We start from the raw sequence: 144,179 nt of genomic DNA on the forward strand, positions 1-144,179 counted from the left end.
ACAAATAAAATCATGTTTATTGCACACCCCTGCTATATACCAATGGTTACAGTTGAAAAAAATTGAAAAAATAAATATAGGAAAAAATACGATTTTTCTTAAATTTGATTCAATAGCAGCCGATCTACCCCTAATTTGTCGTTATTGCCATATCCGGTTTCTGAGACCCCCAATATCTGTAATACACATTTCTGTAGGTTTATGAAGGACACACACATACATGAAATTTATTATATATTATTTACTAAAACAATTTGTATTGCGCACCCCTGCTATGTACCAACGCTTACTTAAAAATAAAAAAAATGTAAAAATATTTCCAGTAAATAAAAAAAAAACGCCATTCTGAATTCATTTTCCTTATCTTTATGTAACAGCTACACTAATTTAAAAAAAAAAATCTCCCCTTTAGTGGTACATTATAATGGGAACAACTTTATTGCCGGTAAAATATTTGCGCAGGGAAGAAAGAGCCCCGTCTCACCTCGGCGTACCTATTTAAAACGCGGCGTTACAAGTGCTCGGTGTTTATAATCTGGGCCGTGTGTTGTTGATAATTGTGGTTGCTTTAAAGGGTAAACAGTGTGATTCCCACTCCCGCAGCCTGTGCTCGCAGTGGGTCTGAGCGCGCTCCATCCAATTATGAAGTAAAGCTTAATGCTACTAATAGCATCCATATAATTTCCTTTCGCTGCTCGTGAACCTTATTTTGTGTTCCAAATCAGAAAATTGTTTTCTTTACAGCGTGATTTGAGCTCCGGGATTAAGCGCAGCTCTCCTCATTTGACAGACAGTGGCAATAAAATAGAAAGATATCTAAATGCCGCATAACAGGCGCGGCGCAACGCACATGACATTACCGCTAATTTGTGTTTTTTATATAGAAAGATATCTAAATGCCGCATAACAGGCACGGCACAATGCACGTGACATTACCGCTAATTTGTGTTTTTTATATAGAAAGATATCTAAATGCCGCATAACAGGCACGGCGCAACGCACATGACATTACCGCTAATTTGTGTTTTTTATATAGAAAGATATCTAAATGCCGCATAACAGGCACGGCACAATGCACGTGACATTACCGCTAATTTGTGTTTTTTATATAGAAAGATATCTAAATGCCGCATAACAGGCATGGCGCAACGCACATGACATTACCGCTAATTTGTGTTTTTTATATAGAAAGATATCTAAATGCCGCATAACAGGCACGGCACAATGCACGTGACATTACCGCTAATTTGTGTTTTTTATATAGAAAGATATCTAAATGCCGCATAACAGGCGCGGCGCAATGCACGTGACATTACCGCTAATTTGTGTTTTTTTATATACAGATATGGGATCCATTATCCTGAAGCCCATGAGTTTACTGGAAGGCCGTCTCCCATAGACTCCATTATAAGCAAATAATTCTAATTTTTATTTTTTTTCCTTTTCCTCAATTATTAATAATAATATTAATAATAAAACAGTACCTTGTACTTTATCCCAACTAAGATATAATGAATCCTTATTGGAAGCAAAACAATCCTATTGGGTTTAATTAATCATTAAATGATTTTTTAGTAGACTTAAGGCATGGAGTCCGCAGGGACCTCCATCCTCTTGTGTTTTTGACTCTTATCGCAACTGTATCTTTTATTTATCTTTATTGTAATACTTTGTATTTATTTATTATCTTAATAACCCCCTGTTTGTATTAATCTATTCTACTGTACAGCGCTGCGTACATAAGTAATAAAGATATACATATATATATATATATATAAACCCCGGTGGTTCAGCACTCCTTAGCGAAAATCCATCTGACCCAGGTGCGACCGATTTGAGCAATTTCAACAGAGTCCATGGATATACCGGTGCACACTGGGAATCCTTTAAAAAGGTGTGCACCGGTTTATCCATGGACTCTATATATATATATATATATATATATATATATATATATATATATATATATATATATATATATATATATATATATATATATATATATATAATTTATTTATTTTTTTTTTTTTTTAAAACATTTTTTACAAATTTGGGGACATTTTATCCTATCTGGGCTAAAGATGCCTGTATGTCTCCTTATTCTTATTATTGCCCTTTATTTATATAACACCAACATAGAGACTGTCCATCAATGCCTGTCTCAGTGAAGCTTACAATCTTATTTCCCTATCTGAATCTTTATTTTGGATCAGTTTACTATTCCAATATCCAATTATTTATTTTCACTGTATTGCTATAATAAAGATAGAAAGACCAGTCAAATGCTATATAAGATAATGGTAGGTTCATTAAAGCATATCTGCTCTGTATGTGACAAATCACATGACCACTTGTGACTTTTTTGGTTACCAGCACCTACTATGGTGCATTTGGAAGTGGTGCATTTGGCAGTGATGCGCTTAGATGTGACGCATTTGGACGTGACGCATTTGGAAAGTACAGTACATCACAATGTAGAATGTGCCTAGAAATGAAGGTTGCTAGTGACACCAACGTCTATTTTTTCACGTTTTGCTGGGATTTCACTGCTTTCCGACCAGGGCTCAGCGCTGAACCCGTTGATATCAGTTTGTATTATTTTCAAGGTAAATCTATTCTTCAGTTCACAAGTCAACGACTTGCTGGGAGCAGAGCAGACTCTTGACACTCGCTGATGTGATATGTTTGCTGTATAAATTGAAAAATATTTGCCGCTATTAACCTGGGTTCTGCCATTGGAGGCACGAAATCGGCGGGTAAAATTATAAATATGTATTTATGCTGGTAAAAGCAAGCTTGCATGCACATACACATACATATATGTAACAAAAATGGGAAATGAACAAATAAAAGACGGGAAGGAAAGTGAAGTGACTGCGCCAAGGGGATTGTGGGCTTCTTATTGAATATGGAAATGGAAGAAGTCTCTTTTTTTGCAGCCTAATAACTGTGTTCCTCTGTGGGAAACGTAGGATAGAGGCGGTGTTGGTACCTTGATAACAGTTTACAGTCAGGCTGATTATGCAGAGGGCGAGTAATGTGTTCCAGATACACGCTGCACGCATTTCACCGTATCTGCATGTTATGCTAAACTTAAACCAGCAATGGGTTCCAGGATACGACTGGTTAACCTGACATTTTCTTATGCTCCTTTTTTTTTTTGTTTATTTGCAGCTGAAAGAGACAGAAGCCGATGTCTACGATGAAAACCTCCACTATCCCTTCCTGCTGGTTCTGTGCAAAATTAGGTAGACAGGGTTCTATGCTTCATCTGGATTCCGTTCCCTCTCCTAAAGCCTGATTGGCCCAGACCATTGCAAAGGAACCTTGATGTGTGTATTCTTCTTTATATTATGTATATGTTGTGTGCCATGCCATGAAGGGGAATTAACCACCTATGTCAGGGCTGGGTTTAGGGGTAAAGAGGCCTCTGGTAAGTTTGGCGCCTCCATCTGATGGGGGAAAAAGATAGAATTCAGTTATTTCAAGCCTGCAGGATGCTGCTTCATATATATATATATATATATATATATATATAAAACACAGGATCTTTAAATCCGTTCCCCCTCCTCCAAGGTGCCCAAATCCCTTTCTACCCAAAAACCAGCCAGGTTCCTGCTGCCAACTGATCTGGCAATACAATGCTAAATTTATTTATTTTTTTCTAAATGTGATTTTGAAATTCGCAAGATATAGCCTCAAAATCCAAATCCCCCTGCCATGTTATTATTTTGTCAGCCGAGATGGCTTCTCCGGAAAGAGTTAATCACGTCGGTGATAAATGTATTATCCTAGCAGGTGTTTTTCTCTTTCGCCGGGGATATTTTCTTCCTGTACGGCTGGGAGAAATCACTGTATCAGACAAAAGCCTCATGAACTGACCATTTGTCCTCTGGACACAAAAGCTCACCCGGCCCTCTGCTCCTCCTCCTCAATTATGTGCGATTAGTCTCAGTGTGTTGAGTCAAGAAGGGGGAGTGCACTGAGTGCTTATTATCTGTTTAGGTACAAGGAGAGCACATTTAGGGCCTCTCGGTGGACAAAAAGTGACATCTCGTCGGAGCCCCCCGAAGAAACCGGCGCTGTTTTTTGGTTGTGGGGGGGGGGGGGGGGGGAACCCTTTCCAAATAATATTTGATATTAGAACGAGTTACTGCTCCACAAAGAAATGCCTTGGGGGCTCATAACATGGAGCAGAGATTCAGTGCAATGCTTGGCTGGGGGCAATAGCACATTCATATCACTAAGTTACCAGCACTTGTGTTCATACAGCCCATTGCACTCACAATTCAAGCACAGAAAATGTCATTTCACTGGTTTTTTTGTTGCTGTTGTTGTTGTTGTTCAGGTATGGGATCTGTTATCTGGAAACCCATTTAATCTCAGAATTAAGGGAAGGCCCTCTCGCATAGACTCCATTATAAATAATTCACATTTTTAAAAATGATTTCTCTGTAATAATAAAACAGTACCTGTACTTGATCCCAACTAAGATATAATTACCCCTTATTGGGGGCAGAACAGCCCTATTGGGTTTATTTAATGGTTAAATGATTCCCTTTTCTCTGTAATAATAAAACAGTACCTGTACTTGATCCCAACTAAGATATAATTACCCCTTATTGGGGCAGAACAGCCCTATTGGGTTTATTTAATGGTTAAATGATTCCCTTTTCTCTGTAATAATAAAACAGTACCTGTACTTGATCCCAACTAAGATATAATTACCCCTTATTGGGGCAGAACAGCCCTATTGGGTTTATTTAATGGTTAAATGATTCCCTTTTCTCTGTAATAATAAAACAGTACCTGTACCTGATCCCAACTAAGATATAATTAATCCTTATTGGATTCAAAACAATTGTGTTGGGTTTATTTAATGTTTAAATTATGTTTTAGTAGACTTATGTATTACAGCTACTAAGCTCCAAAAAATCCCCTGCCATAGACAATACTGAGAATTGCCTAAAACACACGTAGAGACAATTATCAGTAAAAGATCAGCATTGTCTATGTTAGTAGCCACGACAAGTAGCTGCTGCTAGTAGCTCCATGTGTCTTCACCCTGAAAGTATTGAGATCCAAATTACAGAAAGATCCCTTATCCGGAAAACAGCAGGTCCCAAGCATTCTGGATAACAGGTCCCATACCTGTGTTTGAGGGAAAAAATGGTATCTTTGCACTCACCAAGACAAACCAAGAGTGACATTAATGTGTTACTTTTATTGGGTTACTATAGAAATTGCAGAGTAGAGTTTCTGGAATCTGAGATCCCTTCTTCAGGATGACATTTTGGTAAAATACTTTTGTGTGTATTTAAAGCCATTATACAGGAATTGTTGAACTAAATGTGTTTGTACAAACATATGTAAAATATATTCCAGTGCCAAAACTGCAGCTCAGGACTTTGATACTTACATATAGGGGGGCTCTTACCGAATCCCAGACACTGAATTGTGGCATGGTTGCACGTAATATACAATATAATGCAGACTATATAGGGAATGCCATGCCCCATTTTGTATTATTTAACCCTTATAAGTGATGGTAACTCACCCAGGATAAATCCACGCTGAAGCCCTTTATCTGCAACCCCCCGGCTCCCAAGCATTCCAGATAATCCCAAATATTCCATGTATATGTGAAAATACAGTGATGATGTACCCACAGGTCTTGTCTGAGACTAAGGGGTAGATTTACATAAAACTCACCCACATTCTATTCATTCCTATTGGATTTTAAAAAGCATATTTATCAAATGAAAAGAAGAGAAATACTCAGCGCTTCTCGTGGTCTCGGTAAAGTGTGTAAGTGCATCAGCTCAGCATTTTGCACTGGTGGACAAAATTTATTATTTAATGTATTTATGGTCACATTTTTCAAGCTTGCACTTGTGGGTGTTTTATTTATTTAAGAAATATTACACCATAATTTCACATGTTCTTTATTTTTATGCGCTTCCAATGCACTTTGTTTGGGAGATATTTATCGTGATGATGAGTTCTAATTTTCACCCATTGATAAATAGGCTTCTAAAAATCCCATAGGAATGAATAGAACGTGGGGGTGGGTTTATGTTTTACGTTCTAAACTCACATTTTGACAAATCTGCCCCTAAACGTTTAACTGAAATTCAAGCAGTGTCGGACTGGCCCACCAGGATACCAGGAAAACTCCCGGTGGGCCTAGGTGTCAGTGGGCCCTCCTGCCCCTGAGTATTTGGCCTGTTTCATGGTCATTCCTTATTTTTTAAAGGGAACAAAGGGGAGAAATAGATAGAAGAATAGATGCTAGGGGAATAAAGAGGTTGTATAAGGAAAAAAAGCTTGGAAAGTGGGCCTAGGGTCTAAGGTTCTCTGGTGGGCCCCTGGGGTCCCAGTCCGACACTGAATTCAAGGACCAGTTATAGAAATCGGTACAGTCAGGGCAATGAAGTTAGAGCCAGCAGACTCAACAAATATTGGGGGTGCAAGAGTAGAGTAGAGGGACCCCTGAAGGTCCAGATATGTGGGCAGAACAGATTTAAATGTCTCAGAAGAGTAATCTTTGGTGGCTTATTCAATAAAGTGGGAGACACAGGAACTAGAAGTAGTCAAAAATGTTTTGTTCTAATATAATCTAGTTTCTCTCATACAGGGATGGGGGATCTCTTATCTGGAATGCCTGGGACCTGGGGTTTTCTTTCCTTATGGATCCCCATACATTCAGTCTACGTAGAAAACATTTAAACATGAAACAAATCAGGGTTGGACTGGGCTGGTGGGACTTGGAACAAAAACTGTGGGTCTCACCGACCCAGAACCAATTCCCACCTGCTGCTCCCACTGCCCTCCCTCCCTCCAATCGCCACAAAGTATAAGTTACCCATACGTAGGGGGGAAGGGTTGGGTGAGCGGGGGCCCCAGAGAGGGTGTGGGGGCCCCTAGGGTAGCAGTCCCGGTGGATCTCACAGACACCAGTCTGACCCTGGATGCCATAACTGTATAACAATACAAGGCAGTTTCCCCATTGCTATTGGATCAGGCCGGCCACCATGGCAGGAAATATCATTCAAGCTGAGGTAAAGGGCACATTTCCCAAATGACACAAAGATGCCAAACAGAAGCAAATAGGATCTAACCTGCCCATTGGTGCCCCAGTAAATACTTAACAAGTACTGAAATTGAATTATACAAATATATGTTAAACATTGCCAAAAATGTGTTTGCGTGAAATGTTCTTTCCCAGAAAGCGAATAAAATGCCAATCGGCGCCTTTTGTTTTAAGCCGAGTCCCATTATGTTTGGTGCTTTCTCTCCCGCTCCCCGTTCCTAACCCTCCTTCTGCTCCACTGGAGCACCCACATGGATCCCAGAATGGCAGAGGTCAAGTCCACAGTTAGATCATACGTTTCTGCCTCACAAAAACTTCAATTGAAATGCCAAGTGATGGGCTAACATCACAATAACGGCAATTTATCCCTCTTTTGATACGGCGGCTCTCTATTCTAAGAGTTAGATAAAGACTGGGCCATGCAATCCGGCCATTTCAGCGTTTCCTCGGGCGCTTGTGGGGTTATGTTAAATTGCTTCTGCAGCCGGCAAGTTTTTATTATGGAAATAAAAATCCAGAGTACCTTTAACCATCTTAGTGTTGCTTTTTTTTCTTTTCACAGACAATTAAATAGTAACCCTTGAGTGGCAAAATAATATCGTTATGGATATTTATACAGGTTTAATATGATTTCATATCCTTGGCTTCCCAACCTGTGCTCTACCCAGTGCATCTGATGGCAGATAAAGTGAGATAAGTGCAAGCTTTTTGCTTCCTGCAACATCACAAAGGGTTAATGCAATACAAATAGTTCCCCGTAGCAACCAATAAGCAATTACCTGTATGCAAATAACCCATTGGTTGCTATGGGTTACTAGACCTAAGTAAGGGGGCCCAAGTTTTGTTTTGTCTTTAATTTTATAAATGGAAAACTACTGACATAATGGGAAGTTTAATGAGACCGGCTCATGTCTTTGTGTCAATTTGTAACCAAAAGAGCATGACATAATTTTTTTGGGCAACTTTTGTCTCTTCCACTGAAGTATTTACTCATTAGAAGAAGACACTGTTCATGTTCTTTATTTATTTTTTTTAAAGAAAAATATACCATGTGCAGGGCCCTCTGCACACTTTGCACCCTGCCCCGCATGTAGATAAGTTACCACAGGTTTCTTGGGTCCAAAATGGAGCAGGGGTCCCCAACCTTTCTTACTCGTGAGCCACAGTCAAATGTAAAAAGACTTGGGGAGCAACACAAGCACCATAAAAGTTCATGGAGGAGCCAAATAAGGGCTGTGATTGGCTATTAGGCAGCCTCTATGCACCCTATCAGCTTACAGGGGCTTTATTTGGTAGGAAATCTTGTTTTTATTCAACCAAAACTTGCCCCCAAGTCAGGAATTTAAAAATAACTCCCTGGTTTGGGGGCACTGAGAGCAACACCCAAGGGGTTGGGGAGCAACATGTTGCCCCTGAGCCACTGGTTTCGGGATCACTGCCTGTGTTTGGCAGCACTGTATTCATGGGGGGGCATGTAGGTGTCTACACTTCCACCCCATCCTGTACTCTAACTTGCACATCATTCAGATGGCAAGTTAGGGAGCGCTGGTTGGTGTAAGATGCAAAAGGGCCCTGTACTTACCTCCAGCCCTACGGAACCATGACAGGGCAATGCATTGTGGGTTATGTAGTTCCTGCATGCTGTCTGTAAGCTGTGGAGAAGTTGTTACAAATGCAACATCAGTGTTTTAGTCCCTCCTCCCCTGATAGGATTTCAAATGATGCTGAAAGAGAAGAACTGTTTTGCGGCTGGATTTCAGCATATAAAATGGTATTTACATACCTCCCAACATTTGAAAATGAAAAGAGGGACAAAAAGACTTGGGGGGCACTGTCTATGGGGGTGCTGTCTATTGGGCCATCGGGGGCACTATTTTAACAATTTTAAAAATAAATGTTAAAAATGGGGTGTGGCAATTGGGGTGTGGCCACACCCCACATTTTTTGACCGTGCCCACGTTGTGGTCACTCCCCAATTGCCACACCCCATTTTTAAAATTCATTTTTAAATTGTTAAAATAGTGCCCCCGATGGCCCAATAGACAGCACCCCCATAGACAGTGCCCGCCATAGACAGTGCCCCCAGTTGACCCCATAGACTATGCCCTCAATTGCCTCACAGACAGTAGCCCCCATACACAGTGCCCCCATAGAAAGTACCCTCCATACACAATGCCCCCATAGAAAGTTCCCCCATACACAGTACCCCCCATACACAGTTCCCCCATACACAGTAGCCCCCATACACAGTACCCCCTATACACAGTACCCCCCCATACACAGTACCCCCCCATACACAGAGCCCCCCATACACAGTACCCCCCATACACAGTAGCCCCCCATACACAGTACCCCCCATACACAGAGCCCGCCATACACAGTAGCCCTCCTTACACAGTGTCCCCCCATACAGTACCCCCCCATACACAGAGCCCCCCATACACAGAGCCCCCCATACACAGTGCCCCCCATACACAGTAGCCCCACAATTGCCCCATAGAGAGTACCTCCAATAGAAAATTCCCCCCATACATAGTGCCCCCCATAGAGTTCTTGCGGCTCCTGCTCCATATTCGGCTCCTCGTACGGTGGCGACAGGACCTTTTATAAGGTTGCGCCTTATAAAAGGACCTGTCGACGCCGTATGAGGAGCCGAAGGAGCAGGAGCCGCAAGAACTCTATGGGGGAGTTGGAGCGGCTTGGCTGCAGCCAGCGCGTCCCGCTGGCCTGGATAGTTTAATGAATGTTCTGCATTTCCGTAATGCGGGACATGTATGTATGTATGTATGTATAACTTTATTTATAAAGCGCCACAAGGGTACGCAGCGCTGTACAGTCTTACAGAATACAAAATTACACACAGGGAGGACGAGTGATATAATAAATAAATACAATAAATACATATATGTATATATATATATATATATATAAGTGCCATGTGGTATGAGACACAGTAGGAAGGAGGTCCCTGCCCCGTAGAGCTTACAATCTGAACAATTGAACAATCTGGGACAGCGGGATGCGCTGTAAAAACCGGGACTGTCCCGCGAAAAGTGCGACAGTTGGGGGGTATGTATTTATTCATACTTTTTGAAAGAACAGATTACAGGGATAGGTATATTAGGGGTTTCTGTGTTGTGTGGGGCTCTTTAACAAATTTTCAGAAGCCGGAGTTCCCCTTTAAAATAGAATCACTTAAACCAAAAGTAGAAATGTTGCCAGTATATTTATATATGCTCTTTAGGCCCCAAAGCCTTAAAACACACAAGGATTAATGATAAAAATGGCTGTATCCTCAGTTCTCATCATTAAAGCTTCGGCATAGATCATTGTCACAAAATAAGACCTCTTACAAAACCCATGTAGTTACATATCGACATACAAAGGAAGGATTGGCCAGTCCATTCATATTGCTTGCATGATAGCTCTGGTTACCAATGCGAGGTGCTATTTGGGTATTGCAGGGTGTGGAGCCATTCGGAATTCCTCTGCTTAGCAAAATTAACAGTCAGTCGCTTGCCCTTTCATTCCTGCACAGCCGCTAGTGTTAGCTGCACCTGGAATAACAGCTTAGTCTCTCCGCCTTTCACATTCGCATCAAAGTGGGATTTGTCAAAGTACACACACATCTGAGTGGAATTTGCCAATGATAGTAATTCATTGTTGTAAAAATAAAAGTGAATTTCCCCTAAAGGTAAAGTAGTACCTTGACTCCTTAGGCACCATGGTGTCCTCATTCAAACCGCGGTGGAGTTAAGCTGATCACGCACATTTAACCCGTCTACTATCAGACCAGATATATAGGCCATTGTACCATTCATGTGTGTGGCTAATATAGCATTAACCTGGAGAGGTACCATACCATGAAAGGCCCATGTGTAGTAACACAGTAATTGAGGTTGAAAACGGACATCTTAAGTTTGCCTCAAAGGGGAAAAAAAATGTATTCTTGACTCCAAAAGAGAAAATGGACCAGTCCCTGTACTAACATTAAAGGGGTTCTCTTAGTTATTGAACAGACTGATCAGAAAATCCCATCAGTGTAAGCCACATAGGGTCCATACTGATTCACCGCCAGGGACAGTACATTGGCCTCAAGGGAGATCTAATCATCTGCCCAAGAACCAAGATCTACCCAAGCGCCAAATGTTTGTATTGGTTAATATGTAGCACATGAAACAATCTGCCTGTTCGGTGACTGGGACAAATGAAATCATACATGGCACATGGTAGAAAAGGTTGAAAAATGACATCAAGTTCAATTTTTAATCCAAGTATCTGAAGCTGCCTCTGATTTGCCTCCAAAGAGGAAATAAAAACCTTTCCTGAATCCAAAAGGGCAATCAAAGCAGTCGGTCGGTTTTAATATCGGTAGCCTTATAGTTTTGCATATCCTAGAGCAGTGATCCCCAACCAGTGGCTCGTGGGCAACATGTTGCTCCCCAACCCCTTGGATGTTGCTCTCAGTGCCCCCAGATAGTTATTTTTGAATTCCTGACTTTGGGGCAAGTTTTGGTTGAATAAAAACAAGATTTCCTACCAAATAAACCCCCTGTAAGCTGATAGGGTGCATAGAGGCTGCCTAATAGCCAATCACAGCCCTTATTTGGCTCCTCCATGAACTTTTATGGTGCTTGTGTTGCTCCCCAAGTCTTTTTACATTCGACTGTGGCTCACGAGTAAGAAAGGTTGGGGATCCCTGACCTAGAAGAAGCTACTAACCTTAAGTATCTGCCACTACATCTCCAGGGAGAGAATTACACAACTAAATGAAGGCAGGACTAGACAGGACAAGGAATGGTAAAAACTAGGAGAAACAAAAGCCAGGTACAACCCTGTGTTCAAGCAACAATGCTTAGGGCAGGAAATGATGAAACAAGAAGGGATTAAATAGGGAATAACTGACTTATTATAGACTGGCCCTACCAGCTAATAAAACTGCTGAGACTTATTGGGAAAGGAAGGTGATAATCCCAATTTCACCACAGATCTTCTAGCTTCCTTCATAGTTCTGTTGGGCAGTAGTAACCCAGTGGTTAGGGAAGGGCTACCAGTAAGTAGGAGGTCCCAACAGAGCCTATAGGTGGCCATACACGGGACGATTGTAGCTGCCGATATCGGTCCCTTAGACTGATTTGGCGGCTTATTGGCCCGTGTAGGGGCAGCAACGAAGGGCCCGCGTGACCGATATCTGGCCTAAAAAAATTTAGTCGGATCGGGAACTGCATCAGCTCGTTGATGTGGTTCCCGAACTGACTGTGCCCATTGCCGTCGTTATAATTCAATCATTTCGCACCAGGGCCAAACAATCAAATTAGCCTAAATTTGCCCAATATCGCCCACCCATAGGTGGGTATATCGGGAGAAGATCCGCTTGCTTGGCAACCTCGCCAAGCGAGCGGATCTTAACCCTGTATGGCCACCTTTACAAGGACATCCATTCACCAGTTTAGGCCAGCAGTCATTTTTTTCCAAAAAAGCCACAACAGAGCAGTTCCGGTTTCTGGTATAAAATATTTTAATGGTGCAAATTAGACATTCATGTTTGAAGTGCAGTGCACTGTATGCTAAACGTGTCCCAAAAAAAATCATTTTTATCAACTAGTGATGATCAACAGATATATTTCTTACAGTAAGGTGAAGGGCCATAAACCTATCCAAGGGCAATCGCTGTGACCCCAGGAGTCACTGTTAATACCAAAACTGTGGATAGATTTATGGGGAAATGATTGCATGGGTTACGTTAAATCCTTAGTTCAAAACTACTGAAAAAATGGGGCCGATTTGTGATAGTAAAATTTGATAAGTTTCGCTGCTTTCAATTCCAAAAGCTCATTCTACTCTCCCATGTTCTTTTGCCAATCTTCTCTAGGTACAGTTCAATTTTGCTTTTGTTCAAAATAAAAGATAATACGTCATCCAGTTTTTGTTTTCTTCCACTATTAAGTAACTTCTATAACTGGATAAACCTTTGCCTATCACTAAGAAATGCACGGGAAAAAAATCCCTTAATGCTATTATATCCGTTGAGAATAAAATCTTGCTTACGTCTCAATAAAGAGCAGATGTTGTGCAGAAAGATGCCATTTCCCAATGCCAGGAGCTGAATATACTTTACAATCACAATAAGATCTGTCCCATCGTCTTAAATATCCAACTTCTTTAATACCAGCGCTGATATAAAACTATCCGTGACAATTGAGACGGACACAAAAGTCGGCTGCCTGATGCCTGACTTGGGACAAAAGCAGCCAGTGTGCGAGTTATTAGTGTTTTATTCGTGGATCCAGTAGTTCAAGGAAATCATATTCATGTGTGGCACAATGGAAGCTGTCCTGAGATGCAAGGCAAGTGACTGCTGCTTTATTTGGTTAATATGATTCCACAAGGTCGTGCTCTGCTACGCGCACCCAAACCTACCATTTGTTGTTGTAGTTGAAACCATTTCTTCCCAACCTACATAGCCCTATTGTTGACTTCAGGGAGAACTGACTTTTCTCAAGGCTGGAAGTTCTTCAATAGAGATACTACACAAAAGGAATTACAGGTTTTTCTCTTCCTACAAATACTATGTTCCATCAAAACCAGTTAAATATGATTATATTAAATACCTGGCACAATCGCTAGCTACATCTATATCTATGCTGTTTATTTTACAGCACTTATTTGTATTTCTAAAGATACCCAGTTGCCTGCAGTAGGCTTTGTATAACAGGTAAACAACCAGGAGGGTTTGGGGAGTTAAACCCCCTGTAAAATTTCATGTTAACTCTGTTGAAATAAAAAAAATAAAGTGTTATAAATGTCATGCCAAAAATGGTAACCTGATGAAGCAATTACAGGGAAGCATATGGGAAAACTGAATATAGAGATATAAGGCAGATATTTGTGCCCCCAGTAACACCTTACTTGAGGTTCAGGCCAGTTCCCATCAGGCATAGATAGATAGATAGATAGATAGATATAACAGCTGGGATTGGGCTCCTGCAATACCCAAGTAACCGGAAGTACAAGTCAACAAAACTTCTAGTGGTCTGTGGTCACCATTCTCTAGTCTACTGGTGCCCATCAGTGTGTAAAGGGCTTCTCCCATATTCATTCCTTTTAAGGGTTGTGAGAGTCCACATCTGCCCCTACAAATTATTGCCCAGATAATGTTTATTCATAGCCTGCCTACCTGGGTCGTATTTACAATGGGCAAACATAGTAAGTTGGGATCAAGTACAGGTACTGTTTTATTATTACAGAGAAAAGGGAATCATTTAACCATTAAATAAACCCAATAGGATTGTTCTGCCCCAATAAGGGGTAATTATATCTTAGTTGGGCTCAAGTACAGGTACTGTTTTATTATTACAGAGAAAAGGGAATCATTTAACCATTAAATAAACCCAATAGGGCTGTTCTGCCCCCAATAAGGGGTAATTATATCTTAGTTGGGATCAATTACAGGTACTGTTTTATTATTACAGAGAAAAGGGAATCATTTAACCATGAAATAAACCCAATAGGGCTGTTCTGCCCCCAATAAGGGGTAATTATATCTTAGTTGGGATCAAGTACAGGTACTGTTTTATTATTACAGAGAAAAGGGAATCATTTAACCATTAAATTAACCCAATAGGGCTGTTCTGCCCCCAATAAGGGGTAATTATATCTTAGTTGGGATCAAGTACAGGTACTGTTTTATTATTACAGAGAAAAGGGAATCATTTAACCATTAAATAAACCCAATAGGGCTGTTCTGCCCCAATAAGGGGTAATTATATCTTAGTTGGGATCAAGTACAGGTACTGTTTTATTATTACAGAGAAAAGGGAATCATTTAACCATTAAATAAACCCAATAGGGCTGTTCTGCCCCCAATAAGGGGTAATTATATCTTAGTTGGGATCAAGTACAGGTACTGTTTTATTATTACAGAGAAAAGGGAATCATTTAACCATTAAATAAACCCAATAGGGCTGTTCTGCCCCAATAAGGGGTAATTATATCTTAGTTGGGACCAAGTACAGGTACTGATTTATTATTACAGAGAAAAGGGAATCATTTAACCATTAAATAAACCCAATAGGGCTGTTCTGCCCCCAATAAGGGGTAATTATATCTGAGTTGGGATCAAGTACAGGTATTGTTTTATTATTACAGAGAAAAAGGAATAATAAAAATATGAATTATTTTATTCAAATGGAGTCTATGGGAGATGAACTTAATAATTCAGAGGTTTGTGGATAAAGGGTTTCCGGATAACGGATTCTATACTGGTACAATAACCTGCTCTAAATAACCAACTGAGGACACTTGCTAAATGTAGTTAGGTATCGGAAACTAAATAACTATAATAAATTAAACCCAAATCTGCAACTCAAAGTGGCAAATTTATTAAAGATTTAAGATTGTGTTTTTTAACTCAAATTTTTCAGATTTATCAGTCGAGAATGTTTTAAAAAATTCAAATAAAAACAAAAATTGTCCACTAAAATCACAGTTTTCCCCCACAATTTAGTTATGCCATTTTTTTATTACTAATAAATTGACTTTTTCAAAAAGGTTGGTTGGTTTTTGGCAACAAAATTTTTATTTTTATTTTTTGAAAAACCAAAAAGAAAAAACATAACAGAAAATAAAAAATCTCAGTTAAATCTGCCCCTGATTGGACATTACTTCCAGCAGATCCACTCAATTCAGGTGTATTAAAGTGCGTAGTATAAAGTGACCAAGCAGTGGGGTAACTAGGCATTACTGGGCCCCACGGCATATTCAACAGTGGTACGGTGGCCTAGTCACCAAGATTGAAACCACTCGTTACTTACTGGGCCCACTTACCTCCTGGGTGCCCTTACAACTGCAGGGTCTGCTTCCCCTGTACTTACACCCCGATGACCAAGTGCAAGGGGTAATATTTAAAGAGAACCAGTGAGCCTTTTTATCTATTTGGAAATTGCCAATTTGGTTCGCACATTTATTAGGGCTGAAACCAGTTGATGGGACGTTTAACACAGAATTTATAGAGAAAGTGTAGGCCCAGCCAGCCCTATGGATGATGATATCAGTGCTCTATTCCTTATATCAGTGTCTCTTACACAGCAGTCATATATAGAAGCCCAACTGGTTCTCCGATAACTGCAGCTAAAATCACTCATATTATGTGGATTGAGTAAAAAGTCTCTGTAGTAAATGTCATCACAATATGAATGCAATGAACTATTTAAAGTGCCTGTTACGCCAGTCAGAGAGTGTTATAGAAATCATATTAATTTATGCTCCAAAAGACAGGAGTTAGGAAAAATCCTGTGCATTTCACTTACAAGAAGTGGTACTTTCCCTAATCCTAATGGGCTGCCTTCAGCGATTAATGAACTTCCGCCGGCCAGGTTGCTACATTAGCAGCGAGATAGAAAGAAGCCATTTAATATGAACTTTACATACCAAACCTGCCTCTCCAAATTCTGATCATTCAGCCCACGGTGGTGTGGGAGATATCAGCAAAGTAAATGTGTTCATTTTGGCCAGAAATAAAGGACTGTAACAGAAAGGCTCCCTGATGAATGCACACACAAATGTAAAGAGCTAGTTTGGGTGCAAAATCCACGTTGCCCTGGGACTTTTATATGGAGATACTTGCTCCTATATACAGTATGCTCCTTTGCAACTTGCAGGGGGCACCAATACAATAGTAACACAGAACCCATGCTAGAGTCCTTAGCTTCACTGTCTCTCCCTCTGTGGCCACCATTTTGCTTTCCACGTCCATCCTTGAGGAGGTTACACCATGCAATATCATTCAGGTTGTACAAATTCTTTTTGACAGTTCCAGTTCATTTTTCCTTTATGCTTCAGTTTCATTTGGCTTTAGAGATACTGCAGAAACCTCTATATCAGAGGTTCTATATCAAGAAGTACTTGGTATCTGATCCAGTTTCAAAGATTTGCTCTTCCATTTCATCCACTTTCTTGGTATATATATTATCCTATATAAACTTGGCTTGATCTTCATAATCACAATGGCCCACAGTCACAGCATTCTGTGTGGTGACATAAATAAACATGAGCTTTGAGACCTCCCATAGACTTCTTCATCTGCCAATGTTTGACTTTGGGAGAAACTTTCCAGTTTCCAGTACAAAGTTCTACAAGGGTGCAAAGGCAGGGCTGCCATCAGGGGGGGCACAGGGGGGACTGTTGTCCCGGGCCCGGACGATATCTTCGCTTTAAAGGGGGCCCGGCCGTGATACAGTTTTTTTTTTTTTTTTTATCTCGGGCCACCTTTAAAGAACTCTCGGGCCACCTTTAAAGAACAACTTGGCCAGCGGGAAACTTGATTGGTTGCAACCATATAAAAGGTGCAGATGCAGCGGGAAGCTGGGACAGATCTAGAGGACACAACCAGAGTAAGTTGCTGGTGGGGGAGCTGGAGGATGCCAGAGGGAGTCGCTGGGGGGTGGCTGGAAGAAGTCGCTGGTGGGGGGGCTGTGCAGATGCTGGGGGGAGCTGGGGAACATATCAAGCGGGGGGAACCACAGGAAGTCACTGGGGGGGAGCTGAAGGATGCTTGGGGGGGTGGGAGCTGGAGGATAGTGGGAAGGACGCTGGAGTATGCTGAGGGGGAGGAGCTGAAGGACAAGGGAGGGGGGTTAACTGGAGGATGCTGGGGAGATGCTGGCTACTAATGTTTTATGGGGGCCGGGCTACTAATGTCTGTGTGTCCTTTTTACTGATGGGAGGGGCCATTGGGGGGCAGGGCGTGGGAGAAGGGGGGCCCAGAAAATTTTGTTGTGAGGGGCCAGTGATTTCTGATGGCGGCCCTGTGCATAGGTAAACTTAGATGTAAGTGGCAAGCAGAGCCCCAATATTACCATTTCAGGAGCAAAGTTTTGAAAATTGAATCTTCACACCAATGTCTTGGGGGAAGAAGTTAAACAAAACAGAAACAAACCAATTACAAGCAGTGGACAAGTATTTACAAATCATATATACATGAGATGTAAGGGCGCTTGATAACCTAGAGCCTAGCAGTTTGGATGCTGAAGAAGTCTAATTTACAGACCAATGTGTGGCTAGCAGACAGGTGACGGTATCCCTGAGGAGCGAAACGAGGTCGGCCAAGTTCTGACAAGTTCTGTAATTACAGCTAAAAAGAAAGGTATCTCAGTCCAGTTCTGCATGGATGAAGGAGTAGGAGATATAGGACTGTATTTAGGTCTAGAGCAGTCGTAGGCACCGGACCTCAGCCAATCCCCATCCCTCAGCGAGAGGCACATATACAGGCAGTCCTGCTAATCTAGGCACCTCCCCTTAGCTCAGGCAGGAGGCTGGGGGTGGTTTGTGCAACCTATTTCCATATTGGCATCCAAGGACCGAGCCCTAAAGCGCTACCTTGAGCACAGGCCCTAGGGTCCCTGGAAGAAATGCTTTAATTCTAACGTAACACTTAACTTTCTTAATATTGTCCTTATATAGCGCAGATATGTTACACAGTCCATCATTCAGCTCCCCTACCCCAGTGGAGCTTACAATCTAAGGACCCTATCATATTTACAAACCAGTTAACAAGGTGCTAATTGAGCTGCCTGTAGGGTTTTGGAGGATAAGACGGTACATACATTGGAATAAACACTGCAGGAGAGCAGCGAATACACTGTGCTCTTACATCATTTGCTACCTGGGGGGGGGGAGGGTTCAAAAGTCAATGATGACCCTTATGCTCCTTTACCTCTTTATAGCCTTTTGGATGGAAATAAAAATTCACATTAAACAGAAGTCCCCGACCTCTCTCTCTAGGTAGGTGATGGCTGTGGTGTAACTAGACTGGCCTCACGACAAGTTGACATGTTCTACCAAGATATATTGAAACTGCTCATTAATTAGGGCCTTGTTGTGCCCCTACACTCCCAGGCCCCCTGGCAACTCTGTTGTTATACCCCTGGGTGGTGGGTTCTATTGATTATAATGGATCCTATTCCCCCACCCTGTTGCCTTTTGAATGGAAGGTCATTAAGAACAAATTGCCGGGTGAAAAATAACTACCGAGACCAATCATTCAAACAAGCATGGGGCACTCCATACACAGGGATATACTTGGCTATAATGGTAGCCTGATAATCCATATAGAACCTTATTTCATCTTAAAATTTTTTTTGAATTAAACTTGATTGCATCAAATCCTGATTTTCAATGGGCCTACAAAATCTCAAAAAATTTGGAAAAACTAGAAAAACTTAAAAACTGCAGAAATTTTGCCTAGGAAAACTCCCATTGACTTCTACATGGACTCCCAAGCTTTTAGATGTTTACATTCAAGTTTTTTTGGACTTTTTGCACTTAATAAATATTGAACGTTAGATAATTTGAAGTTTTTGCGCAAAAAACAATTTGCCTCAGAAAACAATAGAATTTTGATAAATCACCCCCTTATTGGAAATTATTAGGCAGGATGGGGAGATGTCATTTTAACTAATATATTTATGCAAAAATTTAGGGCTGCTTACAAAAGTAGGACTTTTATTGGATGTGCTAAACAGACCCTTGTTGGCCATGTATTACAATTATGCCACACAAACAAGTCTATATGAGCTTTGGGCACTGTAGGATCTTTAAAAGAACCCATTGGCCTTGGGTCTCCAATTAAATAGACCTGTAGGAGCAAAACTAAAGTTTCATGAACTTTTTCTCAAGGGACCAAAAGAATCAGCTCCGCGGCCCATTTAAAACTTCTTATGCCCTTTGTTTTAATAAATATTTATTACTGTAAGTAGATGTTTTACATTAACAAAAGGAGCCCATTTTTTTTATCATGACCCATAGGATGAAAATGGCCATACGCTTATGTTATTTATAAAACTATGTACATGGCAATCAGTTCAGGGGATCTGGTATACTGGAAAATCGTATCTGTCGCTGCCCCAAATCGGAATAGGGAATATAGAAAACGTTGCAGGAAGGAACCGCTCTCACAGGTCTTAGTAATCCATTAAAGAACTTTATTTAGATAGGCACGACAACTGACGTTTCGGCTGAACCACCAGCCTTTGTCAAAGCCTTTGACAAAGGCTGGTGGTTCAGCCGAAACGTCAGTTGTCGTGCCTATCTAAATAAAGTTCTTTAATGGATTACTAAGACCTGTGAGAGCGGTTCCTTCCTGCAACGTTTTGTATATATATATATCTACAATAAGGTCACTGATTAATTGCTGGAAGGCACTATTATCACTATTATGTATTTATAAAGCACCAATATATTTTGCAGCACTGTACAGGAATAGGATCCGTTATCTGGAAACCTGTTATCCAGAAAGCTCCGAATTACAGAATGCCCGTCTCCCATAGACTCAATTTTAGTCAAATGGTTAAGAATTTTAAAACTGATTTGCTTTTTCGCTGTAATATTAAAACAGTACCTGTACTTGATCCCAACTAAGATATAATTACCCCTTATTGGGGGCAGAACAATCCTATTGGGTTTATTTAATGGTTAAATGATTCCCTTTTCTCTGTAATAATAAAACAGTACCTTTACTTGATCCCAACTAAGATATAATTACCCCTTATTGGGGGCAGAACAGCCCTATTGGGTTTATTTAATGGTTAAATGATTCCCTTTTCTCTGTAATAATAAAACAGTACCTGTACTTGATCCCAACTAAGATATAATTAATCCTTTTTTGGATGCAAAACCATCCTAATGGGTTAAATTAATGTTTTATTGATTTTTTAGTAGACTTAAGGTATGAAGATCCAAATTATGGAAAGACCCCTTATCCGGAAAACCCTTGGTCCCGAGCATTCTGGATAATGGGTCCTATTCCTGTACAATAAATGGGTTAAAACACTGGACATACAGAATTACATACAAAGCAATCAGTAACCAAAACAAGAGGTGAAGAGAGCCCTGCCCAAAAGAGCTTACAATCTATAAGGAGAAAGGGTTGAGACACAAGGCGAGGGAATGGGCAAGATCAGAAGCACGGTGAGAGATGTAGCTCAGGGTATTGCTTTTAGCCGCACACTGAATTTAAGCTAAACCAGCGGGGGGTAAGTTTCTCTAAATAAATGTATTATTAGAGATTGTTAGAAGGCAGAAAGACATTAAACGCAACCAGCGCCATCTTTCTGGCCTCTCTAGTTCTTCTAGCAGCATCCCCTGATTTGAGAACCTTTAGCAATGAGCTTCACTTGCACCGTATGACAACCCCTGGCTAGGATAATTGTCTTACAAAATAAAAGAATGTTCTACTCAAATATTCTTTATGAAAATCTTAAAAACTCAGCAAGAAATTTGCCATAAAAAAGTAAGAAGGTTGCAGTACATTTAAATGTAATCAGTGAAAGCCAGTAATATGCATTTTTCAAAGTTTCCCCTTATATTACCCTATGCCCCCAACACTAGTGATGAGTGAAATTTTTCACCAGGTATGGATTTGCGTCAGAATTCCGCATTTCTCCATTGGCAAACTTGTGTGCAAAACTGCTGAAAAAATTTGTCACAACAAAAATTTGCAGTGAGGAAAAAGTCAGAGTCACGTTGCAGTCTCATCAAAAAAGTCGCAGTCGCATCAAAAAAGTTGCATGCATCAAATAAGTCGTGTGGTAGCTGCATTTTGCAAAATTTATGCTTTTTCGGGAAATTTCCAGCAGGTTTTTAAATTTTCAGGACATTCCCTCATCACTATTCAACACCAGTGTAAAATGATTGTTACACAATATAACATATGCTTCTTAATATATTAATTTGACGTTGATCTATGTTCTTCACCCCAAGGAGACCCCACTGATATACCAGTTTATACATCATGAAAGTCTAAATTGCATTCCTTCTATTGGCTGTTGTTGAACTGCAAGTTTCCAAAGCCTTTCTAACTCCGGCTTCTGAACCAAAACTTGTTAAAGAGCCCCACACAACACAGAAACCCCCTATCAATCTAATCTGTTCCTTCAAAAAGTAGGAATAAATACCATTTTTATATGCTGAAATCCAGCTGCAAAACAGTTCTCTTTCTGTATCATTTGAAATCCTGGCAGGGGAGGAGGGACTAAAACACTGATGTTACAAATTGTAACAACTTCTCCACAGCTTACAGACAGCATGCAGGAACTACATAACCCACAATGCATTGCACAGTGATGTTCCTTTCTTTATTGACATCACGTGTGCAGGGAATTGTGGGATTGGGAGGATGCAGGCTGAAGGCAGGCTGAGGACAGGCGACTACTGTTACATTTTATCTGCATATCAAGGTAGCCAGCCAGATCAGCAGGGGAACAGGGGGCGGGGCTTAGGGAACTGTTCCAAACCATATTATTACATTAAAAATCATAAAAAGGCTGCATATTGTTTAATCGATATATATTATAAAGTTGCTTGAAATTGTGTTTACTTTTCAAAAAGCCCAAGTTGTGTTTGGTTGGATTTCTCCTTTATGGAAAGGGGTCAACATAGATGGACAGGATTGTCTCCAACCTATGAAAAGTTTGTTATTTTCGGATGTATTTCATTAACAAACAAAACACACGACACCGAGCCCCTTCCTACCAAGACACCAATTAAGCATTGGGAAATGAAAGGCTCCCTTGTCGTCAAACAGTTAAATGAGAGATTGAGTCCCTAATGGAGTCCACAAAAGTGGGGAATGTATCCAGTGGCTGAATCCAGGATACTGTGCAAATGAAGATGGCTTAGCATTCTAAACTGAGGAAGAAAATTGTTTTTAATTAGCACCTTCCTAAGAACTGCTGATTAATACTGTTTGGTTTGGTGAAAAGCTTTCAGCTGAGTAATTTGTGCAGCCATTACAACATTTTGTCAGAGCGGAACTCCTGTTGTTGAACACAAACAGCAGATGATAATGGTGGAAGATGAGTTTGTCATGCAACAATTTGCCTTATTAAGAAAGAAAGAGAGAAAAAAAAGAGCCTTATATAAAAACACGGCGGCGGAGACAAAAGGCAAAATCACATATTTAGAATACATGTGAAATTGCCGCGTTTCGCGCCGATGTTTTGGTTTGTGAAGCCGAATGTAAATTGCGTTTGTCTACAATTTAAACGTATTGTGAGGAAAGGCGAGCTCCTTATTCTATTCCCGCCGGCGACGCATTGCATCCGGGTCCCCCCAGTCTATCATTTTACATTCGCAAATGTGTATTTTGTCATTTGGGCAGAAATGTTCATAAAAATTAGACATGGGATTTTTTTTTTATTATTGGGGGGGGGGGGGGGGGGCAGGGTTACCTGTTAAACAAACAGCCCTTTGTGTATTAAATGAAGTTGCTATGGTGTCAGAGCGAGGACTGTGAAATCCTTGAGATTTAGTATGCCTGACGCGGATAATGCAGACATTTGGCACCGTACGGCCGTACAAAAGCTTTATGAGTGCTGAACAAATTAGCGTATTAAATGATTGCAATAGCCGAGCCCTGCAAATCACTGCACGGAGAACATGAAGGGGAATTTGCTGCAGACAGGGCCTGTGGGTAATAACAAGGGGCGAGCCTCGCGCCGGTACCAAATAGGCCTCAGACAGCATAATAGTCTGCATAGAAAAGCCCCGGCACTAATGTGAAAGAGGAGCTGTCCACCACATGCAGTAAAAAATCACCAAAGGTCATTTCATGGTAGCAATTGTGACATCAAATTGGTGGTCATGCTACATGTCTAATACTCAGCACAGCTTTATAAATGATGGGCCCCTAGCGACGGCTGTCATTAAGTGCTTTCATCATAATAAACTTTAAACTGTTGGCTTTATGAATTGCCAGGCGCTTCGGGCCGCTCGCCGGATAGCGCTCACGGGGCTTTAAGTGTGACAAGGCCTATTAGGAATTGCAACCATGTTTCAAGTCTACTTGGCTTTCCCACTCCCGGGGTGATTGCTGCCTATTAAATAGCATCTGGGAAGATTTCTCCTCCAGCAATCTCTGATCAAGAGCTTTTTCGGGCTCTGACCTGCATTTCCTTGAAGACTTTTTCTAAAGAGTTTTATAAGAGCAAGACTCTAGAGAATTTATAGCCACTTCTGATTAATACCTTTTCACTCTCTCCTCCTCCGCCTCTTTCTTCTTCTTTTTTTTTAGGAGAACTCTCCCTCTTTTCGACGTCGCTGGAAAAAAAAATTTATAATGACGATTGTCCTTCGGGTGCTTTTTGTGACTTATCTGTATCTTTAGTGTTAGAAATAAATTATAAATTGAACATTGGGGTTTTTTTGTTTTATTTTAAATATCTTAATTTAAATAAAGCAAAATTAAAAATATATTTTTTTTATCGTTCTTGGATATTTATACATAAATATCAGCATCATAAAGGAGAAAAGATAGAAAATGATTAGACAGTAAAACATATTTGTGATCCAGTAAACAGAGTACGGCCCATAGGCCTTCACACTTACTGACAACAATAGTTTTCATTAATTCCAATTGGTAAAGTGCTCATTTATAATTATTTTTTTTATTAGAATTCATTTTTTATTAGAGGGATATTGTGAGGATAGATTATCTATCTATCTCTTACTCTATCTATCTACCTATCATCTCTCTCCCTCTGGATCAATCTATAATCTGTCTATCTCTTAGTATATCTATCTATCATCTATCTATCTATCTATCTATCATCTATCTATCTATCTATCTATCTATCTATCTATCTATCATCTATCATCTCTCTCTCTCTCTGTATCTATCTATAATCTATCTATCTCTTACTATATCTATCTATCTATCTATCTATCTATCTATCATCTATCATCTCTCTCTCTCTCTGTATCTATCTATAATCTATCTATCTCTTACTATATCTATCTATCTATCTATCTATCGATAATCTATCTATCTATCTATCTATCTATCTATAATCTATAATCTATCTATCTCTTACTTTATCTACCATGTTATCTACCTTACTTATCTATCTATCATCTATCATCATCTCTCTCTCTCTCTGTATCTATCTATCTATCTATCTATCTCTTACTATATCTATCTATCTATTATCTGTCTATCTATCTATATCTATCTATCTATCTATCATCTATCATCATCTCTCTCTCTCTCTGTATCTATCTATCTATCTATCTATCTCTTACTATATCTATCTATCTATCTATCTATCTATCTATCTATCTATCTATCTATCATCTCTGTATCTATCTATAATCTATCTATCTCTTAATATATCTATCTATAATCTCTCTCTTACTATATCTATCTATCTATCCATCTATCTGTCTATCTATCTATCTATCTATCTATCTATCTATCTATCTATCTATCTATAATATATCTATCTATCTCTCTGTCTGTATCTATCAATCTATTATCTATGTATCTCTCTCTCTCTCTATCTATCTATCTATCTATTATCTATCTATCTGTATCTCTATCTATCTATCTATTTATCTATCTATCTATCTATGTCTTTATCTCCAAAACATATGATAAACAAGTGCATATTTTATGAAAGGATTATAGGCTGTGGGGCTAAAGTGACAAATGTGCCAGGGGCGGCTTCTGTCCATAAAATCTATGGTGGACGCAGGTGTTGTTAGTGGGGCAAAAAGCAATAAATGTGTAAACTCTCAACCTAATGCCGTTATTAACATCTCGTTTAAGGCAGGTAATGTCACATAAGAGGTTTAAATGAAACATCTCAGCCATGGACAATTACACAAGTAAATTGCAAAACCTTTGCAAGATTAGAATGTGTATTTAGTGAAAGCACCTAGGGGTTTAGGTGTGGGAGCACCTCCTGCAGGGAGCACAAGCAAACCCTCACTTACAGGGAATGAAGGGACGCAGCATGGCTCCCCAGCTCAGCTCACATCTCATTCATGGAAGAATGGGGAGCTTAGTTTGTTATTGAATGCTTGTCATTATCTTGTCTGTTGTTTCAGGGCCCAACCATTGGGCCGGTGGGGAGGCAAACGGGAGCTCTCTTTAGAAAGGTGCAAACAGCCGTGGCCTCCCTGCCCCTGCAATTTAAGGGGCTTCCGAGAGCAGTAGTTACAGTATATGTAAAGGGAAAGTAAAGAACCTCTGTTGTACCCTACAGATTTATCTGTTTTCTGGGTCACGGCTGTAACTGTGGCAAAGTCATTAGCACTTAATGTCAGGGAGCCCAAAATGCAGCCAGTTACTGAGGAACAACTGGGATTCTAGTTAAATAATAGCAGGAGATCTTCAGTTTTGCTATGAATAATAGCCCCCCAAACAGGCTATAGCTTCCTATGTCCCACCATCACTAGTAACAGCCTATAGTCAACAGCCTATAAACACTCATTTATAAACGTATTTACTCTAAAGGTGGCCATGCATGCTAAGATCCGCTCGCTTGGTGAGGTTGCCAAGCTAGCGGATAGTCTTTCGATATCCCCACCTACGGGTGGGCAATATCAGACTAATTTGGGTGTTTGGCCTTGGGGCCAAACAATCGAATTAGAATAATGGGTATAGGCGTCCGTAGGTTCGGTGACTGCATCAACGAGCTGATGGGGTCCCCGATCCGACTAATTTTCAAACCTGCCCGATCGAGATCAGGCCGATTTCAGGCCAGATGTCGGTTGGACAGGCCCGTCGTTAGTGCCCATACATGGGCCGCTAAGCTGCTGAATCGGCCTGTGTATGGGCACCTTTAGGCTCAAGGCACATGTGGTTGGTGGAATAAAGACCTGGAAGTCCACCTGACTATTATGAAACTCCCCATGATCATGATCGCGTATGTTTGCGAACTTTCAGCATATGTTCGCAGTTTGGGTTCGCGACGCGTTTTTTATCGTCGCAAAAGTATTGTACAATACGCCGCACAAGTCACACATGGCGTTTTTCTGCAAATCCCGTTTTCATGGTGTTTAGCGCGACATAGCAAAAAAGCCGCGTATTTTCGCTAGAATAGCTTGCGTTTTTTGCGCAACTCTGTGCCAACAAAGTATTTTTCAGAGAAGTTTTTGCCCTTGATCCCCCTCCTGCATGCCACTGTCCAGGTCGTGGCACCCTTTAAACAACTTTAAAATCAGTTTTCTGGACAGAAATGGCTTTTCTAGTTTTTAATGTTCGCCTTCCCATTGAAGTCTATGGGGTTCGCAAAGTTCGCGAATATTCGCGGGTTTTGGCGTTTTTTTTTAGGTTCGCTACATCCCTAATCTACAGTGGGAGTTCGACATCTGTCGGTATTGAGGTCTCAAGCTGCATATACATTGGCAAACAATATTATGTCAAATTAAAGAGCAATTAAAGCTCCAAGAAGCTCAAAGAATGGGGCTCGCAAAGCAATTTGGTCAGGAAAGGCTAAATCAGTACTCATATTCTGTATGGGAGCCTCTGTTCTGCACAAGATGCGTAAGCTCCTAGTAGCAATAGTTTGGTTGGATTTAATGAGGCGGGGAGCCATGCTCAATAGATCCGTGACTTTGTCCTCACCTTGAAAACCCCAGCATGTACCGTGTTGGCTTTTGAGGCCCCCCTGCTTCTGGCACCTTCCAATGATGCAGGAAAAGTGGAAAAAACATGCGTTTTATGATAAAGTGGTAACTCCCCACAGTTCTTTTTGTCCAACAATGCCTCAGAGGTTTCACCCACCTGCACAAAAAACATCATAAAAAATAGTCATTTTTTTCTGAGCTTGAAATGCTGGTAAATAAAATGTCATTTCTTGCTAAAAGTAGCTGACTGGGGATGGCAATTTTTTTTCAAATAAACCAAAAACTGAAAGATTTATAACCTTTTCCAACCTTTTCACTTCAAACCTTAATTGCATGTTTAGAATGACTTTCCAGTCGCAGCTTCCTGTAGTCAAAAAGGACAATAAAATAACTTCTACAAAAGTCAAGTAAAGGTAAAGAACAAAGCAAAATTGATGCAAATTGTGTTGTTCATCTGCAAGTCTCCACCCCCTTCTCCCAAGATGCAGCAGGCTTTCTGTACATTTTGCAGGTTTTTAGAATGGCAGAAAAACTATACCCCCAGGATCAACCCTTAACCAACAGATATATATATATCGGTAAATATTGCCCTTTTACACCCTTTCCCTTGAGCCGCCATTTAGTGATGGGCTGTGTGTTCCCTCAGAGATCAGCTGACAGGAAATAATGCAGCTCTAACTGTAACAGGAAGTAGTGTGGGAGTAAAAGACAGAACTCTGTCCATTAATTGGCTGATACCAGGGGGCGGCTCTTAGTGCTCAAAATGACAATAGCAAATACTACTAACAAAGTATATTTCTATGAAAATGGTTTATTTAGATGCAGCAGGGTTTTACACATGGGCTGTTTATGCAATATATTTTTATAAAGACCTACACTGTTCGGAGGTATAGTTTTCCTAAGCAGAAGGCATTACTCTATTACATCATTTATAAAAATATTTTTGTTTGCTTGTGGATTGCAGACAGTGTGCATATGGGGTTAAAGAAAGAAATGTCCCACTGGCACCCCCAGCAGGTTGCTCTGACGGCTGAGTATAATAAGGCAGTGATGAGCCGCTAGCCCGGGATCCAGCAATTAGTGCTGTAGCGCTAACAAGGAAACTCACAAAGATACAAAAATAATAAAAGTCATTAAAACAAGACACAAATGAATTCATTAAGGGATATACTGGGTAATTTGTTAAGGCAATGCGTATCCAGTCTGATTGGGGATAATATGCTCCCCTGTGGCTCCCCAGCTGGTGCTACATAGCAATTCCCAACCAACCGCTGACTGGGGATTCTGGGAGTTGTAGTTTGGTGACATATTGAGTGTTCCAAGGTGGCTTCCTCTGAGCGCTAACAAAGTAACTCTGGGCTGGTGGTATAGCTGCACTTCTTCCCTAGACCAACAATAATCCCCTTTATCATTGACAGACCTATGTGGTATAAGGTATTTGATATGCCACAACCAACCAATCAGCAGCTTTTATTGGTCAAGTCCTGTTATGGAATATGGATGTGCATTTGGGCATATTTCCTCCCAAAAATTTCTCATAAGATTCTGTTTTCATTTTATCACTACTGTCCCCACTCCTTGCCTAATGTCTCCATGCAGGGGTTTCCTCTGGGTACTTCTGTTACCCTTGCTCACCATATACTTACATACAGGCAGGTCAATTGGCTCCTAGACAAACTCACCTTAAGCTGGCCATACACGGGCAGATCCGCTCGCTGGGCGATGTCGCCCAGCGAGCGGATCTTCACCCAATATCCTCCACCTACGGGTGGGCGATATCGGGTAGCAAGTAGGTTAAAAAAAATAATCCGATCATTTGGCCCTGGAGCCAAACAATCGGATTACATTTGCGGCCATGCGAGCCGATGCGATCCCCGATCCGACTGGATTTTCTAACCTGCCCGATCGATATCTGGCCAATTTCAGGCCAGATATCGGTCGGCCAGGCCCCTCGTTTTTGCCCTACACGGGCCAATAAGCTGCCGAGTCGGTCCAAGGGACCAATATCGGCAGCTTCTATCGGCCGTGTATGGGGGCCTTTAGTGTGTGTGAATGTGATAGGGACCTTAGATTGTAAGCTCCACTGGGGCAGGGACTAATGTAGCAGTAAACTGCTGTGGAAATGTGTCAGAGCTATATAAATATTAAACAAAGAAAAAAATGGCCATTTAAAGAGCCAGTTGTAGAAACAATCACCCAGTAAGGAAGCCGGCCTAGGTGGTCTAGCCCGAGACCCTGAGCTCAGGGAGAGGTTAACCATAAACAGCAGCAATGTGGGCTTATGGGCACTCATAGGATCCACAAGGACCACAATAAGTAAAACAAAAAAGTATTTATTCAAAGCTACATTTAAAATATATTACATCCCTAACTGTCCGTTTTGTGCCCAAGGGGCCCATAATTAGCACCCTTATGGCACGAAATGTGTAGGGGCAATTAGGGATTTAGCAATTTTTTAATGTAGCTTTGAATAAAGACTTTTTTATTTTACTTATTGTGGCCCCTGTGGATCCTTTGAGTACCCATAAGCCCATGCCATTGCTGTATAAATACCAGGGAAAATCGAAGGGCCTAATCTTTTGCTGGATAGTTGCACCCAAAGTCTAATTCATACTTCATGGCAAATTGGTTATGCATGATAAATGGGACGTCTCTATGTCCAATTTTCACTTTATAAACCCATCACTGTGACCCAAATGCATAGATTTCTGATGGTAGTTTCATTTGCTAATGGCGTATTATTGCTCTTCTAATCTCTGGGAAAATATTAGTCTGTATCATCCACAGAACAGAGGTTCTAAAGAGACTGCCAGGGGCCGTGTCAGGGCCCGAGCAAATGTCATGGCAGGAGGCAGACTTAGCCTAAGCTGAGGTTACACGCAGGTCAGGCAGAAAGAAGCGCTCATGCAGTTGCCCTTGATTGACTAAAATATACGTTGGAGCAATATCTGCAGGAGAACACCAGCAATATAAAGGGCAGACACTTGCAGCCAAATCATAGCATGGATTTTATACTGTTGTGTTCCATCCTTGGGTTTCGATTAAAGTGCCGAAAAGGTGTCCAAGTTTATTAATCCGTAGTAACCAATTAGATGTTCTTTTTCAAACAGCTGACCAGTAAATTCTGCCTGCTGATTGGGTGCTTTAAGTTACAAGACCATCATAGAGAACTCAAACCAAGTCGCAAGTGTCCTCTTTGCTGTTAAATCAGCCTTTACCCTCCTGGGAAATCATGATGAGAGTCATTTTTCTCCAGGCATGGATTTGCCGCAAATTTCCGCGTTTCGCCATTGGCAGATGTTTTCACTATAAGCAATGGCAACCTAAAAAAAACTATTTTTGCTGCAACACCATCCAATTCTGCGTTCCTCTGGCCCTGTATTGTAATGCATGGGTTTCTAATTCCTGTCTATCATATTGCTAATAATTTTCAGATCCAATTTAATGCATTCAGTTCAAAAGCTTCCTTAGACGCACTGGAGCCCAGCCTATACTTTTACCTGTGTCAATGGTGTCTGAAATCTGGCCTTGGCACCTTTAGCTGGATTAAAATCACAGTGTAGAGTGCAGTGCCGTTGGGCACAAGGCAACCCTGTCCTTAATGACTTGTCTTTATGTCTTAGGCACCCAGTAACCATAGAGCTCTGTAGCACCTTGAGTGCCTTTTGTGTACATCAAATGAAACACAAGCTAGGAGGTCCATATACCGTCCCCAGCCCACAGTCATAAATACAATGCAACACATACACATTTGGGCATTATACCACGTCAACCTGCGTGATAATTTGGAGTCTTTCAGTAAAGTATTCCTTTTTTATGCATGCACAAATCTTTTTCTGAAAGGGCATTCACTCTTTATTATAACCGATATTATCTTGCAAACCACTCTTGCTCTCTAGTCCAGTCCTACAACAGGTAACAGCTTGAAAAATAGCCATAGAATGGCCAGCGAATGTATGTCATTGAAATCCCCAGCCTATAAACAGACCGAGCTAAGTCAACAATTCATGCATTGAGAGTGCACAGAGCGTTTCTCTGTTTAATATTTATGTGTTGTGCTGGGCTTGTTGCCTACCAAATTGCTCTTTGCTCTGTTTGATTTATCCCCTTTTTTTTTAATTCGCAATCTAGCTTGATTTCCATGGTAACAAATCCAGCCAAGACCGTTTTAAACCAGGCCAGAAAAAAATGCTAGAAAAACAATTCTTCTTTCCCTATTTGGCCAGTTACTCAGTATTCCATATGCAGACATTCAAATGAAAATGTTAAGTGTGTAAGCCTATAGCCCGCTGCATTTATGGAGACATTTCAGAACATAAGTGGTTACATTAGAGAACTAGTGCTTATAAAGCCTCATTGAAGAGCTATGACCAGTGAAGGGCATTCTGTTTGAATATTCTGTTCCATGGCAGTACTTCACGAGCCCCGAGTGACTATAATTTGTCTGGTTGAATTTGTGCCGAACAAAAACAAAGAATTATAGTAATGAGTGCATTAACTTTTCATTGAGTAAAATACACTCTTCAGAACAAATTGCTGATACAGGAGGACTGAACTTCATGGTATAGGGAGGGATATTATTATTCCAAAATCTCGGTTTTTCCCTCATAAGCCCATTTTTAGACAGTCATTATTTTGGGTAGTTCATATTTTAAGTTTCAGTAAAGTGTAGCCAGTGCTATCCTTGGTCAATTTGTAGTTGGTCTTTATTTTCTTTACTCTTTTATGGTTTAAACCTCCTGTTGAGGTCCAACATTTTGTTTTTATTATAAGGGCATTATATAGGTGCGCATCGGGACCTTGAGTCTGGATTTTGTGGAATATTGATGAGGAGCAGGGGTGCTTCTGGCCCCCCAGTCACCTGAGGCTGCAGACCTGATGCAGCCCTACTCACCCCATACGCTTATATCTCCTGCAATTGGACATGGGAGCAAGCTATTTTAAAGTAAAATGAGTAGCCCTTTTTTTCCAAAGAGAAGGTTTGGCCTCATTACAGAAGTGTCTTTGGAGAAAAAAAATAGGCATTATTCCCAATCTAACCCGTAACTAACCTTCAGGCTACTCCTCCCCAGCCAATCCTATTGGCCCCCGAGGGGCAGAGGTACAATTTTATAATTTTTTAATAATTTTGTTCACCCACCCATGTAAATTGTTATCTGCTCGCTAGGGTTCTGGACCTCAAGTCTATTTCAGTAAACACAATCTATTTCATTATTGCCTGCCTTATTTTATTTAGCTGCTTGAGGGTATTACTGCATCACATTTCTTGGGGTGCTTTGGGTGTCCATCAGTACTAGCTTTGCCATGGACCCCGTGGTACCTTAAAGCAACCCCAGAATAGGAGAATTACTACCAAACCCTTCCTGTACAATAGAATTGTATAACTGTATTGCTCTTTAATGTCTCAAAGAAAATTCCCAAAGAAAATAAAGTAACTAAAGTAAAGCTTTGTATGGAATTTTCCAAAACTGGTTGTACTACATGTGCAAAAATTAAGGTGAATAACAAGGTTTTTCAATAACATGTGCGCAGTTATTTTGCCTGTAGCATTTTTGGGGGTTCAGGTATCATAAATGCACTTAGTATGTGGGGATGCCAGGAAATACTAGAAGTTAGAAAATATAAACATATATCTAAATGGCATGGTTGCTGTGGCTAACTAAACCAGTGCAAGTGAATACAAGTAAGTACCGTAGGTACAGACTTAAACTGAGCAGTCTCAGTCTATTTAACTACAATTGGGTGGCAGTTTGATTTCTGAAGGATGGAGATAGAGTAGGTGCAATCATGGTTCCAAAGGAGGGCATTATTAATTATAACATCGATGGGATGTCACCATAAAGTAGAATGTGCAGACAGAGGTAAGTCGCCAAGTTCAGTCAGGAACTAATAGTCACTTGGTGGTTTACCTAGACCCGTAGAAGTAGGAATAGACTAAGATGGTAGTCGAAGAGTCAAAGAGACACTTAGCAGGGTTTAACCACAAAGGCCAATGTCCTTGTTTGGCACTAACAAATACATAATTTTCACAAAAGAGAAGCTTAATTCACAAGTCAGGAATGCAATCAATGGTGAAAGCACAGTCAAGAGGGATGCAGATGTCTGCAAGAAGAGATAAGAAGGGTATGTGTATTTTGTAAAGAGGACCATGTCAATAGGGCCCAGGCAGGAGGAATAAGTGACAGCTGTGCCAATAGTGCACAGTTACTAAGAGAAGATACCCCGTTCCCACACTGCACCAATCAAGATACTGAGGATCTAATGGTGTTATAGACTTACACACTTCCAGACATAATACCTAGACATTATTTCTTTTGCCTGATACACATTTGCACTAGAATATCTCCATGCGTTTTGTTTTGGCTGGAAAAAAAAAAATCACCACTGGCTGTAAAAATTCAATCAACTTAAATGGAATTGACGCCAGGAAAAATGACCATTGACCAAAGTGGCGGGAAAAAAACCTTTGCATTTTGCAAATTTTTTAGCGAGTGAAACAGGGACGTTTTGCTCATCGCTACGTAGGACATATTCATGGTATCAATAAATAACAATGAAGGAAGTAGATGAAATTTCAGACATGTCACACAGACTAGCGCCCAACTTGATGAAAATGGAAATTTGCCTACTTACCTTATTGGATTATATTGAAATAAAAGGAAAGAAGGAACTGTAAATAAGTATATAATGCAGTTGTCTTGAGAGTCTAGATTGATGCAGTCCCCGAACCGACTGCCCCATTGCTACCATTATAATAGCCCCAGGGCCAAACGACTGAATTAGCCTACATGTTCCCCAATAGTTGGGGATATCGGGAGAAGATCCGCTTGCTTGGCGACCTCGCCAAGTGAGTGGATCTTCATGTGTATGGGGACCTTTAGTCTTTCAATTCATTGGATGATAATTCAGGCTTTCTTCTACACTGGCCAAAAAGCAGTTTGCCCCTAAATGCAGGCTGAACTCATTACTGCTATAGGGATCCTGAAACTTCAGTAAATTCAGTATATAAAATACAAAATTATAAAAAAAAAACCCACTATATTAGAATGTGCCTGCCAATTTACACATGTGATTTTAACCAGAAAACTCTCAAGTCTGCCTGGTTTAAGGGCTATGGCACAATATTTATTATGAAAAGAGCTGGTGGAGTAAAAATCAGAGAAGATTATTTATCAATTTTTGGTTTTATGTTTGTAAGGAACATTTTCTCAGCAAATGAATTGCATGAGTTTTGCCTTGGGGTTTTTGTGCCAAGAACATCTTTCTTCTCCTTGAAAACTAGCATTTATGAAGAGATACCTCGAGTGAGTAAAGCGTGTTTAATTGAGGTGAAAAAGTTGATCACAAATGAAAATCACATTGTTCCATTTGTTTCAATGTACAGCGCTACGGAATATGTTGGCGCTTTGTAAATAAATGTTAATAATAATAATAATAATAATGAGGCTGTAAAACTGTTTTAAAAACCTCAATTAAAAAACAACTTTAACATTAACTTGCTTGAACTCCTCAGATACAACCCCCAACGGAATCCGGAAAGCTGTATGAGTGTTACCTTCAAATGGTTAACATTTATTTAGTTTATTAACTCTTAAGTTTGAAAAACACAAACTCCCCCCATAGTGTGCCAAAGCCCCTAAACCATTTACTATGAATAGTGACCTTTTCTTAATCAGTTTTTAGTTGAATGACCAATTCAAAAAGGCAAAAAATCTATAATAAATTGCACAAAAACATTTCATGCCTATGAGTTGTTTTGATTCACTTTATAGCGACATGTATAGCTATGGTATATACTATAGATACTGTATATATAATCTTTTACTCAGATTTTAGCATTTCGGCCCCTGTCCTTCATGAAGTTTTAGCTTTTCTTTCAGTGCCCGATAAATTGTAATGTACAGACCTCTCTTGGCACTAAATCGTTTTAATTTGCTTTTCCTTTATATTTTTCGGAAGGATCGCATTTCAAAACCATAGAATTGCTCAATGCCATTCATTCTGGAATTCCTTTCTGAAAACCTTTGCTTTCCTGGGAGGCCGGAACTTGGTGTCTGCTGTTCCCCGTGGCTTATTCCATGCAGTCAGTTTCTTCTGGGTGGTCAGCGTCCCTATTAGAGACAGGTGCCTGAATAGTAATAATTATAAAGATTTACCTACCCCTTTCAGGAAGACCACTTCATACTTAGCCTCACCATCTGTCTACATGTCCCGCAAGGCTGGCTACAGTATTCTAAAGAGAAGAAGGTGTATATATAAGGATATATCCTTTGCTTACTCATTTGATAACTCCATAGAAAATGTCCAAGGGAATATATTTTTGAAAAGATTTTATTGACTAACGGGGGGAAAAGCATTTAGAAAGCTTTTTGTTTACTCTTTTCATTTCCTTGAGCCCGTCCTTCTCAGTTGCTTCTTGTTGACCTAAAGAACGATCATTTCATTACACGAGGCTGTAAACGTTTAAGGCAGGCTACATTATATGTCTAGGAGAAGCAATTTGTGTGACAGACTATCCCCTATAATCCCTCTCTTCAGACTTCTTTAAACAAAAGACTCTGAATACTGAAGATGTTTTGTGGGAGGAGAAACATTTTCCAAACAAGTAGTTTCTCTATTACATCCCAGGTAACAAAGAAGCCTGAGGAATTTCTACTTTTCCTTGTTAGGACTAGCCTATAGCTTTAGGGACCACCTACTGATTAAGCCATTGGCCAATAGATTAGACCCTACTAACTAAGTGTCAAGAAAAGCAAGTTATGTGGTAGAACAAACAAAATAAATCTGCCCTTAACACATGGTAATTCTAGAAGTGATTATACCACTTCCAACTGTAGAGCAATCATACCTGCTTTGTAAACAGGGCCTAATTAAACATGTTACCTAGAACATTCGGAAACAAATTCATTCAAGTCAAATGCAGAAAGAAATATAAAACCAATTGGATATTAATGCCAAAGTGACTAAAGTGATATGTATCAAGGGGTAGAAATCACTCTTTGTTCATATGCTATGGATTCTATACAGGAAATATTACTCTTTAATTTGGTTCTAGGAAGTTAATATATATTTTTTACTTAATCAAGTAATATGAAATGCTCCTCTGAGGGGCCTATATAATAAATGCAGGATTTAAGATAACTACAGGTATTGGACCCCTTATCCAGAAACCCATTACCCATTATCCAGAAAGTTCTGTATTACAGAAAAGCCATCTCCCATAGACTCCAATATAAGCAAATAATTCTATTTTTTTTAAAGTGATTCCCTTTTCTCTGTAATAATAAAACAGTACCTGTACTTGATCCCAACTAAGATATAATTACCCCTTATTGGGGGCAGAACAGCCCTATTGGGTTTATTTAATGGTTAAATGATTCCCTTTTCTCTGTAATAATAAAACAGTACCTGTACTTGATCCCAACTAAGATATAATTACCCCTTATTGGGGGCAGAACAGCCCTATTGGGTTTATTTAATGGTTAAATGATTCCCTTTTCTCTGTAATAATAAAACAGTACCTGTACTTGATCCCAACTAAGATATAATTACCCCTTATTGGGGCAGAACAGCCCTATTGGGTTTATTTAATGGTTAAATGATTTCCTTTTCTCTGTAATAATAAAACAGTACCTGTACTTGATCCCAACTAAGATATAATTACCCCTTATTGGGGGCAGAACAGCCCTATTGGGTTTATTTAATGGTTAAATGATTCCCTTTTCTCTGTAATAATAAAACAGTACCTGTACTTGATCCCAACTAAGATATAAATAATCCTTCTTGGGGGCAAAACAATCCTATTGGGTTTATTCAATATTTAAATGATTTAGTAGTAGACTTACGGTATGGAGATCCAAATTACGGAAGATCCCTTATCCAGAAAACCCCAGTTCCTGAGCATTCTGGATAACAGGTCCCATACCTGTACTGTAGGAAAAGCACAATTTTGAATTTTTTTCAAGTCTGAGATTTTTTGTACAAATTATAAAAATACAAATTAAAAATAAAACTTCCATGGAAGTCAGTAGGAGGGGAATTTTCAACATTCAACTATTTTATAAACATATAAAAATGAATACAATGCAATTTTAGTTTTTTCCTGCGAATCAATGTGACTAAGCTTTCCATTTTTTTGTTTTGTAAATATGCTAGAAAATGTAGAGAAAACTCAAGTTAATTTATTTGTTATGAAATTTAAAAAAAAAAGAATTAAAAATTCAGAATTGGTCAAATAATATGATCCAGTGTTGTTTGGGTGATATCTTCTTTAGAAAATAGATTTTTCCTAAATTAATATTTTTAGTTTTATAAATAACAGGCCTGGAATCGCCTAGACCTGACCCATGTACAGAGATTAGAAATGCATGAAAAAGGAAAGGGAACACAATGAATTGACACGGTGGCAAGTCTAGGGGTAAGATGTGTATCACTGGGGCACTAAGTGTTCCTGGAAACAAGGAAATGAAGCAATTAGTTTAAGTATTTTAGCTTGAGATAAGGGGGCTTGTTTACTAACATACTACACCAGTGCAGTTACCCATAGCAACCACAAGGAAATCAGTTTCAATCAATATGCTAGAAGTCAGAAAATGGAAGCAAAGATTACACAGTTAATTTGAGTTGAATAACAACAAAGGTCCATCAAGTTCAACCTCTCCCAATGACCCCCAGTGCACATTTATCATACACATAAATAGACCTATCTATACACTCTCATATATAAACCAAATATATCACTACATATACTAGCTGTAGATCTTAAGAGCACTATGGCCTTGGATATAATGCTTGTTCAAGCAGTCATCCTATCCACTCATAAAGGCATGGTTGCTATAGGTACGATATATTGGGTGGCACGAGTGGAGAAAGGTTAATTGCTGGAAGAGGAAGGCAGAGAAAGGCATGCCTAATGGTCATTTGAGAGCTATGGATAGGAAAGCAATATCATAGGTGCACAGAGATGATAGCTACCAATGGGTGATAAGTACAATAATATTACAGAATTGAAATAAATAGGAGCTAGCAAAGACAGTACGATATTATTTATGATATAATATATGATATACAGGTATGGGACCCATTATCCAGAATGCTTGGGACCTGGGGTTTTCTGGATAAGGGGTCTTTGTGTAATTCAGATCTCCTACCTAAAGTCAACTAAAAACAGTATTTAAACAGTAATTAAACCCAATAGGATTGTTTTGCCCCCAATAAGGATTAATTATATCTTAGTTATATCAAGTACAAGGTACTGTTTTATTATTACAGAGAAAAGGGAATCATTTAACCATTAAATAAACCCAATAGGGCTGTTCTGCCCCAATAAGGGGTAATTATATGTTAGTTGGGATCAAGTACAGGTACTGTTTTATTATTACAGAGAAAAGGGAATCATTTAACCATGAAATAAACCCAATAGGGCTGTTCTGCCCCCAATAAGGGGTAATTATATCTTAGTTGGGATCAAGTACAGGTACTGTTTTATTATTACAGAGAAAAGGGAATCATTTAACCATTAAATAAACCCAATAGGGCTGTTCTGCCCCCAATAAGGGGTAATTATATCTTAGTTGGGATCAAGTACAAGGTACTGTTTTATTATTACAGAGAAAAAGGAAATCGTTTTTAAAAATGTGACTTATTTGATTAAAATTGAGTCTATGGGAGATGGTCTTTCCGTAATTCGGAACTTTCTGGATAATGGGTTTCTGGATAAGGGGTCCGATACCTGTAATATGATCAGTACAATAATATTACAGAATGGAAATGAATAGGAGCTAGCAAAGACAGTGCAAAGTTATTATTTGGCTTCTTTGGTTTTCCAGTTATTTGGTTTAATTTTTACAAAAGCCATTGGCTGATAACTGAATGCAGAAATAAGGTATTCTATTAGCTCACTGTCTTACTAAACTTGACATTTCTAATGATTCAGTCTGTTACTGTTCTTGCTCATCTGCTTGCTCTTTAAAAATCTAATAATAATAGCCAAAGTATGATGGTACAGCCTGTTCATGCTTTAATATGCTCTGAATGAATCCGTGCTCAGTAGAACTCCATACTCATAGCTGATCATTCTCATCTAAATCTAATTATTGCTGCTAGGTCAAAAACTCCTTCAAGAACCATATTATAAATTATATGTTCAGGTCCTAATTAATCTGGACTATGTCTAGACCCAAGAATGAGGAGCCATAATAATTGTAAGACTGTTCAGGGCTTCCCCCCTTGTGCCGCACCACTAGGTGTTGAGCCAAGAATGAGAGGTGTTAACTAACTGGGAGGCCAGTGTTACCAAGTACAAATTTTGTAATACTGCTTTGTGATTGGATAGACTGGAATATGTTAAGACTTCTCCAACACTACCACATCTTTGTAACTGACTGTGAATCTAAAGTGGTCCCTAATTCTCAGGCTGGCCACCGGGAAGAAAGAGGCAGCTTGGGGGCCAGCGAGGGCGGGATTTGGGGTTAATGCCTATTTTCTCTCTTAAATACAACTAGTGCCTAGTGTAAAGAGCAGCTAAGGGGAGATTTGGGGTGAACATTCTTGGAGCTGTGTCTGAATTGCTGATATAACAGAATAGTATTTACATGTACAGTATTTGATCTTGATGTAACATAAGTGGGGCCTGACCAGAATCCTATCTGTATAATTCTTTCAAAGTTTTAGGGGGGTATACAACTGACGCCGTTATATAAATAATTCACATTTTTAAAATTATTTCCTTTTTCTCTGTAATAATAAAACAGAACCTTGTACTTGATCCCAACTAAGATATAATTACCCCTTATTGGAGGCAAAACAGCCCTATTGGGTTTATTTAATGGTTAAATGATTCCCTTTTCTCTGTAATAATAAAACAGTACCTGTACTTGATCCCAACTAAGATATAATTACCCCTTATTGGGGGCAGAACAGCCCTATTGGGTTTATTTCATGGTTAAATGATTCCCTTTTCTCTGTAATAATAAAACAGTACCTGTACTTGATCCCAACTAAGATATAATTAATCCTTATTGGGGGCAGAACAGCCCTATTGGGTTTATTTCATGGTTAAATGATTCCCTTTTCTCTGTAATAATAAAACAGTACCTGTACTTGATCCCAACTAAGATATAATTAATCCTTATTGGTGGCAAAACAATCCTATTGGGTTTAATTTGTAAACTGTTTAAATATTTTTTTAGCAGATTTAAGGTAGGAGATCCGAATTACGGAAAGACCCCTTATCAGGAAAACCCAAGGTCCTGAGCATTCAGGATAACGGGTCCCATACCTGTATATATATATATCACTCCATAATTGGAACTAGGAGGCACAGGCAGCCACACAGAGACAATACACACATGTTTGCTAAATATTGTATGCATGTATATTACTTTTGTGTCTAACAAGGCATTCTCTCTCCAATAAGTAAGTGCAGCTATTTTTTTGCATTATATATATTTATATATAACAGAGAGAGGGCACTCACCAAAAAAAAATCTTTTGCCTGGGTGCCGGGTAATAATTTGTGAAATACAGGTAGCAATGAACTCAGCGCTCTGCACAAATAAAGAGTATTTTTTGATGTTTCATTAAGTCCTATGAGTACTACACAAATATATATATATACACACATAATAATCACTTTCCCTGTAACTGAGAGCTGCTGCAACAAGTTTGCTTTTCTAAGGATCTGCCGACTCCACTCTCTGACACTGCGACACGGACACGATATTATCTGTTTGTACAGAATAGTGCGGACTAAGTGGATTTCGGAGAGATCATGAGAATTTCATATAAGGATTTTAGCTGTACAATAGGGTCTGTCAGTGGTTGGAATGTTTTAAATCTCTGCTACATGTCCTGGCTACTGCTGGGAGAAGTTTTGTTTTCAGCCTGGGTTACGGGGGAATTACTGTAACAAGGAAACATATGTATTTCTATCTATCACTCAGTCAATCTATTATCTATCTATCATCTATCTATCTATTATCTATCTATCTATTTATCTATCTATCTCTCAATCTATTATCTATCTATCTATCTATCTATCATCTATCTATCTATCTATCTAGCTATCTATCAGTCTATCTATCTATCTATCTCTCAATCTATTATCTATCTATCTATCTATCTATCTATCAGTCTATCTATCTATCTATCTAACATCTATCGATCTATCTATCTATCTATCTATCTATCTCTCAATCAATCAATCTATTATCTATCTATCTATCTATCTATCTATCTATCTATCTATCATCTATCAATCATCTATCATCTATCATCTATCTATCTATCTATCTCTCAATCAATCTATTATCTATCTATCTATCTATCTATCTAATATCTATCTATCTATCTATCATCTCTATCTCTCAATCAATCTATTATCTATCTATCTATCTATCTACCTATCTATCTATCTATCTATCTATCTATCTATCTACCTGTCTGTCTGTCTGTCTGTCTATCTATCTATCTATTTTTCTCACCATTAAAGTAGATGTTGTGTAACAGATATAAGAGTGTCAATGACTGTAATAAACTGTAATGGAAAAAAAATACTTAATTTAATACTTAATAATTTTTTGTATCTATCTATCTATCTATCTATCTATCTATCTATCTATCTATCTATCATCTAGAGGGGATTATAGGCAGTTGGGGGATGTTCTTTTTTCCCATAAAAACAATCAGCGCACCAGAGGTCACCCCTATAGATTAGAGGAACAGAGCTTCCATTTGAAGCAGCGTAGGGGGTTTTTCACAGTGAGGGCAGTGAGGCTGTGGAATGCCCTTCCTAGTGATGGGGTAATGGCAGATTCTGTTAATGCCTTTAAGAGGGGCCTGGATGAGTTTTTGAACAAGCAGAATATCCAAGGCTATTGTGATACTAATATATATATATATATATATAGTTTATGTATGTGAGTGTATAGATTGGTTAGTATAGGTTGTGTGCTGGGTTTACTCGGATGGGTTGAACTTGATGGACAATGGTCTTTTTTCAACCCTATGTAACTATGTAACTATGTAACTATCTATCTATCTATCTATCTATCATCTATCTATCTATCTATCATCTATCTATCTATCTATCTATCTATCTATCTATATCTATCTATCTATCTATTCTATCTCTCTATCTATCTATCTATCTATCTATCATCTATCTATCTATATACTATGTATCTATATATCATCTATCTATCTATCTATCTATCTATCATCTATCTATCTATATACTATGTATCTATATATCATCTATCTATCTATCTATCTATCTATCTATCATCTATCTATCTATCTATCTATATCTATCTATCTATTCTATCTCTCTATCTATCTATCTATCTATCTATCTATCTATCATCTATCTATCTATATACTATGTATCTATATATCATCTATCTATCTATCTATCTATCTATCTACCTATCTATGTCTCTATTCATATAATATCCTATGTTATTGTTGGTGCATACAAGATAAGCACATTTCCCATATTCTTTGGGATAAAACCACTGAATGTTTAATCTGTAACCCATTGCCTGGGATATTTGATTTTCTTTCTTCCCAGTTGAGGAGAAGATCTGTTCCCAACATTTGGCACAACATAAGCCTTTCCCTCTACCAAGCAACGGATATATTAATATATGTATGTAAATATAGCTGTGCCAGTGACATTCTGCTCTGAATAGAGCTGTCTGCTGCCATAGCATTAGAGCCATACTGATCTCACTCATTAAAAGTCTTTTTTTCCTTTCTTGACTGTGATTTTGTGATGAAAAAAGAAATTGACTGGCTATTGATCTGTAAGGCTAGGATCATCTTGTTAGCCCATCTCTCTAGAAACCGCTTTATTCTTTTATTCCTTCCTTTTTTTGGGGGGGGGGGTGTATTTCATATTGTACAACATATTAAGGCAATAACTTGGCTTTTGGTAATTATGTTTCTGTGTGAATTTTTCATGGCATTTTTACACAGTATGAGGTCATAAAGCGCAACTTTACAGGAATGGCTGGGAAATGCGCTGCTCGGCCGCAGAGAATGCCCCCCCTCCCTTTACATTAAACAAGCGACACTTAGGATGTTACTAGGCGGCTTCAGAATATAAAAATCTTTACAAAGTTTTTTTTTTTTTTCCCTTTTTTCCTCCAGCAGAATTTAAGTTGGGGGGGTTGGAATAAAAAGTGACCCGAGGTCTTCTTAAATGTTCGGCAATGGGAGAGAATCAGAAAGCATTCTGTGAAACAATCACAACTGGTGATTGTGCTCTAAGCCTTTCCAATCATAGCCTGGCAGTTAAAATAATACTCACCTACCGGGTCTCCAGCAGAGTTGATCTACCATTTTTTTTTTTTTTTGCTCGGAGGTTCATGTCCAGTCAAGCTTGATTAATCTGCTGCGAGCTCTGAATGATCCCACATATAAGGCAGAACAGCTACACCTGTTTATCGAGTCAGTTCCCTTCCCCTGCCCCTCGCTGAAAAGGAGCATTAATTAAGATAGTCAACAAAACGAGGTCCAATTCTAAATCAGAGCTGCAGGCAACGGAGAGATAACCTGGGCTCTGGAGAAGAGGGATTTTCGGTTAATTTATGGAATTTACTGTCACTGACAGGGCAAGAAAGCTTACTTAGCTGAGAAATGCAAGCAGGCAGGCTTTGTCTAAACACCTCTTTATTTTCACTGAATATCTTTAGATTTCTACTTAATCCTCTCCAAGGCTTCCCATCACTGAAAGAGAAATAGCCAATTTTTTTTTTTTTTGGTATCTATAGTTTTAGAGAATTTGCTGCATGTATATGACAATATCAAGGCCACACATTATTATTTAACCCCTTAACAGCTACATTCCATTAGCAACCACAGTCATTTCCCCCCTGTACTTACACACATGGCATCTCCCAAACAGATATGGAATGAGCTAACACAATGGAGGCGTTTATATTATTCTTAGTTCTGTCAAAGGAAGGTTACATTATGTTTGTTAAGAAGAAAGAACATTCATAATATAACGATATGTTAATCGAGAAGGAATAAATGTATCCCCCTCCCAACCTAAAAGAAAATAATCCAAGTAATGAGGGAAAGACTGGAACTTCTTCTGTGTATGCTTTTATATAGGTATGAGTTTCTATATATATAAATATATATATATGAGTTTATATAGGTATGGGACCTGTTATCCAGAATGCTCGGGACCTGGGGTTTTCCAGATAAGGAGTCTTTCCATAATTTGGATCTCTATACCTTAGGTCTACTAAAACATTATTTAAACATTAAATACACCCAATAGGATTGTTTTGCCTCCAGTAAGGATTAATTATATTTTAGCTGGGATCAAGTACAAGGACCTGTTATCCAGAATGCTCGGGACCTGGGGCTTTCTGGATAAGGGGTCTTTCTGTAATTTGGATCTCCATATCTTAAGTCTGCTAAAAATCATTTAAACATTTATTTAACCCAATAGGATTGTTTTGCCCCAATAAAGATTAATTATGTCTGAATTGAGATCAAGTACAGGTATGGGACCTGTTATCCAGAATGCTTGGGACCTGGGGGTTTTCTGGATAAGGGATCTTTCCGTAATTTGGATCTCCACAATTTAAGTCTGCTAAAAATTATTTAAATATTGAATAAACACAATAGGCTGGTTTTGCCTCCAATAAATATTAATTTTGGCTTAGTTGGGATCAAGTACAGGTACTGTTTTATTATTACAGAGAAAAGGGAATCATTTAACCATGAAATAAACCCAATAGGGCTGTTCTGCCCCCAATAAGGGGTAATTATATCTTAGTTGGGATCAAGTACAGGTACTGTTTTATTATTACAGAGAAAAGGGAATCATTTAACTATTAAATAAACCCAATAGGGCTGTTCTGCCCCCAATAAGGGGTAATTATAGCTTAGTTGGGATCAAGTACAGGTACTGTTTTATTATTACAGAGAAAATGGAATCATTTAACCATTAAATAAACCCAATAGGGCTGTTCTGCCCCCAATAAGGGGTAATTATATCTTAGTTGGGATCAAGTACAGGTACTGTTTTATTATTACAGAGAAAAGGGAATCATTTAACTATTAAATAAACCCAATAGGGCTGTTCTGCCCCCAATAAGGGGTAATTATAGCTTAGTTGGGATCAAGTACAGGTACTGTTTTATTATTACAGAGAAAATGGAATCATTTAACCATTAAATAAACCCAATAGGGCTGTTCTGCCCCCAATAAGGGGTAATTATATCTTAGTTGGGATCAAGTACAGGTACTGTTTTATTATTACAGAGAAAATGGAATCATTTAACCATTAAATAAACCCAATAGGGCTGTTCTGCCCCCAATAAGGGGTAATTATATCTTAGTTGGGATCAAGTACAGGTACTGTTTTATTATTACAGAGAAAAAATTAGAATTATTTGCTTATATTGGAGTCTATGGGAGATGGCCTTTCTGTAATTCGGAACTTTCTGGATAACGGGTTTCTGGATAAGGGATCCCATGCCTGTACTGTTTTATTATTACAGAGAATAAACAAATCAATTAAAAAAATTTTAATTATTTGATTATTACATTTTGGCACCCCCAGTGATTTTACCTTAACTTCTCCTGTGAGGCCTATGGGAGTTATATGGTATCATTTATACTTGGTAGACAGGATCTTCAGAGCCAGAACGTTCCACAACTTTGCTTTGACCTGACTCACAACAACGCCCTTGTCTCAAAGTTGCTTGTTCATCCTATAATATTCCTAACTTTTATACACTAAGGGGCACATTTACTAACCCACGAACGGGCCGAATGCGTCCGATTGCGTTTTTTTCGTAATGATCGGTAATTTTGCGATTTTTTCGGCGTCTTTACGATTTTTGCATAAAAACGCGAGTTTTTCGGCGTCTTTACGATTTTTGCGTAAAACCGCGAGTTTTTCGGCGTCTTTACGATTTTTACATAAAAACGCGAGTTTTTCGTAGTCATTACGAAAGTTGCGCAAAGTCGCGATTTTTTCGTAGCGTTAAAACTTGCACGAAACGTCGCCCTTTTAAGTTTTAACACTACGAAAAAGGCGCGACTTTGCGTGCAAGTTTTAACGCTACGATAAAATCGCGACTTTGCGCAACTTTCGTAATGGCTACGAAAAACTCGCGTTTTTACGCAAAAATCGTAAAGACGCCAAAAAACTCGCGTTTTTACGCAAAAATCGTAAAGACGCCGAAAAAATCGCAAAAAATACGAAAAAGTCACAAAATGTTCGTTTCCAATCGGAATTTTTCCACTTCGGATTCGAAATCGTGTCTTAGTAAATCAGCCCCTAGATGTAGTAACAGGGAACATAGATTGTAAACTCTAGGGAGTGATGTGAATGAATATCCTACAAAATTAATGGATAGTAATAAGTAATAAAAATTGTGCCCGTTTTTTTAAAAACTGAAAGTGGAAGCCCTGGTCTGCGTTGTACAAAAGGAGTTAAAAAAAAATCATTTTAATAAATATTCCTTAAGACAATAAAGCTGCTAGATACCGTTGGACTGAATAGATTTCTATCCCTTCATACACTGTTCAGGGGTCAGACATAAATGCCTCAATGGAAAATGCTTCCAGGGGGCAGCGGGCTTCTGCTTTTAGGTTAGCAGGCAGGGAATGAGTGGGAGTTGGTAACGACTGTGCAGACTAATTATAAGGATTCAGTCTCCTGGTATGTAGGAATGTATTACCTGCAGTCAAGGATGCATAAAATATCTAGGAACCAGAAGGAGTCTGAGGAAGCCAAATACCACAGTGAATTCAAGCCCTATCTCTAGGTTTATACCCACAATCCAGGCCCATGCTGGGAGACTAATCACTTGTCCATTCTTAGTGCTGTTGTCTAATCAATCTCTGAATAGCAAAACTTACAATGCTGAGTATGAATTAGGGGGGAATAGATGTGGATGCAGACCTTTTTTTTTAGCTTTTTGCAACAATACCTAACTGGGCTTTTCAACGAGGGCAACTGAGAGACAAAGGCACAACGGAAATTGGAGTAACTTTTGGAGGCCCTTGCAGTTCCTGTCAATACAAGTTAGTTCCATACTGGTGCCAATGGCCTCTTTTTTTTGTGGTTTTTTTTCTGTTTTGTGACATGGATCAATTGTTTCTGGGACAAAAAAAGTCATAAAAAGTAGATATTCTACGTGTGTGTGTATTTGGAAGCTGGATTTGTTCCATGTTTAAAAAAAAAAATCTGTTTTTCTGAAATTCGTATCCGACGGTTTGGGTCTCTTCAAAAGAAAAGAAACTTGTAATGAATTGTAAAACCCTCTTCTATCACGTAATTCAGACAATTAAATCCCTACATAGGTGGAAAACAGATTAATAAGGGATAATAAAGTTATTCTATCTTTTTTTATTTTACATGTCAAAATGCCAAGAGATTTACAGACATTACTGGAAGGTTGCAGAGGTTTTGCATCTCTTTTTATATGTTAGATAGGAGCTATAACAGATGGGATGTAAATATATCCTCCCACCAGGTATTGTTTTTTGCAATTTTTAATTCATGTAAAAAAAAATAAATATATAAGTATATATATATATATGTGCACACCCACATATACATAATATATTAATCCATGAACATCTGTATATGGTTGCTGTATATGTTTGCTATCTTACTAATTACCTGTACAATGGCACTGTGCATTTTTGACCCTGTGGGGGTGCTGTTGTGTTCATTTTTAAAGAGCAAAGTCTATATACATAGGCAAATATGCACTAGTCAGTCCAAATATATATACAGTCCATATATATACAGGTATAGGACCTGTTATCCAGAATGCTCGGGATCTCCATAACTTAAATCTGCTAAAATTCAATTAAATACTAAATAAGCCCAATAGGTTTGTTTTGCCTCCAATAGGGATTAATTATATCTTAGTTGGGATCAAGTACAGGTACTGTTTTATTATTACAGAGAAAAGGGAATCATTTAACCATTAAATAAACCCAATAGGGCTGTTCTGCCCCCAATAAGGGGTAATTATATCTTAGTTGGGATCAAGTACAGGTACTGTTTTATTATTACAGAGAAAAGGGGATCATTTAACCATTAAATAAACCCAATAGGGCTGTTCTGTCCCCAATAAGGGGTAATTATATCTTAGTTGGGATCAAGTACAGGTACTGTTTTATTATTACAGAGAAAAGGGGATCATTTAACCATTAAATAAACCCAATAGGGCTGTTCTGCCCCCAATAAGGGGTAATTATATCTTAGTTGGGATCAAGTACAGGTACTGTTTTATTATTACAGAGAAAAGGGAATCATTTAACCATTAAATAAACCCAATAGGGCTGTTCTGCCCCCAATAAGGGGTAATTATATCTTAGTTGGGATCAAGTACAGGTACTGTTTTATTATTACAGAGAAAAGGGAATAATTTAACCATTAAATAAACCCAATAGGGCTGTTCTGCCCCCAATAAGGGGTAATTATATCTTAGTTGGGATCAAGTACAAGGTATTGTTTTATTATTACAGAGAAAAATTAAATCATTTTTAAAAATAAGGATTATTTGCTTATAATGGAGTCTATAGGAGATGACCTTTCTGTAATTCAGAACTTTCTGGATAACGAGTTTCCAGATAAGGGATCCCATACCTGTATATTATGATGACCCAATAGCTCCAATACATTGTAAAAGATGAATTCCCATTTTATTGTATCTTTAGATCATTTGTGTAATTTAGCTATTAGTATTAGTTCTTTCAAATCCAAGGCAACTAATAAGTAAAATATTCTTTTGTTATACTACAGTATTGTATATATTCCACAGAGAGGTGTAAAGGTAAGGGGGGGGGGGTGCATATTTGAATTCAGATTCAATGAAGTTTGGGTGAATTGGCAGAATGATGATTTTTATTTCCCCAAGATTTTTACAGGTTGAAAAGAATATTTACGTCTACATTATTATCTCTAAAAGGCATCAAAAAGGTCTTTTCTTAGTCAGTTGCCCGAAGTCGATATTTTCCTGCAATCCGTTCTTATTGCCTTTGTTTAAAAAAAAAAAGAACGAAAAAAAAGCTTTCCTAGGCAAATCTTGTTACTGTGCTTCATGCTAATTGCAACTTACATTATATAAATGGCTTTGTAAAGAAAACTATAACATTAAGCCTTGAAATGTGCGTGTTTCTATTTGCTCAAATCTGATACACTTATTTTGAGAGGGTCATTGCAAGGAAAGCTGTGTAGGAAGGAAGAATGTCCTGTATAATAAGCTTAAACAGAACCTTTTGTGTGCCGTAGTATTCTCAGGCCTGAAAATTAGGCCTCCTTTTTCTAACTGCCGGCTGAAGTGGTTCATTACTGCAGTTTCCTCCTCCAGGCCTTGGCCCATCCATTCCCACTACTCAAGGTCTGTAACTTCCTTAAAAAGCAAGAAGGAAAACATGGTATACAAAGGTCCTGTTAGCACTTCCTATGTGAAAGTAGCAGCTTTCTAAAAGGTACAACTCCAATTACCTCACATTGTGGGGATGCGCACAATTCCAACAATTGGTCCAGTCTAGCAAGTGGCATTCTGTCTTTCTGGAGTTACTTCCCTAATTAGAAATGAAGAAGCTCTATTCTAGTGAGTACATCTATTTACGGTGGGACACAATGCTTTAACTCGAGCATCCTTGTGAAAGAACAGTGTTAAAAAACACAAGTGCTCTTTTTGGCAGAGTTGTCTATGGGGGAGCACCAAATTCCAAATTGTTACACCCTCTATATAAAAAAGTATAGCTGCTTTTTGCCGCATTGTTCACACTTCAGGATTCATCGTAGACAATACGACTTCTACCCAGTGGGTTCTGGGAATGACAATTGACAATAGGGAGGCTTTCTTAAGAGAGTTTAATGATGAAGAAGAGGGGGGGGGGAGAAGAAAAAAGAAAATATTTATCGCTTTTGACAGTTTTGCAAGGGGCAAAAATCTTGGTCGTGTCTAAGGTTTCTACAGCTGTTGGAGGAAAGGGGATTCATTAGGGATAAAACAATCCGCCTATGGAAAAATCAAGCGGTTGAATGAAAGCTTACATTCAGGAAGGTAAGATAAATATGGATGCAATATGATTTATTCCGTTGTTGTCCCTTGAGAAGCTCCATTGGTCTATCCAACCCTCAAACATGGTGTTGTCTCCTCTTCTTACAAAACATTGTCAGGATCAGGACAACCAGACCTTGTTGTCATAGGTGCATTTATTGTACCCATTATGCTGTGTGGGATTATGTTTTGAATGGACTGACCAAAACAAGATGTCCATCATTAAAATGGCCTGCGTGCAATGTGCAAACGTGTGCAACCCAACTCAGTGAGCGGATTCTCCTGCTTTTCACTGATCTGTGCTTGATTGTTATCTGCCCTTGCCTTTTGTATATAAGTGAGGAGCCAGGGATACACATGGAAATATGGAAATTAAAAATAGAAGAAGTAATTTATAGAACCACAAAATATTATTTATACATATTGTTTTGTGCTGCTTTTCATTGTCAAACTTCAGGACACCAATTGTGATTGACACGCTTTTATAATTGCTTCAAGTCTGTGCAGGTATAGGATCCGTTATCTGGAAGAGTTCAGAATCACAGAAAGGCCGTTTCCCATAAACTCCATTATAAGCAAATAATTTCCCTTTTCTCTGTAATAATAAAACAGTACCTGTACTTGATCCCAACTAAGATATAATTACCCCTTATTGGGGCAGAACAGCCCTATTGGGTTTATTTAATGGTTAAATGATTCCCTTTTCTCTGTAATAATAAAACAGTACCTGTACTTGATCCCAACTAAGATATAATTACCCCTTATTGGGGCAGAACAGCCCTATTGGGTTTATTTAATGGTTAAATGATTCCCTTTTCTCTGTAATAATAAAACAGTACCTGTACTTGATCCCAACTAAGATATAATTACCCCTTATTGGGGCAGAACAGCCCTATTGGGTTTATTTAATGGTTACATGATTCCCTTTTCTCTGTAATAATAAAACAGTACCTGTACTTGATCCCAACTAAGATATTATTACCCCTTATTGGGGGCAGAACAGCCCTATTGGGTTTATTTAATGGTTAAATGATTCCCTTTTCTCTGTAATAATAAAACAGTACCTGTACTTGATCCCAACTAAGATATTATTACCCCTTATTGGGGGCAGAACAGCCCTATTGGGTTTATTTAATGGTTAAATGATTCCCTTTTCTCTGTAATAATAAAACAGTACTTGTACTTGATCCCAACTAAGATATAATTACCCCTTATTGGGAGCAGAACAGCCCTATTGGGTTTATTTAATGGTTAAATGATTCCCTTTTCTCTGTAATAATAAAACAGTACTTGTACTTGATCCCAACTAAGATATAATTAATCCTTATCAGAGATAAAACGATTCTATTGGGTTTAATTAATTATTTTTTAGAAGACCTAAAGTCTGGTGATCCAAATTACAGAAAGCTCCCTTATCTGGAAAACCCCGGGTCCTGAGCATTCTGGATAATAGATCCTGTATCTCTATGCTTTCACACAATATATAGGTCATTTGTCAGGGCTATTGGTACCTTTGCATATATTCATTATCTGGCTTTTATTTTCCTTCAGATTTGTTTATCCCCCCTTGACTTGTATCCATTTAGTTTTTTGAAGACCAAGGATTGCATATCAAGTTTACATTTACTTTCTATATTGAATATATTCTTACAGTCAAATGTATCACCTTCATGGAGAGATGATTCACATTTTCAGTCTTTATTTAACCTGTAATAGTGCTCATATCAGGAATTTGTTATGTTTCTCTGCCTATTTTTAGCCTGTAGATGAAAGCATTTCTAATGCAGATAATGATACACTAAAACAGCACTATTCGTCAGCAGCCATAAATAATATTAAATTAGCATTTTCTCTCTCAGGGCTTTGCAAGTTTATAAATATATTTCAATACAAATAATACTAAAATAATACAACATTTTTTTTATTCTATATTTTCTCAATATCAACCCAAAAATGACTGATCAATCAAAAGTAATTTTTTAAAAAAATATGAAAATATATATATATATATATATTGAGTAGAGTCCAGATATCGGCACTCACCAAAATAATAGCCACTGTCCGGGTGCTAACCCTATATTCATGCACCTTCTCCAAGAAAGCACTCACGGACCAATATAGAAATAAAATAATTTATTAAACAAAAAAGTCTACGCGTTTCAATCCATATAGGATCGTCATCAGGACAATATCAGGAAGTGAGGTGCACGGTTAAATACAAACATGATCCAATCAGTGCATAGAAACAATTTAAAACACAATTAACCCATTAAGTGCAAAATAAATATAAAATCCCATAGTAAATCGCTATGTATAACAACTAAGCGATATGCCACCCATATCAGACCCATTTTGACCATCAAAATCATGTAATATAGTTCCAATAATTATGTCCCTTCCGGGGACATGAAGGTAAAAAACGTGCAAATATATAGTTATCATAAGTATATATATTGAGTATATTTAAAAGAAAAAAATATATATATATATTAAGTATATTAAAAAGAAAAAGAAATAAATATATATATATTGAGTAAATTAAAAAGAAAAAAATATATATATATATTGAGTATATTAAAAATAAAAATAAATAAATATATATATATATATAAATATTTTTTTCTGTATCAGATGCATTTATTATGTTTAAATACAGTGTTCTTTGGACACTTATATATATATATATATATATATAGCTTACAAAGCTGACATTTTTTTACATTTAGTATCTATGCAGACATTTTATTTTCTGCTTTGTGCTTTTAATTCTTCTTTCATAAAATTCAAATACAATTAACATGTAATAAAATCCTCTTCTATTTTGGTCCCATATTTGTTTCAGGTTTTACATTTGGAGAAAAAAACAATATAATAGAGATGTACAAATAAAATAGATGATATAAATAATGTTTTGTTTTGGTTTTTTTTTTAAATTTTGCCGTTTTTCTTGTTTTTTTGCAATTACTACAAAAGTAAATGATTGCCGACATATAAAAGACACATATGATGGCGAGGCATGAATTATAAATGATGGAACAGGCGAATACCAATATTAAAAATTGATTAGGCGGCAATTATAGAAAACTAAGCAGAGCATTCCCGTTTCCCTGGAAACATTAATGAAAGATCATTTTCTATTGACGTAAGCTGCCCCGCTGATTGCTTCTGGACTTTTTCATGGAGACCCTAAATGGTTAAAATGTTTACATTCCCTATAAAATGTTACACTTTTGGTGCAAATAAAAAAATGAAATTAAAAAAAGCACCACCAGAAGACAAAGTTTTAATTTTTTTCCCCCAGAAATGTAACAAATCTATTATTTTGGGTTCAGGCAAATACTAAATCCTCCACAAAAGATTTGGCTGAATACTGAACTGAACTGGAAGTTACAAATTCAAGTTTACAAAACTTTTAAAAAAATGCATGACCTGTAAACAAAAATTGGCCTTTTTAGTTGTTTGGGGCTGTAAAGTCTTGTGATTTGCGTGGGCTGAACAATAACGATTTAGCTGAATTTGAATCCGAATCCTGCAAAAAGTACTGGGATTTGGCCAATTACCTAACCAAATCCTTGTTTTTGTACTTTTTTTTAGGGTGATTTGTAGTTTTTTAAGCAAAACATATGAAAAATAGCTATTACAACATACTACTACAGGTATAGGACCCATTATCCAGAATGCTCGGGACCAAGGGCATTCCGGATAAGGGATCTTTCTGTAATTTGGATCTTCACACCTTAAGTCTATTAAAAAATCAATAAAACGTTAATTAAACCCAATAGGAATCTTTTGCATCCAATAAGGATTATTTATATCTTAGTTGGGATCAATTACAAGGTACTGTTTTATTTCTACATAGAAAAAGGAAATCAGTTTTAAAATTCTGAATTATTTGATTAAAATGGAGTCTATGGGAGACGGGCTTTCCGTAATTCGGAGCTTTCTGGATAACGGGTTTCCGGATAAGGGGTCCGATACCTGTACTATATACTTTTATTGTGGAACCAACATTTGCAACAAAACAAAGATTATACATATATTATATCATATTTATTGCAGACTTTTTAGAATGTGTTATTCTTAAAATTTCCTTTATGAATATGGCCAAAAAAAAAATATATTTTTTAACAGACTTTCCTTTCACAATGCTATATCTGCAAAATATCTGCTTCTCCTACAAATAATGAATAAGTCCTAGAATAGGCGTAAAACTGATATTTGATATTGATATTAGTGATGGGTAGTGATGAGTGAATTATCTACAGCGAATTTCCGCATTTCACCATTGGCGAATTATCTTGTGACAAATCCGCCGTGGAAAAATTAGTTACGCGTCAAAGAAAGTTGTGGACGTGTCAAAAAAAGTTGCACAAAAATAGGTGCAGTTGCGTAAAAATTCAGCATGGTCACGTCAAAAAAATTGTGTGACAAATGCGTTTCGCGGATTTTTTGCCCTTTCGTGAATTTTTCTGCGAAGTGAAATGGGACAGATCATCACTAGTGATGGGGGCACTCTAGAAAAATAAAGATTCTCTAAAAGCCAGGTGTTTAGATGGAATTCATATTATCAGTAGTGATGAGCGAATCTGTCCTGTTTTGCTTTGCCAAAAAATTCGCGAAACGACAGCAAAATTTGCGAAACAGCAAAAAATTCACGAAACGTATTTGTTGCGTGATTTTTTTGTCGCCCGCATCTTTTTTTTGTCGCCTGCGCCCATTTTGATGCAACCACGACTTTTTTAGACGAACAACAAATTTTTCAGTAGCTAATTTTCTCGTAAGTTTCGCAAAACAATTTGCCAATAGCGAAATGTGGAAATTCACTGCGAATCTATGCTTGGCGAAAAAAATTTGCTTATCACTAATTATCAGTCCAAAGGTTTGCAGTAGATTGCTTCCCGCAGAGAAATATCACAATCCCAGATAATGTTATGAACCACAGGCGCTGCCACTAGTGACGGGCAAAATAATTCGCCAGGTACTGGTGAAAAATCCGAAAAACAGTGAAAATGTCAGGCAGCAAAAAAAACTACACGCACAACAATTTATTGTGACAAAAAAATTACGCCGCGTCCAAAAATTTGTGCGTAAAAATATGACGCACCTAAAAAAAATTAATGCGCACGATGTGCATCACAATAATATTTTTTTTTGCTGACTTTTGAGTTTTTTTCTTTCAATCGTTTGCAAACATTCATCTTTTGAAAACTCCGATTGGAATTTTAGACCAAAAACATTTTTAGATGCTGAAATTTTACGTTTGACTTTTCCTAATTTTTTTTTGTGCTTAATAAATATCAAGCCCTAATTCATATTTATAAGTTCCAGGGGCATAAATTCTACAATGATTAACTTTTGCAGGCTTGTCTACTCAGTTATTACAAACCACGACAAAAAAGTGTCCGCGAAAAAAACCTGTGAAAATCTCAAATTTTCTGTGTTTGTAAGAATTTTCGTGAGATAGGTACGTTGGGGGTGAAGACACACAGAGCTACTAGTAGCAGCTACTTGTCACAGCTACAAAAATAAACAATGCTGATCATTTACTGATAATTGTCTCTACGTGTGTTTAGCAGAGGCAATTCTAAGGGGCACATTTACTAACCCACGAATCCAAATTGGAAAAATTCCGATTGGAAAACGAACATTTTGCGACTTTTTCGTATTTTTTGTGATTTTTTCGGCGCCTTTACGACTTTTCGGAAATTGTCGCGACTTTTTCGTTACCCATACGATTTGCGCGAAAAAACGTGAGTTTTTCGTAGCCATTACAATGCGCTCGTATCTTGTCGCGACTTTTTCGTATTGAGCGCTCGTAAGCGGCGGGCGAAACTTTCAGACTTAGCATGATTTTGGAAGCCTCCCATAGGACTCAATGGCACCCTGCAGCTCCAACCTGGCCCAAGGAAAGTCTCCCATAGGGCTCAATGGCACTCTGCAGCTCCAACCCGGCCCAAGGAAAGTCTCCCATAGGGCTCAATGGCACTCTGCAGCTCCAACCCGGCCCAAGGAAAGTCTCCCATAGGGCTCAATGGCACTCTGCAGCTCCAACCCGGCCCAAGGAAAGTCTCCCATAGGGCTCAATGGCACTCTGCAGCTCCAACCCGGCCCAAGGAAAGTCTCCCATAGGGCTCAATGGCACTCTGCAGCTCCAACCCGGCCCAAGGAAAGTCTCCCATAGGGCTCAATGGCACTCTGCAGCTCCAACCTGGCCCGAGGAAAGTCTCCCATAGGGCTCAATGGCACTCTGCAGCTCCAACCCGGCCCAAGGAAAGTCTCCCATAGGGCTCAATGGCACTCTGCAGCTCCAACCTGGCCCAAGAAAAGCCTTCCATAGGGCTCAATGGCACTCTGCAGCTCCAACCTGGCCCAAGGAAAGTCTCCCATAGGGCTCAATGGCACTCTGCAGCTCTAACCCGGCCCAAGGAAAGCCTCCCATAGGGCTCAATGGCACTCTGCAGCTCCAACCTGGCCCAAGGAAAGTCTCCCATAGGGCTCAATGGCACTCTGCAGCTCCAACCCGGCCCAAGGAAAGTCTCCCATAGGGCTCAATGGCACTCTGCAGCTCCAACCCGGCCCAAGGAAAGTCTTCCATAGGGCTCAATGGCACTCTGTAGCTTCAACCCGGCCCAAGGAAAGTCTCCCATAGGGCTCAATGGCACTCTGCAGCTCCAACCCAGCCCAAGGAAAGTCTCCCATAGGACTCAATGGCACTCTGCAGCTCCAACCCGGCCCAAGGAAAGTCTCCCATAGGGCTCAATGGCACTCTGCAGCTCCAACCCGGCCCAAGGAAAGTCTCCCATAGGGCTCAATGGCACTCTGCAGCTCCAACCTGGCCCAAGGAAAGTCTCCCATAGGGCTCAATGGCACTCTGCAGCTCCAACCCGACCCAAGGAAAGTCTCCCATAGGGCTCAATGGCACTCTGCAGCTCCAACCCGGCCCAAGGAAAGTCTCCCATAGGGCTCAATGGCACTCTGCAGCTCCAACCTGGCCCAAGGAAAGTCTCCCATAGGGCTCAATGGCACTCTGCAGCTCCAACCTGGCCCAAGAAAAGTCACCATACTGAAGCTTGAATGAATCCGAATCTTTCGTACTCGGCGTGAAGGCTACGAAAAAGTCGCGACTTTTCGCGCAAGTAGTAACGCTACGAAAAAATCGCCAGATTTTGCGCAACATTCGGAATGGCAATGAAAAAGTTGCGACAATTTTCCGAAAAATCGCCAAATACCGATCAGTACGAAAAAAACGCAATCGGATGCATTCGGCCCGTTCGTGAGTAAGTAAATGTGCCCCTTAGTATTGTCTATGGCAGGGGATTTTCTGGAGTTTTGTGGCTGTGACAAGTAGTTGCTACTAAGTAGCTCTGTGTGTCTTCACCCTAAAAGTTTAAAAAAAAAAAACTGAATTGTGGCAAAAAATGTAAATGTTGATAAATCAGCCCCATAGCAATGGCTATTTGTTTTCCTGAGTAATCTTTTCCTTTGGCTGGAAAATGATAGCCTTGGTATGCTCTTTATTTTTGGGCAGATTCAGTTTATACCAAGAAGATAATCTTATGTTAAATAGATGCTTCCAATAGGTGTACCGGGCCCTATTAGGATAAACTCTACGCATATTCCAATGCGATTGTCATTTAAAAGGGCACTAACTCTTGCCTAGAGGGACAGTTTATGTTACGTCAAGTAGTTCAGTTTAAGTGTGATCTGGGGCATTGAAAATGCAAACGAAGCATTCCTTTGTTAAAGTGAAAACCAATACTATCGCCATTGTGTGACTTGTTGCTGTTCCTTGCCTTCTGTATTGTCTTGCTAATGATGACAAATTTCCACCATTTACATTAACAACATTTTCCACAGGAGCTCTCCTTAAGGTGGCCATACACGGACCGATTTTTTACTTACAAACGACCGATTCCCGAACGATCCGATGCTATCGTTAAGTTATCGTATAGTTGGTGGTGTACGAACGATCGTCGGCCCACTAAACGAGCCGACATTATCGTCCCCAAAATCGATCGGCCAGGTTTAAAAATTTTGGTCGTTTAACGATAAAATCTGCCAGTTGGTGTGAGTGTCAGACATTTGTCTTTCAACTATTGTTCTCTGCGCATGTCACGATTGCCAGCAGCAGAAGTCAACGACATCGATCGTACGTAGATGTACGATCGTAGGTATTTTACGATAATGATGCGACAAAATCTTTCCCGAATTATCGTTGCCCGTGGATGGCATATCGTATGGGAACTCGATCGCCATACGATCGTTTGTCGATATAATCGTTCATCGCACAACGAGCGAAATCGCCTCGTGTATGGCCACCTTTAGTCCCCGAGCAACACTCAGACATGGAGGACACAGTACTGGAAGAATAACAAAGAGTTCTGAAATTAAACTCAATTGTTTTGTTTAAAGGGAAACTATACCCCCAAACAATGTAGGACACTATAAAAGTATATTGTATAAACAAGCTCATATGTAAAACCCTGCTTCATCTAAATAAACCATTTTCATAGAAATATACTTGTTTAGTAGTATGTGCCATTGGGCAATCCTAAATAGAAAATTGTCAATTGGGATCATAGGATTCACAGTGCACACAAACAAGCCAAGGCACACATACATGCTAGGCCCCATCAGCCAATTAATGGAGTTCTGTCTTTTGCTCCCACACTACTTCCTGAAATAGTTATTATTTCCTGTCAGGTGATCTCTGAGGGAACACACAGCCCATCACAATATGGTGGATCAAGGAAAAAGATGTAAAGGGGCAATATTTACTGATACAGGTATGGGATCCCTTATCTGGAAACCTGTTATCCAGAAAGTTATGAATTACAAAAAGGTCATAGACTCCATTATAAGCAAATAATTAAATTTTTTAAAAATGATTTCCTTTTTCTCTGTAATAATAAAACAGTACCTGTACTTGATCCCAACTAAGATATAATTACCCCTTATTGGGGGCAGAACAGCCCTATTGGGTTTATTTAATGGTTAAATGATTCCCTTTTCTCTGTAATAATAAAACAGTACCTGTACTTGATCCCAACTAAGATATAATTACCCCTTATTGGAGGCAAAACAAGCCTATTTGGTTTATTTAATATTTAAATGATTTTTGCAGACTTAAGTTATGGAGATCCAAATTACAGAAAAATCCCTTATCCGGAAAACCCCAGGTCCCGAGCATTCTGGATAACAGGTCCCATACCTGTATATATACTTAATATGATATAAAGTATCTGTTGGTTAAGTATTCTTTCTGGGGGTAAAGTTGTCCTTTGAACCATAGGTTATCATTAATCTTAAGGGAATATTTATAGAAGTATGTGAATAAGTTGCCTTAGTATATACACCAAATGCTGTCATTTTAATGCCATAGTAGTTGGCACAAATTTCCATGTACCATAGTTATAAAGCTGTGTAATTAATTTGGGAAACATATATTGACGATTTATCCACATTCCATCGAAGAATTTCTTTCCCTCCTGAGCTTGTCTCATTGACTTTAAAGGGTTAGACTAGGGGGCAGGTTTACTAAGATCCGATTTCTTTTTGGGCTTAAAACACGATACGGCAAAATTCGGAGTAACCACAATAATTTCTAAAGTTCTAAAATGTCACGAAAATGCTTTTATTATTTGTATGAATTGCATTCCGAAAGTCACAATATTTTTGGGCCAAAAGGTTTGTTAAGCCACGAAAACCCTTCTGGCTTTGATGCCTTCCATGTCTGGCTTTGGAAGCCTTCCATAGGACTCAATGGTACTCGACAGATCAAACCTGGTAAAAAGATAGTCTTGAGGAAAGTTTAACCAAAGCTTTAAAGAATTCCGAAATGTTCATAGTCTTTGGGCAAAGTACGATTTTTTTTGTGGTTTTCTCAACGAAAACCACAAAGAAATTGTGGAATTTTAACGAACTTTTCGCATACATTCTAAACTGTTCTATAAGTTAAAAAAAAGTTTGAAAAAATACGAAATTATCTCAAATTGTTTAGTAAATGTGCCCCTAGGTGTTTCAGTGGTGTAAATAAAGGCTTTATGATTGGTGTTATCCTGACATACTGTACATACCCACTGTATTAAATGCAAACTAGGCTGCTAAGTGTGCGGGTTGTGTGAGTGTCATATAACTGTGGTCAATGGCCAGTCACAGGGGAGGCTGGAGTTACCCATAAGTCAACCTGTAACTGATACACATCACTGTAATTGCTCTTCTCAAGGGAGGTCATTGGTGACTTTTCTCCTTCCATTGCCCGATTCTCCAACCACTGGACTGCTGCAATACACCTGTTTATAGGAATTTATGCACTAGGGTTTTCAGGACTGTATCATGCACACTCCGACCAATTATGTAGATGCACTTATACGATTTCTAAGCCCATGAACCAGAACACCTGGGTGAAGTGGGAACAGGGAGGGAAGAGTAGCCTCAGGCACTTACTTCTGGTCTGTGACAATCTACATGAGCCAATGGGAGGGACAAGGTAATGGACAACTAATTGAGATGAAATTGCCTGACCATTTCCTCTGTGTAGGGCTACTTAATGTACAGGTATGGGGCCCTTTATCCGGAAACCCATTATCCAGAATTATGGAAAGTCCATCTCCAGTAGACTCCATTATAAGCAAATAATTTTAATTTTACAATGATTTCCTTTTTCTCTGCAATAATAAAACAGTACCTTGTACTTGATCCCAACTAAGATATAATTACCCCTTATTGGGGGCAGAACAGCCCTATTTGGTTTATTTAATAGTTAAATGATTCCTTTTCTCTGTAATAATAAAACAGTACCTGTACTTGATCCCAACTAAGATATAATTACCCCTTATTGGGGGCAGAACAGCCCTATTGGGTTTATTTAATGGTTAAATGATTCCCTTTTCTCTGTAATAATAAAACAGTACCTGTACTTGATCCCAACTAAGATATAATTACCCCTTATTGGGGCAGAACAGCCCTATTGGGTTTATTTAATGGTTAAATGATTCCCTTTTCTCTGTAATAATAAAACAGTACCTGTACTGGATCCCAACTAAGATATAATTACCCCTTATTGGAGCCAAAACAATCCTATTGGGTTTAATTACTGTTTAAATCATTTTTTTAGTAGACGTAAGGAAGGAGATCTGAATTACAGAAAGACCCCTTATCCAGAAAACCCCAGGTCCGAGCATTCTGGATAATGGGTCCCATACCTGTATAGCAGTAAGGCATATACAGTGCAGTGTATACTACAGGGGACTGATTTCCAGCCCTCTGTTGTTTTCTTGCCTAGACATCACAATGTAGAGCCTTGAATCATTAAAACTATTTTAAAATACTCTGGTTATTTATGAAGTAATGGATTCAAGTTTGCCACAACACTTCCGTCCCATTGCCCCATTCATTGGTTTTACATACACCCAATATTAGCCCAGGTGAAGTAACTACCACACTATCAAAGGGGGCAGTGCTCCCTTACACTGCCATGTAGCGCCCATGGTGCCAAGCGGGATATACAGATCTGGGTATGTTCTTAGAGGAAAACTATACCCCACCCCCCGCAAACAATGAAGGTCTCTAAAAATATATCACAAAAACAGCTCCTATGTAAAACCCTGCTTCATCTAAATAAACCATTTTCATAAAAATATACCTTGAATGGAGAAAGTCTTTTACTCCCACACTACTTCCTGTTACAGTCAGAGCTGCATTATTTCTGGTCATGTGATCTCTGAGGGAACACACAGCCCATCACAAAATGGCGGCTCAAGGGAAAAGATGTAAAAGGGCAATATTTGCTGATTTTGAATAGGTCACTTAATATTATATAAACTATCTGTTGGTTACGTATTCATTCTGGGGGTATAGTTGTCGTGTTGGTGCAGTAGCCAGAGAGTCAATTGGCATTTGCTTGAAACAGCTTACTAATAACTGCTTGGCTGAAATGAACCAAGGACATATTGCCCTTGCCCAGTAGCTTAGTGCTGTGTGAGAGCCCCGCTGGGAGCAGTTGTACAGAAACCTATTGAAATGAAGATGTAATCAGGAGAAACAGATAAACGCTGCAGGTATGTAATACTGTGAATTCCAGTTCCAGTTTTGCCAATTAACCAAACAAATGAAATATTTAGTTATAGCCCAGATGTGCTGCTGTTCATGGAACCCTACTAAGGCATTTATTTCTTGGTTCTTGGCTATTGTAACATCTGCAAGAAGAAGTATAAATTTAGGTTTTTACTTAAAAAAGTCTGGAATAATAATTTGTTGGATTTATCAATCTGTAATTAAAATGAGTCCCTGCTTATTCCCAATATATTGATATGTTTCATAAGTTCATTTTATAGCTCTGTGCTGCATCGTTGGCAAATGGTAAAACCAGGCTTATCTTGTATACAAAAGTAACGTGATGTCTGGATCAGATGTTCAATGTTGCTGGGAGTTTCCAAGCCAACTACTGACCCAACTGCTGTCCAACTCAGTCTAACTCCTACTTTCCTACTTCACCATCCTCTGTGGGGTCGTTCCAACAGCTTTAACCTAGACTGACCCAACAAGTTCATTCTAGTGCAGGTATTGGACCTTTTACCCAGAATGCTCTGGTCCTGGGATTTTCCAGATAAGTGGTCTTTCCATATTTTAGATTTCCATATTTTAAGTTTACTAAAAAAATCATTTAAACATTAAATCAACCCAATAGGATTGTTTTGCCTCCAGTAAACATTTATTATATAGTAGTTGGAATCAAGTACATGGTGCTAGTTATTATTACAGAGAAAAAGAAAATCATGTTGAAAAATTTGTATTATTTGATTAAAATGGAGTCTATGGGAGATGGCCTTCCTGTAATTCGGAGCCTTCTGGATAGCTGATTTCCAGATAATGGATCCTATACCTGTACATAATTAGAAAGTGCTCCTTTAGAGTGAAGACATACAGAGCTACTTAGTAGCAGCTACTTGTCAGGGCTACTAAACTCCAGAAAATCCCCTGCCATAGACAATACTGAGAATTGCCTCTGCTAAAACACACATAGAGACAATTATCAGTAAATGATCAGCATTGTGTATTTTAGTAGCCACAAGTAGCTGCTACTAGTAGCTCTGTGTGTCTTCACCTTTAATAATTAAGGATAATAATTTTTACTTAGCGAAAGCAATTTATATGAATAGTATATTAAAAAACATCAGAAAAGTGGAACAATGTACAATATGATTATTTAAAGTTCTGCTCTTAACCAATATGGGGTAGACAAGCTTTGGGTCCAAGCATAAGTGCAGACAATGATTCTCACCATTATTATGTCAATCCTTTATGCCTCAGAATAATTTTTATGCACAGCATGGAATATAGAGCATTGGTTATCTGGGAACTTTATAAATATGACATTTCAAGAGGTTTTTAAGTTAGTCTGTCTCAGTTGGGGTCCTCTCTTACAAGAAGGCACGAATGCAGAATTTTTAGTGTGTGCATCAAACTTTTACATTTCTTTCAGAGAAAGGACAGCTTTGCAATTCATTGGGGTGCTTTTAGCAGAAAAAAAGCATAAATGCCAATGGAGTCAGTTAAAGTTGGATATAAAAAAGTGCTCTGAATATATATAGCCATGCCTGTAATACCCTGCATTAGCTGAACTTGGTAGAGCACTTGCTTATAAATATGAATTTACAAGTTGAAGTATATACATGTACATACACATACATTCATACACCATTACCTGCAGTTCTATAAATCTGCAAGAGTTACATACTGTATATGTGCACTAAGAAAAATGAATATAATAAATGAAATAAAAATGTTGTTATCCAGTAGTAATGGGCAAAATAATTCGGCATGCATGGATTTGCGGCGCATTTCCGTGTTTCGCCATTGGTGGTTTATTTTGCAAAACAGGCAACAAAATTCCCAGTGGAAAAATTTGCTGCGCGATACCTCTTGTATTCCAGTGCGCCAGTGGGGTGTCAATAATAGCTTTAGGGGTGTATTTATTAACTTTGGAGGCAAACATCACCACTGATGTTGCCCATAGCAACCAATCAGATCTTTGCTTGTGTTTTCTAACTTGTAGGTGAACGTTGAAATCTAATTGCAGATTGGTTGCTATGGGCAACATCACCGGCGATGTTAATCTCCATTAATATGCCCCTATCGCTATTATTGACACCACACAGGCGCATTGGAATGCCAGAAGTTACAAGTGTGCTATTCACTAGGTGCAAGTAGGGCTTCCACCTGAAGGGTATATTACTGGCCTGGCTAGTAAAAATGATACTTGTTGCCAATGTTATAAATAGGGAAGAAAGTTAAAATAGAAAGGAAGGCTGTTTTTTCCATGGAAGGTGGCAACCCTAGGTACAAGTCAGTTTCATATGAAGGCTCAAAATACTAAAGCAGGGCCCCCAAACCTTTTTTACTTGTGGGCCACGCTCAGATGTAAAAAGTGTTGGTGAGCCACACAAGCATGGAGGTGCCAAATAAGGACTGTGATTGGCTATTTGGTAGCTCCTTGTGAACTGCTAGCCTACAGGAGGCTTTGCTTGGAGTAAAACTGTGTCTCTGGGCTTCCTAAACTTGCCTCCCAATCGGCACCTACTTTGAGGCCACTGGGAGCAACATTCAAGGGGTTGTGATTAACATGTTGCTTATGGGCCACTGGTTGCCTTTATTTATCCTTTCTCAAAGGATTCAGGGTTCGGCTGGATCCTAAATAATGAATTTTGTGCATCCCTGTTAGAAATCATTATGTTCCAGTAAATATATTCCAACAGAACCAAAAGTTGATGATTAAAGTTGGTCAATAGTGGAACAAAGTCTCCATTTCCTCCTGGTGGAAATGCTCCAAAAACAACTTTAGGCGGCATCTTCTGGGTGCACCCCTCTAAAGTCTCTTTATCTTGAAACTTTGGATCAGAACATACCAGGGTGGAGCTAAAAGTTCCTTGGAACTCCAATAAGAATGACTTTCTCATCTTCTAAGCAAATGCAATTTGGGTGGTGCCAAAGGCTGCCTGTTTGGCCATCCGCACAAAGATTAAAATAAGACTGTTCCTTATTAGCATGGACTCAACAAGTGTTTTTGTGCAGAATTAAACGCATATTTTTACAGTATTTAGTTAATCTTGACTCTTGTTTAATAAGAGAAAGGCTGAACTCTTCACCTCTTCCATATGAACTCATCCCCAAACTATTTCTACTAAGACACATACCTTCTACCATTTAAACTGCTTCCAACTTAATAATCAGTTCTCATGTTTCTGTTATGTGCAGACTGTTGTTGCCGTCCCTTCCATCTATATACCCATTATATAAACATGCATTGAGAAATACTAGTATGACTAATTTAGCCTGACAGGTAATATAGCTAAAGGGGCCGCTCTGTACATAAGCAAACTGCCTGTTTATGCTGCACGGTAAAGGTCATTCAACAGGAAATGTTATAATACTGCGACTCTTGTAATATAGAGCTTATGTAACATTATGGGCAAAGCTTGCTCTGGTCTTCTAAGCCGTTACCACCAACCAGCAGTTAGCTTACATTGGTCTAAAGCAACAAGTACAGGTATGGCAGGGATCCCCAACCTTTTATACCCAAGAGCCACATTCAAATGGCAAAAGTGTCGGGGAGCAACACAAGCATGGAAAAAGTTCTTGGGGGTGCAAATATGAGCTATAATTGGCTATTTGGTAGCCCCTATGTGGACTGGCAGCCTATAGAAGGCTCTGTTTGGCTTTACCCTAGTTTTTATGCAATCAGCACTTGCCTCCAAGTCAGGAATTTAAAAATTGAGCACCTACTTTGAGGCCACTGGGAGCAACATCCAAGGGGTTGGGGAGCAACATGTTGCTCACGAACTACTGGTTGGGGATCACTGAGGTATGGGATCCCTTATCCAGAAACCCATTATCCAGAAAGCTCTGAATTACTGAAAGCCCATCTCCCATAGACTCCATTTTAATCAAATAATTCAGAATTTTAAAACTGATTTCCTTTTTCTCTGTAATAATAAAACAGTACCTGTACTTGATCCCAACTAAGATATAATTACCCCTTATTGGGGGCAGAACAGCCCCATTGGGTTTATTTAATGGTTAAATGATTTCCTTTTCTCTGTAATAATAAAACAGTACCTTGTAATTGATCCCAACTAAGATATAAATAATCCTTATTGGAGGCAAAGCAATCCTGTTGCGTTTAATTAATGTTTTATTGATTTTTTAGTAGACTTAAGGTATGGAGATCCAAATTACGGAAAGACCCATTATCCGGAATACCCTTGGTCCCGAGCATTCTGGATGAGCTACATAAATAGATATTTTCATGGTACATGGTTGGATCATTGTGTTGGATTATTGTCAGTCGCTGGCAGGTAATGGCAAATGGCACAAAGGGGAAAAGGTGTTACTTTTTTCATCCAATCATTGATGGATCTTAAATGTAATAAATCCTTCCTCTCGCCACTACCCACAATGCAGTATTCCTTCATAGTATGTCCAAAACCCATCTCTGTCTTTCTCAACCAGGTGCTAATTTCAGTCCTTATCCTATCCCATCTAAACTACTGCAATCTACTACTAACTGGTCTCCCAGTCTCCTACCCTTCTCATCTACAGCTAGAACACTGCTGCAAGGATTCTCCTGCTGTACCTTAAGGGCTCTGGCACACGGGGAAATTAGTCGCCCGCGACAAAACTCCATGTTCGCGGGCGACTAATCTCCCCAAGTTGTCATGACCCGCCATCCCACCAGCGAACAAGTAAGTCGCCGGCTGGATGGCACACGCGGCAGAGCAATTTCCCGAAATCGCGCCACCGCATGTGCCATCCCGCCGGCAACTTACATGTTCGCCGGTGGGATGGCGGGTCATGGCAACTCGGGGAGATTAGTCGCCCGTGACAAGGGAGATTTGTTGCGGGCGACTAATCTCCCCATGTGCCAGAGCCCTAAAGGAGAAGGAAAGGTCTAACTACTTGGAGGGGGGGTTCCAAAATGTTAGGCACCCCCCAGTGATTGCAAACACTTACCTGATACCCCAGGCCAGTGCTCCTGTTAGCAGAAAAACCATTGTGCAAAAAATGTATATGTGCACAGTTGTGCTATATAAATACATACATAAATTAGGGAACAATAAATTGATGACAAGTCTGAGAGCCCCTGGTTTAGAAGGGAAAGTTTGTAGACAGTTGCTGTTTCCTTCTGAGAAATGGAAGAACTAAATGTAGAAACCCAATATGCTCTTTTTAAAAAAGTTTTCTCTTGTCTAATGACAATGTGACCCTTAACCAAGAATGTGAAGGATATCAGTACTTAGTTTTGTAGCGCTGGAGGTCAAAAAGATTAAAACAGATGATACGAGCCACAAACAAGCTCATTATTTCCTTCATATCCGGTGACTTGCACATTTGGAGCACCTTAGCACCCCTGAACAAGCACACCGCTGTCACTGACTATGTTATTAATAATGCTTCCATGTGTAATATGAAATGCCTGTACAGGAGGCTCAGTACAAACTAATGGCAAACAATCAGTATTAGCAAATTAACTCTGCTCCAGACTAAAATAAAGCAAAATAATCCGTCAGAAATAAGGAATTAGTCTCGGAAATAAGTCAAGAATTATCTTATCCCAAAGTCATACAGGTATTTGATTGAAACAGTAGTACTTGTAGCTGTATTCAAATGCCCTATACCTACAGAGGGGCTTCCATTTTGCATGGGAAGGGCTACATGTTACCCAATCTTGCCAGATCCTCTTCATAGGCCGATGAAGGTTTTTGATAATCTTGAATCCCAATGTACAGAGCTTATCAGATGGGGCACCTTGGAAAATCGGATCAAGCCTCCAAAACTGATCAGAATTATTCAAAAAATCTTGTGCTTACGAGAGACTCCAATTAACAGGGAGATTTGTTTATAGATATTTACACTCTCTAAGGATTTAATCCATAGCAACATGGAAGATTTTCATGGTTGCTTGGGGGACAAGGTTAAACAATGGGATAGCCCCAGGATATTAAAGAGAAATATGCCACATATAGAAGGAGGATAGAATATCCATGTGTTTTTCTTACTAGACAGATAATTATAACTAGACAGACAAGCATAGTTGACTGTGTTAATAGAACAATTTTTCAGCATATTGTTAACAAGAATAGGTAGGCAGTACTACTTTTTACCACAATTTGGGAATATCAAAGCAAAAAAATCAAATTCAAATATTTTCAAATGTGAGTTTTCTGAAATCAGTTTGTTAATCAAAATCAAATATTTTCAAATATGAGTTTCCAAACTTAAATTTTCATGATTTATCAACTGAAAAAAATGTCAAAATTCTGAGTAAAAAATGTGGTAACTAAAACCTAGCGAGCTGCTATAGATTTCAATGGGAGGTGTGTTTTCAACATTCAAGGTATTTTATAATTTGAATATTGAAGAATAAGTGGAACAATGTCATTTTTGTGGCAATAGAAAAAATTGTGATTGCAAAAAAAACAAAACAAAACATTTTTTTTTGCCTCATTTTACAAAAAATGGGAACACTTTTTTTTGCAGAAAAATTTTGACATTTTGAAAATTCAAGCAAGTTGGTTTATTTATAAAATGTTAATAAACATGAAAAACACAACCGGTGATCAGGTTTTGTCCCAATTATTAATTTCTTTTCCAACATATTAATTTTAATGTGCCACAATTGCCTAGATTTTCATACAAACTAAAATAAATAAATCTGCCCCTAAGCGAGCTAAAGATTTTATCATTTATAAGGCAAAAAATGATTTTAATGACCCCCATATGCACCCAATCAAACGCCTTTCCAGTCTCTGTATTCAAGTCTTCCTGCCTGCACCCCACAAGGGTGTTGTTGTTGGATGCTTGTAGCTGGGCATTAACCGTCCATAATGGTTACTGCACTTGCAATAAACAAAGAATATTCTAAGGCAGCAGTCCTGCTAAAATGGTTCCTTCCTTCCACTTTTCAGTGTCTCTGTATGAATCCAAAGTTACCGCCACAGAAAAGTCTCGGCTCTCATTTCAGGCACTGCGTGCATAGAAAGTGCAAAAGAGACAGAAAGATTGACAAAAGGCCTAAGCTGTTTTTAAATGGCTGAAGCAGACAACTCATCCCTTCACTGAGCATCAATATAAGCCTGACGTCTTTAGATTTCCCCCTAGGGGAATTCACTCATCCATTTGCACAACAGTTTGCATTATTAGTTTGGTAATTACTGTTGTAACACAATAAAGATCTTAGCCTCATGGTGTTTCCAACAATCGCCTCCCCCGAGGACGCTCACCAGGTGTCCATGCTATATTTTTCTTTGCGTATATTAGGGTGGTGTTAACACAGGTTAAATGCAGACGAGCAGCATACCAGCGTTTTAGTTACTGAATGCTATAATGGGGGAGTGGGATGACAGCTGCACAAATCAGCAGACACTTGTTCTCATCTTGGATCTTAATAGGAAGTAAAGCATCCCAGGTAGATTATTTGCCTCTCAGCGTATGTCAATTGTATTTCAAAAACAAATACCCCGTATTGATCTTTCTTTCAATGATAATCCGGAATTTGATCCCTCTTAATTGTCAGCCGTGCAACCTAAGTATGTATGAATTAGTGAAAGTGACATACTGAAAAGCATAATAGACCTAGAGATACACACACTTCCAGTAAATAATATGGATACAGTATGTTGTTTTGGGGATGAATATATGTATATATATATATACTATCCAACATACGCGCAGCACTTCATTATTATAAATTGGTATTAATGCACTTTTAGGCAAGGAGAATCCAACCTTACAGGCAGTAAAGGAAAATATCTGAAAACAATTTGGTTACATACATAAGCTGACACTTGGATAGTATATAATTTAGCTTCACCAGGTGCACCCTAATTCACTTTCCTAAACTATAGGCTGAGCAACATTGCTGCTGGTTGTATATGTAATTAGGGAGCTAGAGTAGCTTTTCCCCTGTAATGTTAGCTCTGCTACCACTCCCATCCATTTAGGGACTGCCTAATAGATTCATTTAGTAAGGCCAAGAGGCAAATGTATCTTGTGAATTAGTCTAGGGATGTTGGCTGTATATATACTGTATATATATATATTTTTTGTTTTCCTTTGGTCCGATTGGTGCAAGAATGAGCCACGGCATGGCAACAGGCACTTTGTTACCCTCCTTCAATTCTCTGGCGCTGACTTGATCCAATCGTTAACCAGGTGCCAGCTCCGTCTCCAACTCACATACTGAGAAGAATCGGAAGTTTGGGCTGCATCACCAACATCTATTAAATGTTATCTTTATTTGTTCATATGCTGTAAAAACATCAATGTACGGCTTAGGTCAAACATGTGACGCGTTTCATGCACATGTGCCCCTAATCACAGGCTATGATTAAGCTAAAATAAGGCTATGATTAAGGGTACATGTGCCCAAATCGCGTCAGGCATCTGGCCTAAGCAGCACATTGATGTTTTTACATGATATGAACAAATAAAGATCCAGAATATCCAGATCCAGAACAAAAAAAGATCCAGGTGATGCAGCCCAGACCTATTTACATTCTATCGCTTTCGTACTCCAGGCCTGGCACTTTTATGGCTCTTGAAATGCTTGTGAGTTTACTGCATATCTTGGTATGGGAATGCAACTTAAACTCATTCAAGAGTATGCTCAAACAGTTTTATTAATTGACCAGTGCTGTTTTCATACAGTGGGTAAACTGATGATTGCTAAGCGCAGTTAGAAGCTATTTTATGGTATGCAGCAGTGATCCCCAACCAGTGGCTCGGGGGCAACCCCTTGGGTGTTGCTCTCAGTGCCCCCAAACCAGGTAGTTATTTTGAATTCCTGACTTGGGGGCAAGTTTTGGTTGAATAAAAACAAGATTTCCTACCAAATAAATCCCCTGTAAGCTGATAGGGTGCATAGAGGCTGCCTAATAGCCAATCACAGCCCTTATATGGCTTGTCCATGAACTTTTATGGTGCTTGTGTTGCTCTCCCAATCTTTTTACTTTTGATTGTGGCTCCCGAGTAAGAAAGGTTGGGGACCCCTGCTATATAGCATGTACTAAATGTACTTTCAACTAAAGGCACTCCTTGCCCTCCCACATAACAAACAGCTAAAAACAATCAAAAGCAATTTCACCCTTAAGAAAAAATACTTTATATATTTTAGAAGCCCACTTGCCTTGTCTTAAATAAAGTTCAATTTTTATTTTCCAAACTGTCCTCTTTTATATAACATAATGTTTTTCAGACTCATCTTTGTTTTGGGCCAATTTGCTCTTGTTGGCTATTGTTATTGGGTAGAACTTGCTAAATTGCTAAACCGAGTGGCTTATCTCTCAGCAATAATGAAACAATAGAATGTCTGTGTCTTCCCTGTAGAGTCAGTGTCACAAGGGCAACTTATCTTGACATAATGTCACACCAAAAGGGATAAATACACTTCTGCGTTCAACATGAGCCCCAATAAACATGGCTTGTTTGAAAATAGGTTTTTATTGTTTGAAAATAGGTTTTGTCTATTGTTTGATTCGAAAATAAGAGTTATTGTTTGTGCGTTATTTTATTATATGATATACATGGTAGAAGGATGCTTTATAGATTTCTTTCACTTTGGGAAAGGGGACTGATTTAGTTCTATTATTTTACGGAGCTAATTGCTCTATAATTATTATAGCTAAGGTGGCAGGGAGCCCAGGGGATTTATGGGAGTCATGCAGCAGTGGTGAGACTGAATTATTATAAACAAAGTTTGCTCAGCAAATGTCAAGAATGGAATCTGGTAGATCACACAAATACATTTGAAATAATGAAGAAGAGTGAAAAGTTACTATAGCAACAGGATCAGGGGTGCTCAATTGTTTTCCACTCAGACCTCACTTGTAATAGTTAATACAAAGGACCCACTTATTTGAACAACCCTACCAAAGGTACAGTTAGGCTGAGGGGGTGTCTGTTATATACATTGTTAAATTGGCTTCACAACTATGCATAGCTAGTATATATGGAATAAAATGGTTTTCTGAGAATCAAAAGAACTTTTATTTTGGACCTATTATTCTTGTATAATATAAGGGAAGAAAGAATTGCAGGATCGTCTGGATATTTGGGAAATACTAGAGGGCTTGTAGCAGTCCGTAGCTCAGCATTGGTATGTTATTTTTCTAATGGTGGGCTATTTCTTCAGGGCTGGCCTTATGATAGTTAGGTTTTAATGGACATAGACAATAACACAAAGCAAAAGTACATGCTCCTACATCGTTATACAAATTACACCATCTCCACCGACCCTTTATTTAATTATACAGCAGGTTGGGTTCCTTACTTTCCCATATTCTAGTATTACATATTCTAGTATTACATATTCTAGTATTACATATTCTAGTATTACATTGTAGTATGATTTTTTACTTGAATTTCTGAGATATTTTGAAATTGATAAATCTGATAAACTTGAGTTCAGAAATGTTTTGTCAAAGACACATTTTTACTAGGTATTTATATTTGCTGTTGTTTATAGATATAAAGGTTAATTTTCTATTCCACCAGGCAGAAGGGCACAAAAAGGCACAGTGTGCTTCGGACTGGGCAAAGGGCTGTGCCGGTCACATCATGGCATGGAATTTCCGCATTTCGTCATTGGCGAAAACTTCTGTGAAAATTTGTTGTGCGCAATTGTTTTGTTGCGTGTCAAGTTGGTTGTGTCAAAATTTGGGCGCGGTCGCGTAAAAAAGGCCAGGCGACAAAAAAAGACGTGGGCGACAAAAAAAATTGTGCAACAAATGTTTGGCCGTTTCGCAAATTTTCTTGCCATTTCGCCAATTTTAAGGCGAAACGAAACAGGGCAGATTCGCTCATCACTAGTGATCTCTAATGACCAAGTTAGAGCAGTATTCGTATTTTTCTACAACATATTACTGAAGTATTTAAAAACAGTTTTGGATGTTCTTCTAGAGAACACAACGAAGAAAAGTAGGTGACACTCAATAAGGTCACATCATTAAAGTTATAACTTTATAATACAAATATTGAAGGAATATTGTATTGACGGCTTACTGTAATCCTCTTTTCACAGATGTAATAGACAAAGGTTATGGAGAATGTCGGTGATGTGATTCTACTTCTTAGATTTCACACTGGGAAATCCCAAATGTAAAAAAAGGCACTAAGTTTGCCCAGGAGCAGTAACCCATAGCAACCAATAAGATGTTTGTTTTTAAACAGGTGATCAGTAAATGCTATCTGCTGATAAATGCTATAGCTGCTGCTATGGGTTACTGCTCCTGGGCATTAGTGCCCTTTATTACATAACCCCAATTATGTCATTTTTAATGCATAGTGCTTTCTAGAAGCTGCATACTGATAAATGATAAATAACTAAGCAAAAGTGAAAGCTCTGCAGGCAGAAAACACTCTTTAATAATCCAAGTCAGATTTACCATTGGTATTCATTATACCTTCAGCCCAGATCCCTAAGAAAATAGTTTAACAAGAGTATTCTTATAATCTAAAAACATGGAATGCTAGGGCGACTTCTTTTGTTAGCAGCAATAGGTTTATAATTGGGAAAATCATTTAAAAAAACTACAATCTAGTGTTAAGAGAAATCACATTCCAAGCATTCCAATTATCTAACTTTGAAACAGAATTCCAAAGTTGCATTCAAGGCTCCAAGTCTTGGGAAGCAGACATTTTATTCACAGTTTGAATCCAAGATCTTGCTTGGCCAACACAGACTGGAAATATTTTCTACAGATTTTGGCAGATGATGATCTTTGCAAACAAATGAAGCAGAAGTTTACCAACTCCATCACAAGCAGAGCTAAAAGATGTATGTATGTATGTATGTATGTATGTATATCTTTATCAAAGAAACAAGAGGTTGAAGGTCCCTGCCCCGTAGAGCTTACAATCTATATAGGACGGTAACTTACAGACACAAATAAGAGGATAATAGAGCTGTAGGTGACAGTGGGTGACACTACAATGTAAGTGCCAGTTCCCAGATCAGGTGCTGGGTGAGTGCTCCAAGAGGTAATGTTTAGGTTTAGTTTTAAAAACTGAGGGAGGATTCTCTCCAGAGGAAATCAGGGAGGGCATTCCCAATGTGTGGGGCAGCAAGGCAGAAAGGTGGGAATCAGCAGTAGTATGTGGGGGTGCAGCCAAGCAGTTGCTCTGTGAGGAACAGAGGAGTTGGCCAGGAACGTTTGGAGACACAAGAGAAGAGATGTAGTGAGGTGCAGAGGAATGGAGGGCTTTGAAGATTCAGAGAAGTTTGTAAGTTATTCTTGTTTTTGTTGCAAGCTACGATAAGGACTTTAGCAGTGGAAAAGCCTGGACTCTCTTTAAAGGGAAAGGATAACTCTGGCAGCAGTATTTAAGACAAACCGTAGGGGGAAGAGAGGGAAATTAGGGAGGCCAGTTAGTAGCAGGTTATAGTAGTCTAGTCAGGATAGGATGAGAGCACGCATGAGCAGCTTAGCTGTTACAGTTGAAAGGAAAAGATGGATTTTAGAAATACTGCGTAGGATATCACTCCGACTAAAAATGTAATCAGATGATAATCAGAAAGGGGGAAAGGGACACTGTTAAAATCAGAAAGGAAAACATTTTTAGTAAAGTTGGAGTGTTTGTCCACTGCTGGAGTTCAACGGAGGGGGTTAGACAGGGAAAATAGGAGGGCCAAGGTTGCAATGGATCATCAATATGGGAGTTACAATCCCCAAGGATGATTGCATGGCTGCCAGTACAGAGGTAAAAAGACAGCCAGGTTTCAAAGTCTGTAAGGAAAGCAACAGATGAGGAGGCTGAAAGAGGTCTGTAAATGACACCCGTAGAGAGAGGATGGAAGGGCATGACGTGACTGCACCTCGGTGTATGGGCAGTAACTGGGGACAAAGGAGTTGCAAGCAGTTATAAAGTATTAAAGAGCAGAGTATGTAGATTGGAACAGGGAGGAAGATATGTGAATAAAATAGTGACAGACAATAGGATTAAAGGTAGAGACTACCTTAGGGAGCACTGTGCATACAAACAGTACAAATATAATAAGTTTTTCCATTAGCAGGTAAATTGTAGTGCTATATGTTCAGAGTACGGCTGCGGTAGGTGGGCAGGATCCTCAGAAGCACATCAGTAGAACTTCTAACATTTATAGCAGCCCATTCATTCCAGCAGCAAACTGATACCAGGCTCCTCTGTAGTGGCTCTCCTTGTAGCGCTCCTTGTTCAACTTGTTTAGATCACTTGAAAACAAATGACTTTGGACCAAACCACTCTTGAAAATGCTCACCCCCGGCAAGTGCTCTCCCCTAAGGATATCTTAATAAATAGGGAGAGGAAAAGCTGGGTACCAAGGCACACAGGTCTGGGGAATCACAACTGATTTTATTGATCAAACAGTAACCAGATAACCCAGCTAAATGATCAATTAAATCCCATTCTATATTATTTTCTACATTAAATAATAAATATATATTTTTAATCAAAACAAAAGACAGAACTTATTATCAACACGGGTTCTATTTATTGTACCAATACAGAACATGCTTGTATATTACCCCTATAAAACAACAAATGGATTTATAAAGCCGACCTGTCAACCAAGAAAAAAGCAGCCAGAAATACCCTATATTATGCTAAGCATCTTTTGCTGTGAAACGGGAAATTATAGTTTCCAACTTCAAGCTGTGTCGAAAGATAAATATCATTTAAAATCTATAATGATATTTCTCCTTTAAATGGAATATAATAGTAGGCTACACGCTAAAGGAATATTTAAATGAATTGGCGTTTGGGAAACCTGGAATCCAAATGGCGGAATCCGGTGTTTGCCAAGGGACTTGTAACCCTTTAGTATGAAAGAATGCAATTTCCAGTTATGTCTTTCTTTCTTTGTAATGAATGAGGAGAATGGCAGATTTTGTAACAATTGTCATTTACCCCGAGGTTAACATAACTCATTGCATTTTTCATAAAAAAAAGATAAGGTGATCATGCTTGGATGCCATAGGCATTGTATGGCCAGCTGAAGATATAACAAGGACTTGAATGACATTTTGGTGGCTGTATAGGCATATAACCTCTTGCTGCACACACACAGAGATAAGCTTGAAATTAAAACAAATGGAAAAAATAAGCCCAAGTACTGGACACAAGAGGCTCTTGCCTGGACTCAAATTATACCCAAAGAAGAACTTCAGGCCATTAAGCTGAATTGGCACATTACAATATATTCAATATCAGGTTGTTCATATGCTGGCAAAATTGAAAGATAGGAATTTTCTTATAGGTTAAGAGCAATACAATAAAACTGTCATGTGTCTGGGTGAGACCTACCTACCACACTTATATTAACCATGAGTATTTACTAGGAACAATGCAAAGTTCTAAATTCATTATAGAAATATAAATCAGGGGGAGGGAATGACTGAAACTAATCCCAGAGGTAAAAAAACAGTCTGTTAAATAGGTTAATAATAACAATGTTAATGGTGGTGAAGACCCAATAGAGTCCCCAGATCATTTACAAAGCATCACACATGTTACATAAATAAATAATCAGTTCAGCCATTTAAGCTGAATTTTCTAGAAGTGTTCCTAAATGTTAACATCATCTGGCAACCTTACCTTATCAGGTGTTTTAGTTGTCCTCCTCGTCTGTAACTACTTTATATGGCCACCCAGACAGGAAAAGGAAACGCAAGCCTCAGGCTTATGTCCCTCAGGGAAATACAAAATATGTATTTTAACCTTAAGGGTAAAGACACAACGTGCTACTTAGTAGCAGCTACTTGTCATGGCTACTAAACACCAGAAAATACCCTGCCATAGACAATACTGAGAATTGCCTCTGCTAAAACACACGTAGTTATCAGTAATTATCAGTCTATTTAAGTAGCCACAACAAGTATCTGCTACTAGTAGCTCCGTGTTTTTACCCTAAATCCTTTACTTCATGGGCAGTTTAGCCTTGCTTTAATATGTTTATTGTGATTGTATTTCTCCACCAAGACGGCTCAGAAAGAAGTGATCTCCAATGAAAGCTTACATGAATAACTGATTGGCTTTATGTTTAGTAAACAAATGCCCAACACACATGTAATTATATTAAAGCACAAATGAAAACGCAACGGACAGGTGCAACCCTTTTAAATATGCAGCAAAAGCTCACAATAACATATAATGGGTTCGTCATTACCACCAAACTAACTATATGTCTAAATAATGCTAATTATCTACAATAAACGGTGGGTAGAAATAATTAATTAGCGCTAATGAATCTCCTGGGAAAGAGAATGTTAATATATTTTAAAGATGGTGGCAGTGGCTATAAATGACTACATTATGAAGGAACATCTCTCGATTCATGAAGATGCAGATGTAGGAAATGATGTGGTCAGTGCTTCTTTGTATTTTTTCATGGGCAAATATCACATTGTAAGGTATCATTGAACTTCAAAATTCTCTATAGAGAAAAGCTGCAACTCATATTTATTATTTACCTTATAGATCTGGATTGACCCCATTCAGAGGTGATCTCTCTGCCATTAATATGTGGCTAAACAAAAGCTCTTTATTGTTCTTAGGAGAAGTATCTCTCAATAAGCACAATGGTTTTTTTTTTTGGTATAATGGCATACCTCTTGTCATGGCAACCAAGAACTGCATCATCAATGTAACTTTAGTGCAATTAGAAGGAACATAGTCCTATTATGAATACTGGTAATAAGTAGAATGTGGGATAATGCTTTTCATCATGTATAGAATATGCCTGCCCCATAATGAATCGGGAGACCTTATAATTACATATGTGTTATGGTTTGCTTCAGCATGTTCTAGTTAGCAGGTTGGAAACGAATGTCAGAGTTACAAAGTGTAATAGGATAAATGCAGGCTACTCGCAAGATTTACACAGCAGTCGCTATAGATTAATGTTCCTAAAATTATTACTGGGTATTTGTGACGGAGCTCCTTATAGGATTAGATCCGTGCTATGCCTTGACATTGGAAAAATGGATATTGTAATTATTGCTAACAGCGTGATAACTGGGGCGTTAATTGTGAGCCCCCAATTATGAATTCTGTCATTGGTCAAGTCGACCCAGCTGTGTAGACTCCATGTACAATTCCATGTATAACATATTATTCTTCTCTGTTTTTTTTTCTTCTCTTAACTAAACCATTGTTTTAGAAGTCATTCATCGGAGGGCATGTATTTTCAATGCAGAGTATTTTTTATGTAAATCTCCCCGAGTGTGACATTGCAAGATAGCTTGCAGTATGGAGCTGATCCACATTTTAGGCTGGCAGCCAATGGGTTCTTTTTTTTTATCTCTTACTTCATTATAGTGATCTTCCAATTACCCATGGTCTGTAATACCCTGAATTTGGTGGCAGTAGTTTGGGGAGAACTGTGTGATAGTTCTGCTCGAGAGACCAAACGAGGGGCCTCATTATAGGAAGTGCAGAGGTTTTGCAGTAGCTCAGTTCTGTTGCAAAGTTTGCAGATAAGGAAAAAAAAACTGGCCCTTAAGCATCCATTCTATTCTGGATATTAACACTTCTAATCTGCACTGCTGATAAAACAGCAAGCCATTTGCCTTTGGAGGAATTAGTTCTGCCTCACTCGTGTAACCAGGCGACGGTGATTAACCTTTAAACTGTCCAATATTCTCAGCGGACTCGCTGCTCCAGATTAGAAACTATTTAGTTATGACTAAATTAACAAGATTCTCTCCTTGGGAAAAAAAAAAATAGACTTTAGGGGGGGGAAGGGGTGAAAAAAAGTGTTTCTACTTGGAATTCCCAAAAAAATTGTAACCCGTGCCATTCCAATAATCATCTTTCTAAATGTTTGGTGGGCAATAATTAATATAAGGGGACTATAGATCCCTTAGGGTCACCTTTTTATTTTACATTTCATGGAGGGATATTTTTGCCTTTCCACTGGGACCTATTGGGTTTAAAAAGCACAATTAATGGAAGAGTTCTTCTATAATCATTCCCCATAATATAATATACAATGTCATGTGCATTTTTTTTACATCATGGCAAATGCTGAAATAAAGCTCTCTTTATTTGTATACTTACTCCTTAGGGTGAAGACACATAGAGATACTAGTAGCAGCTACTTGTTGTTGCTACTAAATTAGACAAAGCTGATCACTTACTGATAATTGTCTCTACATGTGTTTTAGCAGAGGCAGTTTTCAGTATTGTCTATGGCAGGATATTTTCTGGTGTTCAGTAGCCTTAAAAAAGTAGCTGCTACTAATAGCCCAGTGTGTCTTCACCCTTAGGGTGAAGACACATAGAGATACTAGTAGCAGCTACTTGTTGTTGCTACTAAATTAGACAAAGCTGATCATTTACTGATAATTGTCTCTACATGTGTTTTAGCAGAGGCAGTTTTCAGTATTGTCTATGGCAGGGGATTTTCTGGTGTTAAGTAGCCGTGGAAAAGTAGCTACTACTAGTAGCTCTGTGTGTCTTCACCCTTAGGGTGAAGACACACAGAGCTACTAGTAGTAGCTACTTGTCATGATTACTAAAAAAGACAATGCTGATCATTTACTGATAATTGTCTCTATGTGTGTTTTAGTAGAGGCAATTCTCAGTATTGTCTATGGCAGGGTATTTTCTGGAATTTGGTAGCCTTGAAAAAGTAGCTGCTACTCGTAGCTCAGTGTGTCTTCACCCTTCATGAACATCCAGCTTCAGTAACAATTCAGATAAATACCTACCGTGTTTGTTTTTGGGGTAAATTGAAACGTGCTATAGAACTAGATATCTGTAATAATGTCCCTACTCGGACCTCCATCAAACAGTTCCAAAGGCTCTAACATTTTACACCGAGACACCGCGACTATTACATTTTAAAAAAAGCCACATTTTGTTTTACCAGTTTTACATGAGCTGATTCCTTAAAAAAAGAAATCCTAATCTAGATGCTACATTAGTAGCTTGTCAGTCAAACCCGCAATTCATAGCGAAACCTTCTTCATATACCAATTTAAATCATTCGTGGTCCTTTCTCCGGCATTATTCAAAAGATCATAATAATTTTCTTGTGCCCATAGCACAAAAAAAAAAAAAAAAATCAATTATTTCCCTACAAAGACTTGAAAGTACTTAGCGACTGCGGCAAGAAAAGCTGAGGGTTATATCAAATTGAAATTGCACTCATTACACACAACACAATTAGTTGCCACTAGCCTGGCCGATGCTTTAATTCTGAATGGCATATCTTTATTATTACAGAAACAAGCATGCAAATGGCATTGTTCGGGATTTGCGGAAATCAATAGGATATAGTTCCGTGTGTTTGGTGGCCACTGTCACTCAGGCTGCTGCGGATTTGAGATAATGTGTGTATTTGAATTAATGAAGGGAATAGGCAACATTCTAAGTGACACCCAAATAAAAGAAACCAGTACATGATATTTGTAATTATTCTACTTGTGTTTTTGTTGTAAATACTTGTGCTTTTTGTTTTTTAATCAAAGGATTAATTGCATTTTAATAAGGCATTATGATTTGCAGAGCTTTAGTTAATTAAAACTTGTAGTATATAATTATGAAGTGATGCTGACATTTTTCTAAAGATCACCCGTATGTTTAGAATACATATATTTTTTTTTTTCCTCTCTTTTTTGTAAGGCACTCGTTGGTTCGTTGTTCTTTAGGTGTTCGTTTATGGAGGGGACTCGGGCGAGGAAAGTGTTTAAGATTCCAGATGAATGGCGATAGGTTGTACATCGGGGCCGGGAGTTTTGAAGCAGAAGGGGGTCGAATTATGACATTGGCGCAAATGTTACTTGATGGAAAACATGAAAAATAATAATGGCATTTATGTACATTAGAAAAATACATAATATTGTTTTTTTTTATTATTGACTCAGTATTGTGTATTATGTATGTATGTATGTATATCTTTATTTATAAAGTGCTACTTATGTACGCAGCGCTGTACAGTAGAATACATTAATACAAACAGGGGGTTATTAAGATAATAATAGATAAATACAAAGTACAACAATAAATACAGATAAATACAGCTGCAATAAGTTAAAAGTCGAGGATACAAGAGGAAGGAGGTCCCTGCCCCGTAGAGCTTACAATCTATATGGGTATTATTTTCTTTTTTTGTTCAGTTTTTGAATCATGAACTATTAATGCCTCCATGCAACCCCCCACCTCTAAGCAATAGTGTTACGATGCTTGGACTCCATGGGGTCTGTCCTTATGCACACAAGGGGGCTTCTTCAGTACTTAAACATTTCATTCCGTCCAACATGGTAAAGATGTAATGGAAGATAGTGTTCCTGCAGGGCTGGTATTATCCGGGTGGTGACCATACAAGGCCATGGTGGTCAGCATTATTTTAAAACCAAAGAGGGGGGGATATACTGTTGACCCTTTAAGAGGATTATTATTTGGGCTAATTTCTGAGTAGCATGCTACATTACATTCCCTGCAGGTAAGCAGGCAGGACTTGCCATTTATCCTGCCCTAGGCTTCCACCCCAGTGACCCATGGCTCCATATCCTGCCTACCATAAATATACTGGAAACAAAAGGAATTAACCCTACAATACAATTGGCAGTCCTCTGTAAGACAGTTTTGAATTAAAGTTTAAAATTCTGTGAAAATAAGATGCATTGTATTATTTTATTTCACAGTAGGGTCGGCCTGCCTCCCCTTCCTACATATCCAGCCCTGTTGCTATATAGCAATGCAAACACAAAGCTCAGCAAAACATCATACCATAGGGCAGTTGTGCTTCTGTATATTTCCCTGCAGACAGATGCATTAAAACCCCACTCATTGAATGTACCTACATCAAAATGCACTCCTTGCACTTCTCCATAGTTATGCTCAGCGCTGCTCAGCGCTCCCCATTCTAAATCACATGCAGTTGCCCATATTGACGCAGAGGAATCCTGGACCTACTGCCACCTCCGGACCTGGCTCTATCTCCTGGGCCTCTCAGCGCCCTGGGTCAATGGGTGCAGTGCACTTGCGGTGAGAACACCAGAAATGTTGTCGGTTGAACTTTGATCTGATTTGCGTCTGATTTGCAATATTGTGCAACTGCAATTGCAACAGATGCAACACTCCCTTTTATCTGCAATAATGTTGGAATTCTGGGGAAAAACACTGCACATGGGAAAAAAACTAAAAGACTAAACTGCATTCATTATTGCATTTGCTCCCATTAGTTACTTACATAAATGAGTCCTTAATATCTGTAGCACTGTCACTTGTGAAAATTGTGATCCAGGGTATACTGTATAAACAATTTGAACATCAGACTTATTTTTATTCTGACTTATGCAGCAAAGTAGCTGCCTCTTTCAACCCTTTCTTTGCCAGCTACGAGTAATGCTCTGGATCACGCAATGTAACATTGATTTAAATGTGTCTTTGAAACACAGAATCTAATTCTTTGCCATCCTGTTACTTCCTTACCAATGACACAGATTCTAGGTTCTTGGCAAGGAAAAGGTTAAATATCAGACAGACTAAATGAGAAGGTAGAAAAGAAGTTCATGTCCTTTAAAGTTGAAGGGATTTGCTTCCCAGCTTCTGGCGTGGCCCTTATTGGAACTTCATGTAGATTAAATAATGCCGCTGGGGCCAGACCCTGTATACGCTCCTATAAACTCCTTACAGGAAATACAGCCACTCAGGCCAAGGTTTGTGCCCCCTCTGATTGACAAGTCACCCTATTAATTTATCTGACTGATGTTATGATTTTACTATTATATACAATATATATATATATACAGTATATTCCAGCTAATGTACCACATATTGCCTAGAAAAATTGATGTTACATCTTTATAGCAGGACATTTTTTCTCCTGAAAAGTTCTTCAGTGCTATAGAATGCAACAATGTCATTGGTCAAAGAGGGAGACAGGCCTGTACCAAGCATTGGCTGGTAAACCAATCAGGTCTGAAGGCAAATAGTAGGCATAACTCAGCACCTTTGAAACATTTCTATGGTTTTCTACAGTTTCTCCTTTTCAACAATGCGGCGCTGAGCAGTTCTCTGATACTGTGGCACAATATCATTGGCCAGATAAGCAACATCTTAAGGTATAGAGATAATTTGGATCGCTATACTTTAAGGGCCGTGGCATACGGGGAGAATGTAAATCGCCGGTGGGATGGCATACGCGGCACGGGGATTTGCCTCGAGAGGCAACTTCGGTGATTGCGGCGCTGCGTATGCCATCCCACCGGCAAGAATGTAAATCGCGTAAATCGGGGAGATTAGTCACCCGCAACAAGGGAGATTTGTTGCGTGGCAACTAATCTCTCCGTGTGCCACAGCCCTAAGGGGCCCATTCATTAAAGCACAAATTTTCGCAACTAAAAAGCACGATTGGAAAAAATTCGGATTAACCACAATAATTTCTGAAGTGCAACAATTGTGCAAAAATTATTTTCTTGGTTATACAAAAACATTGTGGTTGTGATCCAAAATTCACAAAATTTTTGGATCTGAAAGATCATAAACAACGCAAAAACCTTTCTGGCTTTGAAACAAAATGTATGATGTTGGAAGCCTTCCATACGACTCAATAGCACTCTACAACTACAACCTGGCGAAAAGATAGTCACTATACCAAAGCTTGAATGAATAACGAAATTATCTTGGATATTACGAAATGTTCTATAAGTTTAACTATTTGATTAAAATAGAGCCTATGTGAGATGGCCTTCCTGTACATAGTTACATAGTTACATAGGGTTGAAAAAAGACCTGTGTCCATCAAGTTCAACCCATCCATCAAGTTCAACCCATTAATTCAAAGCTTTCTGAATAACAGGTTTTCAGATAACGGATCCCATACCTGTACTTATTTTCTCCAATGACACAGCTGTAGAAAGGACAAATCTCTAAATAATATTCAGTGCAAAGAGATAGTATTAACCACAGAAGTTATTGTACAGGACAATGTTACGATATACCAGCCTTACATATAGCCTGTCGGTGTATCTGTAGATAACTACTTGAACTCCGTATTAACCCTTGCAGCCCAGCTCAGTAGATCCTGTCGAAACTGTTTACGCGGTTAAAAAAAATGCAACCTGCAAATTAAAGGTACAGCGGGCATGGAATGTGCAGAAAATGCTCTATTTATCTTCGCACCAAGTATCCGTGTGTGAATTCCTCACAACCATTTAAAATCTTATATCACGGGATTAGTCACAGTTTTCTTATTAAAGGTGGAGGTAGAAAAAAAAGGTGATTCAGTCAAAGCTTTGCTAAAATGTTTGCTCAGCGACACAATGGTGTGTGATGGAAAATAAACTCTTCAGGAGCATCTCATCCTATCAGCCATGGCCTGCAGCGGGAAAAGAATGAGGGAAGGTCAGTCAATTATGTGTGGTAATCACCGTAAGCATATTATCTGAGACACAGATGTCTTCCATGACCCAGCACGAAATAGCTATTAACCCCATGGCAAAATAAAAATGGAGGAAAGGAGGAGCTGGTCCCAGAGGTAAGTCAGCTCTATTCAGTCGGAGCTTGTCAACCATCCCAGGAAAGTTCAACGCATAGAGACTGTTTTTTTAGGAATCTGTCCAACAACCTGACCTTTGGTCATTGTGTCGGGCTGTTTTGGTGTGTGTGTGTCACATTGGAACCTCTCTAAGGGATCAGCCATGTGAGATAAATAGAAACATCATCTGAAAATGAGCCGGACAAATTGTCCTTCCGGGTAACTACAAAAAAAAAAAAAATGGCTTTATTGCTTTGGAATGTCAGAAATGTTTTATGAAATCTTTGGTTAAAGCACCAGATTTCCATTGCTTTGGGGTGTGGGTTTTTTTGGTTTCTGGTTTCTTTTGCTTTGCTGTTTGGGAAGAATTTGTAGAAGTGACTATTTGCCGGCTAACTTTCAGGTTTGGGGAGTAAATATGGCTGTATAGAGGGTAGGACTGGGGGGTGCAGGGGCCACCAGGGCTTCAGCCTCAGGGGTCCCTGCACCCCCCAATGGCCCCCACTGCCTTCACATCCCCCCCAGGAGCCCCCAAAACCCTCCGACCTCCTCCGGCAGATCATGGGGGCCCTGGGTGGTTCGGGCCTGGGTCGCTAGGGCCCACCGAGTTTTATACCTGGTGCCCCGGCGGTCCAGTCCGATGCTGCCTGTATAAAATTGTCCAAAAAAGAAAGTGAATACAGAAACAAGTGGCTTTATTAAAGGGGCTGTTCACTTTAAAATAGGGATGCACCGAATCCAGGATTCGAATCCGTGGCTGAACCAAATCCGATTCCTTGAAATCATTCCTTATCCTAATGTGCGTGCAAATTAGGATTCAGATTTGGTTCTGTATTCGGCCAAATCTTTTGCAAAGGATTCAGCGTTTGGCCGGAATCCTAAAATTCAGTACATCCCTACTTTAAAATGAACTTTTAGCATGATGTAGAACTTTATACTATGACACAATTTGCAATTGGTCTTCACTAATGATTTTTTTTTACCAGCCATGGATTAGCTGTGAAATTTTAAGTTCCTACTGCAGGTTTTATTTACTGGATGTACCATAGGAAGGTTCCATGTTTGAGCTTGGCCAAACCATCAGCAATAAGCTGCTGCCCATATGAGCTATGATTTCCACCTTCACGTCAATTTCCCATTAAATGCAGAAAAGACATGTTGAAATGCACTGGATCTCAGCTAAAGCCTTACTGTTACAGGATGGGAGATGGGCATTCCGTAACTTTCTAAATAAACTAATATAATGGATCCCATAATAACTTCTGTGGTTTAATACTATCTCTTTGCACTGAATATTATTTAGAGATTTGTTCTTTCTACAGCTGTGGCATTGGAGAAAATTAGTACAGGTAAGGGATCTGTTATCCAAAAACCCGTTATCCAGAAAGCTCCGAATTACCGAAAAGGCCATCTCCCATAGACTCCATTATAAGCAAATAATTCTAAATTTTAAAAATGATTTCTTTTTTCTCTGTAATAATAAAAGTAATTTGTACTTGATCCCAACTAAGATATAATTACCCCTTATTGGGGGCAGAACAGCCCTATTGGGTTTATTTAATGGTTAAATGATTCCCTTTTCTCTGTAATAATAAAACAGTACCTGTACTTGATCCCAACTAAGATATAATTACCCCTTATTGGGGGCAGAACAGCCCTATTGGGTTTATTTAATGGTTAAATGATTCCCTTTTCTCTGTAATAATAAAACAGTACCTGTACTTGATCCCAACTAAGATATAATTACCCCTTATTGGGGGCAGAACAGCCCTATTGGGTTTATTTAATGGTTAAATGATTCCCTTTTCTCTGTAATAATAAAACAGTACCTGTACTTGATCCCAACTAAGATATAATTACCCCTTATTTGGGGCAGAACAGCCCTATTGGGTTTATTTAATGGTTAAATGATTCCCTTTTCTCTGTAATAATAAAACAGTACCGGTACTTGATCCCAACTAAGATATAATTACCCCTTATTGGGGGCAGAACAGCCCTATTGGGTTTATTTAATGGTTAAATGATTCCCTTTTCTCTGTAATAATAAAACAGTACCTGTACTTGATCCCAACTAAGATATAATTAATCCTTATTGGAGGCAAAACAATCCCTTGGGTTTAAATTTTTTTAAATGATTTTTAGCAGACTTAAATAATAGAGATCCAAATTACAGAAAGACCCCTTATGCGGAAAACACAGACCCCAGGTCCCAAGCATTCTGGATAACAGGTCCCATACCTGTACTGCAAATAATCCTGAACATGGTTTAATAAAACACTTTTATTCTAATCAGCAAGTTGCCTCTTGTTTAAGCATTTGCCTGTATTGGCTTCTAACCTACCAGCTAAGCAATACTGTATCATCTCACCTATCCAGATTAAACAAATCCAGTCTTCTTTTTTTAACTTTATGCAACTGAATTTGCAAAAATCTCAGGTATAGAAAACGCTGGTTTCTATGGAATTCCAACAGAAAGAACATTTTCTTCAGCCCGTGAATTCATTTGTAGACGGACAAAGACTGTGACCAATCATATGACCAATAGGTTTGTATATAGCAATACTGATCTTTATCCTCTATTCTTCCATCCTTCCAATGCAAGTTCTGTTTTGTTTTTTTCCTTCTATTGAAGCCGTACGGAGGCATTTTGGATCAAGGCTGGGGGCATGTGTAGTTACAGAACTTCCTGAAGCCTCACTTTGACCTTTTTATTACAATTACCAGGAAATAATATTAAGCTCTGTTTCCACAATTCTGATGCAATGAATGCATTTCTTTTATTAGGATATTAAAACCAATAGATAATGAGCAGAAACTGTACATTTACACTGTATGCTTTTTTTTATGAGATACATGTATTTGTAAAAAACGTCATGCCGGCCTCTAACACTGAAGACAATACATACAATTGAATAAGAATTTAAAAACAATTGGCTGCCATTCCTTCATATACTGGAAGCGCAGTGATGTGAGATGAATTTAATACAAGAGTCTATTATATTGTGCTAGATGTTCAATATTAATATATTAAAGAAGAATAGACTATAAGAGCCAAGACAGAAAGCAGGAACTCTTGAATGGATGTAGAAGGCCAATATCTGTAGGAGAAATGCGATTGACACCAGGGACAGCGCTAACCCTGATCTACACAATTCATATTTCCCTTGCTCTTCTCTGAAGTCAAGCTGTTGAACTTTACCAACAATACAGAAAGACAATAAACATTGGAGAACAATACGATTCATCTTGAAAATGCATGGAATGTCATTAGCCACCGGCCTTCGCGTTTCATTGCTCATTGTTCATTTGGTCATACAAATGCATTCGAAGAGCTTGACACTAGTGTAAACTATGCTATATCTGTCCACGAGGGTATGGCTTTGACCTCCTAGTGTACGCAACAAGGATTTAGAAACAACTAAGGTGCTACGTGGGTAGCTTTGTGGATAATTTCAAAAAAGATACCATGGCAATCCATTTTAGAATATGGACATTATATTAAAGGGCCAGCGAAAGAATGAAAAGGACAAAAATGGGCTGGGATTTATTACATTGTCATTGCTAGATGACATATGTGTGATATCCAGCACTTATATCACTAATGGGTTTCAAAGCCTTGGACTAATTCACAAACCATGGCCGACTAACCACTTACTGTGTGTAGACAATAAGGGCATAGGCAGAAAGCTATTAATGTGCTTGGGTGCAAATGCTATTGTGACTTTGTATACAAACTACATGCATCCTGTTAGGGTGGGTATTTAGGTAAGTACTGCATGTTTATAATGTATGTCATTAAAATGTCCTTTGTTCTGGTTTGTGCACTGAATGGCACTATGAATATAGTAGAATAAAATATTAGGGTGGGTATTTCCGTAACTATGTCATTTAAATGTTCTTTGTTCTGGTTTGTGCACTGAAGAAAACAAGATCTGAAATTTATGTCAAGAATTTTACAAAGAATTTAATGTAGTGTGCAAAGTGCAAAAAAGTGCTAACCCCTTAAATAAACCGCTGCCTGCATTTGGCATTGCTGTCATTTTGATTGGCCGATGGGACAGGTCTGACCTAAACCCCCAGATTCTGCAGTCTGTACATTGAGCCACAGACCAGGGAAAGAAGCGCTGGCTGATGAGCACTAAGGGCCATTGGACAGAATAGTAGAGAAATGTACTTGCTTAAAAGCCTCCTATAGCAAATACTGTTGATTTGAGCTGTTTCAAAAAAGTTAGTTATGCATAGTGTATCTGCCATTAGGGACAAATGAAGTCTGACTGCCGTTTTGGGTTCAAATAAAAATATGAATCCATGAAATATGATGCATGAAAGTCGCTGAGGTTTATTTATATGCACCTGGGTAGTTATCCAAGACAACCATTCAGAAGTCTGCTTTTATTGTTATACCTGTAGCTGTAATTATTAATTGGTTGCTATGGGTTACTGCTCAGGTGCAAATTTGCCCAGTGTTTATAAATGAGCCCCACTGTATCTCCACTGGATAAAGTAGGGCTCTCATTAATATATGGTTCTCAATTAGTATTCAACACAATATCTATAGCGCAATGTAACATCACAGGATGAACATAAAGGGGACACTGACAAATTGTGCAACTAGAAAGGAGACTTAAACCCAAGGAGTCTGAAAATCATATTCCTAAGCCCACAAATTGCTTATTGACTATTGCAATAAAGGTGCTTCCTATTCCCTGAAATGTTATCATGTGACACCTTCAAATAGAAATGATAATGTGATCATATGATTAAGTGCAAAAAATGCGATATTAAAATTAAAGTTTATTGGGGGCTTCGGAGGGTGCTCCTTAAACAATATAAAGCATATAGTCTCAACCCTTTCTCCTTGTAGATTGTAAGCTCTTTGGGGCAGGGCTCTCTTCACCTCTTGTATCGGTTATTGATTGCTTTATATGTTACTCTGTATGTCCAATGTATGAAACCCACTTATTGTACAGCGCTGCGGAATATGTTGGCGCTTTATAAATAAATGTTAATAATAATAATAATATAGTCCCATCTGACATTGCCCTAAACTTCGGGTATATTACTGACCAATCCCTTACCCTTTCTGCCTCCAACTTCCATTATGCAGGATCTAACTGTACAGGGCACTGTGCCTGGGTCCATGCTTGGTTGCCTTAATGACAACTCTAATACTCCTCTTCCCGATTTCCCATCCTGTATAACAGTGTTACCCTTGAATCACTTTGCTTTAATATATCTACAGCCTCACTCAGAATATCTGTGACCTTTGATTCCGGCTGAGAGGTAATTGATGAAATATATTGAGAGATTTTGTGCTGGTAGGAGTGGTATGTTCTTTAGTTTCAATGCCGCGAATGAAAAATTAATTTTCCCCCAGATTCATAAAGCAGAGAGGATGAAGCTGTGCGGTTGGGAAGATGACTGCTCGCTGTGATGTTTCTGTGCAGTAACCTTTTAAGGAAACCATTTATTCTCTCTGAGCAGCAAAGTGCTCCCATCAGAATTAACCTTTCTGTAAATCATCCAGTATCCTCCTTAACTGGAGAATCCTCACAGCTCTGCGCCTCCTTTAACTCCCACATTTCCTTGCAAGTGTGACTATATATATATATATATATACTGTATATAACACGGGGGGGACAAAAAAGCCATCTAGCGTCTCAGTTTTCTATTTAACAGTGAATTTGGTCTTCAGAAATTCCTTAATATTGTGAAGAATCAAAATCGAAAATTGTTAGTTAATTCCGGATTTAGAAAATGATTGCTGTCCTGCTGGGAAAGGGCAATATACTCTGAAGAGGCGGATTTACATTCTAATGTAGAACAAAAAGTGCAACAGATATTTTTCATTTCAAAGGTTATTATATATTTATTTTGGTTACCTTGGTTAAAGAACATGTAAAGTTCACATTGACATTATTTAAAGAATCAATGGCAAAAACCAACAAAATCATTTATTAGTGAAAATATTCTGAAGGGTAATGTCCTGTTCTTAGTAGTGATGGGTGAAATGTTTCACCAGGCATGGATTCGTGGCGAATTTCCGCGTTTCGCGATGGCGGATTGTTGCGCGAAACGAATGAAAAAATTTGCAGAGGAAAAATTAGCAGCGTGTCCAAAAATTGTCACGGGCAACAAAAGAATAGCCGCGGGCGACAAAAGAATAGCTGGGCGACAAAAGAATAGCCGCGGGCGACAAAAGAATAGCCGCGGGCGACAAAAGAATAGCCGCGGGCGACAAAAGAATAGCCGCGGGCGACAAAAGAATAGCCGCGGGCGACAAAAGAATAGCCGCGGGCGACAAAAGAATAGCCGCGGGCGACAAAAGAATAGTCGTGGCACGCCATTTTCACCGTTTCGCGAATTTTTCACCGTTTCGCGAATCTTTTGAAAGATTTGCAAATTTTTCGGCGAAGCAAAACGGGACAGATTTGCTCATCACTAGTTCTTAGCAAAATTTCAATTGGTCTTTCACTTCTTTCATTCTTTTTTTTTTTTTTTTTATTATTTGCCTTTTTCTTCTTATTCTTCAGCCTCTGTACTGTTTTCAAATAGGGGTCACTGACCCCGGCAGCCAAAATCTTTTGATTAGCGATGAGCCAGGCGTGGATTCGCAGCGAATTTTGGCATTTCGCCATTGGCAAATTGTCTTGCGAGACTTCAGCAGAAATCTGCAATGGAAAAATTTGCCACGTGCCAAAAAAAAAACGTAGTAGAGTCAAAATGGCTGCGATCGTGTAAAAATGGACGCAGCCGCGTAAAAAATAGGTGTGGTTGTGTATAAAATAGATGGGCTCGCATAAAAAAAAGACGCGCGTCATGAGATTTGCACAACAAATGCGTTTTGTGAATTTTTGCCTGTTTCACGAATTTTCCTGCCGAATTTTTCATCACTACTTTTTATTACTTTATTTTTTCCAACTCATCTTCTAGTCTCTTATTAAAAAAATCTGGGTTGCTAGGCTAAATTGAAACCTAGCAACCAGTTATTAAGACCGATTTATCAAAATCATTTTTTGCAATTGTTTTTAGCTTTTTTGATAAAAAGACAGCAAAATCCCATTTTACCCATCATTTTCAGAGTCGACCAAATGTATCTAAAAAAGAGTGAACTGAAGAAAATGGCTCCCATTTTGCTTAAACAATTCCCATTAATTCTACATGAGCTCTCCGGCTTTTTATATTTGAGTTTTCAAGTTGTTGCACTGAACAAATATAGAAAACTTTGAAAAGATTTGTGTAACAGTGGAAAATATTCGAATTGGTAAAAATTACACGCATGAAAAAATTTTGCTGCGTGTCATTTTCGCTATTCGCCATTGGCGTATTTTTTCGGGAAACAGGCGCAAAAAAATTGTCGCTCGGCAAATTTTTCTCCAACGGCACCCGTGTCACGAAAAAAATATGCCAATGGCGAAAATTCGTAGCAAATCCATGCCTGGTGAAACAAATTGCTGATCACTATTGCCGACATTTATGTCTTGGCAAATTTTTTTGCAGCAAATTTTTGCCTCCGTTTCCCAAAAAACATTTGCTGATGGCGAAATGTGGAAATTGACTGCGTATCCATGCCCACCAAAAAAATGTGCTCTTCACTATTTCTGCCTCCATTATACTATAATGTATTACCCCTACCCCTTTGGTTTCCCGAAGTCGCCTGAAGTTTCCTTGAAAGGGCGACTTTGGGGATAACAAAGCGATGCGTATGCCATCCCACTGGCGAACTATTCTTGCTGGCGGGATGGCATTGCGGGGAGATTAGTCACCCACAGTAACAAAGATTTTTCACAGGGCAAATAATCACCCCGTGTGCCATCACCCTTAACATGAAGCCATCAACCTAATTCTCTCCTTAAGGTCCCCATACACGGGCCAATAAGCTGCTGAATCAGTCCAAGGGACCGATATTGGCAGCTACAATTGGAGCTACAATTGGCCCGTGTAGGGGCAGAACGACGGCCATACCCGACCGTCATTTTTCCTGAAATTGGCCAGATATCGATCAGGGCAGGTTAAAAGATTCAGTCGGATCAGGGACTGCATCGGCTCGTTGATGCGGTCCCCGAACCGACTGCCCCATTGCCGCCATTACATGTTCCCCAATATCGCCCACCCGTAGGTGGTGCCGACCTCGCTCTTCCCATGTATGGGCACCTTTAGGGCTGTTGTAGACAGGGAGGTTAGTCGCCCGCGACAAATCTCCCTTGTCGCGGGCGACTAATCTCCTCGATATGACATCTCTCGAGGCAACTTCGTAGATTTCGTCAAATCGCCAGCGCCGCATTTGCCATCCCACCGGCGATTTACATTCTCGCTGGTGGGATGTCAATCTCCCTTGTCGCGGGTGACTAATCTCACCATGTGCCACAGCCCTTAGGGTGAAGACACACAGAGCAGCTACTTTTTTATGACTACTAAACGCCAGAAAATACCCTGACAATGCTAAGAATTGCCTCTGCTAAAACACACATAGAGACAGTTATCAGTAAATGATCAGCATTGTCTATTTTAGTAGCCACAAGAAGTAGCTGCTACTAGTAGCTCCGTGTGTCTTTACCCTTATTGTTCTCTCTCTCTCTCACTCACCAATAGGCTTTTGTTCTGTCTGCTGAATCCTAAGCTGTAATGCTGCCACTTTCCCTTTCTAATGGAGCATCTCAAACCTCAAACCAAGACCAAAATATGTTTTCCATATGGAATCTTTATCAATGCAATTTAATATTAAAGCATACTAAGAAATCAAAGCAATATTATTTGCTTTATATTTTACACATGCGGCTCTTCTCCTCATATAAAAGCCATTCTGGGATCCTGCATACAGTTGCTCTGCATTATTTGATTCCTTCTAGATGTATTCCATGGATGGTAAGGCGCAATGTATTCATTAATATGGTCCCTGATTCCATTAATGTGAAGATTTTTCTTTCTCTCTCTCTCTTTTCCAATGTTAGATGGGGAGGCTGATGATTTTAATCCGTTAAAGCCAACATAGCCTGCCTAAAGGGCTCTTACACGTCTTTCCAGGCAGCAGACACAATAACAACTCAAATAATGAATGCTTCCCATGGCATTCATTTTCAAAAGGTCAACAAGAAAATAGGATATATTCTTTGATGACTTCTTCTGAAAAGTCAGAAGCAAAATGGCTTAAAGTCTGGCTGGCTTTGTTTGCAAACCTAATGTTTGCAGTTGTAGCCATAGAAAACACCATAACGGATGGCATTGCAGGAATAAATTGACTTTCTTTTTTTTTTTTACGAAAAATACATTTGCTGCATTTAGGGCCATCAACAGAACGGCAGCGGCATTCTTTATTTTGAATAAAAGGCGCATTAAATTGCAAATATCCCAGGCAGTTTTGAATACAACACAGAGGGGGTTTAAACTGTGATATAGGTTAAACTTTTTTTACACTTTACAAACTGTAAATAAACTGCCTGATTTCCCCTGGACTTTGAACTTAAACATTTTTTCTTTATACTGCCAAATGGGCCTGAAGTATTATTCCATTATGTACTGTAAATGGATCTAAAAACGTATCCCTTATCCGGAAACCCATTATCCAGAAAGTTCCGAATTATGGAAAGGCCGTCTCCCATAGACTCCATTTTAATCAAATAATTCACATTTTTAAAAATGTTTTCTTTTTCTTTTTAATAATAAAACAGTACCTGTACTTGATCCCAACTAAGATATAATTACCCCTTATTGGGGCAGAACAGCCCTATTGGGTTTATTTAATGGTTAAATGATTCCCTTTTCTCTGTAATAATAAAACAGTACCTGTACTTGATCCCAACTAAGATATAATTACCCCTTATTGGGGGCAGAACAGCCCTATTGGGTTTATTTCATGGTTAAATGATTCCCTTTTCTCTGTAATAATAAAACAGTACCTGTACTTGATCCCAACTAAGATATAATTACCCCTTATTGGGGGCAGAACAGCCCTATTGGGTTTATTTCATGGTTAAATGATTCCCTTTTCTCTGTAATAATAAAACAGTACCTGTACTTGATCCCAACTAAGATATAATTACCCCTTATTGGGGCAGAACAGCCCTATTGGGTTTATTTAATGGTTAAATGATTCCCTTTTCTCTGTAATAATAAAACAGTACCTGTACTTGATCCCAACTAAGATATAATTACCCCTTATTGGGGGCAGAACAGCCCTATTGGGTTTATTTAATGGTTAAATGATTCCCTTTTCTCGTAATAATAAAACAGTACCTGTACTTGATCCCAACTAAGATATAATTACCCCTTATTGGGGGCAGAACAGCCCTATTGAGTTTATTTAATGGTTAAATGATTCCCTTTTCTCTGTAATAATAAAACAGTACCTGTACTTGATCCCAACTAAGATATAATTACCCCTTATTGGGGCAGAACAGCCCTATTGGGTTTATTTAATGGTTAAATGATTCCCTTTTCTCTGTAATAATAAAACAGTACCTGTACTTGATCCCAACTAAGATATAATTACCCCTTATTGGGGGCAGAACAGCCCTATTGGGTTTATTTAATGGTTAAATGATTCCCTTTTCTCTGTAATAATAAAACAGTACCTGTACTTGATCCCAACTAAGATATAAGATGCGAATTATGGAAAGACCCCTTATCCGGAAATCCCCAAGTCCCGAGCATTCTGGATAATGGGTCCCATACCTTCACTTGATATTGAACACATAAATGACATATGATTTAATTAAATTCTGCTGCAGTGTTTGAGTTGATTGGTGAGCGAACTCATGTGTAAAGCTGCCAATGGGCAGATCCATTCTTTGCCTGATTTTGCCAACTAGGTAGTAAGTCAAATTAGACTAATCCGATTGTTTTGGCCCCTGAACCAATGATTGAATCAGGTGGGGATCCTTGCAAATAGGGGCCACATCCACAGGCCAATAAAAATATTAAGCAGGAAGGCCATTGTTTTGGTCCCATACAGCTGCCAAGTAGTGATGAGCGTTTTTTTGCGGATTTGCAGAGAATTTAAGCATTGGCGAATTGTTTCACAAAACTTCCGTGAACATTTTTTTTTGTTGCCCGGGAAATTGGGCCGGGCGCGGTTGCGTCAAAATTTTGTGTGGTCGCATCATAAAAGCGCGGGCGACTAAAAAATAGCCACGGTGACAAAAAAATAGACGCGGACGACAAAAAAAAAATTGCACGACAAATACGTTTCGTGAATTTTTCGCCGTTACGTGAATTTTCTTGCCGTTTTGCAAATTTTATGGCGAAGCCAGACGGGACAGATTTGCTCATCACTACTGCCAAGTTGTGGCTAATATTTATATCAGTGTTGCTGCTATATCATAATGTTAATAGCATTGTTTATAACTAAGTTAGAACAGCTGTCACAGATTGACTTCTGGAAGTAAAGGTAGGCAGTGTAATTAATGGAAGTAGAGCTCCATAGGGTTTCATGCAGCCCCAATGCTCCTAGCCGCATTTCATATTTAAGCAGTTTTGCCAATTTTTCGGCAAAGCAAAACCGGACAGATTCACTCATCACTACCCACAGATTAGCATTTCATGAAAATGAACCCTGAGCTTTTGATTTACACTGCTGATGAAATATACCATCCTTACACTATGAAATTAGGATGAAAGTAATGACTTTTCATTAACTTTTGAATATCAATAAATGCGCTCTTCCCCAGCCAATTTGAATTCTGTTTCACCATTTGACATGCTCACCCCACTGCAAGTTACTAGTTTTTATTTTCGTTGACAGAAAGCTAACCTTTTCAACCACACATACCAATTGTATTTTTCTATTGTAGTTGCCAACAGGAAGCCTGTTTTTCTGGGTTATTAGTAGAATATCTGTTTCTGGCTATTGTTAGACAATAATACAGTGATGTAATGACCCTATTGCATTTGTCTCCTAATTGCTCTTTGCCTTATTAAGGGTCATGTCAACTCTATATGTCTGTACAATTATACATGTTAGTACAGTTAATCATAATATACAATAAAAATGTTGTAAAACAAGTGGGAAATTATAACTTATATGATGAATACCAAAATATTGATTTCAAAGTATTCCATAGGTGTATATGTAAGGCTGAAATGAGGCGCTAGAAAGGCTTATTTTCTCTTCAAATAAGACAAAGAAAAGATTGTTTGTTTCTTCCCATACTCCCAGGTCTAGTAACCAATAGCAAGCAATTTAATTACTGACCCCCCAAATGCTACCTGCTATTGAATAACCTTTTTGAAGGACATATTTACTGTGGCAGGACTATATAAAAAAGAATAAAGGCCAATACTAATAGTGCTCCTTGTGCAGTTAAATTACTTTATTATTGTACCATATAGAGTAAATCTGGAAAACCACCCTGGCACATTGCTTCTTTTTCACATTGCCCCATTCCATGCAAGGAGCAGGTTGGTGTATCCCAAAAGAATCATTCCAAACAAAAGTTGATGTACTATCCTTTAGAGGGAATATGAATAAAAGTCCTGGTGATATTTATATAGTACCTTATAAAGTGCATGCATCTTGTCTAGATGACTAGTATAAAGCCCTGTGGCGGGTTCCTGCAGTGCAGGGTGGGTCACCAATAGATAGAAAGTAGTGGGATGTAGATAGGGGAAGGAAGGGTGTTGTGGGTTATAATAGATCTGGCAGAGGATTTAGCTTTTTCTTTCAATCCAGCGCTATCCCTACCTTCCCCACGTCACCCCGGGGATTGGCCAATGAGTAAAAGTCATGTGGGTTCTGTTTTGGTATGGGTTTGATCAGTAGCAGTGATGGGCGAAATGTTTCGCAAATTTCCGCGTTTCGCCATTGGCGGATTGTTTTGCAAAACGGATGAAAAAATTTGCTGCGGAAAAATTCGGCGCGTGTCCAAAAATTGTCGCAAGAATAGTCGCGGGCATCAAAAGAATAGTTGCACATCCAAATTGTCGCAAGAATAGTCGTAGGCATCAAAAAATAGTCACACGTCCAAATTGTCGCAAGAATAGTCGCAGGCGTCAAAAGAATAGTTGCGGGCGACAATTTTTTTTCCACGCAACATTTTCGCTGTTGCGCGAATCTTTTGAAAGATTTGGGAATTTATTGGCGAAGCGAAGCGGGACAGATTCGCTCATCACTAATCAGCAGTTAGTACAAGCGTGGGCCACACAATATAGACACAATAGCTTAGGTTCATGTCTTTCACACAGAAGCAGCTCAGTCATGCTTTATGGCTGAGATTCTAGCTATGTATATAACACAGTACACATTGTTTAGTGATCCTAAACCCAAGGAGGCATTTATTAGTACAGTGCTGGGTGCAAAGTGTAGAATTATGGGCACAAAATCCATGTTTTTTGTTTTTGAAAAATTTCAGCAGGTCTATGTGCTTCAAAACCTGAATCCTTCCTATGAATACAGTGCTGCCTGCAGCACTGCACTCATAATGGGCAAGTGTCAGGAGCCATGTAGGCCTCCCCCTACTAGCCCTCTAACTATATTTTTCCCTTCTTTCCTATGGCAGTTAGTAAGGGCAGGACTTGCACCCATCTGTTCTGCTCTCTGCCAGTAGTGCCGGATTTCCAATCTGAAATTAGGAATAGAGTGAAGCCAGACCCCAGATTCCAGTGCTTTTACAGCGGAAGCATAAAGTTGAACTAGAAATATTCTAAAAAGAGACATTTTGTGGAAGATAGTGTTCCTTTAAAGAGGACTTTGTTTACATTATTAAAATATAAATGACTATTGGTTCATTATTTGGCAGTATTATTTGCAGGAACTGGAAGTTGTTAGGCATTTCAGGGAACAATTTAACAATCAGAAAATTCTAGATATAATAAACAGCTTAATGTAATGCAAATTAAATAATTTCAGATGTTAATGGCTGTGCTTCATTTTAAAAACTGGGTAAAATACAATGTGTTGAGCAGTTGCTGTAATAATTAGGATCCTTGTACATACAACTATTTAAAAGCGACAGCTGCCGTATTAGCATATTAAAGTGCTGGCAACTTTCGAGGCCAAATAATGTTTATTTTATGAAGGAGGATGCCTGAATATTGCTAATCATGCCTGAATCTGCCCTGCCCTGGCACACAGGGACATTAAACGCTGCCCCGGCTCAAGTGCTTCTGAACAAGTTGGAAAAGGAAATGACTATCCATTTGCAATATTCACTTCAAGTTATCTAAGTGGGGGTGACCAGAAACTTCTGATTCCCCCCCCCCCCCAGCTGTTGGGAAAGAGCGAAAACTCTGTATATGATTCCCACGATCTTATCATCAAACTGTGAAACCTCAGGATTTCTGCTCTAAATCACAAGGCGATAGGATATAGAGAAAAAATATTATCGTTTGGGTTATCAAATAGGTTATTTATAAATGCCAGAGCAGTAAGCAATTTCGGACACAAATCGACATGTTTTATACGCATTTAGCATTTTTACCCATAATTCTAGTGCAATTGTGGCTGTACAGGCAGTTGCATCTGTAGCAATGGCAGTCAATGGGGCACATTTGCTAATCCACGAACGCTCCAAATGCATTTTTTTGCAATGAGCGTATTTTTTGCGACAATTTCGTACCTTGCAAAACTTTTTCGGATTTTTCGCAACTTTTTCGTACTTTGCGCCAAAATTTGTGCGACATATCGTATTGTCGCGCCGTGTACGAAAGTTTCGGATTCATTCAAACTTCGTTATCGTGACTTTCCTTGGGCAGGGTTGGAGCTGCAGAGTGCCATTGAGTCCTATGGGAGACTTTCCTTGGGCCGGGTTGGAGCTGCAGAGTGCCATTGAGCCCTATGGGAGACTTTCCTTGGGCCAGGTTGGAGCTGCAGAGTGCCATTGAGCCCTATGGGAGACTTTCCTTGGGCCAGGTTGGAGCTGCAGAGTGCCATTGAGCCCTATGGGAGACTTTCCTTGGGCCGGGTTGGAGCTGCAGAGTGCCATTGAGCCCTATGGGAGACTTTCCTTGGGCCAGGATGGAGCTGCAGAGTGCCATTGAGCCCTATGGGAGACTTTTCTTGGGCCGGGTTGGAGCTGCAGAGTGCCATTGAGCCCTATGGGAGACTTTCCTTGGGCCGGGTTGGAGCTGCAGAGTGCCATTGAGCCCTATGGGAGACTTTCCTTGGGCCGGGTTGGAGCTGCAGAGTGCCATTGAGCCCTATGGGAGACTTTCCTTGGGCCGGGTTGGAGCTGCAGAGTGCCATTGAGCCCTATGGGAGACTTTCCTTGGGCCGGGTTGGAGCTGCAGAGTGCCATTGAGCCCTATGGGAGACTTTCCTTGGGCCGGGTTGGAGCGGCAGAGTGCCATTGAGCCCTATGGGAGACTTTCCTTGGGCCGGGTTGGAGCTGCAGAGTGCCATTGAGCCCTATGGGAGGCTTTCCTTGGGCCGGGTTGGAGCTGCAGAGTGCCATTGAGCCCTATGGGAGGCTTTCCTTGGGCCGGGTTGGAGCTGCAGAGTGCCATTGAGCCCTATGGGAGGTTTTCCTTGGGCCGGGTTGGAGCTGCAGAGTGCCATTGAGCCCTATGGGAGGCTTTCCTTGGGCCGGGTTGGAGCTGCAGAGTGCCATTGAGCCCTATGGGAGACTTTCCTTGGGCCGGGTTGGAGCTGCAGAGTGCCATTGAGCCCTATGGGAGACTTTCCTTGGGCCGGGTTGGAGCTGCAGAGTGCCATTGAGCCCTATGGGAGACTTTCCTTGGGCCAGGTTGGAGCTGCAGAGTGCCATTGAGCCCTATGGGAGGCTTTCCTTGGGCCAGGTTGGAGCTGCAGAGTGCCATTGAGCCCTATGGGAGACTTTCCTTGGGCCGGGTTGGAGCTGCAGAGTGCCATTGAGCCCTATGGGAGACTTTCCTTGGGCCGGGTTGGAGCTGCAGAGTGCCATTGAGCCCTATGGGAGACTTTCCTTGGGCCAGGTTGGAGCTGCAGAGTGCCATTGAGCCCTATGGGAGACTTTCCTTGGGCTGGGTTGGAGCTGCAGAGTGCCATTGAGCCCTATGGGAGACTTTCCTTGGGCCGGGTTGGAGCTGCAGAGTGCCATTGAGCCCTATGGGAGACTTTCCTTGGGCCGGGTTGGAGCTGCAGAGTGCCATTGAGCCCTATGGGAGGCTTCCAAAATCATGCACAGAAGGATCAAAGTCAGAAAGGTTTTCCTGCATTTTACGATTGTTCAATATGAAAATTTTTTGATTTTTGGATTCCCAATACGATATTATCGTGACTAATACGATTTTTTCGGAAGCATCTTCGTGATATTTGTAATCTTCAGAAATTTTCGTATCCAATCCGAATTTACATTATTCGGGATTCAAACTCGCGTTTTCATGAATGTCCCCCAATGTGTTGAAATGGACACAATTGTACTTGTGTTTTTCTGCAAATTGCATGCAATCTGTATCTCATATTTATAGAATGGGAGTTGTGTCCAAAGTGGCGTATGCATTAGATTTCCTGTGTGCAAGTCTGGTGTGCCCAGGGTTTGCCTGGAACGCCGGGGCACCAGGAAAAACCCAATGGGCCCCGGCAGCCCAGACCCAATCCCTGTCGCTGCTCCCCCAGCCGGGGTCCTTCCCGGTTAGTTTCACACTCAGGGGAATACATTGGGCATGTGGCGGGGGCCCCTGTGGGGGGTGTGAGGGGCACGGTGGGGACACTGTGGGGGGTTTGGGGCCTCTGGGCGGTAGCCCCGGTGGGCCCTGCACCCCCCAGTCTGACCCTGGGTGTGCCTATTGATGTAACCCGCCGTGGGAACCCAAAAATAGGTGCAGTTGTGTACTATTTATCACACACCGTATGCCTACTGATGCTATAGTCACCTTAAATGGGCAAAATATCAAACTGCTGGGAATGCTTCAGGATTCCTATGATAAATATTTGATAAATTGGCCTCTAAGTGGCAAGAGTCAGAGAAGGAAAGAGGCCCCTTTAGAGCTTACAATCTAATTGAGTAGGTAATTACAGGCACAAGTACAAGGAAATACAATTCAAATTTACCCAAAAACCTGTATTTCAATTCATTATGCTGAGCAAGTGAATGAGCATATCTAATGACAAGGCATGTCATATAATCCCCTTGCTTGTAGGCCTGGATAGATGCATGTTGGAGTCATGGCTCCTCCATGATTGATAGTTTTTTGTTAGGTACAAAGTCACCTCTCAGACCCACTTATTAACGACAATCAATGCTGTCAACCTGTTAAAAATGATGTAAAAACATGAAATATGTTAGTATAGTCCTGTATTTCGGTATTTCTACCCCTCTTGATTAATCTCTTGTGGGGCAACATTCCTACGTCAGTTTGAAAAGCCATAATTAGTCTATGAAATACAAAGCCCCAGTACCGGTCTGTATAGCAGTTAGACATTGGGACATACTTGGCATATTTCAGGTATGGGCACGAGTAGTATGCAGAATACTAATAACACTTTAAACATAAAAAAAACATTTATCGCATCAAGCACACGTTTTTTGTTATTGTTAGTGAGAAATAAAAGCAAATTGGTCAAAGATAAAGGATTGTTTGTTTAAACGCGACACCGTAGGAACTGACAATGCAGCATTTCTGAACTTCTCCATAATGGATTCCTAGATAACAGATCCCATACCGATTTTCTTATATTCATTTATTTAAGATATCTCTTAATGTCCCGGACCCTTGGGAAAATGGTGTTGTCTTTGCTCCTAAAAAAGATAGAGTGAGCCACAGACAGGCTGACATAATATACAGCTTATTGGCCTATGCTTGGGGACAAACTGGCTTCCTGATATTTGGATAAGGCCAGTAATCAAACCCAAGGACACTCAGGCCAAACTCCCTGTAAGCAGATGCATATTTCAATTTTCATTTATAGTATTACGATGGCCATACACAAAATGATATCTTGATCTTTTTCCAATTTAGCAATTCAGGTGGAAGAGCCAATGGGCTTTCAGGTCATATAATAGAGTTTGTAAAGATACCTATGAAGGCCATGACCCATCAGGGCTCTAATGGAATAAATGACAATTACAACATAAAAGTTGAAGTAGACAGTAACATTGTGAAAGAGTTTAGGGTAGATCAGGGGGTGCCTGTGTGGTTAGGATGGGTAGTGTGTGTGGCCTATTTTGTTCCATTTTTTAGTAGTGAAATGTCAGGAGGTTTCAAGGTTTCTCTAGAAGAGTGCTGTCTGTCTTATTACATGTCACGGGCCTGTTATGTCTCATACATGGAATCCAAGATTACACTGAAATGATAAAATCCATGTAGCACTTGTGGCCATAAAAATCCTTTGGAGGGCCACATCTGGCACGTAGGCCTGAGCAGCCCTACCCTAATGCTTCACCACTAGAATTCTTTTCCCTCAAGCTCTTCGGTTCTCTATTCAGCATCAGACCGGGAAACCAAGGGATAATCAAAGATTTTTACGTTCTTTTTACATTGTGCAAATTCTTCTTAAGGATCTCATTCTGCCAACCCCATATAATTAACAGCCTCTCTGGATTATCAAGTTTATCTGTGGCAATACGTGTGGCATTTATCTTTTCCCTGACCCCCATTTTCATAAACTAACCCTTCCCTATCTTTCTCACATGGTTTTCTTCATGATTCGATCCACTGTGATCCAGAAAGGGGGAATGGCCCACCCCAGCCAGGGCTGATCAGGGCATTTTCTGCCCGACCTTGTCCTTTTTATCCTTATATGACAAACTATAAAGAAATATATACGCTAAACAGCCAACATTTTTGTAAGGATGGTTGGAGCCCCATTTAGTATAATTCAATTCCCTGGCCCTTACTGTTACACAGAAAGTGTTCTTTTACTGGGGACCTCACTAGTATTCCCTTTCTAAACTAGTGTGCCATCTTGTTTATTTTCAATAATTTGCGGTTTCTTTGAGGTTGAAGGCATTTAGGAGAACATGCAATATGGATGAACAGTAGGAGGCGTTGGGGCTTGCAAAAGTGGAAAGAATGTACTGCCGGATAGGATAGGCTGCTCACTAACCTAGTTTTCTAAATCAGTCCAAATCAATTAGCTTTAACAAGAGAAAAATATAACCAAATTACCAAAATTATCTTCTCACCATTTTACACCCGCCCAAACTGACAGCTGAGAGTAGAAACTGACAGATGTGAGAGTGATGGTGGTTCATGAACTGGATCAAACTTTTGTGGACTTCTTTGGCCAATGTCTTTTTTAATTGGATTCCTCACAGTTGTTCAGGGTAATTAGGAAAAGGAAAGCATACTGTTTCACTTGAATCCTATATAATATTAACCATGCAAAACCAAGCAAGGCATTTAATTACAGTTATTCCCTCTGTATAAGAGTTAATTCTCAGTGTATGTTGTTAAGCAGAGGTCAGATGGACAACTTTCTTGCAGAGGTTAATAGCTGTGGGAAAGTAGCCACAAACATAGTTAATTGCCACCTAGAAGGCTCATGACTGAATCATGGTGCTTTAGACACAATTTGAGGAATAGTTCAGTGATTGGCTGCCCAGCCCCAGTAAGAGCTTGTGACTGGCTAAACTTTCTTATCTGTATTTGGATCCATAGGCCAGGGCTGCAAGTGACAAGCAGTGAAGTCAAAGGGGCTCGCCTACCAATCTGCCCCTGCCTAATACCCCACAGGGCTAAAGTGACTATTGCTTGCTCTAGGAATAACATATAGTGGCATGGCTTTGGGACTCATCTGTTATTGATGGGGGAATAATGTATAACAACATTGTTACTGGTTGCCAGTAACAGAAATGCAGGGTCAGACTGAGTGGCCCTGACCCTTGTGGGCCCCAGCGGCCCAGACCCGGCCCCTGGTGGTGCTCCCCCGGCTGACGATGTCCCTCCCCTGATTCGTCACTTACACGCACTTAGGGAAGGAAGTCGAATGGAGGGTTAGGGAGGAGTGGCCAGGGAACCCAGGGGGGTGGGCCCTGCACCCCCCAGTCCAACCATGCGTAAATGGCACATCTAGTGTACAACCAATGCCAGCATTTGTGGGAATTATTTTGTCCCCCCCTAAATCTTCACTATTTTCCACTAATGGAGAAACATGCAGTATTTTAAAATAATCATCTTACTTTAGTGTCCCGAGAGTATTCTAAACAACAGATTATAATTCACCCAAAATCTTGACTGATGTTGGGACTTGGCCCCTTAGTAAGTCTAGCCCACATAGCCCCTCTATGGAAGATATCCATAGAAAGCAGTTTTATTTAGTATTTCCCTCTTGCCTTTTTCTTGTCATGCTCTATAACAATCCTTTACAAGATACAGTAGATATTATATGTGATTTCAAGTTTCCCTTCATCATTACCAGCTGTCTGTTTTCCACTCGGGTTGTGCTGACATTTTACAGTAATCCCTATGGTGATCTCCTGAACTAGGAAGCATGCTCAGACTGGCTTAGGGATCCAAGACATTATGTCGTCTGAAACTCTTCTACAGGATGTGTTGCATAAGGGCATGCAAACAAAAACAACAGAAGTGTTAAGCAAACCCAGGAAATAAATGTCAATAGGAAGAGGATCCCTTAGTACAAATTACAGTTACCTAAAATGTGTCTATTTGGGTTATTTAGCCACTAACGCTGACCAACCCATGGTTTTGTTACCTGTAGTTATTTTTACTGAGTTTTTAAGGTTGGAAGCAGAGCTCCTGCCTACTTCCCAAAGAAAAAGAACTCCCAATGTCACACTATTATGGACTAAACAGGCCTTTTTTCATTGCATAAGCTCTGTCACAAAAAATCCATAATATAATCCCCTTTAGTTTAGGGTCTCGTGTAATATATATAATTTATGTCAAAGAGTAATGTCACACAAACTCTTTTTCTTTATTGCTCATATATGCAGAGCTTTTGTGAGACAACCCCACTCATGCTCCATACTTATAGCATTTCCTATTGGCTATATTTGAATCTGCAACTATATTCTACAACAGGGGTCCCCAACCTTTCTTACTTGTGAGCCACAGTCAAATGTAAAAAGACTTGGAGAGCAACACAAGCACCATAAAAGTTCATGGAGGAGCCAAATAAGGGCTGTGATTGGCTATTAGGCAGCCTCTATGCACCCTATCAGCTTACAGGGGCTTTATTTGGTAGAAAATCTTGTTTTTATTCAGCCAAAACTTGCCCCCAAGTCAGGAATTCAAAAATAACTCCCTGGTTTGGGGGCACTGAGAGCAACACCCAAGGGGTTGGTGAGCAACATGTTGCCCCCGAGCAACTGGTTGGGAAACACTGTTCTACAATGATGTATATGTGAGGAACAACATCAGCCTCCAAACCAGGGACCCCCAACCCATTTTTCTTGTGAGCCACACTGTAAAACGCCACACAAGCATGATAAAAAGATCTTTGGGGATACCTAATAAGAGCTTTGATTGGCTATTTGGTAGCCACATGTGGACTTCTGGCCTTCAGGAGGCTCTGTTTGGAGTTAAATAGTGTCTTTGTGCTTTCAAAACTTGCCTTGAAAATGGAAATTTAAAAATGGGCACCTACTTTGAAGCCACTGGGAGCAACATCAAAGGGGGTGGTGAGCACACAAGCAACATGTTGCTCACAAGCCAGTGGTTTGGGATCACTGCTCTAAACCCATGTTTCTTAAACTTGGGTCCCTAGATGTTACCAAATTACAGGTCCCAGTTTCATATATCCAAGACTCAAGGCAAGCTGGGACTGGCAATCTGTGGGTTCTGGCAAATGCCAGAGGGGCTGCTGTAAGATGCCATAGACACTCACTATTTATAGGGCTGGTGGGGGCTGTTTGGGTCTCTGTGTACTTGAAATGCCAGGGCCTATTTTGAATCCCAGTCCAGGCCTGCTCAAGTCATATAGTGGGGGAGTTAACAGATGCCCCAGTCACAAGAGCAAGAACACTAAGAGTGCAGAGAGGGCTAAATCCAGAGTGAGTCCTTACCACGTTCCATAGGGCAGTGCGGCGGATGGTTAGAAAGTGAGCCAGAAAAGATAAATGACTTTCTGTCCTTTTCACAGCGCGATTATCAAAGCTGATCTGTAAAAGTGCATTATCCAAAGATTCCATTGCTATTTGCCGAAGATCTTTAATTTTATTTCCAGAATAGACTCACTCATCTGTTGATTACAAAATGATGTGATTAGAATATAAAAGAAAAAGTGCAGACATTCTGTATTAAAAAAAAACCCCAGCGCCTGAATAAAATTGCACCTAACAGGCAGAGCGGAGGGAGCGATAACATCCCTGTGTGTATTGCATTTGGCCCTGTGCGGAGAAGGTAAAGTTGTTTATCTTATCTCAATCTCCACACAACAACCAGCCTCTCTTCCAATTCAGCCTTAATCTTCTTAGTAAATAATACAGATATTTTCCCCATAACAAAAATGGAGCTGCCAGATTCAGTTTGATAAAACCTCTCATTTACACACCATCCTCTTTCAAAATCTGCCTGATTTCTTTTAATCTCTTTAGCTTATCAGTAAAGGCCTTTTCACATTTAGCCATGGTGTGGGTCCTATAACTAGGCTATTATTATTAAACAAAAATCTTGTTGGCTACAGCTGTCTTCTTGAATAGATATGTGACCTTCGTGGTCCGTGTCTATTTTCCCAAATTCAAGACAAATTATTGTTCTGTTGTCCAATTTCCTTACATATCATGGTAGTGAAACGAAATGGCTTAGAATGGGTATTTAATTGGTCCTGAGCCTTAAGGCACGGCAGAGACTCGTCTCGGGGAAAACATTACATAATTTCTTGACAATGGAGAGATGTTAATTAAAGAGGTGCTTTGTGTAAGGCTGAGCGGAAAAAGGAGAAATAAGATTTTATGGGTATCAGCTAAATGAGTCGAGACTTGAACATCTGCGGATAATTGAAAGTATTTTGAAGAATCACGGCAATCAGAGAAATGAAAACAGAAATTAGCAATATTATGACATTTACATAAGCGGTGTTTGTTTCTCCTCGGTTTTAATACTTTGTTGGAATAATTGGCGACAGATGCAGTGTTTCTTTAATAAGGATAGTGTTGAACGGCGCTGCAGCCTAATGGGCTTTTAGTTGTGGGCTACTAGAAAACCCAGACTGAAGGTCACTTGGCCTGAGATCTTATTAGCTATACAAAATATTTTTGAGTTTATGGATTAATGACTGATACAGCAATGTTTAGTGATGAGCAAATCTGTCCCGTTTCGCCGGAATATTCTCAAAACTACAGAAAAAATGGCGAGAAATTTGAACTTTTTTTATGCGACCGAGCCTTTTTTAATATGTCCGCGTCCTTTTTGGATGTGACCATGCCTTTTTTTGTATGTGACCGCTCCTATTTTGCCACGACCGCACCTTTTTGGACGACCGTAAATTTTCTCGGTAAAACAATTCGCCAATGGCAAGTTGTGGAATTTTGCTGCAGATGAATGCCTGGCGAAAATATTCACCCATTACTAGGAATATTCACCCATTACTAGGAATGTTTTCATTTAAAAAGTTGGACCATTTTAGCCAATAATGGATTCTGAATCTGGAAAAAAAAATCAGAAGCAAAGTATTTTCGTTGTGAAAAACAACTCCCACTAGGCCACTCCCGAACTTCTTGCTCTCTTCTAGGCTATTAACATTGAGGGATTATAGGGTTTATTTTGGACCACAAGTACAGTGGGCAAAGTGCAATTTTGAACAAAATTTGCACATGTGTTTTCATTAACGGACTCAATAGAATTGCGTCGCTTCCAGTGTTCTGCATCAAAATGTGTGTTACGTCCTGGCACAGCCTGTACCTCAATACAGCCCTGTCTGACACATCATTTTCCCAAATGCCCACTCCATTTAACTCATGCTTGGGCAGTTAAGACTGCTGCCTTGGGTTCCTGGGTTTAATTTCAACTATGGAACAGTCTGCATGGATTTGATATAGTCTCTCTGTTTTGGTTTAGGTTCTCTGTGGGAACCTTGTCTTCCTTGTACACTTTGTAAACCTACAAACAGGTTGCCATTGATGAATTCAACCCTAGTGTGGGTTGTGCGGAACTGTAAACTCTACTGGGGCAGCACAAAAAGAAGGTGAAAGATTGGCAGTGCTCAGTCTTACTTCAAAAGTAATTATTGCAATTTATTTCTGTGTTTCATCTACTGGGGCTGTAAGAGATGTGAAATAATGTGTATAATACATCAGTAAAGGTATAGGACCTGTTATCCAGAATGCTCGGGACCTGGGGCTTTCCGCATAAGGGATCTTTCCGTAATTTGGATCTCCATACCTTAAGTCTACTAAAAAAATATTTTAGACATAATTTAAACCCAATAGGATTGTTTTGCCTCCCATAAGGATTAATTATATCTTAGTTGGGATCAAGTACAGGTACTGTTTTATTATTACAGAGAAAAGGTAATCATTTAACCATTAAATAAACCCAATAGGACTGTTCTGCCCCCAATAAGGGGTAATTATATCTTAGTTGGGATCAAGTACAGGTACTGTTTTATTATTACAGAGAAAAGGGAATCATTTAACCATTAAATAAACCCAATAGGGCTGTTCTGCCCCCAATAAGGGGTAATTATATCTTAGTTGGGATCAAGTACAGGTACTGTTTTATTATTACAGAGAAAAGGGAATCATTTAACCATTAAATAAACCCAATAGGGCTGTTCTGCCCCAATAAGGGGTAATTATATCTTAGTTGGGATCAAGTACAGGTACTGTTTTATTATTACAGAGAAAAGGGAATCATTTAACCATTAAATAAACCCAATAGGGCTGTTCTGCCCCCAATAAGGGGTAATTATATCTTAGTTGGGATCAAGTACAGGTACTGTTTTATTATTACAGAGAAAAGGGAATCATTTTTAAAAATTAGAATTATTTTCTTATAATGGAGTCTATGGGAGATGGCCTTTCCATAATTTTGAACTTTCTGGATAACAGGTTTCCGGATAAGGAATCCTATACCTGTACTATATAAAGAGAAAATAGTACAGGTATGGGACCCGTTATTCAGAATGCTTAGGACATGGGGTTTTCCCAGATAAGGGGTCTTTCTGTAATTCAGATCTCCTACCTTAAGGCTACTAAAAAAATAATTTAACCGTGAAATAAACCCAATAGGATTGTTTTGCCTCCAATAAGGATTAATTATATCTTAGTTGGGATCAAGTACAGGTACTGTTTTATTATTACAGAGAAAAGGGAATCATTTAACCATGAAATAAACCCAATAGGGCTGTTCTGCCCCAATAAGGGGTAATTATATCTTAGTTGGGATCAAGTACAGGTACTGTTCTATTATTACAGAGAAAAGGGAATCATTTAACCATTAAATAAACCCAATAGGGCTGTTCTGCCCCCAATAAGGGGTAATTATATCTTAGTTGGGATCAAGTACAGGTACTGTTTTATTATTACAGAGAAAAGGGAATCATTTAACCATTAAATAAACCCAATAGGACTGTTCTGCCCCCAATAAGGGGTAATTATATCTTAGTTGGGATCAAGTACAGGTACTGTTTTATTATTACAGAGAAAAGAGAAATAATTTCTAAAAATGTGAATTATTTGATTAAAATGGAGTCTTTGGGAGATGGCCTTTCCGTAATTCGGAACTTTCTGGATAAGGGGTCTGATACTTGTAAATTCTTAAAGACTAAAGACTATTTTGTAGGCCTCCTCCCTTAGGGGTTTTTGCTCCCTGTGCATATACAGAGAGTGAAATACAGTCAATGAGAGGGTTAACGTCTGCATAATTTCTCTACTATTTGCTCCTCCTGTACTCTCTTAATAAGAAATGTACACACACAGGATTAATCACCCTTGACCCTACAAAACAAACATGGATTTCATTTTGGTAGAAACATTGGCTTCTGTGTAACACCGGCAGGGCTAATCTACCCCCTGGCAGCAGTCAGTCAGTTCTGCACAGCAGCTGCTAGGATACAGCCATGGGTTACAGCCAACTACTGGGGCAAATAAAAAGGCATTATTACATGTATGTACACATTATATGTGTCTTTAGAGAAAAGAAGCAATGAAAGGGTTTCCTGCATAACTAAACTGCTGATCTGGTGTTTAGTATGGCTATTGAATTTCCCTTATATAATAATAGTAAGCCTCTCTATGTGTTCCATTCGCTTTTGCAAATGCAAACTCCAGGACCTTGGAACGGTGACTTGTCTGATCAAATAAATGATATAAAAATAAAATAGGGAATCATCAAAAAATAGCCTGATCTGTGCAGCCATGGTACAACTGGCAGGGATCAAAATGGATTTCTGCCATGGCAAGTGCAGTCCCTGCTCATAGGGCAATAAATAATGGCGGCTTTGGAAAGCACTACCTGTCCTGTAAACTGAGAATAGAAAGCCCTTTACTTGCCTATAATTATAAACAGGAAGGTTTGAGTTTCCTTGGAAGATTTTGCAATTCTTGACTTAAAAAAACAGGGAGCACAGAACATAAAGACAGAACTGTATCACTGATATTTTGATTTGAATGCGCCATTAATAACTATTTAAGAAAGGTGTCGTGTGGTTCCGCTCTTTCAGTGTTTAAAAAAGAATCTGCTGTTCCTCGCTGCTGATTAGTTAATCTCATCAATTTCACACTGCGCAGCAGACAATCATTCCACAGATAAGGAATAAAGATTTTCTGGGGTAGTGAATTGGATGTAATTCTGTTGATGATATTTATGGAAGACACTGAAACCTTTAGTTATCTGCCGTCACCCAGAACGGAAAATTCCATGTCTTTATAGGGTAAACAACTAATTAGTTGTTTATCTATCTATTTATCTGTCATCTATCTATCTATCTTAATATCTATCTATCATCTATATATCTAACTATTATCTATCTATCATCTATGTATCTATCTATTATCAATCTATCTATCATCTATCTATCTATCTATCTATCTATCTATCTGTCTGTCTGTCTGTCTATCTATCATCTATATATCTATCTATTATCAATCTATCTATCATCTATCATCTATATATCTATTATCAATCTATCTATCTATCTATTTATCTATCATCTATCTATCTATCTATCTATCATCTATTTATCTATCTATTATCAATCTATCTATCATCTATCATCTATATATCTATTATCAATCTATCTATCTATCTATTTATCTATCATCTATCTATCTATCTATCTATCTATCTATCTATCTATCTATCATCTATTTATCTATCTATTATCAATCTATCTATCATCTATCATCTATATATCTATTATCAATCTATCTATCTATCTATCTATCTATCTATCTATCTATCTATCTATCTATCTATATATCTATTATCAATCTATCTATCATCTATCATCTACCATCTATATATCTATTATCAATCTATCTATCTATTTATCTATCATCTATCTATCTATCTATCTATCTATCATCTATATATCTATCTATTATCAATCTATCATCTATCATCTATATATCTATTATCAATCTATCTATCTATCTATCTATCTATCTATCTATCTGTCTATCATCTATATATCTATCTATTATCAATCTATCTATGTATCCATCTATCTGCATGCAATAAAAATGCATTAGGAGAACTGTGATGGGCAAAAAGTCAGTAAGGCAAAGTAAACACTCACACAGTTTTAAGGCATAGGTGTACTATCTAGTTCTTTTTTGCAGTAAACACGGAGGACTAAATTCCCCTGCTGTGCCTTCTTTAAAAAGCCATTCACACTGGATTTTATTTATAGAGAATAAGTATGAGCAGAAGTTGGTTGGGAGGGAGATGGAGAGCAGTCGTAATTATAATGTTAATCTTTTGGGTAGTCAATGGTCAATGTATGGAGGTGGGTTATGGCCGGCCATAAAGGTAGAGGAAGCTGAGAGAACTGGGGTTATAATATTTAGATTTTTTTAATTGTGACCCTGTTGTACTTAGCTGCAATGCCTGGGCTAATAACCCTAGTTATGATTTGTGACCCTTGATACACAGAAATAATAACCAGGTGGAAACAATGGTGTAAGACAGATAGAGAACCACTTGCACCAACTCTTCTGTTGTTGTTGGGGTACAGGGCTGTCTTGTGGGCACTTGTATTGCAACTGCAGCTGAAGGGCCATGGATGCACTGTCATTCTTTATAGGAAGAATATGGTCTACAAAACGTTTTGACCCCAGGATAAAGGACAAGTAAAGACGGTCATGTTGAGTAGAGCATAGAACACATAAAAAAATAAAAAAATACCCACACCTTCTTCAAAAATGGATAGAAATTTGACATAGAATGGGTATTTCCAGAAGAAAAGTGTATTTTCCATGAATTGCCTGTGCAGATTACGAGGTGGATTTGCAGGGGTATTTACGTGTTTGTGAAAGAAGGTTAATAGGAAAAAAAGAAGATTGCAGAAAGCCACTATACTTAATGCATATTTGTCCATCAATTTAGGCCAAAGCCCTCTTGCTCTGATGGGGATAAGTGCAGCAATTGTCAGTTAGAGGTCATAGAGAAAGCAAGAGACTCCCATAAGTACAGAATTTACATAGTCTTAAAGAAAAGAAAAAAAAATGCTGAAGGAACCTCTTACAAACAGTGGCAGATGACACGGTGACGCTAATCCCATCCTCTTCAAGTCAGACAGGGTTGATTTATCCCAAACAAGCTTCCCATGTGATCAGCACATATCCTTCCTGCTTACTGACATACTTTTTGACTGCACGTGGTGTGAGTGACCCGACTGAATGAGCCCTTGACTGGGAGGATTTGCTTAAATGGATTGTATTACTAGGAACATGTGTTTCTTTAAGGCAACAGAAACTATGAATGGGCCCTCATTCATCAGAACTCGGTGCTGCCTATGGAACCATTCATTTCTGCAAAAGCTGAAAGATACTGTTTCATACATTATAATTAGGCTCATTTAGGGATCCCCATAATGGAAGGATGAAGTGTAACATTCCTTGAACCAAGGCTGGCATTAGAAGAGGTTGCCTTCAAGGAAATAGGGCCCCTCTCTACTGCAACTACCAGTATCCTGGGAGAGCCTATAGCCATTGGAGGGTTGATGGAAGTTCAACAATTAGACTCCTTGATGTCTATACTCAACATATAATGACCTTACTACACTTCCTTTATCATGGCTTCTGTGATCGTAGGGGTCCAAGGTCAATAGCCACTTTGTCTCACCTAAGGCATATAAACTATATAAACCATGAGTGGAATTTAGGAGGCAGGACATAGAGAGAAATGTAGTTTGTAAATGGCAAAATAATTTGTGGTTCAGAAAATAGATTGAAAAGGGCAAAATCACTAAGGCTGGGGTGCCAACCTGTTATTAGAGAATAACGGGAACAAATCCAGCACCTGATAAAGGGCCACTTACCAAAGAAGGCCCAGTGGGATCCTGGGAAATATCTAAATGTAATATATACTAAAAAATAGTCCAGAAGGTTGGGGGCTATATAACTATTGTGCCTTTGGGCCCAGTAACTACTAGTTATTTGGATTTGGAAGACAAAGAAATTTCATAAAGTATTGACTGGTTTGAACACATTTCCCAGCTGATAATGGCAGGATTCACAGAGTGTCTGTATGTAAGGAATGATGGAGAAGGTAAAGTCAAGGGTAAAGGCTTAATGCTATGGTACTGAGTGCTGCTGGGAATTAAAAGGGTGCCGGAGAAGAGGAAATGATCAAAGCACTGAATGCTACAGAGGGGTCAAGAAGGATAAGCAGAATAAAGCTTCAGAGGGCGGCAGAATTGGTTTAGTTAAGTGCTGGTTTCAGAAGGGACAGCGGGGAGACACCGTTGGGACCCACGATGGGGGGTAGGCTGCAATATAGGCTGATGAGACTACGCAGAATTATCCTAAAAACCTAATGTTGTATCATTCCTGTTGAAATCATTTGACAAAAAGGCAATCGTGTCCAATTAGAACAAACAGTGTGTTTGAATTATACATTAAATTACCAGTAAAGAAAATATACAATTTTAATTCTGTATCCAAAAGGAACAATAAAGTTGATGATATAAATTATTTTTTGCACAGCACATGTAATACATTATATATATTTATATACATATATACTGTTTATAGAGAGAGAGTGGCTTAACTACCATCCAGCAGACTCAGTGGGTCAGGGGACACAGGGGACACACGGTTGTGCAGTTTGCTGTATGGTTTTTGTATTTAATGAGCAAAATGTTGGATTTCTATGTGGACTTAATACATTTTTGATACAATAAAAAAAGATCAGTTGGATGCAGTACCTTTGTCTATTCATGTTTCACTTTACTATCGCCTGGTGTTCATCTTTGAATAATGATTAATTAGTGCTCATGGGATGAACTATTTCTACTACTCTGTTTAAAGGGGCAGTATACCCCCTTGTTTAACTTGAGATCACTAATAGCCTGCTGTAAAATGAATAGATTCATAGTTTTTTGTTCTTTAAACAGGACAAACTAGTTTTCTGATTCCTGACAGATAGATGATCAAATTACCAGTGCATAGAAAATAATAGACTTCTGCTTATTTGTAAGACAAAACAGTTACAACAAAGGGTGAAGAGAGGGGGTTGTTTATATAGAGCTCATGATATATGGTAATACTAACAAAGTTGATTACAGGACGGTGGTATGTTTAAACAAAACAATGGACTGCTACTGCTCTATAAATAATAATAATGATAATAATAAAAGTATATTTTATTTACATCTTTACATTTTAATTCAAGAATAGGAAGACTAGATGTTTAGCATACACTCTATTTATTTTGCTCTTACTGAAAAAGGCCTATATGGGTGTATAGTGTTTTGCCTCTTTACCGTGGCTTATGCATCTTAATTAGAATCCCAAAGTCCTCGCCAGTCTAGTGAGAGCCTTTATTATGGTAAGGGAAAGCAAAATTCACCACCAAATCACACTCTGACAGTAATATCAGGACAAAACAAAAGTCACAGCAGACTTTGTGTTAAATTCTGGCTGACAGTAGCGTGTCATTGGCGGCAAATAGAACAACTCAAGCCGTTGACTTGTGTGTTTGAGAAATCCAGAAGCCTAAAAGATGTCAGTTGAAGAACAATATATTTCAAGGTCAAATCTTGTGCAAATTTCACATTCCCTTTCTTTAATGTTTTTAGATGGAGGCTCGCGAATGGAAGGTGCCGGCACAATGGGGTTTGATACGGAGATGTGACACCTCATTTTAAATTCCATAAGTGCATTTCTGAACTTGACAGAACTGTCATGACGGGGAGCTGATAAGGTTTGCTGTCCTCCACAGCCTGACTAATCATACATGAAGTCTTGGCAAGATATAACCAGATTACAGCAGAGTTAAAATGACACCACATCAACTCCGTTTCAGATCCTGTAGACACCAGTGCCTATCACTACTCAAGGTTGCTTCCATCCTTGACACACAAATGGTATTTTCAGCCTCAGAGGTCCCCCCCTCGTTCCCTTTGTGCACGTCACGCCGAGGGAAATCAGCCACACATTTGTCATTAAATGAAAAAGATCATTATAGTCGGAGGCATTTGTCAGTTGGAGCATAATACGCCGGGCAGCAAATGCCTCCTATTTCCATAGCATTTTGCTCCCACCAATATCAGATGGAGATACTGCTGCCCTTGTTAAAATTCTGTGCAAATCTGACGCCGGTAAATGGACTGGTGCTTTAAGTCTTGGAGAGTTGTTCACATCAATAATGAATTTCAAATAATTTATTCACTTGAGGAGTAAGTGGCTGGCATGCAGTCCTTACAGCTGGTTTGTTGAGATAATTGATTTCCATATAGTTTAAAGATGGGGAGAAGAAACATATGACAACTACAGTGGGTTCCGAGGCAATTCTGAATGCCGTATCAGTTTAATTATAGCTCCAGCTGACACAGGTCCGTCCTATTGGAATTAAAATATCCAGGCAACTTCAAATACGGCGGTGATGAATTTTTCATGTACTTTTTCCCCCTACCTTGTGTGCTAGCTGTGGGCACTTTACAAGCACTCATCTTGTTATATTCTGGGCCAGACTTAACGTGACATACAGGAGGGTTGTGTATGACACAGATAACTCCGGGGAATAACAAAACGCCAAATGAGATTCATTAGTGTACGGGCGCCAGTTATCCGAATTTCTGCTTCAATGTAAGAGTATATGTTTTCTATGAATATATTTAACAAAAATAAAAAAAAAAAAAGGGAAAGCCGCACGTCTGGATCAGGATGTTATCCATATGTAAAATAAAAATAATTACCAGGATGCACTGCTCAAGTGCCGTTGCATTTAAACAAGACGACTAAATTGGAATATTGAGACGGAACAAAACCTTTTATTTCATATCTCTTTTTTTTTTTGCATAAAATCATTATGATTTCTAGAATAACAACCCCTCGGGCTGCAGATGTTTTCAACTCATTTTTTTTTTTTTTTTACTTTATCAGACATGGAAAAATATAAAATAAGGAAAGAAAAAACTGGGGATATTTTATTGGACTTTATTGGTCCCCATACACGGGCCAATCTGCTCGCTTGGCAATGTCGGCAAGCAAGTAGATCTTCTCCCGATATCCCCCACCTACGGGTGGCCGATATTGGGAGAATCCAGGCTAATTCGATCATTTGGCCCTGGGGCCAAACCAGGCCCGGATTTTTGGAGAGGCCACAAAGGCCCGGGCCTAGGGCGGCAGAAATTTAGGGGCGGCATGCCGCCCCGCCACAACTACATTTTTTAATTTTGCACCCATACGGAGCAATGGGGACCTTTCCCCACTGCTCCGTATTGGAGTTGAACTATTTGCGCATGCGTGCTCGGGGAGGAAGTGGGGGCGGCCTAGGGGCGCACGGAACACAAATCCGGCGCTGGGCCAAACAATCGTATTATAACGACGGGTATAGGAAAAGTCGCATCAACGAGCTGATATGGTCCCCGATCCGACTAGATTTTTTAACCTGCCCAATCAAGATCTGGCCGATTTCAGGCCAGATATCGGTCAGGCAGGCCCGTCAGTAGTGCCCATACACGGGCCGGTTAGCTGCCGAATCGGTCTAAGGGAATCGGCCTGTGTATGGGGACCTTTATTTTACAGTGTGGTCCAACAAATGTGCATTTGATTCAGTTCAACTTATTGGTAAAATACTCCTGATGAAGGAGAAGGGCAACAAAGACAAATGCCACAAATATTCTGATATTCTAAAGAAGCAGGCGATATGATAAGCATTCTCCTCTGTTAATGAAATGTTAGTCATGGAGAGTCATAGAGATTAAAGGATACTAGAAATGCCTGAGACACACACATGTATGAGAGCATAGTGGTTAAGCAGTTAATCACTGAGAATGAAAGTGGTCCCTATCTTAACCAATGCAACATGCAGCGTTGAATAAATTAAAAAAAAAAAGCCCTTGCAACCAACCACCCCATCAAAAGTGAAGAATAACATCTGGGATTCAACTATTTTGGGACAAGTGTTTATCAATAATTCAAAAAGTTTCAGTGGTGGCCTTTGTTAAAGGAGAAGGAAAGTCATTTTGGCATTTTACTGCCAATAGATTCACAACATTAGTGCCACCTGGAACACTATATTTATTCTGAAGTAAGCTTTATCATACCTGAGTAAAGAGCCCTAAAAGCTTTCTCTTTTTGTTTAAGATTGCAGCTGCCATTTTACCTTGGTCTTCAAATCTTCCTGCTTGCAGTCTAGCTTATAGCTCAGGTCACACATTCCTAAGGCTGGGGGGAGTGAGTTTTATGAATTCTTATGGGAGGGGAGAGAGAAGAGAACTGTGCAGACTCTGGCCCTGGGAATGCAGGATTTGATACCAAAGAACATGTTTACAAAAAAGGAGACAATAAATCCTGTGTTTCTTTTGATAGAGAACTCAGAGCGCGTTTCTGTAAGTGCTTATGGCTGTATTTACATAGACCTTTCTGATAAAGCTTACTTAGTTTTTACCTTTCCTTCTCCTTTACATCGATTGGTCTTTTGAAGGAACAGTGATAAACAGCGATGCGTATTACTGTAATATGATACAGGATTTCTGGAAAACCCAAAAGGTCAAAATATTTGGATAACATTAGGTCAGCAATTTAATCTATTCTGCCTTTGTCCAGCCACTCATTCCCCCACAATTTCTATAACCATGCCCATCCCTCTCCAGTGATCTCATCCAAATGACATCATGGTGACATCACCAGACAGGAAGGCCTTGAAGAAATTAGGCCTTCCACCCACATGCAGCCTGAGAGGAGTATTTTGTTGTCACAAACTGTGTGACCTGTGGGTTTCCAGCCAACCTTCTTTGTATCTTCATAGGCCATAATCCATGTGGTTGTGGAACCTCTGATTAAAAATGGTTATCTCTTGCCATTAAATCCAGAGCAGGAGATGATCAGTCTGTGAAACCAATACTTTAGACATTTCCCTAGAAAAGTAACTAAGCAGGAAGCACCAACCTATATCCCAGCCCAATAGGAGCAGAGGTACATAGTTAGCAGCACCATATTGGGTGCACCTTGATGTGCTATGGTGGCGTGGCAATTTTGGGAACACAAACATGTAGGAAACACGCATTGATCAGCCTCCTGCAATCCAAGACTAAGCAAAATAGAAGTAGAATATATATCACCTCCCCAATTTATTGAAATATGTGTACACTATGGGGGAGATTTACAAAGACCCGAACGCTCTGAGCGTATTCTCGCCATTTTTTCGCGGCCGCGCGAAAAATTCGGAAAGGCTCTGCCACTGTTTGCAATGGTTTGGTACGAAAATTTTGTGACTTTCGGATCGCCAATACGATATTATCGTGACTAATATGATCGTAAGCATTTTCGTAATATTTGCGATCTTCAGAAATTTTTGTTTCCAATCCGAATTTTTTCCATTCGGGATTCAAACTCGTGTTTTGATAAATCTGCCGCTATAAGTAATAACATTTGTACCTAAATATTTATACACTATTACTGATGCACACAAACTGCATCAGAATACAACTAGGGATATTATTGCAGGGTGTTACATAGTTACATAGTTACATAGTTACATAGGGTTGAAAAAAGACCATTGTCCATCAAGTTCAACCCATCCGAGTAAACCCAGCACACAACCTATACTAACCAATCTATACACTCACATACATAAACTATATATACAACCATTAATACTAAGGGGCTGATTTACTAACCCACGAATCCGACCCGAATTGGAAAAGTTCCGACTTGAAAACGAACATTTTGCGACTTTTTCGTATTTGTTGCGATTTTTTCGGCGTCTTTACGAATTTTTCGTTACCAATACGATTTTTGCGTAAAAACGCGAGTTTTTCGTAGCCATTACGAAAGTTGCGTAAAAAGTTGGGCTTTTTTCGTAGCGTTAAAACTTACGCGAAAAGTTGCCCCTTTTTCATAGCGTTAAAACTTAAAAGGTGCAAAGTTTCGCGTAAGTTTTAACGCTACGAAAAAAGCGCAACTTTTTGCGCAAGTTTTAACGCTACGAAAAATCGCCAGATTTTACGCAACTTTCGTAATGGCTACGAAAAACTCGCGTTTTTACGCAAAAATCGTATTGGTAACGAAAAATTCGTAAAGAAGCCGAAAAAATACGAAAAAATCGCAAAATACCGATCATTACGAAAAAAACGCAATCGGACTCATTTCGACCCGTTCGTGGTTTAGTAAATGTGCCCCTAACTGTAGATATAGTATCACAATAGCCTTGGATATTCTGATTGTTCAAAAACTCATCCAGGCCCCTCTTATAGGCATTAACAGAATCTGCCATTACAACATCCCTAGGAAGGGCATTCCCCAACCTCACTGCCCTCACTGTGTGTGTGGGTGTTGCCCATTGTAACATGAAATAAATAAGTCCAACTGATAACTGAAAGTGCCTACCAGGGTTTTCAGATCTGTTCAATTCTCCTTTCAATTTCCTCTCCATAAAGCCCTATGACAATATATATCTTGCAACTGCTCTAGAGGCTGAAATAAAAATAAATATTGACATAAGAAATTACCTTAGTACCCAGGCCTGGTTCCCAAATGATACCTTTTTAATAATTTTCCATTTCTTCTACATGGCATAAAATAAATCCCAATTTTCATTAAAACATCTGAAAAGCTGCAAAGGTATTGATGTCAATTAAATATTTACTTTTCTCTCCAATTCAAACCAGAAAGAATAATTTGTATTTGGCAGAGAAGCGCTGCAATTATATTAAGTCAATCCAATCCAATCCCAACTTGCTTATGCAAAGGGCAAACAAATTAGTTAAAATGTACTAATTACAAGGCTATAAAACTGGATCCAATAGAACTTTGTGTGTTTTACAAATACCCCGAAATAAGCTTGTATTCACACGCGTTGCTCTTTATATGTGACTATAATTTATCATTTGTTAGAATAAATGATAAAAAGCCATTGAGTATTTGGGGGAAATCATAGTTTTAGCTACAAAAAAGGTTGAAAGGCAACGGAAAATGTTGCTAAAAGCAAAATACTATATGGTTAGATGCAGAAATATAGAAGTAATGTAATTAAAATTAGGGATGCACCGAAACCAGGATTTGGTCAAGAATCAGCCTTTCTCGTCAGGATTCAGCTAAATCCATGCCTCTGGCCGAACCGAATCGGAATCGAATTTGGTTCGTTATTCGGTTCAATCCTTTACAAAGGATTCAGGGGTTTGGCTGAATCCAAAAAGGTCTAGCTTATAGCTCAGGTCACACATTCCTAAGGCTGGGGGGAGTGAGTTTTATGAATTCTTATGGGAGGGGAGAGAGAAGAGAACTGTGCAGACTCTGGCCCTGGGAATGCAGGATTTGATACCAAAGAACATGTTTACAAAAAAGGAGACAATAAATCCTGTGTTTCTTTTGATAGAGAACTCAGAGCACATTTCTGTGAGTGCTTATGGCTGTATTTACATAGACCTTTCTGATAAAGCTTACTTAGTTTTTACCTTTCCTTCTCCTTTACATCGATTGGTCTTTTGAAGGAACAGTGATAAACAGCGATGCGTATTACTGTAATATGATACAGGATTTCTGGAAAACCCAAAAGGTCAAAATATTTGGATAACATTAGGTCAGCAATTTAATCTATTCTGCCTTTGTCCAGCCACTCATTCCCCCACAATTTCTATAACCATGCCCATCCCTCTCCAGTGATCTCATCCAAATGACATCATGGTGACATCACCAGACAGGAAGGCCTTGAAGAAATTAGGCCTTCCACCCACATGCAGCCTGAGAGGAGTATTTTGTTGTCACAAACTGTGTGACCTGTGGGTTTCCAGCCAACCTTCTTTGTATCTTCATAGGCCATAATCCATGTGGTTGTGGAACCTCTGATTAAAAATGGTTATCTCTTGCCATTAAATCCAGAGCAGGAGATGATCAGTCTGTGAAACCAATACTTTAGACATTTCCCTAGAAAAGTAACTAAGCAGGAAGCACCAACCTATATCCCAGCCCAATAGGAGCAGAGGTACATAGTTAGCAGCACCATATTGGGTGCACCTTGATGTGCTATGGTGGCGTGGCAATTTTGGGAACACAAACATGTAGGAAACACGCATTGATCAGCCTCCTGCAATCCAAGACTAAGCAAAATAGAAGTAGAATATATATCACCTCCCCAATTTATTGAAATATGTGTACACTATGGGGGAGATTTACAAAGACCCGAACGCTTCTGAGCGTAGATTCGGTGCACCCCTAATTAAAACTGTTCCACATTTAGTAATCAGTAGTAACCTATTAGAAGTTCGTTTTTAAACAGGTGACCTGTCAGTGGTATCTGTCATTGGTTGCTATGGGTAATAGGACTTGGAAAAACATTGGCATTTTTATTAAATGGCTAAACTCCAACAACAACACTGTCAGGCTAGAAGCCCCTGGCCCACGTATGGCTCTGCAAAGCATTTTAACACCCAGTCATCGGCATCCCTAGTTTAAAATAATTTGGTCTAATGGAAATGGGACCCACATTTTGGTGATGACTGGGCAACTCTGAGTTTTTATACCCACAGAGAAATATATTCCAAGGGGTATTTCCACATTTTTGGGGTGCAGTGATATAATTTTGGGAATAGCTTGTCAGCTACTAGGAAAACGCTCTTTTTTACGCAAACTCTTTGTTGTTAGAGATCAATGTGATGCATTGTATGAGTTTTTAGGCATGGTATATAGTACTCATCAAACAATTATACACAATACATAAAATTGTTTTCCAAGAACAAAGAGTTTACTTGAAACAAAGGGTTTTTCCTTGTCATCCTCTGCTGCCTTTGTAGGCCATGTTGATTCTGTATTGATTGATTGATTGTATTGATTGATTGATATTTTGTAAATTGGCTTATATCTAGTTATATTTCCCCCTTAATAACCAATAAATTTACTAAACTACTGTTTGTAGCCTTTTGTGAACCTTTCTTGAATATGTGAACCTCATTTACTATTTCCTACTGGAGATGGAAACTGCACATAGATGGGACCTTACCAGTGCTTGATCCTCTCATGCTGTAAATCTATCACTTTTGATAGGACAATATCATGCTGGGCCCTGACATTAATTGCTTCAGCTAAGTTTTTTATTCACAAGTACCACCAGGACCTTGTCCATCAAGGATTTACCTTGCTTGGACCCATTAGGGCAGGGGTCCCCAACCTTTCTTACCCACAGTCAAATATAAAATGACTTGGAGAGCAACACAAGCACCATAAAAGTTCATGGAGGAGCCAAATAAGGGCTGTGATTGGCTATTAGGCAGCCTCTATGCACACTACCAGCTTACATGGGGCTTTATTTGGTAGGAAATCTCGTTTTTATTCAACCAAAACTTGCCCCCAAGTCAGGAATTCAAAAATAATTCCCTGGTTTGGGGGCACTGAGAGCAACATCCAAGGGGTTGGGGAGCAACATGTTGCCCCCGAGCCACTGGTTGGGGATCACTGACTTAGGGTATAAGTGTATTTCATTTATTACCATTGAATACCATCAACCACGTTGATCATAGTATCATCTACTACACTGAATAACATCTGCTGAGATTTGCCAATTGGTCCAGATCCCACTTCAAAGATGCCACATCTTGGATGGCATTAATTGTCCTGCATAGGCTGATAGTAAAGACCAATACATTGCTTAGAATAACCTCCCCCAAGTCATACATAAACAAACAAAATAAAAGTGGACCCAATATAGAACTACAGCATCCCACTATATTCCTGACTCCAAGTAAAGAAACCACCCTCTTTAACTGATCCTTTAGTTAGTTTTCTATCCATTTATTACCGAAACCAACAGACCTGTACAGAGAAAGTAAGTGGGAAGGAGGGTTGCCTGGGTACCTACCTTTAGGGGTGACCTTCTATTGGTATTCTAATATAATATTAGCAACCCATAAGAGTATTTTTACAGTACAAGCCATTTTGTTACAGCAAACAGTTTTTTTTTTCATTGGAAATCTAGAAATTCCCAGATAGGTGCAGAAAGGTCCGCTGTTGTTTTTATCGTTTTGCTGTAAACCTCCATTTTTATCACTGCCCTTTATAATTGTATTTTACTAAATGTAACCCAAGAGAAGTGTCTCTTTCATGCACAGACGGAACAATGCCCCTTTTGAGATGAATAGAAAGTGTATTTTTTAATCAGGTAGAATGTGTGATAGGGCAGAAACATTTCTGAAAGGATTCTGAGTTTAGGTGACGCCCAACGAGGCCTTGAAATAGAAAGCATATCGGTTTCACGAAGAATGCCTTTTGAATTGTGCTTTAAGTATACAATGGCATTTAGCACATGTTTGTGTGAGAGAGAGGTATTAACAAGGGTTCCCGGGAGGCCGACTGAATAACCTATCAATTTGTAGCCAAAGTATTTGACCCAGCTTACCTGTGCAGTCTGCCAAAGTGAAAGATATATAACACGCGTGTGTACTCGTATAGCAGTCTTACATAAAGATATGATTGTTACCCAGAAAGCCCCACCAATGACATCATGTACCCGCACAAGTGGAGTTTGAAGGGATGCCAGTTTGGGTTTCATTTTTATGCTCTTAGCGGTAAGGTAAGGTGCTGTAAAGCTGTGCCAGCGGATGGATTCACTGCTCCTAAGCACAATTGTGCAGGACATTTTTATGGCGGCCCTTCATGGGTTTCTGAGTTTTTTTTAACACTGACGTCGGCCCACCACTTAACTAGAAAGGGGAGTTCAAACTTTCCTACTATATGGATCTTGGCAGAAGCTAAGGTAAAGCAACAATAACTTGCCACATATTATTCCTGCCAAGATAGGGATCCTACTCCAGTATCAAATCTAAATCCTGTAGCAAAGTCCTTGTTTTAAAGGACATGTAACCCCTCCCCCCCCCAACAAAATGTAATCAGTGAACATTTTAGATCTTTAAATACCTGCCACTCTGGTTGTTAAAAGGGTAATAGTAAAGGTGCCCATACACGGGCCAATTCTAGTTGTCGGTATCGGTCCCTTAGACTGATTCGGCAGCTAATCGGCCCGTGTATGGGCACTTCCGACGGGCCTGCCCGACCGATATCTGGCCTGAAATCGGGCAGATCTCGATTGGGCAGGTTAAAAAATTTAGTCGGATCGGGGACCGCACCGGCTCGTTGAATTGGTCCCCGAACCGAGTTTGCCTATACCCGTCGTTATAATTCGATCGTTTGGCCCCCGATATCGCCCACCCGTAGGTGAACGACATCGCCAAGCAAGCGGATCTGAAGGTGTATGGCCACCTTAAGGCTGCAGCAGCTCCTTAATCACCTGGGATTCCTTCTCCTCCTCTAACCCCTCCCTCAGGAATTTGTTGGCTACTGAGCATGCTCAGTTCCCCTCAGATTACTAAACACACCCTCAAGTCTAGCAGCCAATGAAGAGATGATATTGCTGGTTCCCATAGAAACTCTGCTCTATCTATCTGCTCGTAGTTAGTGATGACCAAATTTTTCCGCCAGACATGGATTTTACGGGGAAGCGAAACGGGACAGATTCACTCATCGCTTCTCATAACCTCCTCTCCTAAACTCAGTTTAACCATTACAGTGCTAAATCCAAGAGTTCTGCCTGTGTAAGCCTGCATTCTCGATTGCATGAACTTTACAGTGCACTTGTGCTGTTTGCAGATATAAATGTCACTGATGATGTCAGAAGGAAAATGGCTGCTGGGCAAAAGCTGTTTTTTGTTCCAGTAAAATGTGATGGCACTGGCAAATGGAGGGGAGTACAATTGATGCCAGTGAGGTGAACCTTACATTTGCACCTAACTTCCTGGAAGATTACTGGCTGGATATTGCAATGGTGGAAACAAGTCCCTCTTATGTATTACATTTTTAAAGCATTAGGCATTAAGCATTAGGCATTAATAAGGGCAACGTTTGCTTTAAAATGAATGAAAAGAAAATTAAATATGTTGTGGACAGTGTCACTTTCAGGAAATATAAACTAGGTCTCCATTTTCTTTCTATAATGTTTGATCTTTTTGTTTGCTCAAGGAGAGCCTGAATAAGGATAGGTAATAAAAATAATTCTCATCATCATACAAAGCTTGTGTATAGCGTGATTAAAGCTATCATTATGCCCCTATTGTGTAAGTATATCCTACTGATTCTTCATGGTGAAGGCAGTGAGGTTGTAGAGTGCCCTGCTTGATTTTGTGATAGTAGATTCTATTAATGCCTTTATATAATATACATACATGCAAGGGTATCAATAGAGCTTTATATGTATTTGTATATATATTTGAAGGTTTGAACTTGATGGGCTACTGTGTTTCATCCCCATAGTCAACTGGATCATAATAACATTGAGAGCATAGGGCTACAGTTTCCTTTGTTGTGCTCCAGAGGTACAGTTTGTTGTAGAACTAAGTGTTTCAAAGGAGAGCCTAGACCAGGGATCCCCAACCTTTATTACCCATGAGCCACATTCAAATGTAATGAGTTGGGGATCAACGCAATAAAAAAAAAGTCCCTGTGGGGTGCACAATAAGGGCTGTAATTTGATATTTGGTATCCCCTATGTGGACTGGCAGCCTACAGGAGGTTCTGTTTGGCAGTGCTCAAGGTTTTTATCCAACCAAAACTTCAAAAATTCAAAAATAAGCACCTGCTTTGAGGCCACTGGGAGCCAAATACAAGGGGTTGGGGAGTAATATGTTGCTTATGAGCCACTGGTTGGGGATCACTGCCATAGACCAAGCAAAAGTCTGCTTGGTTTGCCTTTTTTTAAGGCTGCTCTTTTCTGCATATCAGACTCGAGGCTAAAAGGAACATGGTACAAGCTAGGGTCAGAACAATGTCGACTTATTTTGCTTGTTGCCAAAGCAATTTGTGTGAAAATGCCAACGCAGCCAACTATTGATCCCTTTATGTCTGAGAAACTGAAACTGTGAGGGTGGGTACTTTTGAATTTTGTGCATGTTGTATATTACAGCTTTAGCAGATCATTGACCGCTGAGTAACTACATGTTCAGAATTAGAGAAAACAAAGAGAAAATGCACCAAGACCTGTACAGATTTCCCCTGACACATAAAGCTGAGGCTCTATCATAACAACCACTAATACTGGGGAATTTGTGCCGACAGAAGTCGATGATCTACATGCCGTGAAAACTTTCCTTAGGCCTGGGGAGATTCATTGCTACTGTTATTGTTTGCTCAGACTATAGCAACTTACTGAAGATCCACCATTTGCTCTTCCAAAGACAAACAATAGTTTTATTGACAACATTAATAAGGCAAACACAGGCCTGCCAGCATCGCAGGCACAAACCAGAGGAGGAAAGTTAGACAGATGGCTTTATTTCATGTTGAATCAAGTCACCCTTAGTGTATGATTATTGACTCTGAGCTTTAAGAAAAGGATGGAACAATGTCTGCCAAGGATTTTAGAATACTCCGTACTTGCTCGGTGGAGAAATGCATAGTTTTGTGATTAAAAGACGCCTTGAGATGAAAGAATTTCCAAAATTGTTATGCTTACATTAGAAATGCTTCTCCAAATACGCTGATTTGTAGATATTTCAGAAAAATCAATGGAGCGTGAACATTCGAAGTGTGACAAAAACGTGTGATCTAGAAATCTGGAAAAATAAGACCGAAGACTGAATTGTGTCACCTTTGAACTGTGAAACGTCTGGTTTAGAAATGTGTAAGTGCTAAGCTGCCCATACGCCAGATCTGCTTGCGAATCAGGGAGATCCAGTTGTTGGGACCCTTGGCTAAGCTGAATCATAATTGGAGCCTAAGGGCTCTGACACACGGGGAGATTAGTCGCCCGCGACAAAACTCCCTGTTCGCGTGCGACTAATCTCCCGGAGTTGCCATGACCCGCCATCCCACCAGCGAACATGTAAGTCGCCGGTGGGATGGCACATGCGGCGGCGTGATTTCCCGAAATCGCCGAAAAAGCCTCGCGAGGCAACTTCGGCGATATGCGCGAAATCGCGCCGCTGCGTGTGCCATCCCACCGACGACTTAAATTTTCGCCGGTGGGATAGCAGGGGAAGGCAACTCGGGGAGATTAGTCGCCCGCGAACAGGGAGTTTTGTCGCGGGCGACTAATCTCCTCGTGTGCCAGAGCCCTAAGGAGATCTGCATGGAAAGAACTGCATCAATGGGCTAATTCTGTCCTTGCTCGATGGGATTTTTAGAATACATTACTGGTTGGGCAGGTAGTCATTTGGCTGCCATACGATGGCCAATAAGCTGACTTTGTCTGGAAGGGTCGAGGTGGCAGTTAATAACATCTTTGTATGACTAGCTTTATTTGTTATCCTTAAGATAATTTTCTCAATTTTTCCCCATTAAAGACTTTTTTGTTGTTGTTGTGAATAGATTCATACACATCATACTGCTGACAGTCAACCAAAGTAACAGACACTGCAAATATTGGGATTCCATTTATTTTTAACCGTAGTCCTCCAGTACAGTGTGTTTGAGCTAGGTGTCCCTCAGATCATCAGTGTATCAGAATACAGTGAGCTTTAAATAAAATGGTTGTTCTTAAATGAACAGGTCTTCTCTGTATGGCTAGAAACTCAGCTAGAGTTGGAATGGCTGAATGGTCAAAGGGAAACTCTGGCTTCCAAACCAAAATTTGATTAAGAGCCCCACACAACACAGACACCCCTAATATACCTATAACTGTAATCTGTTCCTTCAGTATGAATTAATACCATTTTCATATACTGAAATCCAGCTGAAAAGCAGTTCTTTGCTTTCTATTTCATTTGAAATCCTGGCAGAGGAGGAGGGACTAAAACATTGATGTTACAAATTGTAACAACTTCTCCACAGCTTACAGACAGCATGCAGGAACTACATAACCCACAATGCATTGCACTGTGATGTTCCTTTCCTTATTGACATCACGTGTGCAGGGGATTGTGGGATTGGGAGGATGCAGGCTGAGGACAGGCGACTACTGTTACATTTTATTTGAGTCACAAAGTAGCCAGCCAGATCAGCAGAGTTCCCCTTTAATATTGGGAGCTCTGGAGATTATATATATCAGCAAAAACAAAAACAACATTCATATTATCAAGTACAAGGATTTTTTTTATAATTACAGAGAAAAAGGGAATCATTTTTAAAAATTAGAATTATTTGCTTATAATGGGGTCTATGGGAGACGGCCTTTCCATAATTCGGAACTTTCTGGATAATGGGTTTCCGGATAAGGGATCCCATACCTGCCACTGCATTGCTCCCATAGAGATGGGATTAAGCACTCAGTACAGTATTTTCCTCTTCGCTGACACATATATATTGTTGCCGCAGAAGGTCCGGGCGCCAATAAAGACGGCCATTGCTGACTTCTCCTACAGAGCATTCGATATACGATGTTGACATTTCACAGCATTTCTTTTGAAATAAAAGGGAAAATGGTTAAACCGTTCTATTCACAACAATAAGAAACAATGTATTTAGTCGATCATTGCAGCCCGTGAATGCAGAAAGCTTTCCATAATAAAACCCACAAACTTTCTACAAACAACATCATTATTCGTCATTATTATTTTTTTTTCTGTAACAAAAACTTTAAACAAGTATGTTATCATTAAGGTGTGCGCGTTCCGGGGAGCTCGCCTTAATCACGCGCAGCCTTTATACAAATTGATACTCTCCCTTATAACCCAAATGCAGAACCGCCAGCCAAAATACTTTTTTTTTCCCCTCTTCAGTCCTTTGCCTGCAATTTATTTTAGCTGGTTTGGCAAAGCATGATTATAATTGAAATAAATTGTTTCCGTAGTCGGTGGTTTGGAATATTACAAACTTTTAAAGTAACAAATTATAAATGACCACTAAATATCCATACATTTTATAGTACGCCATTCAACATGATTAGCCATTTTCTTGTCTTTGAATGCTCCGGCCTCCTGCTTGCTCGCTCCTGTGTGTTCTCTGGAAATTTCAGGTTGTGGTTCTATTTATACAGGTAATGGAAAATGTAAAATGCTTACTAATAGAAGACATGAGTCCACAAGTGCACTAAAGGAGCCTCAACCCCCATGAATGCCAAGGTCTGAAAGGAGATTTTAATAAAAGCCTTTGTAGAAATTTCCAGCCAAAACACGCTTCTTCCCATCGCTGTGTGAGTTTTGGTGCTGAGATCCGTTGCGATAGAACTGGCGGTGACTGGGTTAAAAGCCAAGTGGGGATGATATAATAATATAAAGAGACAAACAAATTATTGGCTTTTTTTATTATTGAGGACATACAATAAAGCCAGGACAGGTAAAGAAAAACTACTGTATAAATTAACATTGTTGTATAGGAGTCCTGAAGGTCCTAAGCAGTGTAGGCTAAACCCAATTTGTACATTTTAGGAGTTGAATTATTGTTCAGTTGCTTTGTTTATCTAGCTTTAATGATGTTTGACTGTAGGTTTCAGCCTATTTTGACCAAAAAGATGCATCGGGTGAATATTAGGTGGATGACAACAAAGTTGCAACCAAAGCTGCCATTATAGTCAGCCATGATCACTTTTGCAGGAGTTCTCACCAGCCCCATACATAGTCGCACCTTAGGTCCAAATGGATAATACAAAGGCCATAATCACCATTAATGCTCTTCATTGCTTATTTACAATGGGGTTGATGAAGCTTCAGATCCAAGCTCCTATGTGGAAAAAATAATCTGGACACGATTATTTTTGGATATCTTTAAGCCTGAAGAACCAACAACACTATTATTATTATTTTTATTATGGGACATTATCCATGAAGGCTCTAAAAGGATCCCTGTTGCACAAAATGGTATTTGAGCCGCACAAACGCTTGCATGAAAAAATCGGAAAGGTTTCACCGCTGTTTACAATTGTACGGTACGAAAATTTTGTGACTTTCGGATCGCCAATACGATATTATCGTGACTAATGCGATTTTTTCGTAAGCATTTTCGTGATATTTGCGTTCTTTTTCGTTTCCAGTCCGAATTATTCCCATTTTGGATTCTAACTCGTGATTTGATAAATTTGCCCCCAGACTTGCTCCCATTCTGACACTATAGGTCCCCCATTACCTCCTCCTCAATTGCGGGCACAAGGGGAAAGTACGAGGTACAGGCAGGGAGATGGTTTTCCAGGGTTGGCTTGGAGGTGTGGAGGGGCCCTGCGGTGTGGGGGGGCCCTGCGGTGTGGGGGGGCCCTGCGGTGTGGGGGCTACTGAGGTAGCAGTTCCAGTGGGTACCAAGAAACACATTCCCCTATTCAATTACAAAACTAAATATGACTTTGTGGTTAGCGTTTTTACTTCTTTCTTTTTGGGTCTAGGTGAAGAAGATTAGTACCAATCATATTATGAATGTTGCACGACTGACAGCTTTCACTTGTATAACTCTACAGTAGACTCTGAAACTACAAACTGATTCAGTATTGTGCTTTGCTCTAGTCATAATGGAAAGGGAAAGGAAGAATATAAAGATTAGACAGGGGAAACTTTACACATACAGAGACAGGGACTCCAACCTGAAGCAGCCTGCCTTCAGCCTCTAAATCCCACAATTCCCTCTACACATGATGTCAATAAGGAAAGGAACATCACAGGGCAATGCATTGTGGGTTATGTAGTACCTGCATGCTGTTCGTAAACTGTGGAGAAGTTGTTACAATTCTATCATCAATGTTTTAGTCCCTCCTCCCCTGCCAGGATTTTAAAAGAAAGAGAAGAAACTGTTTTGCAGCTGAATTTCAGCATATAATAATGGTATTTATTATATTATACTTTTTGAAGGAACACATTACAGTGATAGGTGTATTAGGTGATTCTGTGATGAATAAATTTTGCTTTGGAAGCTAGAGTTCCCCTTTAAAATGAAATGGGGAAATCCCTTTAAAGCTCTACTTAGGCAACAGGAATTTTTAGAAAATTGATTAACAATTCAGTGTACTGTGTCATGGTCATTGCTGTGAAAAGGCTGAACAATAAAGTACAGTTGTCATAAAACCCTCATTAATCTCTAAGGATTACAGAAGATCTTGTTGCTGAAAATGAATCACCGTCACGTAATTAAATTCTGGTAACAATCTATTGGGCATTCCTGGAACTGCCCGTATTCCCATATACAGAGGCCGTGCATCACTTGCACACCCATTGTCTGGCTGAAATAAAGCCAAGCTTGATCCCTGAATTCCATGCTCACACAGCAGCAATTACAGCCGGCAAAATATTGTCTGAAACTGGAAAAACAAGCCGGAGGCCACAAAAAAGGCAACCAGATCCAGGTCACGGGATTACTTGTTTAATGGCACAAAAAGTTCATTTACAGAACTTGTTTTAAGGGAACTAATACACTAACTAGGGATGATGAAAAATTCGGGAAACGGCAAAAAAATTTGTGAAATGCGTCTACTGCATGACTTTGTTGATGCAATTTTTTTATGCAACTGGGACTTTTTTGACGCAACCTCAACTCTTTCCTCACTCTGCAAATGTTTGTCGTGGTGAAATTTTGCAGCAGTTTCACGAAAAAAAAAAATTCCCAAATGGAGAAATGCGCAATTTCGCAGGAATCCATGCATGGTGAAAAAATTCGCTCATCACTAACAACAAGGGGCACATTTACTAATCCACGAACGTCCGAAAAGCGTCCGAATGCGTTTTTTTCATAATGATCGTTTTTTTGCCACTTTTTCGAGCGCTCAATACGAAAAAGTTGCTACAATTCGCGCAAGTCGTAACGGCTACGAAAAAGTCGAAAAAAATATGAAAAAGTCGCAAAATGTTCATTTTCCAATCCGAATTTTTCCCATTCGGATTCGGATTCGTGGATTAGTAAATCAGCCCCTAAGTATTGATGAGCTATTCTGTCCCATTTTGCTTTGGCAAAAAAAATAGCAAAACGGTGAAAATATTGTGTGTCAAAAAATAATTGTTGCGCTTTTTTTTTTGACGTACACAATTTTCTTTGACGCACATCATTTTTTTGGTTGTGCGCCAATTTTTTTTCCAATTATTTGACATGGGCGACATTTTTTTGCACAGGTGACAATTATTTCACGGCGTGCAAATTTTTCTACAGCGAATTTTGTCGTCCATTTCTCAAAAAAAATCCCTGCGTCATGTAATTAAATTCTGGTAACAATCTATTGGGCATTCCTGGAACTGCCCGTATTCCCATATACAGAAGCCGTGCATCACTTGCACACCCATTGTCTGGCTGAAATAAAGGGAAATTCCCCACGAATCCATGCCTGGCGAATCATTTCGCCCATCATTAACAATAAGTCAGAAAGGGATAGAATTGGCTACAGCTGACCATGTACCACCTAGAAGGGTAAATTGCTGCACATGATGTAGATGGGTCGGCTAGATTATATTGTTAGTGATTGGACCCTGAATCTATTCTGATTAGCGATGAGCTAATCTGTCCCGTTTCACTTCACCAAAAAATTCGCGAAATGGGCACCCGCGCCTATTTTTTGTTGCCCACGCTTTTTTTTACGCTACTGCGCCCTTTTTTGGCATGACCGTGCCCAATTACACGTGACCGCACCCAATTTGACTCGCGCCAAAAAAATTCTGCACAGTGAATTTTTCTGCTGCGAATTTTCACGGAAGTTTCGCAAAACAATTCTCCAGTGGCGATATGCGAAAATTTGCTGCGAATCCTGATGCTTCAGAAGACAAATACTTACAGTACATTGCATCTGTTTCTTTTCTTTTAAAGCAAATAAATAGGCCGTGGGCAATTTGGTGATATAGGTGGTAAATTAAATCCCACCGGTGCCATTACTCAGACATTACGGAGAACTTGCCCCCTACTATTTACTTGCCAACTGCTGAGGTGATACAGATCAGCAGCAAAATGTAGTTTTTGCGAGTGGTGGAAACTTTCCAAAATCTAGATTTTCAGAATGTGTATTTGAATGCAATGAGTTTCACAAAATTTACAAAGCGAAACAGGGCAGTTTTGATCATCACTAATTCTTTTTGAAGCAGGTACAGGTATGGGATCCCTTATCCAGAAACCCATTATCCAGAAAGCTCCGAATTACGGAAATCCCGTCTCCCACCGATTTCCTTTTTCTCTGTAGAAATAAAACCATTCATTGAAATTGATCCTAACGAAGATATAAATAATCCTTACTGGATGCAAAACAATCTTATTGGGGTTAATTCATGTTTTATTGATTTTTTAGTACACTTGGGGGCACATTTACTAATCCACGAATGTCCGAAAAGCGGCCGAATGCGTTTTTTTCATAATGATCGGTACTTTGCGACTTTTCCGCGAATTGTCGCGACTTTTTCGAGCTCTCAATACGAAAGTTGCGATAATTCGCGAAAGTCGTAATGGCTATGATAAAGTCGCGACAATTCATGAAAATTTGTTATGGCTATGAAAAAGTTGCGACAATTCGCGCAAGTCGTACCGGTTACGAAAAAGTCGCAACAATTTACGGGAAAGTCGTTACGGCGGCGAAAAAATCGCAAAAAATACGAAAAAGTCACAAAATGTTCGTTTTACAATCCGAATTTTTCTCATTCGGATTCAGATTCGTGGATTAGTAAATCAGCCCCTTAAGGTATGGAGATCCAAATTACAGAAAGACCCCATATCCGGAATTCTGGATAACGGGTCCTATACCTGTACCTTTAATGAATAGGGTTTCACATGCAATTGACTATGGGGAAATTCGCACAAACTAAACTGTGCTTGCAGTCATAACTGACCCATATAGTGTCCCATGTAAAGCTGGGTTAATTTCTTTGCCTAGTGTAGGAGAATCATTTGGCCATGTCAGGATGTACACACACATACATACTGTATATTTATATATATATATACACACACATATGAAACACACTACATTAAGTTAACCTATTTGATGGTACTACTGCCATATATGTCCCAGTAGCCCTAAAAGAGCAAATTTTAAATTAAAATGGATTTTTTCCCCTTTTTCCCCTTCTAAAAATGTATATTTATATAAAAAGACATAATGACCACTGTAATTACTCTTTCTCCCATTTATTGTCTACATGCAGTGCTGTTTTGTTCTAATAGAAATGAATCCGCTGAAAGAAACTTTTCTGAAATGTTCCCTTCCAGGAAGGAACTCCTCTGTGCAGGGTGCCGTGGCTCAAATGCTTCCCCCGGCCCGCTACACACAATATCCTATCTGCTGCATTTTGTCACAGTCTTGAATATAAAACCTTTTAACATAAGAACAATTTGTGTTTAGGCATTAGTATGTCATTAAAACTACACAACACCTGACCTTTTGGGATGTAAATGCCACCTGTGGGGCATTATAATACAGATTATATCCTTAGTTATCTTGGGGGGTTTGTTTTCCTTAATAAAACCTGCCACGGCTTGGAACTGAAAGGGGATCAGCAGCTACGCTGGGTCACTTGTTTCCCACCAGGGACAGGCATCAGCCACGTCTTAGCCAATAGCTCCTGTCTATGTAAAGAACAAATGGGGTGGCAGATACCATGGAGCTTGTGCAGCACAGTGGGGGGACAACTGATAAGGGTTGTCAGTTAGTTTAGTGCATAACAATGTCAACGTTTGCCTTGGTCCCGTTACACTGATAGTCTGTTATAGGCTATTGAACTTTAGCAACTGTTCCTCAACCAGATGATTTTAGCAATGGATTTTCCCTCTAGGTTGTGTGCACCTTGGCAGGTCAGAATGCTGGGAAAAACCCCTCTTGTGGGCCAATCCAACCCAGACTTGCTCCCAGCCTGACACTATAGGTCCCCCATTTCCTCCTCCTCAATTGCGGCCACAAGGGAAAAGTAAAAGGTACAGGCGGGGGGGTGGTTTTCCAGTGTTGGCTTGAAGGTGTGGGGGGACCCTGAGGTAGCAGTTCCGGTGGGCTCAGTACCAACCAGTCCAACAATGCCTACAACCTATGCCAGATGTGCATACAACAACCTTTAGTAATTCAATATTGCCTTGGACTGACCCATTACTCACAAAACTGAAAAAAAAGTGCACAGAAAAGATATTTGTACAAAAAGTCTGATGAGATGAATTAGTTACCGTTTTTAATGGACACTTTGGGATTTTCCATAGAATGACTTCTTGTGGAACTAGCTAAGCCTAATTGTATACCATGCTTGGCCTTCAGCTACCCACTGTTCCTAAGCTGTTGGAAATAAGCTCTCTAATTAGGAGATACTGTAATCCTAAGTAGTAAAGTATGAAACTGTAATCAACACTAAGGGCAATGGCACATGGGGCAATTAGGGTGTTTTGCTGCAGTAAGTTATTGTAGCCCAAACACCTGGCACCTTGAGAATCACCCTGAAATTGCCTTAACAACAATACAGGTGACCTCTTCCTAAAGGGGTGGCTAACATTTAAATTAACTTTAGTATGTTGTAGAGAGTGCTATTCTGAAACAATTAGCAATTGGTCTTCATTTTTTATCATTCGTGGGTTTTTTTTTATTATTTAGCTTTACACAGTAATCAGCATCTCCCAAGTTTGAAATGTTAGCAGCTATATAGTTGCTAGGGTAATTAGCAAATAACCCTAGCAACCAGACAGTGGATCAAATGGGAAACTGGAATATCTTAGTTGGGATCAAGTACAGGTACTGTTTTATTATTACAGAGAAAAGGGAATCATTTAACCATGAAATAAACCCAATAGGGCTGTTCTGCCCCCAATAAGGGGTAATTATATCTTAGTTGGGATCAAGTACAGGTACTGTTTTATTATTACAGAGAAAAGGGAATCATTTAACCATGAAATAAACCCAATAGGGCTGTTCTGCCCCCAATAAGGGGTAATTATATCTTAGTTGGGATCAAGTACAGGTACTGTTTTATTATTACAGAGAGAAAAGAAATAATTTTTAAAAATGTGAATTATTTGCTTATAATGGAGTCTATGGGAGATGGCCCTTCTGTAATTCGAAACGTTCTGGTTAAGAGGTTTCCGGATAAGGGATTCCATACCTGTACCATTGGGACTTACACCGAAATTCTAATTTTGCCTGCTTTCTTAACTATCAGGCTAGCTTTTAAGCAAAATATAAGATAAGGCCACCCAAAATGGATTACCAATGCCATCTATCACAGCAGTTCATTTAAAATACAGGCTCTAGGTTGGACAGTCATAAATAAAGAGACTTTACCACCACTAAAGAAAGCCTTGACCTAAAAAGACCTGTAATTAAAAGTAAGAATTGCTGAAATCCAGGTTATCGGTCACTTCTGTAAGCACTTTTATAATACTATGGATTTTCACATAGAAGGTGAGTACATGGAAAAGCTGTTGGTACATTGAGGCTAATTTGCAGCTGAAGTTGTTTGCTGAAACAGCGTGACCCAGAGCAGCCTGTCAGTGCTCAGTCTACGGCAGACATCCTGTACTTGGAAGGTGAGACCGACTAATATGCCAAGACATCTATAGATATTCTTCTGATGTGCAAATGATTGATACCCTGAGGGTAAAACAAACTTCAATGTATTTCATTTTGACACTTTTTTATATATAAGAAATAAAATAGAAGACAGAATTGGCTCACCCCTGAAGTTACTAACTCTTGTAGTTGACGGATGTTCCGACTTGCTGCCCTCAAGCGGTTATTGAGTTGCTGTCTGGGAATGCTGGGAGTTGCGCTCAACAAGAGCAGCCCATTCTGCCATTTAGCAGCGCAGGCATTTAGGCCTATGGCACATGTATATTGGAAAATATGAGCTCCGTGTTTTTCCATGTTCAAAACAATGGATTCAATCCGGTGAGAAAAAGGTTTATCACGTGAAAACTCATGGACGAGATTCAATTTCAGATGCAACTCAATTCAGAAGAACTTATCTCAAAGCTTTTACATGAAAACTCTATTAAAGTCTAAAGGGAAAAGCTAGAACCAAGTTTGGGGAAAAATCTTTTCTTCTCAAATTAAATCTCATCCATGAGTTTTCATATGATAAACCATTGACTTGACTTGAAGTCACTGACTAACTAAGAGGTTAGAGAGCTGTAAAGGAGGCAGTAGTGTTCTGGCTATTATATTAGACATCTGCCCACTACAGCCTTTATAGATTACATTTTTTGCCTAACTAACTATATTGAAAACATTTTTTATTTTGGTCTCTTGGGGTACATGCCTGCTTGCGCTTATTTTAGAATTTTAGAGGCTTATTTAAAAAAAAAATGTTTCAGTTTTATGCATAAAGATTTACTGAAAATGTTTTTTTTCATGGAAAAAATACAAAATCTAAGTTTAGACAGTGTCAGGCTGGGGCTGCCGCCTGGGGGGCCCCCACCTCAGTTGCGGGCACTTGTCTCCCTCCCAACCCACCCCCACCGTCTACTGCACCCCCCCCGTCTACTGCACCCCCCTTCCGCGATCAGGGTGGGAGCACCAGCACACGCAGTTCCCCGCGGGGTGGGCTGGGCTCCACTGGGTTTTTTCTAGGTGTCCCACTGGCTCAGTCCGACCCTGAGATAAGATAATTATCCATGTAGTATGGCTTAATTAAGATATTTACCCCCTTATGTAATAAAAGGCAGTAAGTTTGCCCAGGAGCAGTAACCCATAGCAACCAATAAGATGTTTGCTTTTAAACAGGTGACCAGTAAATTCTACCTGCGGATTGGTTGCTATGGGTTACTGCTCCTGGGCCAACTTACTGCCTTTTATTACATAACCCCCTAAACTAGTAGTATGTGCAGTGCTCAGCTTGCCCTACCATTCCCACTCATTTCATGGGCAAAAAAATCCACTCCTTTTCACCCCTCCAGTATTTTCAAAAGTGGGGATAGTAACTGAGCCCCATGGATTTGACATTGGCACTCTTTGCACATAAGCAATTTAAAGTAAAGTGAAGTTGTTAAAATATGTATCAGTATTTATGCTGAAAGGGGCAATGCATTCCGCTACGTTGTACAATAAGGAAACTTATAAGAAAAATAACTCTCAGCGAGCGTCAACATAGTGTAGGAGCCTTCTCACCAGGACATCAATATATACAACTGACTAACTTTATTCTATTATTTATATGACAAAGCTTTTATGCACATCAGGTGTGAGTATATACAGTGTGCATATATTTATATACACAAAAAACATCAATAGCCTGTACAATATATCCTTATAAATAGACTTAGTTTATTTATAAGTGGTGCGGACACTAGTGGTGGGATCAGTTACAAGTCGTAATGTCATTTGAGTCACATGACTCGTTGATTTTTGCCTACGCAAATTATTTAATGCAGTAATGGAAAATATTTAGGCTGTTTTTATTGACAGCTGTTCAGTTAGATGCTCAATGCTCATCTATATTGGTTTCATTGGGTATCGCTGCTACAGTCTGCTTATTGTGGCAACTATGGGCTGGAATAGTTAGTGAGGGTGGGAAGTGGGCAGTGGGTGTGAAGGAGAAGGTGTTAGAAGTTGTAAGCTGTTTAGTAGGTGGGTAATTAGGCAGTTGAACAGTAGGCAGCAGAGGTAGATAGTGGAACAATGGGGGGGACTAGGGAGAGGAGCAGTGGATGAGAAGTAAAAAGATGAACAGTAGCAGCAAGTCCAGATTGGGAGTCAAAATAGACCCTGGCATTTTAAGTACAAAAAGTGCCAGTCACAGCCCCCCACCTGCCCAATAAATAGTGACTGTCTTTGGCCTCTTACAGCAGCTCCTCTGTAATTTGCCATAATCCATGGATTGCCATAGTAGAGCAGTGGTGGGGAAGTTAGTGGAACATTAGGCATTAGAAGTAAGTAGAGGTAGGCAGTGTTGGGGCCCACCAGAAAACCTTGGACAATAGACGCACTCTCTAAACTATTATTCCTCCTCTCCTCCCTCAACCTCTTTATTATCCAAGTTTCTTTTCTCTATCCTCCCATCTCTTTTTCCCATACAGAAAGAGGGAATGACCAATTGGTCAAATAGTTAGAAGCAAGAGGGCCCACTGACCCCTGGGCCCACTGGGAGTTTTCCTGGTATCCTGGTGGGCCAGTCTGACATTGGAGGTAGGTAGAGAAGCAGTGAACTGGAAAGTAGGGTGTGGAGCAGTAGACAACAGAAATAGGGAGAGGAGTAGTGGGTGGGAAGTAGGCATTGGAACGTTAGGCATTAGAAGTATCAAGTGGAGCATTGGGTGGGGAACTAGGGAGTGGAACATTTGGCATCAGACATAGATATCAGAGCTGTGGGTAAGGTAGTTGGGAGTGGAGCGGGATGTGGAAAAGACATGGTGAGAAGCACTGGGTAGAAAAATTGGGTGAGTAGTAGCGCGTAAGGAAGTTGGGTGTGGAGCAGTAGGCAGTAGACATAGATAGTGAAGCAGAAGCAAGCAGTGGAGCAGTAGGGAGGGAACTGGGGAGTGGAGCTGTAAGCAGGGCAAATAGAGAGTGAAGTTGTGGGTGGAGTAAGGGAAGGCAGGGGAGCAGGGAGTGGCCCAGTAGGCAGGCAAATGTAAAAGCAACAGAAATGAACAAACAGGAGAGGGACATCAATAAAGACACATTCTCTAGACATTTTCCTATTTACTGAGTGTGTGTTTGTAGCAATGGAATTTCTATCAACATTTGTTTAGGCGAACTCTCATCCCTCTTCTTTATTTCATACGAATATTTTAAAACAATATGTGCTTATTATGTATAAACCAGGTACAAATACTGGGTAAATGTAGCATAAGCTATTTAGAGCAAATCTCCGCAATAAGCCCCTGAACTATGAAGTACACAATATAAAGAAACAAGCAAATCTTTTCTGCCTGATCAGATGAATTTTACCTGATGTATGCCTGTCCCGCTGTGATCAGTGTAACTTATAATTAGTTTCTGCCAAGAGTTCTCTGCTTCCAAAGAATGGAGGATTAAGTCGGAGAAGTGGGGGGGGGGGGGAGAATTCTAGAATTTCTCTATGCCTGACAAGTTGAAACCTGAAAAGCAACACTTAGTCCATTAAGGATTTTCCATAGTGACATTTTCTTACAGAACTGCAAATATGCCACCTTGCCATTTATCATTTTCAGAGCAGAGATGCGGAAAAAAAAAAAGGACGAGGTTACTATCAAGAACAAAATAAAATGGATTTGTCTGTATAGAGGTGAACAGAACAATGCTGATAAATGTACTTCATTGAATGTCAGCAAATGTCACTTGAGAAGCCATTTGCAGCTGCCATAACAGCCCGGCGGACCAACAAAGGGTAGCAGCCTTAGTGGAAATGAGCTGGGCGGACTCGCTTTCACATGAATAAGCAATGAGCACTCACAGAAGTTACACCAGAAAGTTGTTAAACTTGATAGATCAACCTTTTTTTTTTTTTTTTTTCGCTTTAACCACATTGACATGTATATTGCTACAAAAGACTGAGCATAATTTCAGTTGAATGAAGGCAGAGTCGCCAATTTAGTGAAATTTAACTCTACTTATTGGTGGGGGGGGGGGTTAGGGATAGTGCAAAGATTATTGCAGGGGCTTAATCTGACTTCTTTACATGTCTGTCTGTGTTTTCTGCCATAGGCGTTTGTCTTTCTTATAAAACATCGCAGTTTAACTCACGGGGCAATTGCAGGTCATAGAACAAGGATATTTTATAACAGCCGTGTAGTTAGAAGGGGAAAAAAAGCCGGATTTGTACAATATTTTCCACTCGGGTGTCTGGGACGCACATTATACCAGCTGATTATGATTTTTTTTTACGTTGAATAAGTCAAGGCTAAGGCTGATGCCACGCGAGGCGTTTTTACACTGCGTATTTTCTAATTCTCTCAGCGGCTGAAAAACGCCCGATATCATCATCCATAGAAATAACTTGAAAAGACGCGAAGCAAACCGCACAATGCGGAAATACGCTAGAAAACGCCTTAGCACAGATTTTTCAAGCGTTGGCCGAAATACGCCAGTATTTGCACAGCAAGCTATTCCTATGTATACACAAAGGCATCTGCCAGACCTAGCGGAAATACGCAGCGTTTTTTTACTATTTTGCACTATTAGCACCATGGGAAACGGGATTTGCTAAGTCACCAGTACTAGGCTGAAAAACGCCATCGTCAGGGGCTGTGTGGCTTGTGCGGCGTTTTGAGAAAATGCGCAGTGTAAAAACGCCACGTGTGGCATCAGCCTAAGGGCTTTTACATGCAGGTATATTTTTTTAAGATGCAGGTTGGAGCGCACCTAAATACAGCAGCTAATTGATTCCAATATATTCTGCTTGGTTGTACTCATGAGCATTTGTTAGAGTTTTTATGGCAGTCACTGCCACGTTCTGCGTTTTCCTACGCTTCATCAGAAGACAATAGAATAGAGGGTTGTGTTTGGAAATTACCAAAAAATCACCTAGGTGTGTTTTTAAAAAATTTATATAAATGCAATATGGGCTTTTTTATGTGCTCATGTGTAGGAGACGAGGCGCTGCTGCCATGAAGTAAGTAAAAAAACTAGCCTCACCCAGCACCCAGCAAGTTACCAGGGGTAGCAAAATGCTGCTCAAGGTAACTCAAAAGAGCCAAAATTCTGATTTTTAAATCAGAATTTCATCTCTTCTAGTGCACTACTAATGTGGCCCCCCCATAACCATCTCCAACACGTATAAAAGAAGAGCGGAGGGCAAGGGGCAGCATTGACTTGGCTACCTCAGAGTGGTAAGGAGCCTCTTAAGAGCCCTAATAGATGTGTTCTAGGCATTCTACACCCTTCAGGATAATTTGGTCATTCTTTCTATATGGAAAATATATATTTTTAGAAATATATATTCCTAAAATAGAAATACAGCTATGGGATCTGTTATCCAGAATGCTCGGCATTTGAGGTTTTCCTGGGGTATGTCTGTAATTTGGATATCTATTCAAGATCATCCAACCACTAAATAAACCCAATAGGATTGTTCTGTTACTAATAAGGATTAATTATATCTTAGTTGGGATCAAGTACAGGTACTGTTTTATTATTACAGAGAAAAGGGAATCATTTAACCATTAAATAAACCCAATAGGGCTGTTCTGCCCCCAATAAGGGGTAATTATATCTTAGTTGGGATCAAGTTCAGGTACTGTTTTATTATTACAGAGAAAAGGGAATCATTTAACCATTAAATAAACCCAATAGGAATGTTCTGCCCCAATAAGGGGTAATTATATCTTAGTTGGGATCAAGTACAGGTACTGTTTTATTATTACAGAGAAAAGGGAATCATTTAACCATTAAATAAACCCAATAGGGCTGTTCTGCCCCAATAAGGGGTAATTATATCTTAGTTCGGATCAAGTACAGGTACTGTTTTATTATTACAGAGAAAAGGGAATCATTTAACCATGAAATAAACCCAATAGGGCTGTTCTGCCCCAATAAGGGGTAATTATATCTTAGTTGGGATCAAGTTCAGGTACTGTTTTATTATTACAGAGAAAAGGGAATCATTTAACCATGAAATAAACCCAATAGGGCTGTTCTGCCCCCAATAAGGGGTAATTATATCTTAGTTGGGATCAAGTACAGGTACTGTTTTATTATTACAGAGAAAAGGGAATCATATAACCATGAAATAAACCCAATAGGGCTGTTCTGCCCCCAATAAGGGGTAATTATATCTTAGTTGGGATCAAGTACAGGTACTGTTTTATTATTACAGAGAAAAGGGAATCATTTAAACATTAAATAAACCCAATAGGACTGTTCTGCCCCAATAAGGGGTAATTATATCTTAGTTGGGATCAAGAACAGGTACTGTTTTATT

General features: G+C 39.4%; 1 protein-coding gene across 1 annotated transcript in view; it reads left to right on the forward strand.

Annotated features, from left to right (window-relative positions):
- camkmt (calmodulin-lysine N-methyltransferase) overlaps positions 1-4,595 on the forward strand; it is a 237,027-nt gene extending 232,432 nt beyond the window's left edge. Inside the window, 1 exon segment of the mRNA NM_001016430.3 lies at positions 3,175-4,595. Coding sequence (NP_001016430.2) covers positions 3,175-3,252 — 78 coding nt within the window. The 3' untranslated portion in view covers positions 3,253-4,595.
- Positions 4,596-144,179: the final 139,584 nt, after the last annotated feature.

This window comes from Xenopus tropicalis, chromosome 5 (genome assembly GCF_000004195.4).
Source record: "Xenopus tropicalis strain Nigerian chromosome 5, UCB_Xtro_10.0, whole genome shotgun sequence".
NCBI lineage: Eukaryota > Metazoa > Chordata > Amphibia > Anura > Pipidae > Xenopus > Xenopus tropicalis.